Source organism: Toxoplasma gondii, chromosome II (genome assembly GCF_000006565.2).
Source record: "Toxoplasma gondii ME49 chromosome II, whole genome shotgun sequence".
NCBI lineage: Eukaryota > Apicomplexa > Conoidasida > Eucoccidiorida > Sarcocystidae > Toxoplasma > Toxoplasma gondii.
Window position 1 is genome coordinate 1,909,210 of NC_031469.1, and position 121,896 is coordinate 2,031,105.

Consider the following 121,896-nt stretch of genomic DNA (forward strand, 5'->3'; position numbering starts at 1 on the left):
TGGGAGATTTCCCTCTGGGGAACAGCCTTGAAGCGTACAGTACTAGTGACGCATCAAAGCTTCGCTGGAACCGAGATACGCACAAACAGGTTTTAGTACCACCCTGAAGTAAGACCTTACATCTGATTTTTGCGGTGGAGCTTCCCAGACGGCGAAGACGATGACGGGGAGCTTCCAATGTACTTCACGGAACCTGGACAGCTGCTCGAGCTGTTTCGCCAACTTGAAGAACAAAACCTGTTTCTAATTCAGAACGCTCAAGAAAACGAAGCCGTAAGATGGGAAGCACGGTTGGGACAAGACTTATTGACATCTCACCGCCAGACTGATTGACAACCTACCGCCGAGTAAGTTCGTGCGGAAAGTCACAGGCGAAAAGGCCTCTGGCAGCACTATTTCCAGTCCTTTGCCTCAAGCAGACAGAAGAACCGTGCCTACTTTCTCGTAGGTTCAGGATGAATGAATCCTTGCCGCAATGTACATCGTGAAAACAGTGGATACATGATCGTTTGCTAGCTGAAAGTGCCGCCGGTGTCGTCGTTTGTGTGTAGAAAACCATCTTATTGGTCCATCGCCTCAGGCTTGCCGCTGGTTGGATTGTTTAGAACAAGAACTCGATAGAAACAGGCCGCCGTCTTGTCGGTTGGGCGATCACGGAACTATGCTGTCATCACCTCTTAGATTGAATGTTTCCCCCACATAGGCTCTAGAAGACGTTCTCGGGAAGTTTGAAGAGACAAAACAACAAATGGAAAAACGAACCGGGGCCCTTGACTCACTGATCAGGCAGCTGCAAGATCAAGTCAAGACACAACAGCAAATCTGCGGCAACCTGCAAAGTGAGTGGTGAGGCAGGGAACGAGACAAGCCTGACTTTTAGACCCGCTCCGCGAAGGGTCTGAAAGTAGGACAAAATAACATCAACTGTCCGTGAACGTCGGTTTTATCCCCTCGGCTCTGTACAGCGACGCTTCAGAAGAAGAAGAGTGAACGAGAAGAGAAGATGATTTTCCAGCAGCTCACAAATAAGATCGGAGAGGTCCATGCAATTTGTGGCTACGAAGGTAATCCTCAGGTCTCTATTACGTGTCAATTGTCGAAAGGCGCCGGCTCGAAGTTGATGAATGGGAGGTAAAGGTGCTGTCTTGGAAAGGGATAGTAGGATGAGTTTATTTGGACAGCGATTTTCCGGTAGTCAGCTACTTTAGGGAGCACAGTGTCACAACGTGTCTTGTTCCACTTGGGATGTTCATTGAAAAAACTACAGCGGTGTCTCTCTAAAATTGTTTTACGAACACCGGATAGATTACAGAACATGCGACAGCAGTGCAACCGCAGACGCAAGGACGGCGGAGCACAAATTTCGGTGTTTTCACTTCTTAGGCGATGATGCCAATGATGCGATTCGCAAGCTCGAGCAGATCGAAGCGAAGATGGAAGAGTACCTGGCGATCTTGGATAGATATGAAGGTGCGACCTAAGTGTCTCTGGTTCTTCGTTCCATCAGGTGCAAGGCAAAGCAATTACAACAGATTAGTTGTGTCTGCTCAGAAACCTGAGCAGATACGGCAGACCTGCATACGAGCTATGCACAGAAGATATTGCCGAGGCATGATTTGGAAAACAAACAGGATGTGACCTGAGATTAACACTGAGAGTCACTAAGCTGAATTTGCGTGTTGACGTGCACTGCACAGCTGAGAACCCCGAACTCATTGCCAGGTTGGAGCGTACGAAAGAAAAAGAACGGAGGGAACGCGTGCGACAAGAAAAAATCGATGAGCAATCGCAGAAGAACGATGAACGCCTACAGGTGATGCTACGCACTGCCTCTTCGCCCCACTCATTCCTTATCCTGCACGTGGAGGGTACCGCACGCAGTCATCGGCGGTTTTACAGCAATGTTGAGTGCAGTTCCGTCACAATCACGTCGCGGCGGATATCTCTGTAGTCCCGTGTTACACAATCTTACTATAGCCAATGTTTTTAGGAGGTATTCGTCGCTTCAAAGTCGAAAGGGTCTCAGTGGGTATGTGATGACGCATCGATGTTTGATTGACATGTTTTTCTGAAGAGACAAGCGATTCGATACGTCATAGACCACGGTGCCTGCCCGGCACTTTCTGCTCATCAGGCTTCCTTGAAGCGGTCACAAGAGCCCACACAGCAGCGACAAGGAAAGCAGATAATGTTTAGATCTGCGCCAGTGCGTCATCAGCAAGATGTACGTCCGGCTTTCGCTCAACCTCGCTATCTCAAAGGCGTCCTCTCTTTCGACGTGAATGCTTTCTTTGGAAAGAGGCAAAAACAGAAACAAAGGTTTTCGTGCTTTTCTGGGCTACTTGAGTGTCCGGCCGAACCTCTCCCCTGTGCGCTCAAGCTGTACCCATGCGCACGACTCCACATTGAGAATTTTTCCTTACTCCGGTTTAAACTTTATTCATCGCCACAATTCCTCCGACGCGTCAACCGTACGGCCTGCTGTGGGACGTCTTATATAGCGGGCTATTCAACCTTCCTGGGATCGGTATGTTTGTCGTACTGCTCCATCCTCCTTTTCCCGGTTGGTGCCGTTTCTGGAATTCGCAGACATCCCAGGCGACCGCTGATGATTCGCAGGCAGAGCTGGAATACCGACTATTCTTCTGTTAGGTTCGACTGCTCAGCAGGTATAGTTCATACGAGCCTTCAAGCAACCAACAAGGTGGTGTTGACTCTACGATTTTCAGGGAATCGTTCGCGAGGACAAGATTTTCGCAGGGTTGCGAGAGAGAAGATTGACAGTACGATGATTTCTTTCGGTTTCTCGGGACGACGGTCTCTTGGATGGATAAGATGCCTGTGAACCATTTGCTTGAGGGAGCCGTGTTGCTAGACGTGGGAGAGTATCAGTTCGTAGTGATCCCCTGGTGTGCTTGCAGAGTGTCATTCCGTTTTGTAGTGTCTCGCTGAAACTCAGTCCCATGAAAACGCCAGCTGTCTTTCCATGTTGCGCAGAACAAACAACTAGGTGAGGAAGGCCACGAAGATGCCTAACTATCGCACTCAGCATATATATTGTAAAAGACGAGTAGAATTGGCTTGCCGCGATAACCACCAAAACCTCAAAATGATTTGAGGAATCCACAGGAATGCGATCGATCTCTTCATATCGCGATGCCTCTGCATGCATAAGAGCTTTGCTTGCTGCGGTATGAAGTCTTCGTGTAGAGCAAATGGAATAAGGTGTGCAATGGCAGGTGAAAGGGGATACAATCCACGTACGGACGACTGAAAGAAAAGATGGCAAAGCTGCTTGCGAAAATCGGTTTACCAGATCGATTCCATGCGAGTGAATTTCTCACAGTGAGAGACGTTTCAAACGTAGTGCTTTGTTTGCTATTCCAGCTGTCCTTCATGCATCAGCACTGACGGTTTTTGTGGCCGGTTAAAGCGAAGAGCGAAGTCAGAGTAACTCAGGCTACCCGCGTGTTACAGCTGCACTATACTCTGAATAAATATGTAACACTGCAGTTTTGATCTAGGGCCAGTGACAGTCAGAAACTTTAAGAGTAATGGCACGTATCAGTTTAACTCTTAAGGCCACTGCCAGTAGAGCCGTCTCATTTCGACTCGTCGCGCAGGTCGTGCCATTAGAATGTATCCACCTTGAAGCCCATCTGTTCCCCCTTCCAGCAGCTGAGACTGTCCATATGGCAACCACACACGCATACTCTGACCCTTCATCATTTACACGAACAACCAACGGGTTCGGAATAACGGACACGTTCTTGTTCTCCGAATTCCCAAAACAGTTCTTTCAAACCCATCAACATGTCCAGGATACTAATATGTATATCACAAGCAAAACCACAATGCCTCTCGAGCTACAACCCGCACGTCAGGCCCGCCTCCAGAGCTTGCTACAAGCAAACAAGGAAGGTTTTCCGTACTATGTTGCCCAGCTGCATCTTCAGATGCATTTTGGTGCTTTGCGTCGGCTGCTGGTGACGACGACCTCGTCTACTTGCTGGTTTGTTTGCTTTTACGTTTTTGGGGCGGCTCCGGAGGATTCTTTGGCTGGATACGGGGATCCGTGGGATACATGTACGGTGGGTGTGAAGACGGCTCTTGATCCCCTTCCATGTCGGCGATAGACTCTGGAGGAAGAACCTGTTCCTCCTTTTGGGCTCCCTTGTCCGCTGCGGACTGTTCCTTGGTTGATCTGCCACTGTTCTTGTCATCCTTCATCTTGCCTGTTTGCGTTGACTCCATCGCACAAGTTGGAGGAAATTCGGCAGCTCCCGTTAAAGTCTCCTGGCTAACCAGCGAGCACCTTAACGTTGTGGGCGGGACTTCTTCAACACGTAGATACTTCGTCGGGACACCTCTGACTGTCGTTGCACTGCTAGGATCCGTTTTTTTCAAACTCCCACTGCTCGAGGAACTCAGCCGGTTCCGCAATTTCACGACAGGCACCCGCGCGGATGTTGGTGAGACGACACTCCCGCAGGTATGTGTCGTGCGGATAATGTGGTGCTTTTCAAAAACCAAAGGTATGAGGCGCCGGCTAACAGTTGCCGTTGATGTCAACCAGGAGATCGGAAGAAACATGTCGGTACTCGACTGCATGGAGACTCATGTTCGTCATGTGACCAATTATCTCTCCACACGGAAACAAAGACTCAGACAGGAAGTCAAATGTGTCTCAGGAAATCATACCTCACCTGTAGAGTTAATTCATGGCAAAAAACGTGCTGGCGCACTGTATGGCTAGCGAACACGCGGTGCTCCTGAGCGCAGTTAGCGCATCCTCAGGTACCGCGCGTGAGAGAGCCCTGCTTGGGTACTGGGATGTTAGGTTGTGTACCTTTTGGCAGCTTGTTTTTCCAGCGAACGTGCAAACCCCTGTTAGATCACTCAGGGATGTGGCCCGCAGTACCTCCTGGCGCCCCTGCGAACACTGAGACGCTTCCGTATGGGTTAGCTGCCTACTATTTTTACTACGAGAGACATTTCAGCGTGTTTTGCCGCGGCCACGACACAAATGCGATCTTTTGCATACAAGCAAGCTTCTGGTATGTTAGGGGAAGTATATTGACTTCTCCAATATGAAAAACCCACAAAGGCATCGCAGACTTGTCTAGTACCGCATTCGATTGTCCGGCGATGCTTGGTATCCCACGGTAGAGCGGTTGTTCCCCATGCATCCTTCTCTGCTCTACAAGGTCTCGTAAGCTTGCGCGCGCATACGAACAACCATGGTAGAGAGCACCCGTCTCTGAAGGTGGCAGGATAGGTGTTGGCTTCTCTGCCAAGGAAAGCAAGCGGCCTTGCTGAGAAAAGCAGCTTTATCCAATGTATCTGAGTCAGGAATGATAAGCATTGTCCTACCCGCACTTGCCTGATGCTACCCCTCGCGGCTTGCAGGTTGCTAATTTAGTCTGTAGGTTGTTACGGCAATCAGAACGGTGGCCGGGGCCGAAAGATTTAGTCCGTGAACATTCATCGCGCCCATCGAAGGAAGTTCGAATGCACAACGGGCGGACTCGTCTATGTACCAGACAAGTGCTGCCCAAGGAGTAAGTTGACATAATGTGAAATAGAAAAGCAACTGTATGTGGCAGTTTTGCGTGTCACTTCCAAGCTTTCCCACCCCATACGGGATGTGATTCTTTTGTTCTGTCTACAAGAGTAGGTTTAGCGTGTGTGAAGCAGAGCAGCACAAACTGGTCACTCGTTCTACTCTGTGTAGTGACCAGGGATGAATCACCTCCAGAAGAACACAGTCGCAGTTGCGTCCCCGCATCTATCAAGTTGTATTTCTGATGATTCTGTCAATCGATACGTAGGAGCAATCAGATCTGTCGGCCGCTGTAGGGGGGACTGTGTCCGAGTCTCCATGACACCGCGACACGGTCGAGCAATCTCTCGAGCGAGGATCCACCGATGGATTCTCGAGCTGCATGTCTACTCCTCGTTGTTGCAGGACACTGGGATGGAGAAACGTGTTCGCTCATTCTTTAATAGGGGTTCCACACTACGTGTCATCAGTCTGACACACAAGATACATCCCCTGGAGATTGTCATTTTCACAGCGTCTCTGAAGAGAGTTACGAAAGGATATTGGGGTCTTTGTCCGACAGTTCCTTCGTGAGCTGCTCGTAGTTGAGTACACCATCCTCAACCAAAACGTCTTGGGCCTGAGGGCATGGTCCACTACAGATACTGCTTCATCATGGGGGTGCCGTGATTTAAATTTTATGGGGGACCTGGAACTTCCATGCGTGATTCACACTTAAGGCCCAAGGTAGAGAACAGTCACAGCTGTATCGTACGTGCTTGAAAGAATGCCTACCTTCTGAGCCCATTCGATGAACTCATCTGCTTCATCGTCGGACAGACGTTCTCCTAGCTGCTGTAGAATGTACCGGAGCTCCAGTAATGTGATTGTGCCCGTTGCGTCTTTGTCGAATTCTCTGAAAGACTCGAGAACTTTTTCCTCTTTCATCGGATCTTGAAAGTGAGGAGATTCACAAATCCTCAGAAACTCCGTGAAGCTGAACTGCCCTTCTCCCTTCTGCTCGTCATACATTTGAATTAACTGGCGGATTGTTTCCTCTGAAGGGTTCTGACCTACGGACCGGAAAATTTTCCCGAAATCTCTGCACGACAAATTACGACAAGAGTACCTGCAACTCTGTGTTTTACGGGGAAAACACCCTGTGGCATGCATTCTGAATTGACAGCTGCTCAACAATCATACAGTCAGATACAAAGCAACAGACTGTCTCACGTAAAGATACTGTATTTAGCATCGTTGGGAAATCATCGTGATGCATTTCAGATGGTAACACAGATTAGTCATTTTAAGTAAGGGCAACGCACTTCATATTCGTAGCAAACATCTAGTTCACATGAATCGTGACGGCATTTAACGTGGAAGGCCTGCTCCTGGCTCCTCCCATGGGTTGTTTTCCTTATCGAGCAGCGAAAAATTCATCAAAACAGCGACGTCCACCCACGTGGAGTGTCGGCCACAGTCGGTAGGTGTCGACTGCTGTTGCGTTGATGATGAATAACAGCGGAGTCATGTTCGTCGCCGCGATGTTAACACTTGGATGCACGCGGCGGATCCTACGTACGAGAAACTGATCTTCCCGTCCTGATCCTTGTCGAACATGGCGAAGGCCGTTCTGAATGTATTGACCTGAGTCTCGGTCAGCTGATACAATACCCCGTCTACTTCCGTCATGGTGTTGAGGCTTCACACACTGCGTTCTTGCCAAGCTGGAGAATGCCGCCAAAATGTTGTAGCCCTTCTCGTTTTTTGCCGCGAACTATGGCATGCAAGGGCACGACCATGATGAAACGCCTGTATGCAGAACTACTGTGCATCGCAGTAAGGCAGCCCGAGAAAAGCATCTGCCAACTGGGAACGTTCCCAAAATACTGAGGGTCCCTCCTCCACCAGGAACTTGCTACTTTGGAAGGAGCTGCGCCGAACACGCGTGAATACATTTCTATAGTTTTGACGCTCACTTTTTTTCCCTTTTGAGAAAGTGTGTACGAGCAGTGTAAAGATCGTTCTTTAAAATTGGAATGACTCTTTTTCCCAGACGGGTCTCGCTAGGCAACTTGGAGAGTTGTGTGGAGGCGGTTCCTTGACGTCATCCTAAGCCTTACCGTCTGGAAGAGCAACTTCTAATACTCCAGTTTTGCTCGTGCGAGCAGCATCCCCCTTGAGAAACACACTTGACGTTTTCGCCGACGAGGCGCGGCTGGAGGAGCGCCCAGTAGCAGCCCCGGCGGCTGCAGTCATACGCCTCCGTTACTGTTCCAGCTCCCTGTGGAAGAAGCTGCAAGCCTTTTTCCCCACAGGGTAGATCAGTGTTAGGATGCTCCCATTTTTCTTTTTTGGTTGTCGAAAGGTAGCGTTTTACATAACTGTGACTTGCATGCCCCCGTTTTTCAATGATGACGGGCTACGCTGCAGCCCGTTTGACATCACTGCCTCTCTAATTCTCCGTTGAGAGTTTGGAGTATGTCGGGGATCAGTACGAGTACTTGTTAGGGGCGCCGAACACAATCGATGACACATTAGCTTTGTGGCTCACGATGCCATTTGATACAGCATTTGTCGAGCGTAGCCTACGGTGATTTTACCTTCCCGAATGTCACCTTTCGTAAAGAGTGGGGCCGTCCGTAGATGCCAGACTATCTTCAAAAATCCAGGTGAAGAAATTGACTTGTCGAACTGTGTGCTACGAAAGTGAGAAGGTGCAACGAGTACCGTAGTGAGAACGGGGACTGTAAGATTCGACTAGGCAATTTGCCCCTATAGTACAAAGGACGTTTCTATAATATATTACTGCCGTTGCTCAGGCGGCAAGTTTGCGCGCGCTGAAAAAAATGCAGCACACAAGACTTCCTGGCAGACGGCAAGCGAGGGACATCTTCGTTGCAACCATTCTACACTTACGAATATAACTATGTCGTTCCCTTTGCATCAACGCTACTGTTACGCGATAAGGCCACTTTGATTAAAGATGGGTTGTCCAATCCCCCAAAACAGCGTCTCTTTTCTGACACTGGCGTCAAGTCCACGATGTCGCTCTTATTCGCATTCTATCGATATAATTTTGCTTACCGAGAGCTGTAGTTTACTTCAGGCCAGGCGTCGATACCTGCGCTCAGCGTAGTACCCCTAGATCGGTGTAAAGCATTTCCCCTTATTCACCAATAGAATCCGCTCTAAGCAAGAACAGTTGACCCAGGACACATTGTGACAAATTATTCTGGCGGTTTTGCTGAGGTTACACCGATGAAAGTCGAAGCATTGTCCATGGCTACGATGGCTCATTGCACGTAGCCTCTTTCGTGAAGTGGGTGCATGCGTCTCGTTATCTCAATTTTACAGTATCTTCCGATGTCACACATCGTTCCCTGAACCTGACTAGTGTTTTGAGCTTTCCGACAGTACCTGTCGAAAAACGGAGTTGAAATTTAATGACAAGAAGCCAAATCAGCTGGCACAAGATCAGTTCGAAACTGAAGAAGGTGGCACTGCCCTCTCTTGTTGGCATCACTTTTTCCAGATGGATTGTTCATCCTTGCCAATGTTGCAGTCCCCTCAGAAAGTCCGGAAATCGGAACTGTGTTACCAGCGTCCATGGCGAAAGGCCGAATCCTAAGTACGGCTGTGCTGGGTGGGCATTGCACAGTTGGCAAACAAAGACCTTTCAGCACTATTTAAATGGAAAATGATTTTCTTGAGGCACTGAGCCATCCGTGGAGTCAAGGAGAAAAGTACTTTTTGAGGTATTCGACGCTCCTGAATACTCAACATTTACTTAAATCTTCTGCTTTACTCACAACCCATAGTAATTGTGCCCAGTGTTCGTTTTGGGTCCAGCATTACTATATCGCTCCCCTTTTACGCGAAATCGGAGTGGTTGTCGCGCCTGACCTCCTGGGCAATGTGTTTCACTACTGCAGCACTTTTCCTTGTTGTGTGAAAGCTGTTGATTCACGCCGGATTATCTCTCCGCCAGTTCGCTGCCTTGAAGGCTCCAGTGAAACGAAGTGGAGCTGAAAATGTACATAGATGCGCGAAGAGTGGGAGACCTCACAAGCAGTGCCTAGAAGCCGACGCGAGCGATAGCGTCGCAGCATCCTTTCGCGTCTCTTCGCTACACACACAAACAAACCGTGCTGCGTCAGCTCGCGGCAACAAACCTTCGTGCCTCACAAACAAGACAACACCGTTTCTGGCACCCGCAAATACACCGCATGAGCGACAGAGACCTTTCTGAAGATGTTACGAAGCGTTGATCGACGAAGTGTCCCTCTCACCCGCCGTTCCCTCTCATTACGTGAATTGCGTTCACTCGAAAATCAGTTTCATTCTTCCTCGAGCTACCGGAGAAGCTGTTAGGACTCAAAGATCCACTCCCTCTCAGCACTTCGATCCGGCGGCCGCGTTGTCTCAGTGCGCAGAGGGAAACCGTTTCCCTTCCGTGCTTGCCTCCGTGTCTCTCTTGCTTTCTCCACAAGCGCAAATGCCAGTTTCGCCCTCCATTTTGATTCGATCCTGTGTCGTCGGATATTTGGGTTATTGCACCCCCGTTTGTAAAATGCGACTGCGGCTGGCCATCCATTCCATATTTCGTCAAGACTGTCGGCTAAGGTGTGTACTGTTTCATGCTAAGGCAGAGACATCCTCTCTGTTTCGGTCACATGTTCTGTGCCAGCTGATCTTAAATCGTGATGTCACCGGGGCCGATTCTGGCGCTGTTGCTGGGCGAGAGCATTTTGAAGAATCTGTTGCCGCAGCAGCTGCTGCTTTTGCAGGAGGGCCTGAAGATGCGGCTGCTGCACGCCGTGAGCGGGAAGCTGAACCAAAGAATGTTGATGCTGCACGCTACGGAGTTGTGGGGGCAAGGGATCCTCTCGAAGTCTCGCCGGTGCGGCCTCCAGTGAATGTGTTCCTTGCGCTCCTGGCGCCGGAACTTCGAGTCTCTGAGTTTGTTGGAACTGCAAAAGTTGCTGAAGCTGGCTCGGCTGCAGCTGTTCAAACGGCTGGAACATCGAACTTTCCGGAGCTCGCTGCAGGGCATGCGCCAAAGGGACTCCACAACCTTGACCTTGACTCTCGGCGTGAAGCGTACTAGTCGCGTCCTGGTCTCTCCCTGTGCCGCCTCGCGGTCCTTCATTTGGAGATACGCTCAGTTCACACTCGTCCTTTCCACCTTCCCCGCGCGGCCGCAAGTCTGCCTGGTTTCCGCCAACGCTCAATGGGGCTGGCGAGGCCCCTGCGGATACCTCAACCATCTTCAGCTCCTGGTTCTCCTTTCCTTCTTGGGTCGTCTCTCCACCTCGTGTGGCTTTCACCACACTCTCCTCTGTCCCGCCAGCCGGCACCTCACCGCCCCTGCCTGATCTAATTGAATTTGCCGTTTGTCTGTCGGCAATCAAGATCGGATTCACGTTCAGTTTAGAAGGCTGCGAGAGAACATTTGGGTCCCCTGGGTTATCTCTCGCCTCGGAGAAATTGCAGGCAGGCCCTCCTGAATCCCGGGGCGCCTTGTCGTCTCCGTTCTCTCCCTCACTCGGGGAGGCTCTTCCTCCATTCGCTTCGGTCTTTGAGGAAGCAAGAAAGTAAGAACGTCGGTCGCCGGCTTCACTCGCCCCTCCCTGCGGCGTCGCAGGCTGCCCGAGAACGGGGGCCGAACGCGCAAGTTTCAGGCAAGGTGTCACCTCCAGGGCCTTCCCATTCGCCTCCGGCGTCGAGATTTCTCTGGAAAGAGAGAAAGAAGAAACCGCTGTCTCCGTAGAAGATTTCTCGAGCAAATTCGAGGTCTCAGCAGGAGCAGGAATCGATGCCCCGTCAGCAGCGCCAGCAAGCCCCTGAGGCGCAGATAATCCGGAAGGAGCTGCTTGCGTTCCGCCCGTCGGCACCTCGGCACTTTGGCGCTGTAAGAGAGAAGTTGAGGAAACTGGAAAAGGCCTTGAGTTCGGCGCGTCTGAAGGCAGCTCGCTTGAACTGCGCGGCAATTCCTCGCTTTCAGAAACGGCCGTGCTTTTTGCCGCCCCAAGACGGCTAGGTCGGCGATCTTCTCCTCTGAAATGCACGTGAAGTGCCCCCTCACCTGTTTTTTCTCTCTCTCCCTCTCTCTCCCTGGATACGCGGTCTGCGCGTTCACGCTCAGCTGCTGTGGCATCTTCGACTTTCAAGGCTTCTCTCTCTCTCTCTTCTTGAGCAGCCTGGATCTTTCTTTCTTCGCACCATTTCAGCTCTTGCTCGCGGAGCTCTCGCAGGCGCCTGAAGTCCTCTGCACGGCGTCGCTCCCGGTTGACCAATCTCTCAGAAAGTCTCTGCAGCCGGGCCTGGATGTGCCTCTGGGCCTTCACGTCCTTTTCGCACATAACCGCCCTCAGCTGCTGCTTCGCCTTCTCAACATTCTCCCAGTCGCGTCGCCGCTGCTCCCGGAGCAAGTGAAGTTCGTCTTCTTCTTCTGCAGTCAAAGGCAGGAACCTGAGGCCGTCGCCTGGCCTCTCGATTGCGAAGACCTCCTGCCCCGCCGGCAAGTGCCTGGGGCTGCAGAGAGACAACTGGGCGCCTACGGCCTTTCGCTCGAGCTGGAAGAGCCGGAGATTGCGGAACTCAGTCTCGCGTTTCTTTTGTTCCCGCAAAGCCTCTCGCAGCCACGCTGCTGCCTCCTCTTCATTCAGGTGCGGCGGCACACGCCAGGGTAAAGTCGCTCGCGCCTCCTGGAAGGCCTCCCGGAGCGTCCGTGGAGCTGAAAAAGAAGGAAACGAGGCCCCCAGTTTCGGACCGTATGCGTCGTCGCTCGCCCCCTGTGCAGGCCTTGCAGCGACCTCTGAGGCCGCAAGTGCACCCGCGAGGTCGGCCAAGGGATGGCGCGACGCAGACACTTCGTGCGAACCCGAATATAAGACGGAATACGGGTCCCCAGGCCCAAAGGGGAACGCCTCCACAGCATCGCCCTCCTCCTCGGACTCCGACCACACCAGCGAATCCTCGTCGCCGAACCAAAACGCCTCCGCGTCGATGGGAGAAGGAGAGAAAGAAGTCTCTCTATGCGGCGCAGGAGCCACACCGGAGACAGCTGAAGCAGAGCCTCTTCCCGAAAAAGTCTCGCTCCCCGCGCCGCCTGGAGACGCCCACAGGCCAGAGCCGACGCCACCTGGGGGCGCGGGAGATTCTTGATCTGAACACCGGACAGACATGTGCAACAAGTAAAAAGCCATATTGAAAATCCGTCCATGAATGCCACAAAACGAAACAGAGGAGAACCTATCTTCATGCCACAAGCACTCTCTGTCGGAGTTTCGACGCCCGAACGCGACAGTGACCAATTGAGTCTGAGAGTCACAACCTAAAATCGAGAGTAGCAGACGGAGATCGAGAGCACCACACAAGTTCCTTGGCAGACGAAAGTGTGCGTGTGTCTCTCGCTCCAGTTTTGGAGAGCGCTTGCACTGGACAAGGGCACCAAATGAATGCATCCACATGAAAAACCTAAATCGCGACTCTTTCGCACCGAGATAAGATCTCAATGTATCCTGCGATAATTTTAATACAAGGTTTAGCTTCTTTTCACAGGGATACACATCTGCATGCTTTGATAACTGGACCCTGAGCCAGCAGGACGAAATGTGTGTCTCTCGCGGAGTCTCGCGCAAACGAATTCGAGGAGAAACCACAAAGGTGCCTTGCCGGGTGCTCGTGTGCATACAGTCCGACGAAAGAGCCACAGATCGACTCTCGCCTCCAGTGCTTTTTACAGAAACGGAGGAACACCCGCGGAAAGAACAAATAGCGCGAAGACACAAGACCCAGACACACAAGAGACCCTCTCACAGTATGTGTGAGACAGAAAGACATACACAGGAATGCGACACAGGCAGCTGCATGCACCACCCTAGATGTCCGCCTGAAAAACACAGGCCTTCCTGCACCCCCCCTCTGACAAACAACGAGGGGGTGTCCCCGACAAAGCTGACTGACCACTGTCTTTCGCCAGGTGGAAGAAAATGTCGGGTCTCTCCGAGTCTTCTTCCTCAGCTGTCGCGGCTTCGTCGCCTCCGTCCGTTCCAAGCCTCTCAGCAGGAGACAGAGAAGACGCTTGCCGACGCGAAGAAGAAAAGGGTCCTGGTGCATGCAGTCCCGACCAGAGCGCCGAGGGTGGAAGGTCGAGCATCGCCTTCCTGAGTTCGTCCAGCGCTGCACTCCCTATGGAGAAACGCGGACCGCAAACAACCATGTGATGAATGGCAGAGCCGGCTGCAGTCTCTCGGGGTCTCTATACACGTCTACACGACGAAATACGCAGGCATGCAGTTCACTGACACGCACACCATGCACTGTGTACCCACAGTAAACAACGAATTCGGAAGACCCCGTAGAAACAAATTACACGACGTACAACGAGAGATAGTCTGTAAAGGCATACACAAGTTACACCCACACTCGCACATAAATACCATAAGCACATATACAGGGCGTGATGTACACACATACACATGTATGTATATACATATATATATATATATACATATATATACATATATATATATATATATATGAACATTTGTAGCCTTTGGGTTTCAATCTGAATCCCCTGGAATGCCGCCGTTTGACTCGAGAGCTCGAATAAGCACTTTTTCACTTGAGCCTTACGGCAGTCTGTCAAGCCATTCGGAGGCGCCTCGGGGGCCGCGGCAATTGCTCGAGGGAGGGCCCCTAGCAGCTGCATTTCTTGAACGCATTGAAGGAGATTTCTTGCCGACGCACAGAGATGCTGAAGTTGAGACAGAGAAAACACAGCAGGACGTGCGTTTCCGAAAGCTGCCAAACCCCCAAAATTCTTCCCCTTCAGTGCAGCTCTCTCTTGAACCAGATCTGCGCGCAAGCTTCGCCAAAGATCATCAGGCAATCTCCGCAGCAGCAAACCACGGTTGTTCGAGGTTACTGCGGGTGGCCTACCCCCTCGGAGGCCCTCACTGAAACATGAGAAAGTCCCCGGACTGCATACATCAGCAAGTGAAGAAGCTTCTCCTCTCGTTCGCACACAGAATAAATGAAGGCTGGACTGTGTGTTTAGATCTTGAAGGATTTTGTGACTGGACATGTTTCACCATATGGAAGTTTTTGGTGTGTGGGGGAGACGCCGAAAGACAGAAGCTTCCATTTCCTTCGCCGGGATTCCGCCTGTTCAGGCAACGCCACGTCAGGCGTCACTGTCGGAGACACTTTCTTTCAGTTTCATACCTGCGTGACTTTCTGTCTCCTTTCCTTGGAGAGAACCGGCTGCTCCAACTGCCGCATGCGTCGTCGCTCGACGCTGGAGAGGCGCGGAAGAACGTGTAGCAAATCATCTGGCGGGGTGAGGGCCCCGTTGCCGACTGCCGTGGCACAGTCTTCGTCTGTTCGTCTCCTTTTGAGAGGCGGCGCATGCCCGTCCCCAGAAGTACCGTCTGTCTCCCTTTGGGCCCCTTGGGCTCCAGATGCTCCGGGCCCTTCTTCCCCACAGACAGGGCGCTGGCTGTCTCCTCGCTCCTCAGGGGACAGCTGCCTCGAAGGAGCGAGGGCGCTCGCGTCTTTGGGCGAAGAAGGCCGAGAGGAAAGAACATTTGAGAGTAGCGCTTGGTGGGCAGACGCGGTGTCTGAGAGTCGTCGGCCGTCGCTGAGAACAGACGGGAAACACGAGAGACGCAAGCACTTTCGTGAAACTGCAGATACCCGGAAACTACCACATTCATCCTTACGAGTCTATCGTTTTTCTCTCTGTCACCTTGTCATGTTTCTCTTGTTCGCCGACTGTCGCGCCGAAACGCGAACGCCAGACTGCGATTGTTTCCTTTCCCCGAAGCATTCCCTCTCCTGTCACATTTCCTCGATTTTGCCCCCTAGCTCACTCTTCATTTCTTTCTCTTCGCTTTCTTCCCCCTACCTTTCTTTTGACCTCTTTCTCGCCTATTCGTCTTCATCTCTTTCTCCCCCTCATTCTCTTTCTTTCATATCGTTTTCTCTGTCATCGCTTCTTTCGTCTCTCCCGCCCCTTCCCTCTCACGGTGTCTTCTTTCCCTCCTTCTCTTCTCTCCTCTTCATCTCTCCCCCCTCATCTCTTCCCGTTCTTCTGTTTCTCTCGACTGTAACGCATCTTCTTGCACTGACTTGTCGACGCACGTTCTGCCGGTTCCGGCGGGGAAAGGATTTCTGGTGGCTGTCGAGAGGCAGTCTCTGAAGCCCGGCGGCGGGCCTTGCTTCTGTCCCGTGGCGGCTTCGAGCTGCGGAGCCAAGTGGGCACGCACTTTCTCCCGCAGCAAATCCTGTCTCGCCACACATGCAGGGAGGGGGCTGGCGACGACCAACCAGCCTTCGCCGCGCGGGTTGTCGTCGAGGTACTGGGGAACTTTAGAGATCTCCAATTCCTGGCTCCAGAAATCCCTTAAGTGATCGTCGTCCGCCTCCTCGCTCGCACTCTGCCGCGCTGCATGCGCAGGCGCCCCGTCGGCCGCGATGGGCTCCAGCGAGCCGGAAGCCGGCCCCGGGGTCTTGGAGCCCGAGGTGACAGGCGTCTCCGCGCGCGGAAAGAGCGAGGCGAGGATCTGCAGTCTCGCGGCCTCTGCGTCGTCCTCGGACTTGTCGAGTTTCTCAGGCGCGCCGGCGCTGGCTACACTGGAGCCTTGGCGGCCTCCCGCAGGTGTATCTGCCTCTCCATCTTTCTCTTTCGATGGGCTTTGCGTCTCCTTCTCCTTGCAGGCCTCCGCGTCGGGCCCCGGCTTCAACGCGCCGTCCCCACTCAGAACCTCGCGGGGTGTCTCCTGCGAAATGGACCTGCGGCCGGGAGTCGAGGCCCCCGCCCTCCCACTCGCGAGCCTCTTGGCCCCGGAGGCCGACGGGGAATCCGCAGACTGCTGGCTCCGCGCGCGCGGCGAGGGCGCGTTTGCAGACTTTGAAGACTTCAGAACTGCGCATGACGAAAGCCCCGAAGAAGTTGCAGCCGCGAGGGACGAGTACCCCGCTGCCGCCGCCGCCGCGGCAGCGGCCACCACGGCTGCGGCCCGCGAGGCGGCGTCCGTCGGTTGGGCTCCAAGTCCGCGCCCGAAAAGCGGCGATCCGCCGACCGCGAGTGGACTCCCTCCTGCGCCTCCAGGCGACAGGAGCGGGTCCAAGCCGGCGTTCGAGGGGGAGCTCGGGACCCGCGACGGCCCGAGGCCCGCAGTTGGGGACGGGGCCTTCCCTGACAAATGCGCGAGACGACTCGCGGCCGCTGCCAGCACTGCCGCCGAGGAGTGAGCGCTGCCCACTGAAGTCGACCGCTGGCGGCCCTTCCCAGCTGTGCAGACACCTGGGCGCGGATGCAGGCGGAGACTCGGCGACCCCGGCGGCGACGGAGTCGAGGAGAGAAGCGCGTGAGGGGATGAGCACTCGCTGCGGCTGCACTGCGCCTTCGCAGCTGGTGAAGGCCTCCCCGACGCATGCGTCAGCGTCGGACCCCCCGCCTGGCCTCTTGAAAGACGCGCAGGGCCCTGAGACCCGCGGGGTGTCTGTACGCCGGCCGCCGCGGAGGACCCAAGAGAGCCATACCGCACTGGGCAACTCGCACTCGGTCCAGGGACACCCGGACCTCCCCCCCCAGCGCCTGACCCAGCGCCTCCTCCTGCAGCTGCCCCTGCAGTTGCGGCACAGTTTAAGGCTGTTGGAAGAGTCGTTTGGGCCCCGAGAGATGCGAAATTTGCCAGACGAGACGCAGCAGACACTCTGGAAACAGGTGAGGCGGCAGTCGCTCCAGGCTGACCTCCTGGAGGGAGCACTCTTCGCTTCGCCGCGACGACGGCGGTCGCGGAGGGAGACACCGAGGCGCTGGGGGCCCCTGGGCTGTCTCCCGGAGGCCCCGCTGCGGAAAGAGACCTCGCGGGAATCGAGGCGAAGGGCGAGGTGAATCTCGGAAGTGCAGCGCCACCCGACGCGGAATGGTTAACAACCGCAGAGGTTACCGGGTTCGGTGTTTTGGCGGCATCGGCAGACAGCACGCCTACAGGTCGAGAGCCTGAAGGAGCGGTAGAAGCGACAGCGCTGGAAGAGGAAATGGTGGCGGGAGCGGAGGAACCTGCAGAAACAGGCAGTCGCGCAGGGACCGGGGCTCGGGCTTGAAACTGGTGGCTCGGCGCACAGCCAGCCCCTGCGACGGCGGTTCCCGTGAAGACATTTGAAGCATGCAGTCCAGCGAGCGCGCGGGGGGGCCCAGAAGTCGCCGGCGGCGCAGATGTGGGCGAGCAGTTCAGCGAAAAAGGTCCACGAATCGAGACGGCATGTGATCTACTCGGCGCGGAAGCCGCCGCAAGCGCCGAGCTAGAAACGGGCTGCACAGGGAGAGGCCCGCCGCTCCTCCCTTGCCCGTCAGGTACACGAACACCGCCGAGCAGCGGCTGAGCGGCCTGTGGGCGGCCGAGGGAGCTCGCCGGCGCAGTGCTGCTTATCCGGTTGAGTGTTGAAGGCAGAGACAGTTTCTCTGGCGAAGACAGTGCGTCCAGCGAAGGGGCAGCCGCCATAGGAAAGGGGGAATTAGAGGATATGTGGCTCGCGACAGGAACTTGAATAGGTTCTGGAGCTTCCTGGTTCCCAGATCCAGGGTGGGAACCCCCAGTGGACGCAAAGGTCGATCTGGCAGCATGCAGACGGCCAGTTGGCAGCGTCGCGGAACTGGAAGCCGAGAGCCGGGAACCTACCCCGTCGGCAGGGCTGTTTTCCGCGAGTCCAGTGCGTTCTTGCGCTTCCGGATTCGGCCGTATTTGCAAGCCGTTCTGGACAGGCGCTCCGGGTGACTTCTGCGGACGAAACGGAGGAGCTTTTCCCACGATCTGCGGTGTTCCGGCATTCCTCGCTGGATCCGCGAGGCGGCAGGCGGGCGGCGTCGCTTGCTGGCCGACCTGCGCGTCAGCTGCCCCGCATGCAGCGCTTGGAGACAACAGAGGCTCGCGGAGAGCGCGTCCATTGTTTTCCCCGCTCTCCGGAGCCCCCGAAGACGAAATCAGCTGGGGAGGAGGAACAAAGGGAACGTCGGAGCGAGACTGCACGCCCGCAAGCGCCACGGAGAGGCCAGACTTCGACATGGAGACGCCGTGAGACAGAGTGCCTCCGCCTAGCGAATTAGACGAGGAATTGCGGAGTGGGGCACCAGGGACAGGAGAAGCGTCAATGCCTTGGAAGCCATGTGCAGAGGGATTGCCGGTCGGCGGTCCCGCGACTTTGGGCGAGACTGCCGAGGGACGCACGGCGTCGGAGAGAACCTGAGGTCGGAGAGGGACCTGGGCGCGAGCTGAAAGGTGGAGCGGCGGATCCGCCATGTCTCGGAACCTAAAATGCTGGAGAAAACATGTACGACCGTCGAGGGTCGACGTCAATGCGGGTCCGCCAGGAGCGGCCGCAGACGGCGGGTACCTACACGGGGATCCGCAGAACGCGGGAAAGGCGGGCGGAAAGCATAAATGCACTTCGTCGCGGGGCAGGTCGGAATAAGGACGGGAGAAAGGGAATCATACGGGAGCGTTGCGGTGGAAAGGTCGCGGCGCGCGTGCGTTTTCCCGAGCCGCTAGTCGCGCGGAAGGCAAGACGACGGGGAAGGGAAGGCAGCAACCGCAGATATCGGCAAAGCAAACAAAAAGTCGAACGATTCAACTTGAGTTCTGTGGAAGTTGGCTGCAAAAAAACTCGGGTTCCCTGTCGAGCACAAGCGCAGCGAAAAGTTTTGCGGAAATGCCCGCCAAGGCATGCGCAGCCGGAGTCCGGGACACATGCACATACTTCTTTTCGGGGGTGCCGACTTCGAGTTTGCGTCCTCGGAGAGGAAGCCAAGACAAGGAGGCGTAAATTGGATTCCTCACACATTTGCATTTCACAGACACAACACGCAGAATGGTGGTTGCCATGTTTTTCTTCAGGGACCAAGTGACCAGACGCAGTGGAGCAAACTCCAGGTTCGTGCGCAGACACTACCGCGCTAGAGGAGGGCAAGTCTACAACATCTGTGCGTGGAGTCTGCCTTGAAAAACTGGCGCGCGAAAACTCTTTGGAAGGCGCTTCCTCGCGCATGAAAAAGATTCAGGCTGTGTGGCCTTTCTACCACCCGCAAAGTCTAGATGCCAGCCCGCAAACACGCATCACAAGCTACACAGTAAACTTTCACTACAAGCCGGGGGGTTGCTCGTGTTCGTCGGAAGAAAGTTCCCAGAAAACTGGCCGTGGGCATTCGATGCTCAAGTGCGAGAGTTACCTTGCAAAAGTTGTCCAGATCTGTTCAAATGTAGAGTACGACGAAGTGACGCCCACAGGGGAAATATTGAAACTGCAGATGGGAAATAAGAGACACTCACCATCGCTTCGAGTTACAAGCAGGAGCAGAGCTTTTCGGATTACCGATAATCGCGAGAAATCCGTCCTTCCGTTTCTCTAGTCCGTAGTTGCCTCTTCGAAAGGCGACTTCCACCTGGAGCGAAGAAGTCTCTGGGCATACAAATTTACAGAGGATTCTTGAGGGCTCCGGGAAGTCCATGAATTCGCAGTATACAAACGTACCTGCCATTGCGAGCGTCTTTTCCCCGGGTGCCGTTGCTTCGACCCTGGAGGCGCCATACTGTGAATTTCAGAGGCAAGTTCTGTTGTTCTGGCAACTTAAAAATGCCAGGCAGATTTCCTGTCACTGGGTGACACCTACGCGATTGGTATCCTGCCTTTACAGGAGGTGCTCTTGTTCGTATCGCCCACGCTGTTTGCTTGAGCCCAAAAAAGTGGTTTTCCACGAGTTGCAAGCATCCGTCACTGATTCGTTAACTGAATTCTCAGGTGGCACAGCCGTTCATTTCATATAGAAAGGGCCCAGAGACTCGCACACCCACAACGGGGTGCTATTCGTCGGATTTCGCGTCGATCGTTTTTTTTTCTCGAGGAAGGTCAAACAGATCACCAGTTTCACGGTATCTGCCGATGTTTTTTACAAGGGATCCGAAGCATCCCACGTCTATCATGGTAGCAGCTTTTACTTTCGTGCTTGTGATTCGTAACGAATCACCCACGCAGCAATCAATGGTCACCGGATCCTCCCACCGTCGGCATAGTTACTTTGCGTCATATCTGGCGGAGAAACCGCGGATTCCTTTTTCCATCTCGTTGACCTTGCAGAACTAGCATGAACGAAACTGCTCTCCAGGCTTCAGTGGGCTGCAGAGACTTCGAGATCCTTGTCTAGAAGGAACGCCACCGTGAGACTTTAGAATGATACAGGTGGCGGCTGCTGCACGAACTACACCGTGCTTGTCACAGTACAGAACATGGTACTCATGCGTCCGCAGCAGGAACGTTGAGACTTCCACAACAGCGCAGGGCGTCTGAATGCCAGCGGGTTCGTGTAGCGTGACTGCCACTTGCTACTTTTTTCCCGTGACAAGGTAGAAATGCAGGTTTTCGTTTGCGCGCCATTTCGGGTAGTGCCTATAATGGCAACTCTCCTACTAACGGAACGTTGCGCCGTAGAAAGTTCTTGGCTGTTCCATCGGCTCCGGGGCATGTGTATGTATGTAGAAAAGATGTTACCCAATGCAAGTTGCCCGATCTTTTTTATTGAAACGAGATTTCTCCTGTGAAGTTGCTAGACGGGTTATGGCCCCAACATTAAGTAGATCTGTCTCGTTCACACCGCTGCTTTCACCAGTAAAAAGGGAAAGTCTTCATTTCAGGAAAGAACGAACACGAAAATACGGAGAAGGTAACAACCACTGAGTTCACCACGTGTTCGATTCGAGGCCTTCAGAGCATCTGCACCATAGAAAATAGAATTATCTTATATTTCGGGCTACAGAAAACAAGAATCACCCCAACCTTCGAGTGAATTTGGTCTGTCCGCTGGTACTCCTCTGTGTCAGAGTTGCCTGACGCCAGCCAAGAAACGACAATAACCTACTATTTTGTCTGCATTCGTCCTTTCGGGTTGCCAAGAACCTTTTAGACAGACGAGGCTTCTTTCGTGCAGACACATTTCTTCTAATGTGTCGAAAATGCGTGCAGGGCCTATGCATACAGCCACACATCGACCACGGAAAAAAGTTGTCTGCAAAGCCCCGATGCGGATTCACGGTCCTTGTGGCGGCTTGCATATTTCGATAAAAACAGTGTTCGCCTCAGTTTTGAGTATATATTCAGGTGTACACACCGTAGGTAGTTTGTGAAATAGCCTGAGCAATTTCGTGGACCCCCAGTGCCGGGGTTCACCGACCCGCAACACGTTCCCGTGGAGTGCCCGGACGCTTTTGGCTGAAGATGCATATCGAGCATGGCGGCCGTTGCTGCCTTCACTCGAGGTTCCGTTGTGTGTTTTCGTGAGTTTTGTGCGTTGTGATTGCCCGCCAGCGAGCATGGGGAGTCCAGTGGGTATCGGCCGTTCATCCCGCCAGTGCCTCTTCCGGCGAGCAACTTCTGACCCGGAAACGCCGCGAGCGCTGCCAATCGCACTGGGCACGACGGAACGAAATGGCGTCCCAAAGAATAGGCGCTGCGCAGCTGATGGTGTCCAATAGTTTAGAGGAGGAGGGGCGCTGCGGATCTCGAGGAGGGAAGACGCAAACCTTACGGCTTTTTTCCGGAAAGACCGCATGTATGACGCCAAATCTTTCCGCGGAGCTGGGTTTTCCCTCTCAGGAAAGGCAACGCGTCCCGGGAAAGCTGGCGATTTGTAAGACAGACGCAGCAGAGCGATGATTACGACTCCTCGTGCGTCTGGTGGCATGTGGGCCTGCAGGAATTCCCCGTTGTCCGGCTGTTTTCTGAGAGCTACCAGAACAAGCTCTCGTCAGATTCCGTCCACCGCCTCTGCCGGTTTCTCTTGGCATCCTGCGCCGACACACTTGCGTGAAAGCCGAATCCGCTTTGAGTTCGCAGCGCACATTGCTTCTTCTGGCTCGTTTCCCCGGATTTTGTGGTGTGCCGATTTTTGACGTGGAGGTGAACCGGTGCCTGGATTCTTCGTTAGGACCAGCGTCCCAGTGAAAGCCCCACGACTGTCGGGCAATCCTGCAAACAGTTCCCGTTTCTCTAAAGGCTTGCCCCACCCGCGCTCCTCATGCGGTGATCTCTGTGTTCCGTGCTTCTTGAATCAGATTCAGTTCCCGTGAAGTTCCCTTCTAGAGATGCAGCCCACGTGCACTGCCTCGAACGGTGAATTCGCCTGCTAATAACGCGCCAAAGGCAAACGGAGCATCTGCAAAGCCCTGGCTGCGTTTCCAGAGACTCCCGAACCGGTAAAACCCCCCCGTTTCTTTGTTCAGCATCTCACAGACGTGAACCGTCCAAACGTCTTCTTCTGTTGGATCTGTTATTACACACTGTGGCGGTATGCTATTCTCCCGTGATTGACATGCTCCCAGATTCATGTCGGGCGTACGGCTCGGCCACCTCGTGGAGGTGTCGATGCCGCGCCCTTCTGCTGGGTCTTGCCGCCTCCTGGATTTCCTTTTTCTCATCTGAAAATGGAGCCCTCTTAGCGGCCAACGCCAAAGTAAGCCACGGCTGGGGTTCTTCTCAGGCTCCGTTGTTCAGACACCACGGGCGGTCCAATGGGATGGTGGTGTACAGCAGTCGTTAAGACGTTGGTTGTCTGTACCTCGTAATTGAAGTCATACATTCAGAACTCTAGAGGTTTCTTTCACCGGGACTGTTGAGCCGCTGAAAGAGAATTCGATCCGGGTAATGATTGAAGGGATGGAAAAGGACTGCTAAGTCGTCGGGCCTTCTTGGTCCTAGTATTCAGAGGTAGTCGTCTCGGCGAAAAAGTTTGACAATCCGACGCGTGAAGACTCCAACTAAGTTCCTCGCACTATGGGTCGGCATTTTCGAAGAACTAGGTTTTCGTTCTTCGAGGTAGGCACACCTCCAGAGTACCTGCCAGTGGTGCACTAAGAAGGCGCCCGGAAAAAAGCTCACGATTCGTCTGCTTCCTGCTGGAAACTGCTGTGACTGGGTCGCGCCTTCACCACGGGCTCTCTGAACACCGCTTCGGTTCTCTTTCTCGGTCAAAGTGGACACCAAGTACATTCCGTACTCCGCGTGCCTTTGCTCCGTTGCAGATGACTCTTGTCCCGGACTTTGATCTTTCCACGGTCATCGTCTCTGAGCAAGACGGTCTCCACCACTTGCTGAGCAACAGCGTTGGAAAGACGTGGACGTACCGAGCAGATCGACGAGTCTCAAAGTCAGGAAAGACAACGCGAACGAAACACAGACGCGACCACCCGGGGGGGCTCTGTGCAATTCTTTTCTTTGTGCCGGGCAAACGCCTGGCTACGCCCACTGCCGTCGTCGGCCAGGAGAACGACCCCCTCGTCTGGGACTGGGCATGGCCGTGGAAATACTATAAACTCGGATTTGAGCACCAGGATCAGGTGAGCCGAAGCAGAGCACATGCTTTCTCAGTCTCGTTCCAAAACATCGAAGGGTACGTGTAAGTGTATATGCAGAGGTGTAAAGAGGGGCCGCGAAGAAAGAAAAGAAATGCCGCCTGAATCCCTCTGCCACAGAAACAAGTGGTTATATATATATATATATATAGATTTCACGGTACCTTTTGGCGGAGATCGATCCAGAGGGGTCAGCTATGACCTAGAGGCTGGGTGAAGTGCCGAGCTTCTAGGGAGCCGGAGTTCTCTCTAGGTTTCTCTCACGTTAAACGCCGGAATGTCGGTTGCCTCTTGAGAGGTCGCGGGTGTTAGAAGATTTTCTGTGTCATGAAAATCTAATGTTTCTCTGGAGTGCGAAAGACCAGACGCTGCGAACCGAAAGTTAGGGAGCCAAGTGGAAGTAGAGACCCCAGGGGTCTCTTTCACTGCAGACAGGTCCAACACAGAAAGCATCGTGGAATACACGGGCAGTGTTCCGTGGTAACACGCCGGCCCTTGGTCGAGAAGGCACCCTTCAAGTTTGCGGAGTGTGTCTCGGCTGGTTTTCACTCTTTATGGTTTGCGATAGAATCACAGCATAGTGATCTTCCAACAGCTCAGGGGTGGTGTATTCTGTCGGTGGGGGTGAGCATTAGGTTTGACCTTCTGTACCAACTGAGTCCACATCGTGATGTGTCGTTTATATCTGTCTGCAAATGTACATATGTACATATGTATGTATGTATGTGTAGACCTAGTGGTGCTTCGTGTGCTCCTTCTATCCGTTGCTTAGCTCACGCATACGTCGAACGTCTCGGCGTCCCGAAGACACTGCGAAAGCTCTTTTCCCGCCTGTTTTTTTCAGGTGGAGAAAGTTGTGGTGGCTGCGCCCCAGCTCAGTGCGTCGAGTGAGTCGCTGCGAGAAGACGCTGTGGAGATTGGAGAACAAATGATGAGTGTTTTGGACCAGGCGGTGACGGACTACAGCTGCAACTCGTACAAAGTGTACATCCACGCGGCCTCTCATGGCGGCCTCGTTGTGCGGACTCTCATGACCATGGACGACCGAATCTGGACACCAGTAAGCATTTGTGTGAAAGTGTCGAAAGCACCGCGCTCGACGGCTCTGTCGAACGGATTAAGGCAGGTGCGAGTGACTAGCTGGAAAAGTTTAGCACAGCAGAAATACTTCAGTGAGCCGAAGAACCTGTGTTCACGCGCCAGTGATCGAGAGGTCGTCTCTGTCGCGCAACCACGCGGATCGTTTTGCTGCGAAAGAGATTGGATTCGGAGTGAGAGTTCGGTGTGTGTGGACTTTGGGGAGGTTCGAGACGAGATCGTGTCTCCCGCACTCTCTCCATTGTGAGGCTCATGAGGGGTGAGACTCTGTAGCGTCCGACACAGCCTGGGTACCCTGTGTTGCTCTGCGGAGAGGCCCGCCGACGCGAATACTGGCTTTGGAACAGAAAAGTCGAAGAGACACATTTGGAAAGCGGACAAGAGACGGAGTTCCTAGATCAGCCAGAAAACCCGCATCAAGTCACACGGACGTGGACGTTGAAATATTGGCCGAATTGCAAAGCATCTGTTTCTTCCATTTCGCACGTTGCTCTCGGTCGCGAAGCCGATTCGTTTCCTCCCTTGTAACTCGTGAATAACGCCTCTCTTTTCATTCTCGCGTAATTCCTTTCTGCTGATTCCAGAGCACTTCCTCCCCCTTTGGAATCCTGTCTTTCTCGCTCTTTGGGTTTCTGTGTGATCCGTTTCAAGTCCTGTGGAATTCTCCCTTTTCGATTCTGTCTTTCTCGCGCTTGTGTTGCCTGTGCCACAGCGTGGCTGCTGACTAGTATGTGATACCTTCCTTTTGACTTTCTTGTGTTTCCCTGTGTGTCTTGCCTTTAGACGCATCGGGCGGGCGGCGTGTCTCAGCTGCTAGTGGATTTTCACCGGACTCTGAACGACTCGAAAATCTTTTCTCTCGAATCTGTGGTTTTCATGGGAGTTCCGCATGCGGGGCCGCGCCGAACTTTGGGACTGCGTTCGCGCGTGCTGTCCCTCCTAAGCACATGGCTGACGAAAGTTGCCTCCTTCGTGATGGAAGGTGTGTCGGATGGCCTCGTCGAGTTTCTCCACGAAGACACAGATCGTCTACTCTGCACTCTCGCTGCGGTCGAGGCTCAGGATGACTACGCCGTGGACTACAGGTCTGCTACGTCTCGCGGTTCTCTGCTCTTCAAGTTCGCCGCTGTCGCATCCTACGGTCTCTTGGACGAAGACCCAGTTGTTTCTAGACGCAGCAGTCTTGGGCTGTTCGACGACTTCGTCAACTCCAGAGCTGCCCAGAAAATAAGAAAAACGAGAGAGTTGCAGAACAGACCCATCCAGGTGCCCTTGAGCAAAGCCCCACTGAATCAGTAAGCGAAAGAGGCGTGGAATCCTGAAGCGTGAGTGAAGCCGCTCCCACAGCGCCGATTCAAGTGAGGATGAGAGACACTCGCAGACCTCAACAAGTGAGGATAAAGGGCAACTTCACGCGCAAGAGATCGAGTCTATGTGAGGGTGGTAGACGTTTGCCATAAATCATCAATGTACTACGATGAAAGCCCTGTCGTTTGACAACAGGTCGGACCTCGCCGAAATCCGACAAACAAATCCATATCCAGTTGCTCGTTTGGCTTCAAACGAGACAGTACCTAAAAGAAAGATATGCAACACTATAGCAATGTACGACAGTAGCCATGGGTGCCTTATGACCCCAGCTGCACCTGCTAAAGTGACCGGAGGAGCAAAGACGAGGGCAGCGCACAGATCTCCTGTTTGTGTGTTTGATCATCTTCAATGGGGTTGGATCGGCGAATAGAAAGGTGGGTGCGGTCCAGATTCTCGGCTTGCTCCAGGAGTTTTCTGCCCACGTCAGCACTCGCCGGAACGCTTGATCGTGGCATGTTCTGTTTCCTCATCTCCCTTTGTTTCGACTCGTCACTCGGCGGGGCAGCTGGGAAGAAACAAGTGCGACGCATTTCTAAAAAGCTTCTTCAGAGTGTTTGGGCTGCGCCTCTTCGCAGACTTTGGCTTGAGCGGCCATGGGATCCGGTGCTTCGGTCGCTGCTGACATCTGGGGACATCTGCCGGACGACGACGAGTCCGTACGAGACCTACGAGTTGACGTTGAGACTGTTGCAGCTCAGCCACGACCGGCTGCTGAGTTCGGCGGAGAAGGAAGCTGCTCCTGTCTCTTCGACGCAGGTGCAGCGAGACCAATCCACGCAGCGCAACGGTGAAGTTTTTCACGAACAGGAGAAGACGCGACGCACGGAGATGAGTCGATTCACCATGCTGCTGGTGCCGACGACTGCGGCAGCGTGTACGCAGACGGACGAGGCGAAAGCGCGCCTTCTGCGGGACTTTGGAACCATGTCCACCTTTGAACACCAGTGGTGGCTTGTATGCAAACACCACGCGCTGCTGTCGCACGTTGTGCACACTGCTTTACTTCTGCCTATGGACGACAGCAGTCCTGTCGATGACTTGTGGTGGACCGGCAGAGAACAGTGAGGGCGGGGAAAAGGTTTCACTGTAGACTCGGAAACGCCGCGCCTGTGACCTGTCCAGTTGGCCGACCTTCACGAGAAGTATGTGACGGAAGAGCCGGTCTAGGAAGGAAGCATGCGCGGAATAGCAGGCTTCGCTGCTGATGGGTTTGGCGGACTCCTTGTTTTTTGAGTCCTGCGTTCCGACAAACGGAGCTAGCGAGGGGAGATTCTGCTGAGAGCTGAAAATCGTGTTTGCCAGGTAGTACCTTCTCACACGCGCTTAGCAGGTGGATCATTCGCATTGCTTTTTTTGCCGCAGACGGGATGGGGACCGTTGTTTGCCAAGGCAGGCACGAAAGCAAATCAACAGGGAGACGTCCGCCGTTCGCGACAGCCTGTCCTCTAACTTTTTTCTATTCCCGTACACTCCGTCCAACTTCCGAACGTCAAAATCGTCTGAAGTTGTTGACGCGTCTCGGCGCGACGCAGTAGGCAAATGCACGCGGTGATGAGAGGACAGAAGTGCTCTGCACCAATTTCCCCCGGAGGACGAGAGAGAGCTGAACGCACCCGATGCAGGCCTTTCGAGACTCGGACGAGTTCCATTCCACATCGGCTCTGTTCTGTCCGCGACAGGCATAGACTGCAGTCACTCGTATTGCCAGCGAGAGAAGACGACTACGCTGATGGTAGTGTGAGGGATCTCGCCGTAGACGGAGCAGAAACCTGTACGGATTCTTCACACGCCTGTGAACTGACGCAAATGCTCGTATGGGCAGCTGCATCGCGATCGGAGTCGAAATCTCGACAAAAAAAGCAAGGAGATCTGATGGATTGTATCAGGTCAGTCTGACTTGTGTTGGGGAATGCAGCAGGTGCATGCCCCCGGAGAGGCTTCGAGAAAAAAGGTCCATGGACACAGTTTTAGACGCGCCGAACTGAGGAGTCCAGGAAGAAGTACTTCCACGTTGGAGATGCCACCAGACAGGAAGGTGCGCGACCCAGCGTGGAAGACAGAACGGAAGTTAAACACTCTCTGCACCCCGGTCGAAGAGGGCTCTGCTGTGGCCTGCGGAAGCAGCTTGTCACTCCTTCATGTCTGCATATCTGCAGGTATAGACGACTGTCCATATATACATATATATATACATATATATATATATATATATATATATGTACGGGAGCGCTGACAAGCCACCGACGCGCACTCGCACATTTACCACTCATCCACTGTAGAGTGAATATATATGTATATGTTTATGTGTATATTTTCAATGCATGTTTATTGATAGTCGCACATAGATGGAAAAGTTTTTAAGTCGGTGTATGGATCTGCATATGCGTTGAGAGGACCATTGTGCACCAGAGTCACTTCAAGGCTTCGAGGTGCGTTTCACTAGGGCCGAAGAACTTCTAGAGTTCGTTGCAATGGATAACAGGTGCTGGTGAACGCGGAGGTCCCATGCTGAGAACGGGAGGCCCGCGTGGGTTCTGCAGGAACACTCTGTGCAAAGATGCTCCACTAGACGGCCGCGAAAGAATGCACAAAACAGAAGCGGCGTTGAGGAACCAATTCGTAAAAATGATTCTATTCCTAACGGAGACGCGACTGGTTCTCCCAACAGGCTCAAAGTAACCTTTAGACAAATGGAACTCTCGCTGTATCTCTGAGCTCAGCAGCGGCAGCAGGGAGAGACAGAGAAACGAATCCGTAGTACAAGACCAGGCCACGAACTTTGATTTCCTTTGTTCTGTTCTCACGTTGAGCTCCACACCGCGGGAGTGCACCGCCAGTCCTGTCACACTGGCTCGGCAAAAACAATGTGTAGGGTCTCGCCTCGCAACTGCTTTTCGTCAGTCCCCCATCCCGTAGTCTTGAGAGTGCAGGCTAGCATACGAGATGTTTTCTCCAGTGACGACGAGTGTTGAAGAAGCGCGACACAAGGCGTCGACGCAGTGTCATCTGCCAGACATCCCACAAGGGCTGTCGGTGTGCGCGACCTCGGCGGCCCAACTTTTTTTGAATTTCTGAAGACACTAACTTGTTTGAAACTTCCATTTTCGCCGTTAGGATGACTTCACGGTCTACCGGAAGCCACCTGAACTGGAAAAGAGTACAGCAGCATCCCGAACCTTCAGCAGATGAGTGTAACTTGGATGACTGTATATATTGGCAGGTAAGGGGCAATCAGTGCGAGCGTAAGGTTTGCCACGAAATTTACTCGGGAAAACAGACTAGACTGTACTAGGGTTAGATTTATGATCTTCAGTACAACCGGCAGGAGCGGGTACACTGTGCAACAGGCTCGTCACGCACTTCCTGTACGCCTGCGGAACATCTTGTCTGAAGATCGTAGACGAATCTGTGAGAGTTTTCCACGTTCCCATCTTCCAGTGGCTCGGCTTCTCTCACTTGGCTTCCAGCAACAGAGGCGGTTGTTAAAGAGCGTTTCCACTTTTTTCAACACCTGCAGGAATGCTCACCACTCTCCGGCGCTTCTTCCCTGCTTTTTCCTGGGGGTAGCCCACTTTTTTGTTGAAGTTTTGTCGAGTCCGCATACACGTTTCGCGGTGGGTCAACGAACCCCCGTGTGCATTGTGCCCGCCAGTAACCTGCAGTTTGTTTCGGCAGCGAGCGAGAAAGAGCGGTGGATTGCAAGCGGGAAGACGGCTCTGCGTTTGAGTCTGTTTCCGCCTTCTTCAGTGTGTAAATAGCGGTTGGGACCCGTCACTTGTCTAGGAATGTCTCTTATCGCGGATAGCCTTTGTCCGTCATTCCGGCGATGGTGGCTTTCTCGTCCGCGTGGATAGTGGTGTATGTTTTTCCCGAAAGCAATTGAATTTGGCAGAGTCCCTGCAGCTCCATTTTCCTTCCTCCGGCAGAGACCCTGCATTCTTGAGCGAAGAGAAAGGCGGAAACGCTGGCGTTTTCGGGGAACGCAGCGCCGTCTCTCCCGAAGCGCTGTCCCGTGTCCGGTCAGCGCGCCGCGATTCGCAAGTTCCGTTTTTTCTGTCACGTGCATGCAGATGGACGACAGGATGGCAAGGACCGCTTTTCTCTCTACGAAAATTCTGCTTTCAAATTCGTTTCTCCACCTTTCTCTGTCTTCTTTTTGCCGCTCTCGTGCACATGCGCTCTCCAAACGTTCGTACGCAAGGGGTACACCCTCGACGCGTGGGCCGCTTTTGGTGTCCGTCCGACTCTCTTTCCACTGCGTCCACCAGCTTTTTCTCTGACAGTCTTCCCGCCGCGTCACCTCTGTCTCGGCCTTCTTCAGGCCGTCGTCCGTCTCTTACAAGCGTTTCACGCGGAGAGCTGCGCGCGAGGTTCCCCCGCCGCGGATAGCTCTTTTCTAACCTGTGCCGCCTTCCTTGTCTCTCCTCTTGTCTCTCACGCCCCCGAGAAATCGACTTGCGCATACAAATGCTGTACACCAGGGTTTTCTTCCGTGCAGTGGTTCGGACAGACTTCGGTGAACGAGTCGCCGTCGTCGGGTCTTCCCCGTCTCTGGGGAATTGGCAGGTGAGGCTGCGTCGCCGTCGCCTGCGCCGCTTCGTGACACGGCGAACGGTCGAAATGACAAGCGAAAACCGTTCGTTAGGAAAAAGCGTTCGTTCTGAGGCCACAGCTCTTCTCGCAACTCGCGCGCTGCATGTGCCTGTCTCGTAGAGTCTGCATCACCTTCTGGAGGTCGGGCGTTTGCGGGGGAACGCGACGTCGACTGTGCGGGACAAAGGGAGAGAGGGGCTCTCGCGTCGCGCGGTTCAGAAGTCAAACAGTTGCATTTCGAGTTTTGCGAAACGGAGAACGAAATACGCATGCGCCTTTTTGAAGACCGTCTGTGCTGAAGACAACTCCACGAATCGGACGAGCTCACACCGTGTGTATGTGTGTGTGACGGACTCGAACTGGCGCGACGTCCAAACACACCGTCTTCACTTTGACTGAAAAAGGAGCTGTTTCTCGAGGACGCTTGCAGGAAGTTCACCCTTCCTTCTCCTTTTTCGCATTCGAAAGAACGAAGGAAAAATCCATAGAGACCGCAGCGGCCGGTCCCCGGGTCCGCTTCCAAGTGGGGTGTGTGTAGACCCCACGGCGGGAACTCGGAGGTCGAGCTGTGCGTCTGAAGAAGCGACCGCCCGTATTGTTTTTTCTTTCCCGACGAGTTTGCCGAGTTTGTCTCACGCGCGAATCTGAGGAAACGCGCCTCTGTGTGCCGACGGAGTTATGTGTCTGTCACAATCCGTGAAGCTCTCCTTGCGGCCATCAGAGCAACGGACTGGTCGTGGAGGCCAGCCGCGCCGCGAGAGGCTTTGATGAGCAACTTGTTTTTCGTGGGCAAAGCGGAGACAAAAACGGAGAAGCAGTCTGAGAGAGACGAAGCTGCTCACCCGCTGCCCTGGACGGCGCACACCACTGTGGTTTTGCATGTCCATCTCCGTGTCGGGCAAATATCGTTGCATGCGCCAGTTTAGCTTTTGCGCTTCTGTGGGAGACACAGTCTGTTTGCCGTGTCTCGTTCGACGTTCTCTGGAGTTCTTTACAGGGACTTGCAGTTCCACTCAAGGCACCACGGAAGCTGCCTGCATGTCGCGGTTGGGCGCGCGCGCAAAAAACGTTCTCTTGTTTGCGGTCCGTTTCCCTTTTCAGGCTGAACACGGCCATGAGCTGACCACAAACGAGGATGTCTTCCCTTCGTGGTTCTCCAAGGAGCCTGTCTACTTGCCGCTAAAGAAACCCATATCTTACAAATATGTTGTTCTCGACGAACGCGGCGACATCGTGAGGTAGGCGACAGAGGACACAGACAGAAACATCTATTTTACTGTCCATGTGTATCAATAGTTACATCTATCTACATGGATCTATCTACTTGAATATATCTACAGGGATCTATCTACTTGAATATATCTACAGGGATCTATCTACTTGAATATATTTACATGGATCTATCTACGTTTATGTGTCTATCTTCTATCTAATTATTCATATACGCGTCTACATCTGTACATGTGTATAAAAGGATATGCAGTGTCTGTATGCGAAGGCGGAGCGGAGTGGGTTGTGTACGAGGGTCCAAGGGGGCGTTGCATGCGAAGAGCATTTTTCTCGGTTTTTGGACAGGTGGGAAGAATGCGAGGGAAATCGCGAGTTGGTGCCCACGGGCTTGGAGATGACGGTGGAGGATGACGATGGCCTTTTTAGGGAGCAGATGACGAATCGCGGCGACCACGGAGTCGAAGGCGATGACGACGTAAGTTCCCTTCTCTGAGTGTGGAGTTTCTCTCCCTCTATGCTTCTTAGGAGGCTCTTCTTCTCTTCGTTCTTGTGAGGTTCTCTTCTTCTCTTCGTTCTTGTGAGGTTCTCTTCTTCTCTTCGTTCTTGTGAGGTTCTCTTCTTCGCTTCGTTCTTGTGAGGTTCTCTTCTTCGCTTCGTTCTTGTGAGGTTCTCTTCTTTTCTTCGTTCTTTTGAGGTTCTCTTCTTCTCTTCGTTCTTTTGAGGTTCTGTTCTTCTCTTCGTTCTTGTGAGGTTCTCTTCTTCGCTTCGTTCTTTTGAGGTTCTCTCGCGTTGCATGCCTCTCTCGTAGCTTGCTCCGCCGGCGCGTTCTGATCCCGACGCCGGCCTCGTTCCCGTTCCCCAGGGGTCTTGGCCCTCGGCGGTTGTCGTCACGTTTTCTTCCGCTGTGCTGCGGAACTCGAACGCGTTTGTCGCGTCTGGGCGCTTCTCTGCGGTTTTTCGGCTCAGGTGTCTGTGGCGGCTCTGGACAAGGAGGAGGTGGACGCGCGCAACCGGATGCTGGCGATTCAAGAAGAAGAGCCTGAGTTCGACGAGAACGACAGCGTAATTGTGTGTGCTCTTGACTTGCCTCTGCGCGTGGTGCGTGTCTCGCCGTCTCGTGAGGCTTCTCCGCTGCCCTCCTCTCTGCCCGCGTCGTCGACCGACTCTTCCGGCCAAACAGAAAAGCGCGCGGTTTCATTCCCGGAAGACGCGGGCGCGAGTGCCCGGCGCTCGAGTTCGACCGTCGCGGCGACTCGGGAGGAGGAAACGACTCGCACTGCGAGTTCCTTTCCACAAGTCGAAGAGACGGCGGAGAGAGGACGCGACAGCTCTCTCGCTCTTTGGCCTGGCGCAGCGCGCGACGCTGCTGGCGACTTCGGGGAGGCGCTTCAGCCGCGCGCGACGCGCAGCCGACGAGGCACCTTTGAAGTGAGGCCGAGCAAGAGCGCGTTGTTGCCTTCGCTGTTTCACCTGAGGAAGAAGACGCGGCTGCCTGTGCGTTTCGTCGGGTGGCCGGGCATCCACGTCGAGAACGAAGAGGAGCAGGCGGAGATTGCGGAGCTGCTGCGAGCCTACGACTGTTCGCCGATCTTCCCAGACAAAGACGAGTTCGACTGCCATCTCACCTTCTGCCATCAGGTCCTGTGGCCGCTGTTTCACAACGTCGTCGTCCTTGACTCCAATACCCAGGTCCCGTTCGACTCCGACCTCTGGGCCAAGTACCAGGCTGTGAACAAACTGTGGGCAGACGCGGTGCTCCGCCAGGCGCACGAAACCGACATGGTCTGGGTCCACGACTACCACCTGCTCCTCGCGCCCATGCACATCACGCGGAAAGTCCGACGCGCCAACGTCGGCTTCTTTCTTCACATCCCCTTCCCCTCTTCCGAAATCTTCAGGTGTCTCCCTTGCCGAGAAGACGTGAGTCGAAAAGAAAAAAACGCGACGCGCGTCAACACCTGCGGCTGTGGCGGAGCGGTCTCTGCTCGGGGGTGTATGTACACCCGAGGGGCTTCCCGGAGGTGTGAGCAGGCCAGGCCGCGAGGGCGGCCTCTCCTCCGACGGCGTTGCCACTTTTTTGCATGCAAGCTTCAGGAAACACGCTTTCTTGCCGCGGCTCTCGGTGCGTCTGTCTCGTTCGTTCTTTGCGTTCCCCGTATCGATCCAACCAACATGGACAGACGCCGGTTGTGGGTCTGTGTCTGTGTGCATGTATGCGCATCTAGGGACATGCGTATGAGACGCAAATGTCTTCAACTTGTCTTATGAGTGCGTCCTGACGCCAATGTGTATACTGGGCGTTGCTTCGCTGTTGCGCTGTGCAAGTCCTTTGACCGGTTCGGCGGCTTTTCCTCCTTCTCTTGTTCAGATTTTGCGAGGGATGCTGTGCGCGGACTTGATTGGGTTTCACCTCTTCGAGTACGCGCGCCACTTTCTGGTCGCATGCAAGCGGCTGCTCGGCCTCGAGCACCATTTTTGTCGAGGGGGCATTCTGAACATCGAGTACGGCGGCCGCAACGTCTCGGTCCGCATCGGCCATGTCCACATTCAGTACGCCGACATTCGCTCGAAAATCGAGGCAAACCCGGTGGTTCTGCAGATGGCGCGAGACATCAGGTAAAACACACGGACGTCCAGAGACAGGAAAGAAAGGGGAAATGGGGGAAATATCAAAGACAGGGCTACCCCGCTGGACGGGGCTCGATTTCGAGAAGCTCCAGGTGTCTAGACACCGCGCTTTACCGCAGGTAGTTGTGGGTGCAGAGACCAAGTTGTGTTTCCTCTTCCCCTTTGGTGGAAAGTGTTCGATCCTTTCCAGATTCCATGCACTTCTGTATGGCCGTTCTGTCGTTTTCCAACGACGCCTCGGCTTCTCTGCGGTGTCCGTACGGCACCTGTTTCCCGAGTGCTGGGACGCGTTTTCTCTGAACATTCCGGATTTCCTGGATCTCCGTTTCGCAAAAGGAATGTGGAATTTTTAGCCTCCGGTGTCCGTCGTCTCTCTGCATGCCTGTTCAGACAAAAACACGTCGGAAAATTCATCTTCGTCTCCGTGGACCGCTGCGAGAAATTGGCCGGTCTCCTCCTCAAAGTTCGCGCCTTCCAGGCGTTTCTCGTGACCTACTCTTATGCCAGGGTATGTTCCTTCAAAAGCGTTGTGCGCGCATTGTCCTCTGTTGTTCTCAACCTTCTTCCTCCGTCGCGCCTGGACGGAGGCTCTCCCTTCGCTTCCCTTTTTCTCTCTCTGCTTCTTTACTTCCGTCGACGCTTGTGTGGGTGCTTGGCTGTGGCTTTTAGACGCGTCGCGCGTGTGAATGGAGCCGCAGAGTGTATCCGCGAGAAACGCGCATCAATGCGTAGCGCGAACTCGACTTCCTCCGAGGTCCAGCTTGAGTAGCCTCCCCAGCAAAAGGGAGTTTATGTGGACCTAGACATCCCTTGAACACTGCGGTCGACACTTTCCTCTCGACTCCGCTGCGTTTTCAGGGAAATGTCGTTCTCATTCAGTACGCGTATCCTACCATCAAATACGCAGAAGACACAGAAACCATGGCGACGGAACTCAAAGAGCTCGTGGAGAAAGTCAATGCCCAGTTCGCCTTGCCAGATCGCCCAGGTGAGGAGAAATCGCAGGTTCTTTTTCAGTCTTCCGAGGTCTCTGCAGCGTGTTCCTTCTTTGGGGAGCAAGGGCGTCTTTTTTCGGCAAAACCTTCTACCGCAGTCTTGGGTCACTGGTGCATCTTGCCGCTGTCGCTCTGCACTTGCCGCTGTCGCTCTGCACTTGCCGCTGTCGCTCTGCACTTACCGCTGTCGCTCTGCACTTACCGCTGTCGCTCTGCACTTGCCGCTGTCGCTCTGCACTTGCCGTTGTCGCTCTGCACTTGCCGTTGTCGCTCTGCACTTGCCGTTGTCGCTCTGCACTTGCCGTTGTCGCTCTGCACTTACCGCTGTCGAGCTCTCCCGAGTTCCGCCGAATTTCCTTCTCTCTCGCGGGTCGGCTTTCCTCTTCGCGACAGCAAAGACAACGGCGCTGCTCTGCTGCCTGGGTCGCTGTTTGTCGAGGCGCCATGTGAGAAACTCGTCAAGAATCATTCAGTCGGTGTCTGTGTGTCTCTCGGGGGAGGGGAGGGGGGGGTCTCCTCATCGGCTGGCCTTGTCTTCTCTGCTTGCGCGGTCAAAGAATCGTTTCTCTGGGGTCGCCAGTGCACTTTGCGGGTCTCTTTGTCTCTCTGGAACGGCCTCTCTTTTCAGATTTCCAACATATCGAACTCCACATCCAGCCGGTCGGCTGGGAGGAGAAGTGGGCGTTGTTTACCGCGGGCGACTGCTTCCTTGACACATCGATCCGAGATGGCCTGAATCTCAATCCGTTCGAGTTTATCTGTTGCCACAAAGACAACGTCACCGGTGTGATTTTATCAGAGTTCACGGGGTGCAGCAGAGCCCTCGCCTCGGCCATTCGCGTCAATCCTTGGAAGGTCAGTTGAAAAAGCAAGTCAGTTGAAAAAACAAGACACACGCGAAGCGCGCTGAGAGACAAAAGGAGTTCTTCTCTCTCGTGCTGTCTCCTCTCTTTCGTCTCGCTCTTTCTTCTTTCTCCTCCCTTTCTTCTCTGGCTCGTCTTCCGCTGTAGCCGCCACTCTGCGTTCGTCCGCTGCGCCTCTGCAGGTGGAGGCGGTGGCAGATGCGATGGACAGAATCATCAACATGCCTGTGGAGGAGCAGCGCGACCGGTTCACCCGCGACCGCGACTACTTGAGTCACAACAGTACGCAGAAGTGGGCAGACGAAAACATTCTGGATCTGCGACGAGCCCGGAAACCAGACGACTTCGTCTACGTCTCTTGGGGTCTCGGCAACACCTTCCGCGTCCTAGGCATGGACTCCAACTTCCGGTAAGAAGAGTTGTTAGGACCGGGGAAACGGTCGACGGCCAAGGCAGGTCCACGCGACAGTGCAACAGAGAGCGGGGAAGCTGTCAAGAGGCGAACGCGTCAGCTCTGCTCAGCCAAAGACGCGGTCGGGGGGCCTTCGGGGGAAGAGAAACGCACATGTGGTATTCCAGCTCTTTCGAAGCCGGCTGAACAAGGTGCTCTGCTGTGCCAAGGACTTCGCTGTCGGCGCGCGGATCTGCGTAGCGTCTTCTGCCCTAGATCGCAGCAGCAGGAGTGTCAGAGCGCTGGTGCAGGAGAACCTCGGCGAGGAAGGAAGGGCGCCTGGAGTCGAGTCCAAGAAGGAGAAGCCGCGGCAGATCCCGGAGGAAACGACGAAGAGCAGGAAGGTTGCCGGCGCGCAGAGAGGAAGACAGCGAGAAGGGGCGGCCGAGGCCGGGGACAGTGTGGAGAAAATGCGACAGAGCAGTGGAGAACGGGAGGAGACCAGGGGATGGACAAGTCGAGAAGGAAGTCGAGGAAAAGGACAGCGAGGAATCGACGAAGAAGATAGGGGGAAGGGAACCAAGGCAGCGCTTTTCAAGGTTTACGGCAACGACCAGTTCTGCGGAGCGCCTGCGATTCGACCTTTCGAACTCGAGTTCTCCAGAAGCGTTTTCGGACCTTGTTGCTGCTCCTGTTTTCCAGGTTTCTGGACACAAATCAAGTGGTGCGAGGCTACCGAACTTCTCGACATCGCGTCTTCTTCTTCGACTGCGAAGGCACACTCGCGCCGGACAGACGCCGAATCACTTTTGTACCTGGCGGCGAAAATCTTTTTGCGCAAGGTCGCCCGCCTTCGCCGCAAGTCAAGGACTGTCTCCAGGCGCTTGTCGACGACCAAAGAAACACTGTTGTCATTCTCTCGGGACGCGACAGACACCTCCTAGAGGAATGGTTCTCTTCCATCAGAGGCATTGGACTTTGTGCCGAACACGGTAAGGCGACAGTGTAGGTGCTTCGACAAATCTCGACGTCTTCCCCCCCCCCCCCCCCCACACACACACACATCTACAGATGCATATGTATATGTATACATATATATACAGTTGTGTGCATTATACGTACGCATATATATATATATATATATATATATATATATACGTATGTATGCATATGCATATATAAGCGTACACTGATGTGCCGTATGCAGAAACATAGACGTAGGGATGCATTCTGTGGTTCACGGACATGTGAGTTGGGAGACAGCGAGAGAAATCGGTTTCGTTGAGGGTTCCTGGAATCGTCGAGAGTGAGAGTTTGCGAAGGATCGGGTGGCTGGATCTGAAAATAAAGTTTTTTCGAGTTCTGCGGAAGCGAAGAGCCGTAGGGTGTCGGAAACAGGAGAGATTCTGCAGGGGAAAGACACACGAGATGCGCGGTTTCCGAGGACACACACCTGGTCCCTTCACTCACATGCAGCATCTGCTAGCTTCCACAATCCATGGACAATGAGACACCGGTGATAAAAGATCCCTTCCTTCTACCACTTCCACGTTAATATATATATTTATATATTTATATATATATATATATATATATTTATATATATAGGTCTATGTGTAGATCCGTAGAAAGGCGTATATGCATGTATCTGCACTTTTGTGTCGGCGTGTATGTAAATGTATTTACACATACAGATCCGTGAATCTCCATCCATACGTTTTTGTATTTATGTAGACATATATATATATATATATGTATATGTATATATATGTATATGTATAGGGGGGAGATTGTGTGTTTTTTTGTCGTTTGCTTGAGAGGTTTGTTTTCAGTGCGTTGTGGTGATAAGAGCTTTTGGAGTGACCTGCGGTTGGTTTTCAGGTTTTTACTACCGGGTTCCGGGCATCACGGGGGACCAGTGGCACTGCATGTCTCGTCAAACAGACTTCACGTGGAAGCAAGTGGCGATCGAGCTGATGCTGCAGTATGTGAAGCGAACTCAGGGCTCATTCATCGAAAACAAAGTAGGTGAACGGTGGTTTTTCTTTTCTGGAACGTCTCCCTTGCGTGGACCTCACGCTCTCTCCTCGAAACGTCGCCGCCCCCGCCACACAGAGCTGCCGGCGCCTTCTCTCTCCTCGACTAGAGAACTCGCAGGTCGCGATCGAGAGCGGAGTCGAAGACGAGTCTCTTTTTCGCTTCAGTTGCGAAGCGCGTCGTTTCTGACTTGGCGTCCACGAAGAACTGGAAAAAAACCTGTGCTGGAACGGTTCTCAAGAGTCGAAAACCGACAGTTGTGACGCTTGGGACCCGCAAGCTGACTTCCAAGTGCGACGCGAAGTTCGCTGCGTTTGAACACTTGCCAGTTGCGAGAGGATCTCTGTAGTTCCTTGCAGACATTTCATGTCCGCCGATTCCTTCTCTGCGCTTGTGCGCAGCCTTCTTGTCGGCAGTTCCTTGCGGCTGGCGGTAGAACCGTACCAAACACACTGGCGTTTACACAGAGCCCCGCTGCGTCTGATTCACCTCGTGAAGGAGGAGTGCGAGGGTGGCTGTTCTGGACAAGCTTTTGTTCACCGTGACGTCCGCCTCAAAACTCCGGAGTGAACATCGCAGAGTCGGATTCCTGCGTCTACAGACGCTGGCTTTTCTCTTGTGCATGTGCCTCCAGTCCTGCTCGGACTCGAAGCTGAATGTGACAACAGTGAATTCTTCTCTCGTTCTGCTGCAGGGAAGTGCTCTCGTCTTCCAGTACCGCGACGCAGATCCGGATTTCGGCAGCATGCAAGCCAAGGATCTCTCGAACTACCTCGGGTGAGAAACTCGCATTCTGCGCGAACACCCTCAGCGCTTCTCAGGCTTTGTTCGCCGCATTTCTTCAGACAAGGAAAATGGGTCGGTGAAGGGCACTGCGTCAGGCGCCTTCGCCTCTCGCCTTCGGGTGCGCAACGTGTATCGAAAAGGAATCTGATTTCTTTTCAGGGAACTGCTCTTCGGCTATCCTGTCTCGGTCATGAGCGGGAAAGGCTACGTGGAAGTGAAACTGCGAGGTGTCAACAAAGGGCATGCAGTCGAGAAAGTTCTGCGGAAACTCAGCAACCTCCACGGAGACGTCGACTTCGTTCTCTGCGTCGGAGATGACAGGTAAACAGACCAATGAAAGCTGACGAACGAGACGCAAGAAAACTCGCACGTGAGCCATCTACTTCTACTCACGTGAATACACATACATGCACATGCACACATACTACCTACATATGTATATGCATATATATATATATATATATATGTGTATATATATATGTATATATGTATATATATGTATATGTGTGCATATATATATATATATATATATGTATATGCGTAGAGAAGTACTTGTGCAGTTCTGTGTTTGTGAGTGGATATTCCTGTGCACAGAGGCGTAGCGTTTTTCATGTGAGTTTTAGAAGTGAATGTATGCTGTTGAGTCTGGAGAAGGCGTCGGCTCTTTTCAGGGCGCATACTTTTGAGGAAAGGTGAGTTTCGCAGTTGAGGGAACGGGAAGCGATGGTGTTGGCAGGACGCGATTGAGGAGACTGCATTCCAGAGGCCTTCCTTTCTTCTGAATTTTCTTCAGAAGCGACGAAGACATGTTCGCGGTCATCAACGCCATGACGGAAGACGGGGACCAGCTGTGCCTGCCAGAGGGCAGCGGCGCCGGGAGCAGCGGCCTCTATCGCCACACACAGTCGAAGGATCGAATTCCTAGACGCAACTCTGTCTCTGTACGCGGCGGGTCGATGACGCAACGCGTCAAAATTGGGGAAGCGAGCTGTCCTCAGAGATCTGCGTACTTCTCCCACACTTGCAGACGTATACATGGCTTTCTGCGCAGTTGCTGCTGTATCTGTAAATGTTTGTGCCGGTCTTTGTCCAACATACATATACATATACATATATGTATGTATATATATATATATTTATTTAATGTATTTAATATATTGATATTCATTAGTGTATGTATGTACAGAAACGTTGCAGAAGTGCGTAGGTTGATAGATGTGTGCCGTAAGTGAGAGGAAGAAAGCCCTGACGTACCGTGAGATGTGCGTCGCGAGAGTTTGAAAAGACATACACATATACATATATACAAATTATACATATATATATATATATATATATACATATATGTATATATATATATATGTATATATATATATATATATCTCGAACTGTTGAGATACACGTCTGCATAGGTGTAGGTAACTAGATGCCAATACACAGACAACAGACTTTATTTGAATGTGCGTACATCTTTTCTCTCGCTTTCAGTCGGATGAGAACCGAGCAGAAGCTGTCGTTGGAAACGTGGAGGGACTCATGAAGCGTGACGGGTCGATGCAGCATGCGGGGGCGCTCGGCAGCGGCTTGACCTCTGCGTCTTCCAGCACAAGTCTCAGTGGGCACACAAAGGTAAAGGAAACAACTGCGGGGGAAGGCGTAGAAAGGCGAGCAGGAAGGCGAGGAGGAAGAGAAGACAAAGCGAGGAGCGAGGGAGAGACCGAACGCAGAAACAAGGAGGTGACGCAAAGGAGGAGAGCCGGAGGAGGAAGGAGGGACGCACACAGGCAAAAAGAAGAGCAGCAGAAGGGAGGGAGACGAACAGCGAGGGAGAGAAGAGAGCAGACAAGGAGATGATACAGCAGAGGAAAGAAAGGAGGGGAAGACGCGCGGGGCGTACCAGAGAAAGAAGAAAGGAGACAGGTACGAAGCGAACGATAGGGCGGAGGGAGGGAGCGAGAGAAGAGAAACGGAGAGGAGAGACTCAACCTTGCGTTCGAACAAGGATGCAGAGCACGGAGAAGAATCGAAAGGGGCTGTGGAGCCCGACGATACAAAGAGGAGAAAACAGAAACAAAAGACAGAGAAAAAGAAACAAGACACAGGAGCGCAGACACAGCATGAGGAAACGAGGACGGAAGTGATGCAAGTGTGTATCTCTTTGTTGTGTTGGAATGTGCAGAAAACGAGTCCTCACTTTTTCACATGCACCGTCGGCAAGAAGCCGTCCAACGCTCGGTATGTTTTTTTTTTAAAAAACAAAGTTTCTTAGAGCACTTTTCCCCGCGTTTTCGTCTCGTGCCGTCTCATCTGCGTCTTTCCGTCTCAGCGCATTACTTCACTTTCTTCTTTTTTTCTTTCGTTCTTCTAATCCAGTCTTCTTGCGTGTGTGAATGCTGTGTCGTCCTTCGTCTCTCTCCATGCGTATCCTCTGTACCTCTCTTGGCCCGCAGTCGCCTCCGTCAAGGGGGAACGCAAACGACGCGGCGACGTGGAACGCGAAATGTGCAGAAGGTGCTCCACGGTCTCCAGAGTTTTCTGAAGTGTGTCTTCAAGTTTCGCCGAACAACGATTCGTGTCGACTGTTCGGATAACTTCAAAAGACGACGCGCCATCCTTGTTTCCCTCCTCTCGTTTCTGGCTTTGGCTTTTTCGAAACGCGGAGTTCCTCTGTTTCATTCGTCTTTTTGGCCCGTTCTCGATCTCTTCACAGGTATTACCTCAACGACACTGAGGATGTCTCCGATCTCCTCGACTCTCTGCAGCAGTGCACTGAGAAGGTAAACTTCTTGCCCCCAGACACACTCTGTTCGCAGGTGGAGGCGTCCGCCGTGTTTTTCAGTTTAATCCGGTTCTTGCCTTGGGCCTCGCCCCCCCCCTTTGTTCTACGCCATCGGCTCTCTTCATGCGCGTCCCGTCATGTGCCGTCGCGTTCTCTTTGCGGTGTCCCTCCTCTTTCCTCGCTTCGTGTGTGTTTCGCGTCGTTTTCTGTGGCGTCACCCCCATCACTGGCTCCCTCCCTCCCATCCTCTCTCTTCTGCTGTCGCGTTCTCTCTCTTTTTCTGTGTTTGTTCAATCCGCTTGACCTTTTCATCTCGCTGCAGGTGTGCTCGGCTCGTGTGGTTCTCCAGGACGGGAAGGAGCAGTGGAGTTCGTCGAAGGACGCGAGTTGCCTCTCGGCGCCAGTCGTGGCGGCCGCGGCGGCTGCGGGCTCGCTCGCGGGGAACGCGGCGGTGCAGCTGAGGAAAGGCGACAGCGCAGGTTCGAACTTTGCGAGTCTGTGGAGATCGCCTCTGGGATCAGGAGCAGGTCGCACGAGAGAACGAACGCTCGCGCAGTGGGCGGGGCAGGCGCCGAGCGCCATCTTCAGTCGCCCCGTCGGTGCCGTTGAAGTTCGCGCCAACGCAGCTGGCAGCACAGATCGCCCAACAGACGAGTAGAACGAGATAGGCGAAAGCTCTTGTACAGAGAGAGGAACAGTTCGGCCTCCGAGGAGACGAGCGTAGGAACTCGAAGAGGAAGAAGGAGGTGGAGGCGCAAGTGGAACGGAAGAAGGCAGGTGGTGTGTGCGGTCTGGCGAGAAACACCGTCGAGAGGGAGGAGAGAAACGGAAGGATATACGAGAGCGATGAAGACAGGGAAAGGAGAAGGCACTGCGTGAGAGCGAAGGAACCTTGAAAGGGGGAGTTGGAGAGACACTGGCAGAGAGAAAAGGGAGACGCGGATCTCCAGAGAATGGGTTCTCTGTAAGACTGCGAGCCGACCAAAGATACGCAAGTCGATTGAGAGGGGCAGAAGGCAGACGGCGAGGAAAGAAGGTGGGTGGCAAACACGAGAGTGCTCCGAGGAAAAACGCGATGAAGGAGCAGCTGCGTGAACGAGCGCGTTTCAGCACAGTGCTTACCACCTTACTTTTGTGGTCCGATGCTGCTGGGGCCGGGGAGGGAAATCGAGAAATAGCAAATGTTCGCGACTTGCGGGCAAGATGAGGGGAGAACAGTGACGATTCGGCTATATTAGGTAACGGAAAAGGTCGGAGACGTGGACTCTGGGCTTTCTCGACAGCTGAGCAACACCAACAAGCGCGCTTTTCACGTTCACCGTACCTAGCACACACTGGACGCACAGTGGAAGGCGACAGAGAGAGTCGCAGCGAAGGGAATCCTGAAGTTCTTGAAGGAATCGAGCAGTAACTTCCGCGGAAGCGATACGGGGGTGACGGTAGGACGACTAAACAACACACGCTGGAAGTCCTTTTTAGAGAAAGAAACGGGGGGGGGGGGGAGAGAAGGAAGCGGCAGCGCTGAAGGGAAGATAAGCGGAGCTCACTGCGAGAAAAACAAATCAGGGAAGAACAGCTTTCTTCCGTCCAAGACTTTTTTCCGACCATTTCTGTGTCTTGTTCGTCTCGTCTCTCTTCGAACTCCGTCTGTCTCCATATGAGTCACCTTGGCGCGGGTGGGTGCGGCTGTCTGGCTGCATGCGAATTCTTGAAAACTGAGTGCGAGGGCGGAATCAGCGAAGACTTTGATTTCGCGTGGGTTTTTTCTCTTTGCCGAGTGAGGCAGTTTGAGATGTTTTCAAGCAGAGAGAACGAGGCATGTGCGTGTGTCTCCCGGCTTCCTTCATCGAGAATCGTGGCGTTTGCTGTCGCGTGGCGGCATCTGAACAGCTTTTCGCCAGTTTTCTACAAAGGAAAATGTCTTTGTCCGCTATGCGAACGGGCGTCGTGCCTGCAGTTCCCGGCTTTCAGGGAACACGTGTAGACTTTCTACTTTTACGAGGAATCCCCCGGGGTCCGAGAGAATGAACATTCGTGTAGAGGAAACATGCTTTGCGGCCGTTCATGGTGCCGATCGCAGGCCGTGGTGGAAGCAAGAAATCTCCACACAGGCAATAGTGAGTAACAAATGCACATTCGCTTTTGTTGTGACCGTCTCGTCATAGATGATATGGGGCGTTTGCATGCGCGTGGCTCGCGATACTGTCTACGCCTGTTTTCTTCGGGACCAGCTCCGCGTAGCGAAAAAACGAGAACCTGTGCGCTCGCGGAAAAACGAAGTGGTTCCGCACCGAGTGTACGCTTCTGTGGGTGCTAAGCAGACACAGGTCGGTGTGGTTTTTCGTTTTGTGTAGAATCCTGCTGCTTCCACCCGCTGGATAACATCTTGAACGCAACTTTGTCTCGAAGAAAAAGGCAATTCACCACTGGAGAGCGCACATTCCGGTTCCGCAGATTTCTGCTGAGGCACACACACTCGATTTTCGTGGAAGATAGAGGCAGCGATTGTGTGCACGAAAGTACACAAATACCCATCAGAAAACAAAAGAAACGACACTCACAGTTACAGATGATAAAGTGGGACTTCCAGGTTTCTGTAGAAACTGAGTTTTTTTCGGCGAGGCGATCCTTCGATCCAGATCTTCTGCCAACTAGCTGGTCGAGCAGAGGCCTACTGTCCGGTCTCTGCGGAAGGTCCGTCGGGAAATTCCGTGCAGAGACTGCGCAGTTTTCAATACGGTGTGCTCTGGTTATTTGTTGCGTTAACAAGCGGATAGAATTGGAGGTACGAACAACCGTGACCAAGCGCTCTCCACGAAGTAGGGAAGTCCACGGCGTGTGTTTCTCTCAGAGTTCAGAGTGCTCTGCGTTGCTCAAAAAGGGTAAAGAAAGGCACAAGATAACGCGGATCTGCAAAAACAGGCACATAAGAGCCGAGCCACTTGTCCAGCTTCGTGTCCACGCTGCCTCGATTGAGTGCAGATGTAAACTTGCAACTGAAACCCAGAAGATCTTGCTCTTAACCGTTCGACAAGCCAAGCAGCGTAGGTCATTTTTCACAACACTCCGCAGTGTTCTGTACCGTACGAAGCGCCTCTATAGGAACTCGCAAAAGGCTCCCAATCTCAGAGATTATCTGAAGGTCCATGAATTGATACGATGCCCAAACGCGGCGTTCTCAAAGGCTAATAATGTTGTCATGGAGAACTGCAGCTGTGAGAATGTTGTCTTACCTGACAAAATCGTCAGTGTCTTATTTCTTTTGCTTGGCGTGACAGCTACGAAGCTGAGTTCATGCGGTAGAGAGGTGACCCTAATCCATGCGTTTTTTGGACTTCCACAGCTGAACACTGGAAATGCCTCAACTCGTTCTAAAGTGACAGTGTCGTCGCGTTCGTCTCCATTTAATGTTCGTCTGTTTTTCCTCATACAGTGTTTGTTTCATCCCGACGAACTGCGTCGCGGCAAGCATCGAATCACGGCCTCAGTTCCTCTGTCGATTGTTTATCTGAGTTGCTTCACACACAGACACCATGGGTTGCAGTGCGAATTTCAGAGATGACGTTGTATCTCAGTAGACTGGTTAAACACGTTCACGCACTATATCACAGGAATCAAAAAACGCGAGTGTTTAGGTCGACAGCTAGGACTCTTACCGATCAACGAAAGCTTGTTTCCCCATCGTACTGGCGACACAACGAGGCACTGGTGGTTCTTTACCGCTGCGGCCCATATTCGGCAGTGGAATTGTTCAATGTAGACATGTTGCCCAGGTATGTTGAAGCAATTCTCAGTAGTGTCTCGGCCACAGCTACAGCATGTTCGTAGAAACGCGAGCAAGATCGCAACCGCACTATACACAACTCTTCGATCTTCAACACAAGAAGCGCCCCCGGAAACTGCTTAAAAGTCCTAGCAACACGCTAGTGCACATGTTGATCCAGATAAGCGTGCCGATGCGAATGAGAAACAAAGGTCCGTAACAGGCCGTCTAGAATTCTCCTGGCTGTCAGCCACCACTCGCCTCAAGAACGAGCTTTGTTGTCCTTAAGAATCGGCCAGACAGCACAAGAAGGCGCAGAGGGCCTCTCAAATTTTTTCATGCAGCGTGGAAGGAATGTATAAATCGCTGTTTTTGTCAGATTGTGAGTCAGCAACACACAAGCGTGATGGTCTGGCATGTGGTTCTAGACAGAGAGCAGGGAACAGCCGTCGCTTACATGCGGGGAAAGGGAGGTGAGTGAGGCGACCGTTGGGGGGTGTGTCTTGATCTGGGCAGCTTGACGAGTTCCGTCGACCTCAGCTAGCGGCAAGGAGCGAACTCTAACTTTTCGTCTAGTGCCGTCACTAGATTTCTTCTGACGGTCGTAGTCTAGATCATCCGGCATTGGCAAGAGCTTATATCCAGGTTTTTCCTGACAGGGTTGGCCGGCGCGGCCTGCATCCCTTTTCTGTATATCTTGTCCAGGCAGATTCCTGCGAGCTCGATTGATCTTGTACTGCGCAAGATGTCTTATCTAGCGGGAGCTCTCCTCTGTCGCCTGGTTGCGACCGCCAGCTTCTTTAGCAAGGTTTCTGGCTTCCCAAGAGGCTCCAAGAAAATGCTATCCTCGCGAAGCGGCATATTTGTGCTGTTGGAGGAGAGAAACAGTGACGGACGTGGAGTTGGCTGCGCCATTTCTCAAACCGGCAGTTGCTTAAACAGCACTATCCGCAAGACATCTCCAGGGGCTAGATCCGATCTGCTGAACCAAGAAATGATCTGTCCGCGCATCTGCCCGAAATGCTGCAAGCCGATGAGACGGCGGGAGGCTGATCGCGCCATGACAGGCGGTGTGGAACTCAGCAGCAATGCAGCGGCAGAGAAGACAGATTTCGAGTCCATAAAAGACGCTTCTTGGCAAATTGTGGACTTTGAACAACCGTCCGAAAAAGAGAAAGGAATAATACTTGAATCCCAGTGCATGCCAGACGCAACGGAGTGGGTAGTGTTCATCTAACTTGGCGGTGGGAGAGTTCTTTACACTTTGCCAGGATAAAGCCTGTGATTCAAGAGTCAGTGCGTTGTCTTGCGTATACCGCGTGAAACAAACATTAGGTATGGCAATTGGTGAAAGTGGCCGTGCTACCTGTTACCGTATAAACTGTAGACTACCTAGATGACCAACCGTTCACAGTAATACGTAGCAACTTCGTTGAGGAGCTACAAGGCTGAGAATGCAGGTGAAAGCAGAACTGAATGTGTGCTTGCCAGTTGCCTGCGCGTCTTATAAACAACTGCTGCAGTGATATTCCATGTTGAGATTGCAAATGTGTGCAAAGGCGAAAGAAATGTAGAACTTTATCCGTTGAAAAGCCTAAGTTGTACTGGTGACGCCTTACTTGCTGCCTTTAGGGCGGGCTCGTGGCAGCGGGTGACTCTAACGCTGACAGCGCCCCCCTGTGCAAGAAACCATCTGCGGCAATGCAGTCTTGCAGTTCCTACAATATGAGAAAGCAATATTTTGCTGTAAAGTACACAGAAGACCTCAGAGGTATGTAGTGAAAAACTGCAGTTCAGTTTGACTGCTCCGTGTCAACCTGCACTCCCGCGGAACCATGGTCTGCTGAGCTGTTTTGAAGGTGATGTTGAAGATCGGTAAACAGAATATGTTTTGATGGGGACAGATCACGCGTCCGACGAAGTCCCTATCTGTTTTGATGGCCCTTTCGATCTCTGCCGCATTCAGCCACATGAGACTTTTTGACGACTTCACTCGCGTGTCAGAACTCAATGAGAAATAACAGAAAGGGTGCTTGTATCGACAAGTTTGCCGTTTCTCCCGGAAAGGAAAGCAGCGGCTGCTCACGCGGAGCAGAAACAGCAGCTTCACAAGGTGTTTCAAGACACTACTGCCGTAGTCAAAACAATTTCGGCGCCGAAGTGTGACAGTTTGTTTCCCCGTTGACATCCCCAGTACCTGAAGCGCGTCCTCCGGACTTTGCCTCGAGAAGACCATTGCCTACGAAAAAGTCGATGCTGGCCGAACTGTGTTGAATCGTGAGGCTTCTTGGTCGCCAGAGAGTTTCAGAAATTGTTTTCCCCACCAACATAACCCTCCGTGACTCCATAGTCAAAGCGTCTTGTCTGAAGCCGTTTTCCACCTGAGTCTAGTTGATTTGAACATTCCGTGTCAGAGCAGCTTTCGACTTTTTGTCGTGTGTCTGTGGTTTTGTCCGCGACTCAAGACTTTCATCCCGACATTACACCTGCCCTCACGCACGAGACAGCGTGGTTTAACTCAAACTCGCAGATTCCGCTGTTCGTTACCGTTATCGATGGTAAAAGCTGAGGTAAGGGTAGCTGTGTGGAGACGCTTCCGACAAGAGGTAGTTTCTCAGCGAGTGTTGGAACGATGTGCAGATGTACGAGACATATCCAAAAGTCGCTCTGCGTGGTACTCCGTTTGGACAGAAGCCACGAAATCACTGCGTGCTTCCCGTTTTTCTACCCCGTAGAGACTTGTGTCACCCTTTCTCGCCTCGCTCTCAAAAACAGTGTGTACCACGCGCCGACGCACACGGGCTGGCGCTGGCTGTCGATCTATGCATCCAAGATAGTACTTCGTTCCGTATGTGCAGGAGGCAGACTTTTCCGCGCACATTTTAACTTGTTCCATCAGCCTGAACAAACGAAAGAGGAACTTGATAGCGTGGCGTTTGTAAGACACACAGTGCTCAGACGCATCGTCACTCGTCATCTTCAAAAAGAGCTTCATCGCGACCACTTCCAGCGTCTTCTTCATTTCTCTGTTGCTCCCGCAGAGTCTTCAGAACCCGCAAGGCGTCTTCCTGACCAGCATTGTCAGTGTCCCTGCCACTGACATGGTCGCTCCCCTCGTCCTCGCTGCTTTCTTCTCTTTTTCGCAGGCGCTTCAGCCGAGCACCTCCAGTGCGTTTTTCCTCGGAGTTTCGCGGAACGTCCTCTTCACTTGCCTCGCCTTCTTCGTCAGCGGAGGCTTCTGGACTCCGTCTGAACTCCAGGTCGTCTCCACTGTCGACGCCGGGTCTCTCCTCTCTCGAAGCGCGTGGCTTCCTAGACGGCACAGGAACGCCGCTCTCCAACACACTTTCTTCCCCCTCTAGGGTCGACCCCATTTTCTTCTGTGCCTGCTCAGCCGCCTGCGTGTTCGCCGTCACACATGCATCGATCCACGCTCCGTAAATGTCGATCGGTTCGTCGAGTCGATTGATTCGCTTCTCGTACGAAGTCCCACAAATCCGGCAACCTAAAGTGCCGATATTCCGCCCGCGGTCCCTGCACATTCGCGCGCCACAAACAGAAACAGAGAAAAGATTCGGCGAGGCTATCCGGACAAACGACCGGAAACACCCGACACTGCAGGAAAGAAACGCGTTCTTAGCACCCAAGTGGTCGTCAAAAAGTCTTTAAATGGAGAGGATAGGTGATCATTTGGGTGTGGACTCGGATCTCTGGACACCCGAAAGAGTGCTACTACACAGACTCTCAGACCGCGATGCACTATGAACATACCGCCGTGCTGCGGCTCTCCTTCAAAAAGGAAAACACGGAGATTGCGAAATGCGATGTAGCTACAACATTTCAAGTAAATGTTGTCTCTGTTACGCCGTGGTCTTTGACTACGGCTGTCGGGAGAGACTTTCTCTGTCGCCGCAGCAGATCGTTTTGCCAAGAAAACTTGGAGTTGCCTAATATTAGAAAGAAATTTACACTGTGGCATAGATCTTCTCTGCACACTGGGCAAGCAGCAGTCCACATGAGCCGGGCGAAAATTCCCAGAGCAATAAACCTCCCTCTTCTCACATTTTCACGGCGACCGCTCGCGGATGGCTGCAGAACGGGCAGTCAAACTCTTTGTCAAGTTTAGGCAGCTTGTTTTTCTTCGGCTGCATGGCCTTCGCCTTCCGCTTCCCCATGGTGAACAGAAAGAGAAGTGTACGCCTGAAAACGAGTGGTGAAAAGGTTTTTCTCCCCGTGTTTTACAGAGCCGCAGAGTGTGCGGAGCCGGTCCCGACACCCTCGGATGTCTCGAGCGAAAAAACGCCGTCACGTCTCTCGCACAAAACTCCGCAGACTCTTCCCTGTCTCGTTACAATTGCGTGGACGAGTGCTGGGATGGTGGAGGCGGCTGCGCTGAAGATGCGAACCACCGCCCTGCGTCGACCAAGAAACAGTCCTGCTGAAGCGACACGAACCTGCAGGGCGTTCAGCTTGAGACAAAGGCCACAACAGCGGAGAGAAAAGTTGAAGCTTTAGGCAAGGAGCATCGAACCGGGGCTTGCGGAAGAAAGACGTCGAGACGACGATGTTACTCAATAGTTTTCGAGACACGAGGCGGCTACGAACTGGTCGCTTCTCAGAAGGGTTTCTGCCCTGTTCCCGTAGAGAAGAAAGAAGGGAAGGAAGAAAAGACAGAAAATGTTCCTACCTCAGAAAACATTTTGGGCGTCTCGCTTAGAGTCTTTTTAGCACGGGTTTTCCTTCCGGCAACCGACGCATGCACACATGCATCGCCGGCAGCGTTTCTCAAACCTGAGTTTGCTGAGTGGAAAGGAGAGGAAAACGGACTCGCTCAGAGTCTCATTATTTTCGAGAAGGGAGCGGTTGCTTACGAGACCCTTCATTTAAGCGGATTCTGCGAGCAGATTTCGGCATCCACACGAGGAACTTTTCCTCCCAAGCAACTCTGTACGTCCCAGTCCGCCGGGAGGGAATACCCTACCCCGTTGTCGTCCCAGAAAGACGAACGGCATTTTCTTTCACCTGCTGTTGAAAGGACTCCTTTGCTAAACCGGGCGTAGGATAGCTATGGCCAGAACTCTCGTAGGGGTAGTAGTCTTCTTTGAGACAGAATTCCTTCGCGGCTTTTTCTGGGCAGCAGGTACTCGTGTCGCACCTCTTGACGTAAAGAAGCGACTACCAAAGAGAATGTTAGGGTATTTGTGCAGCTTGTACACTCCACTTGTTGGCGCTTTTTCGAACTAACATGCGCTGGCGATCGCTGCAACTCAGGAGAAGACGTTGCCACAGGTGACTGCACCCTCGGGTTGTGTGGGACTTTGTTGAATCGCGCTCTCTGAGTTTTGCGTCTTGCAGAGTTTGAAAAAAAGAGCTCTTTTACCACAAGAGAATTAGCCGTAGAGGATCAAAATTACGTCTTTTGAGACTCACCCGGAGGTGCCGCTCCGTGCTCAAAACCTTTTTCTCTCCATTTCGCTCCGTCCGCCAGGCCTCGATGCCCCGGTTTCTCGTTGAGATCTTTGGAGAAACAGCTGAAGAATGCCTACTCGTAAAAACAGTGGAGGACTTAACACAAGGTTCTGTACAAAATTCCAGATTCTCCTTTCGCCAATTATGTGTTCTCTGGACGCCACGTCTCCGCCGTGAAACAGAGACTCGCTCAACGGCGCCCTTCTCGGACCGCGATGATTCGTGGATTTTTAGCGGGGCCGCTCTCAGAGCAAGTCTTGGTGTCTCAACTCGTATTCCGTGCAAGTTTTTCTTGAACAGAGATCCACGCTCGAGTTTGCACGTCTTGCTTCATCGCGAAAAAAAAAACCAGGGCATCCTCGTTTCCTCCCAAAAGGAAAAAAGAACGATGCACATGGGAGGAAAGTCCACATCGACTGAGCCTGCACGGTTTAGAAGAAAGATACAGTGCACACACTCTCTTCGTTGCCGATTCAGTGCGGCAAGCGTCCTCACTGCCGCGAGCCTCTCCCCATTCTGCAAGATATTGTTGACGGCATACAACATAGTGTTGAAACCCACTCGCCACTTCCGGTGGCCCCCGTCACTGTAGTGTCCTTTTCCGTGATTGCCAAGACGCTGCGTGATGCTTTCCCATGCTTTCTGCCGAATGCGAAAGAACATTATATATACATCAACGGTAATCGATTTAGCCACGCTCCATTCACCCTTCACGCCAGACACTGCAGTCAGTCCACTCGATGACTTTCTCCACCGTTCTCTTCAGTTGCTGGCGCGTTTGTGCGACCTAGCTGCCTGACACACCACGACGGGTCGAGTTACGATCTGGCGGTCTTGTCTGCGTCGACCAGTGGTATTTCGACTTCGCATGGTGAACTGAATCAACGCATGGAGGGAGGAGCATTTATATGCTCCGCCTTCTTGTGATAACGACTCCAGAGTGTCTACCTCGACTTTGGGGACAGCTTTTAGAGGCATTCTTGCGTCTTGATACTATTTACCGGAGAGAACTTCAGTCTGTTGCTTGTACCGCGCACCATCGCGCTGGAAATCGCGTAAAGACGCTAGAAAACACCATTCACCCTATCTACCACTGTCCCCGACACAGAAATCTAGAACTCTCTTGACCAGGCGAGGCGCTGGTCTCGCCGAGAGGCCACCTTCCTAGAGGAAAATCGAAGCAGGCAGAACATTCTTTGCATGGTGCAGAAACTTGCTTCCAAGAACTTCCCATCAGCTGTACAGCAAGTGCGCTTGGTCAAAAGCCCAGACTTACTCCTCAACATACAGAAGCCGACACTAATGCACGCAGTTAAAACAAATGGAGTCACCCCGCGCAGAAAGTTAACATGCCCTGGATTCCAAGAAGCCGCTCGTTCACTTTTTCGACATTTTAGCAGGAAAGTGGCTTTTCGTTCTTGTTAGCTTTCAAAAGATTTTCGCTGCCCCGGCAAAGGCATACGATTCAATCAAGGGAAATCGTGTCTGTTTTTCTGGTAATCAAATGAGTTTCGCCACTGAGGTTTCACTGATACGTTCTCGACACCCCAAAAATGACTGCGTGTCACCAACCTCTCTTTCTTCTCTGCTCTCTGCTGCTCGTGTCTCGAGTGCTTTCACAGCTTGCTTCAAAGAGTCACACGCAGGATTTTTCTCACCCATTGTCTAGACAGCAAGCACATCCCCCCTGTTCCACTGCGCAGTTTCTGGCGTCTCCACAGAACTCTCATTTCCTCGAGAAAAAACGCGTCTGCTGTCTTTCCTGACTGCTCGTGTGTCTCCAAAAAGGAGAATGCGCACCAGAACAGACAGGTCTGCGTTCACGGGTCTATTCTACGCGACCCACTTCCACTGGCCATCGGGCTGCATCTGCAGCTTCTGTTGGGGTGTACGTACACGGGCGCTGAGTTGTTCATCCTTACAGCGCGTCGAGAAAGCGTTGCTTAGAGCCTCTGCATCTGCTTGTCGCGCGGCCTGAAGTCTCGCCTTTTCTCTCATCAACAGAGAATTTTCTCCCAGTCCTGGATAAACAGATTTCTCAGGTGCACTCGTCCCGAATCCACCTTTGTCGACAGCGGTTTCGTCGCGCGGAGGCAGAGGTTGCGACTGAAAGGCCGCGCCCCGAAAGAAGTCCCAGTAACGATGCAGCAGGAACAAGCCGCCGCCGAGAAGCAGCAGCAAAAGAAGAAGCCACTCGCCGAGCGACTGCGTGGAATCTTCTTCTTGCTCGAACTGCACCTCTCTCTTCAATTCTCTGCGGTCCTCCGACCTCGCGCCGGTTACTCTCTCGCTCTCGTGACCAGGCAGAGGTCGCTCTGACGATGAGGAGAAAAAGGCTGAGGGGAACAGCAGCGTCTCTTCTCCCTTTTCCTCCCTTCGCTGTCGGACTGCACCCGCGGGCTCGAGCGACAGCGAGACGATCTGTCTCCACTCTCGCGACTCGATCGTGAGCTGCGCGGCCTCTGGCGCTGTCCATACACTCCAGTTCCCCGTGCTCGCTTCTCGCTTATGGTGCCGACTCGCTCTGTCACCACTTGCGAGGTGCGTCGGCGACGTCGCAGCCGAGACACGAATCGCGAGCAGCAGGCCCCGCTGCTGTGTCTGGACAGTGTACGCCTCTGAGGAGACACTGACGTCGACAGAGACACGATTTCGACTCTGCTCTGGCGCAGCAGCTGCGTTGTCGGCGGCGACAGGAGGCACCGGATACACGAAAAGAGTCAATGGGAGCTGTGCGCCTGTCTCGGCTGTCGCGTGAAGCGCAGCAGAGCCTCTCGCAGGGTCGTCACTCCTCTCTTCGTGTACAGAGGCTTGGCGCTCGTCACCGAGGCTGCCGAGCGCATGCGCCTCCTTGAAGAAGTCTTCGAGCTCCTCGCTTCTCTCTTTCTCGGATTCATGTCCCTCGCCGTCTCCGAGCTTCTGCCTCTGAGTCGCCTTCACGTAGACGACCTGGGGCGCGGCCAGGCTCATGCAGCGAGCGTCGAAGAGAACTCGCATCTTCGGTTTGAACGGCAGGGCGAGACACGCACTCTGGAGGACGCGAGACTGGGCAACATCGGGTCGAGCGCCTCTGGGAGTCTGCACCGCAAAAGTCTCGAACAAATACCGAGCCCGCTGACGTAGCAGAGTCTCAGCGTCTCGCTCGGCGCCCCGCTCGTCGGCCAGGGAGAGGAGACGCGCTGGCGAGAAGGCCAGAAGCCGCGAAGCACGCGAAGTCTGCAGACTCACAGACACCGGCAGAGAGAACTTGGGGAGAGAAGAAGAGCTCTGGGAAGCTGAGAGAGTCGCCGGTCCGCAGGGCAGCGCGACAGACGAAGGTGCAGGTCCATGAGTTGTCGTTTCGCTGGGTGCAACAGAGGCGACGACGCCCGGGGTCGAGAGACGAAGGAGACGAGGCAGATCCGACCTCACAGACAGAAGTCGGCGTTCCTGAAGTGCACATGCATGCGCCACGAGAAGATCGCCCTCGTCGTCGAACTCGACGGCTCCAGAGACTCTCCCTTGCTCCGAGAGGCGCACCCCGACGGCTTTCCTCCTTTCTTCGCTCTCGAAAGACAGCAGCGGGAGCTGCGTCGTCTCCGCCACAAACAGCGGCGCCAGACGTGGGTCGCTCACGGCGCACTGGACGCTGCCGCTCGACTGTACGTACACCGAAGAGGCGACGTCTGTCCAAGTCCCGGCGCTCGGAGACGCCTGCAGACGGAAGAAGAGCACTTCACCTCGAGGCGAAAAGAGAGCGCTTGGTTCTTCTCGGTTGTTGGGAGTCTTCGTCTCTGTTGCAGGAATCCGCGACGAGAATGACGAGAAGAACAGTTCTCCCCTCCGACCTCCTACTTCTTCTGTCGCGCATGCGCCCAAGCTCTGAAGGCGAGACACCGAAAGCATCTCGCTTCCGCTCAAGGCCATCCACGCTGCAGAAGCGACGGTCAACAGCGGCGTTCTCTGCGACTCCGTCTTCTCCACAAAGTGGCCGGCACAGCCTGCCGCCGCTAGGAGACGAAGTTTCGAGGCTTCCTGAGTTCCCAACTCGCTGGCGCGCCCTGCGTCGCGCTCCAAATCTGGCGATGGAAGCACACCCAAGCGGAGGACGGCAGAGTTGTTCGCCGAGATGGTCGCCAGGCCAGGCGCCAGAGCGACGGCCGTCGGTCCCTCCACGTCGGAGACGTCGGGCGCTGCGGCGTTTGAGGCCGCAGACGCGAACAAACGAGCAGGGACGATTCGAGGTGTATGTACACTGGCGACGGCTGGGCGCGAGGAGTTCCAGACGGCGTGAGCGGTCGGACAGGCAAAGAACGGCGAAGAACAGAGCGAGGCCTGCACAGGAGTGGACGGCGAGAAACTCGCAGACCAGTCGAGGAAACCCACAAGAGAGAAGAACAGGGTGACCGACGACGGGACGTCTTGGGCCCTGCCGAACAGGGTGTACGTACAGCCGGCAGCGGCGTGTACCCCGCTCTCGTCCTGAAGGTCGGCCGTCTGTCTGTTGTCGTCTGGAGTCGCCGCACGAGACCTCGCGCTCTGTCTCGGTTCGCAGCTCTCCTCACTCGCTTCCTTCTGCCGTCTGTACACCTGCTGCTCGCGCCACCAGGCGCTGGCTAACTGTTTCCTGAGCAGCGAGAAGAAGGCGCTCACGCCGTCGACTCGAAGGAGGAAGTCGCTGAGTTCGCCGTCAGCCTTTCCTCCCTCGCTCTCCTCTTTTTTGGAGACCAGAGCCGCGAGCACAGCTGGCACATCGTTCAGAGTGACCTTGAGCGAGAGAGAAGACGCCACGAGAGCCGGCGAAGAAGCGCCTGCACTCGAGGCAGTCGGCCGGGAAGAGGGCCGCCCGGTACAGAGTGCGAAGCGCTGAGGCTGTTGTGCATCTGTCTCCTCGCTGAAGTGCAGCAGCGGCTCTCCGACGGAGAAGGCCGGGGAGAAGGTGGAGGCGGCTTCGAAAAACAAGGACGCCGGGCGTCTCAGCAGCCTGAACAAACCTGCGAGCGAGAGGTGGAGACTCTGGGCAAGCGAGGGCGCGACGCGATCCACGAGTCGGGCAACCGCATGCACGGAGACGCACCCGGAAGAAGCGGCGACTTGTTGCACCTCCTGCCAGACAAAGTCGGGGAACAGATGCACCGGCGGGCCTGCAGATCCCCCCGCCGTCCCTAGAGCACCCTTCGCCCCCAGAGCAAGCAGCGCCGAGAGCAGCGGCTGCAGGCGGAAAGTCAGCCTGAAGGACAGATGCGGCCTCACGCGGTGGACGTACACCCTGGAGTCTGGCAGCACATGCACGACGGACCCCGGGAGTACGGGGACTGCCTCGGCGGAGGCGAGACGACGCGCAACGCCCGGCGACGGAGACGCTCGACTGTCTGTACAGACGAGCACGGTGTCGGAGAGGAAGGCAGGAGCGAGAAGGAACACAGTGACGGCTGCGCATCCTGCCTGAGTCGCAGACGCCTGCAGCGCCACGACTGGCGCTCCAAAGGGATGCCACGAGTCCCCGGCCTCCACCTCCGCGGAAATCACCGAAGGGTGCGAGGAGAACACGTCCAGTCTACAAAACAGAGAGAAAACAGCCACCGAATTGCATGCAAAGAAACGCACAAACCGACAGGAGGGAACCTGAGAAGAAGGATGCACGAAAAGAGACAGACTGCATGCACAGATCTGGAATCCAACGACAGACGGTTTGTGCAGAAGTGACGGGTGCCCAAAGGGTGACATTAGGCAGAAAACTTCCCAATTAAAACTCTTTCAAGATGAAGATTCGCACTCGCCCATCGGTTGGGCTTCTGGAGTCCACGAGTCTTTTCTTCTTGAAAGTAACATTGGAAACAGAGACGCGGAAACATCGGAAATCCGTTCAAGAAGAACTCGCGCTCACATCCCTGGAATGTCTAATTGGAGTTACCAGGGATTTCTGCTTCTCATTTATTCTATATGCTCGGCCTTCTTCCAGATGCACCTTCTGTTCACAAGCATTCGCAATTCCATGTGTTCCCCCTCCTTTCTCTCTTCCTCTCTCTCCCCCTCTCTGTCGACGGGTCTCCACTCTCTTCTTCTCTCTCCTCAATAACCGCATTCGTCTCCGCCATGCCGCAGCTGCTCCTCCAGTTCGTCTCCTTCGTTTTCTCTGTTTCCTCACCTAATGTCTGTCGGGGGCAGGACGCGGCGTCCCAGTGCATCTTTCAGAAGAAGCTCGACGCGTTGTCGGCCGCCGAGGCCCATCGTCCTCTCCCGCAGGCGAAGTTCGACGCTCGCAACGGGAGTCACATCTACTCTGGCGGTGAGCCACAAGGCTTGATCCCTCGCCTCACCTTCTTCTCTCGAGTCCTTGTCTGTTCGCCCTGCCTCGGGAGGACGCGCAGCGAAGGCGCGGGAGGCCGGTCGGGCCTCAATCTTCAGCAGCGCGGCAGCCAGGGAGGACGAGGTGACAAAGCCGCCGTCGCCGGGAAGCACTTGGAGAGCAGTTGGCTCTGCACAGGAGCATTTCACCTCAGATTCCAGGCCTGACTCTCGAGCTGCTTCGGGAGCCTTCGGCAGAGCCTCCCGCGGCCTCGACGCACAGACGCACGCAGCATCCGGCAGAGGAAGGACGCGCAGGACACAGCACGGCAGGCGATACTCCGCTGCAGGCGCCACCAGCAACGGCGAGGAGAGCGAAGAAGGGGAAGCGGAAAAGAGAAAAGAAGAGACAGAAGAGCGAGGAGAAGAGAAAAGTTCTGTCCACCATTCGGGACCAGACGGCTTCGTAGCCGGGAGCGGCGAGAGACCTGCGACTGCAGAGGCGACAGTCGAGAAGGACGAGAGCGGAGAATCCAGAAGACTCTGGGAGGACGCAGGAGTCGGGGAGAAGGGAGACGGGGAGACGACGATCGAAACCTGACGGGCGAGAAGAGAACAGAGGAAGATGGAGGTGAGAGTGACAGAAGGCAAAACGGCGAACAGACAAAGTGGAGGGTAGAAAACTGGAAAGAAGTGAAGGCGATAAGTTCCCGGTTTTGAAAGAAGTCGGAGAGAGAAAGCGAAACGCCGCTGAAGTGGAAACGACCCTCGGGTGTCTGTACACCAAACGCTTTTCAGAGTCTCCGAAAAGGAAGAACGACAGATATCGACAGAATTCCGACGGACTGAGAACGACACATGGGGCCAGAGAGCAACGAAAAACTCGATTTCAAAAACATAGATACGGTAGAGATGTCGTTTTAGGAAAAGAAGGACAAGTCCGCCGTTCCACAAGAAATGCATGAATACGTGAGTCGAAGACAGATGTCGGCTCTCTCTGGGGCAAGGGAGACCAGCCAAGTTTGTTCGTTTCTTGTTTCAATTTTGAAAATGCGTTTAGCTCACAACTACATGCGACCCTTCCAGCACACGCTATAATCCTCCCTCGTCCTCTGTTTATCTCCCTCCTCAAACAGATTTACATATGCTCACATTCCAACCTGTATGCGCATCTACAGAGAGAAAAGAAAGAGAGAAAGAACTCGGACATCTTGATAAACACACGACCTCCATCTCGAGAGACAAAGAGACAGACTGGCTGAACTAGGTAGATAACCACGGAAAGAGAACATTAGGCATCTGTAACGTTTGCGTAGGACATACACATCAGTAAAGCGACTCCTATGTGGAAGGAGGAAAACGCAACAGAAAGATAACCCACGACAAAAAACATCACTGCTCTCACATACAGCTGCAGAGACGAGACCTGCTTTCACAGCATGTCCGCCGTCTGCAGAGAGACCTGCATACCTCTGTTTCCAGGAAACTGCTTTTCGCTGCGCGGCTTCCGTCTCGCTGTCGTCTGGCAGAGCACTCGACGCGGAGATGCAAACGAGCTGTCCCTGATCTCAAGCCGACGACGGAGACACTCGGCAAGCTTCCTGACAGAGACTGCCGGAGGCTTGCAGCAGCCGCAGGCAGCGGCAGAGCAGAGGCATTCGTGCATGCGGCGCCAGAAAGCTCAGAGAACAAGTCCATGGCGCTCGGATCCAGCAAACCGACGACGGAGCTCGACTCCACCACCCGCCAGCTGTACGTACACACCGACGCAGTGGCTGGCGGAAGAGCAGCGAAAGGGCCTGAAAAGGAGGAAAAAGGAAAGTGAAGACAGAAATGAAGACGTAAACAGGAATAGGACGAACAAGCAAACATCGGAGGCACTGAGTCGACAGAAAAAGAGACTGTCTCTCAGGAGAAGGGTGGAAAGCAAGACTCGCAGCCTGTGCCATCGACAGTGCTCGGATCTCTACACAGCGGCGATCAGGTGGGGACCCTTTGCAAAGCAAGGCGAACGTCCAAACGATGGAACCCACGAACGTTTTTCAGAATCAAGTCGAGGAATGCTTCTCAAAGCCTTCTTGCGCATCTGTCTCGCTGCACCCTTGAAGCAACACCGAAAGAGTCTTTTAGGGCACACCACGACGCAAAGGCGCATGTGCGCCAAGTACAAAGCAGCCACACAAAGCCGCTTCATTTCTGCCCCGACTTTGTGTCGTCCGAAAATGTATTCAAGGTTCTCGCTCTGTGGACCTTTTGTCATCCTTGGGTGAGCAGCATTTCCTGTTTTCCTCGACGTCGCAGCCTCCGCTTCCAGCCGACATTTGGAACACAAAAATCCAGTTCGATGTGCCTTGGGGTTACCACGAGGAGACGTCGTCTCCGTCGCACGCCGTTCTGCGTTTCCCTTCAGCTGGAGACTCACCGAAGAGCTGAAGCTTTCGTTGACCTTCCGAGGTCGCTCTGTCCACGCCAGGACCCGCGAGACGGCCTGTGGGCGCCGTCAGGTGACCCAAGTTGAATTCTCTGCCCTCGGAGTCGTAGAGAAGCGCATGCAGTTTCTGGACGCTCTCCAGGCCGAGCTGCAGAGTCTCTTCTTGCAAAAAAGAGTCTCCTTTGCGTGCTGCTTCCCCCTCGCCGCCCCTCTCAACGGGGGTTCGTTCCAGCGCTCCCATGCGCGCGGCGTCGAGTCGGTGGAGACTACGACCTGGCTCGCCGACAAATCCGTTTCCCCCCGACACAGACCGTCGCACAACCACACGCGTCGGCAGAGCCACAAACACTTGCACCGTTGCTGCAGCGCGCCGCAAGAGGCGCGTTCGCGGTGCGGAGACAGCTGTCTCCTCGGCGGTCGGGTCGCCTGCATGCACGGTCACGACAGCTGCGCCCTCTTCTCCAGTGACGAGTTCCACGACGCGAAACTCTGTTTCGTCCAGTGTGTCTCCTCTCTCTCTTCTCTCTCTCGACTCCTCACTTGCCGCGTCGGAAGTGAGGACGAAGCCGCCGTCTTCGACGACCTGAGCGGCCACTACAGCTGAGTCCGAGGAGACACAGCCGCGGACTGCGCTGAGGCGCGAAGATCCCCCCCTCTCGGAACTGCGGCTGTCTCTGCGTCTGCAGGGGCCTCCGCGAACGGTCAGTTGAAGAGAGTGACCGCCGGGAAGCAGAACGAGAGAGGCGGGAGAGACCTGGAGCGGTGGATACAGCGCGAGCGTCATCTCGGCGCTGACAGGCGTAGATACACCCGACGCATGCGTAGAGAGCGCAGGTTCCCAGTTCACGGCCCGGACCGAGAGGACGAGCTCCGCGTCAGGTTCGAAGCCGTCGACGAAGAAAAAGAAGTCTGGGCAGTTTTGCTTGAACCTTTCTCCACATCTCGTTTCCGACACCAGAGCCTCGACTTCCGCTTGCCCAGGTTTCCGTTCGTGCGAGTGACTTCCACGACGAGAAGGAAAGAAGTCGAAGCTCCTCGTTTTGTGTCGGAAGGAGACAGTTGCAGACATATCTGTTTCCTCCTTTGAGAGCTGCGCCTCGACCTGCTGGGCTTCTGCAAGCCGCCCGTCTCGCACGCGGTGTACGTACAGCCAGCCGGGAGTGGTTGCATCTGGCGTCTCTTCGCGGCCTTGGGAGGCGGTCTGAAGTGTCTCTGAGCGCGGCGTTTTTCGCTTTTTCGAAATCGTCAGAGTCAAGTCCATCGCCGGGTAAAAGGCAGGCGCGAGGCGCTTCCCGTCTGCGGCGAACGCCCTCACTTTCACACCATACGCCTTGCCTTTTTCGACTTCCCCCCAGGCACCCTGAATCCAGCCTCCCTGCTCGCCTCCCTGCTCGCCTCCCTGCTCGCCTCCCTCTGCCTGCTCACTTCCCAGCAGCGTCGCTGGAGGCGACACTGCCAGAGACACACGCGCGACGCGGAAAAACTGCAGCTCGAGCGCCGGTCGCGTCTCTTTCTTCTGCCCGGCCAAGAGACGCTCTGAACGCGGATGGTCGCCGAGGACGCTGACGTCATCGACTGCGAGGAGGCCTGAGGCGACAAAGCCGCCGCTGCTTTCTCGGCCGACTTCTTCCGAGGGAAGAACGAAAACCTCCTGACTCGTCACAGGACATGAAGGGGAACAGACCTCCTGGGTTGGCCACGAGAACGGGGGCTCGAGACGGAGAAGTGGAGACGCCAAGTCTCCTTCTCTCTCTGTTTGCGTCGCGCCGAGAACAAGAGTCGCGACATCCAGGCCCTCTCGAGGGAGAGCCGGCAGCGGCCTCTCCTTCTTGGATGCGCTGCGGTCTCTGGAGTCGAACAGGTGGCGAAAGAGCGAAGAAAAACGCTGCACCGTCGCCTCCGGAGATAACGCAGAACAGACGCCTGAGTTTGCGTCTGCCAGCAGCCGCGGCCCAGGCGTTTCCGTGTACACCCGAAACGGCGCGGTCGAGGAGACAGCGGAGACAGAAGAGGCAGGCAAGACCTTGAGACGGGTCTGAGGCGAGGTGAACTGCAGGAGGAGACGATAGACCATTTTCGGATGGTAGAAGAGCCGCAGAGGTGCGAATGAAGCTTCTTTTACGGGCGGAAAGAATCCCGGGAGAAACGCGTTCGACGCGAGAAAACGCGGAGGCGGCAACACAACCAGAGAGAGAGTGGACGAGAGAAGATCGTCCCTCCACGCTGAGGTTGTGCTGCCGTTTTCGTGAAGAGCTTCTCGAGCTTCCTTCAAACTCCGCAGCAGCAACGCCTGGTCTTCTTGCCGCAGCGCGGTGTCCCCAGCCATGCTCTCGGCGGTCGGCCACTGCAGGTGAACAGACAGTCTGTGGACCCCACAGCAAGACGTCGAGTCCACCTGCACGGCGGCCGCTTCGGCGGAGCCGATGAACGCGTCTCTGGGGCGCTCATCCACGCGCGAGTTCCCCCGACCGACGCGAGTCTCCAAGTCGAAAAAGGAGACCAGAGACACCCCCTTCGGCCCTGTCTCCGCGGTCGCGCCCTCGTCGCCAGCTAGGCTCCACGCGCTCGACGCCGCGAAGGACGTTGCGTTCACCACAGGCTGCAACAGGGCGTCGTACGCGACCGCCACGAAGCGGTGGGTCGCGCCGCAGCGCAGAAAGAGACTCGGCGCGGAGGCGAAAGGAGACACTGGAGACACCTGTGGGGAGGCGGCCGCCGGGGCAACAGGGAAGGCTGCGAACGTAACGGGTTCAGGAGCCGCGACGGTCGCGCTCGGAGTTGAGAAGGCAGGCAGTGGAAAGATTTCGAGGTGGCGAGGAACGGAACAGACGATCGACAGTCTGACTGACGTCGAGACGGAGTGTCTGCAGAGGAGCCAGGCAAACCGTGGAGAGAGAGAGAAGAGAATACCGAGAGAAAAGACTCGAAACCCACAAGGCATGGCGCAGGGAATCCCCTGGCAACGCGGACCCGCTCTTCTTCCCTACGAACGTCTGGCGGATGTATCTACAGCCATCCAGAAACACTGAAGCGGAGGGGACGACATACATCGTCAGAGTCAGGAGCCAACATCCATCGCTACACAACTACGCATACGCAATCACATCTACATCTATATGCGTCTATCCATATATATATATATATATATATATATATATATATGGATAGACGCAGTGCTTCATGATTCGGTAGTCGCTGTTCTATGCACAAATAAACACAAACCACGTACCATACACACACGTACATATATATATATATATATTTGTTAATATATCGGTATGCATTTATATTTATGTATCTATATGTATCTATGTTTAAGACTAGGTCTTTGCTTCGATCATTTGTTTCGCATGGTTTGCTTACACATGCACGCCTTGCTTGGGTCGATTAGAGACTTCCAAGAGGATTTTCGCAGGCGTATCTCCAGGCCGGAGGCAGACAACGCGGACACTGCGGTCTCCGTTAAGAATCGCGACCTCGGCAGCAGTGCCTTGTTGGTCGGCGCGTTCGACTTCTCCCCTACGGACCTGCGTGTACACCGCAGGTCTCTCGGGCGGTCCGCCCTTGGTGAAGAAGGTGAGGGATGCGCCGACGGCGAGAGAAAGGACATTGTCATCTCGCGCGTTCCCGCTCAAAGAGGCGCCGGCCGCGAGCGCAGCCACGGGGGCGCTGTAGAGCAGGGCCGACGCGCATGTAGGACAGGCGTCTCCCGCCGGGCGCTGGTGCTCAACGCCGGCGGCGCCTCTGTCGCGCTCGACGCCGCCGTTCTCTTGAAGGCCTTGTTCTGCGCTTCTCGCTGAACGTGGAGCCTGGAGAGCTGCCGCGTCCGGAGACGCTTGCGGAGACACGGGGAGAGGATGGAGAAGCCGATCCAGACGCACCCACAGTTCCAGAGGAGGAAATACGTCGACTGTCGCTCCTGCCCTCAGAGCGGCGGAGGGAGAAAAGAAGACTCTCGCAGATCCCGAGGCCTTTCCGGTCAGCCGAAACACCCCACAGGTGTAAGGAACAGATGCTCGCTGCGGGGGACAGACGCGCAGGAAGAAGGCGACAGGCAGTGAGTTCATCACGAGACGACAGGAAGGCACTGTGCTGGGCAAAGACGCAGCGGAAAAAGAAAGAGCAGGGATTCCAATGTGAGAGAAAGACACACACGCACAGACACAGACACAAGCATGCTCTCAAGTGGAGCATGCAGAAAGAATGGAGCAACACAGACGCGGTCTCTGTTGCCGAAGAAGTTGTGCTGTCACGTTGTCATTCTCATAGACTTGTGTGTCTCCATATCTCCCCCTATCTCCATTTCCGGTCTCTCTTGAACTCTGTGTACCTACACCTACACGAAAACAAGTACGATCTTTGTGTTATCGTAGATCGATGCAGACATCTGGTTTCAGTACCAGTGGTCAAAAGGAGAGTGCGAAAACGTCGCTGCCTAAGACACACCATGGGGTGTCGATGGACAAACAGAGAGCGACCTGTCTCGTCATCGATCGCGTCGCTGACTGCAGGAAAACTGCCTTTTCTCACTCTGTCTTCCTACGTTGTTTTCCGCCCAGAAATCGACTGTTTGTTTCTCTCCCCTCGGTTTCTCGACACACTGCTCATAACAAAAACGCGGTTCGGCCGCGTGAGTGGCTCCGTACCAGCTCCTGAATCATCAAGATATCTGGCTTGTCTGTCCAGAGGCGCCGCTTCTCTTCGCGTTGCTCTGCCGGGGGAATCAGATTCGTGCAGTTCGCGAACTGGAGGGGGAAGCGATGGAGCGGGTGTCTCGACACCTCATTCGCGTCTCCGTCAAGTTCCTTCCCCCACTCGGAAGCTGCGAGTTGTACGGCCCGAGCTGCGTCTTCCAAACTCGTTTCTGAAGAAGAGAGAGAAGGCTGCGCGAACCACTGCGATACCTTCGGCGGCAACGCGAGAGTCGACGGAATGCGAGCAAAGGCCGTGACGATCGCCTGAGGAAGGAAAAAGCGGAGAGCACCGCGATGCAACAGTTGAAACATGAAAAATGGAGAAGAGCTTTGAACGAGAGAAGTCGAGAAGAAAACGTACATCACGTTTGCTCCTTTCTCTCTTCTCTTCCCCGGATCTCTACTCTCTCTCGTCTCTCTTTTTCTCAATCTCGCGTTTTCTTACTCTCCCTTCTCTCTCTCCCTCTTTCTCGCCTCGCTTGTTCGCACTCGCTGTCCGGTCTCCCTTCTTCTCCGTTCCTTCTCGCGGTCTTTTGTCCGCGGACGTACGATGGCTTGCATTGCATCTTGGCGATTTCGCTCGGAGGCGTCCTGGCCTCCGCGCCGCTCTCTGGCGTCTCTGCGCATGTCCCCTCGCACATGGTCCTCGTTCGCCCGGCTCTCGCCAATGAGGAAGGAGTCGAGAGAAATCTCCACTCTCTCCGGTTCTGCGATGACGACGAGGAACTCGAAGGCATTCTGAGGCTGTCGCGCGTCTTCGAGGCGCAGCACCACGACTCCGGTCTCTCCCGGACGACGTTTCCTTGTCTCTCCATCAGACACTGCTGGGTTCTGCAGACGAAAACGCTGTCGAGAGTCCCTCGAAGAAGGACGTGCCGCGCGAAGACCTTTCTCGCCCCATACAAAAGGTGCAAGCAGCTGCGACGATTCAAACGGTGGGGACTCAGGCGACGCCGGCAGCGAGTCCACGGAAATCAACGAAGCATCTGACGACGTCAACGTGTACGCGCCTGAAGAAGGAGAGAGCAGAAAAATCAACGGATGAAGGAAACGAAAAGGAAACGCAGAGGCGACGCAAAGACGGCCAGGAGACAGAGAGCCCTTTCCCGTTCTGGAGCAAACGGAGAAAGTTCGTTTTTCGTCCAAAGATTAAAAGAGGAGGGACCTTTTCCTTCCCAGAGAAGGAATGAAAACGAAGACAGTGCTTTCTTGTAAGAGAGCAAGAGAGAAGAAAGAAAACGCTCTGTCGAAAGCGACATCTCGCTTTCACACATTAGAACTCAAAGGCACGATCCCCTTGAAACGAAAGCCGAGACTGACACGACGAGGTGCTCTGTCGAGGCGCGGAAACCACGCGCGGCAAAATGTTTTCGATTTCCTCGTTTCTCTGCTCGATTCTGGCACTGAAGAATCGCCGCTCTTCTCCACTGTCTCATCGGACAACGCATGTTTTCACTTCGGTCGTCGCCGCTCTATATTGTGAGTATCTGTGCTTGTGCGGGTGTCTCGTTTTTGCCCTGGGAGTGCAAGGGTGTGAGTTTCTCCTCCAGCCTCCGTGTTCCTACAATGGAACTTCAGGCGTGATCTCGATCTCCGAGATCTTTTCAATCTTCTCGCCCTGTCGAGCGTCAATCGCGCGCGAACGCGTGGAGTCGTCTGGTCTCGCTTGCTCTCGAAAAGGCGCAGAAAACGGAGACACTCAGACGCCTCGGTCCCCCGCTCAGCCGTCCGGATTTCGCGCTTACCTGATCCGCCCCATGGCTCGACGACGAAGGAGTGCAACGGAGGGAGCAGCAGCGGCTGGTCTGAGGAGAGCCGGACGCCGAGCTCTTCCTCTCCTCTCTCTCCTCGCGGTCGAGGAAAGAAGAGGAGGAAGACCGGATCCACCACACGGAAACGAAGAGACAGAGACAGCGGGACCGGCGGCTCCCAGAAGGCCTTCGCCCCCGAGGCGCGCGACCCCACATGGAGCAGCGAGGCTGTCAGGCGCCCCTGCGACCGCTGAGAAGCCGAGAACCATGCCATATGCTGAAAAAAGGAAAGTCAAAGCAAAGACACGGGAGAAGAGGAGTACCGTGACAAGACGAAGACATGGCGAAACGGAGCAGTGGAGAAAACGCAGAAAACAGCAACGAAACGCCGGTGACGTGGAAGAACAGAAGCAGGAGGACAGAGAGAGAAGAAAGACAGAAGAAGGAGAGAGAAGAACAGAGAGAACACCAGGAGAAGAAGAAAAGAGGGGAGGGATAGGCCCCCAGATGCAGCAGGGAGAACAGACGAGAGAGAAGATCGACGCAAAGCAGTTGGGAGACGAAACGCCAGAGAGAAGGAGCGCGACACGAGCGACGAAGTCACGCGTAGGCTCGACAGCGTCAAGAGAAAAGAAACCACCCGCCAGAATGATGACTCTGCAGCCAAGAGTCAAAGAAAAACAGAGAACTCCATGGCCAGATGCCATGTCTTTCGCGATCCGCCACCACGCTCCCCAGACTCTCTGTTCTCTTCGTGGAGTCGTCGTCGCTCTCCACGATACGCAGTTTCTCCTCTCCCTCTTTCTCCCTTTCTCCCTTTCTCCCTTCCTCTCTTTGTGTTCAGACGCCTTTTCTCAAGTGAGCAGAGCGCTCGAAGAGACAACAACGAGGAAACTCCTTGGATATTCGCGCGACAACGCACAGCAGGCTGGACCTGCGAGTCGTTCTTGTCGACGCGTCCTGCGTCGAACTGCGACGAGTGGAGGGGCGACTGTTTGAGGACAAACGCCGGCCCCCTGGAGGCTGCAGCAGCTCGTGCCTCTCCGCCTCGTCGCTGGTTCGTCAGTTTGCCAGTTCGCGATCGCGTCTCCTTGCGACATGGCCGGTGCATGACGGCGTCGAGCGACCGCCGGCCTCGTATTTTGCGGTCAACGCTGCTCACCTGTTGCCCAGATCCTTTCCTCTGCAGGCCGCAGCTCTGCGATTCCGGACGTGACTCGGAGGCGTCATCTGCGGACTCTTCTTCTTCACCTTCGTCTTCACATGTCCAGTGAAACACCGCGTTTTTCGGAGTGGCGACCGCCAAGAACTGCGAGTCTTCTTCCACCGGACTGCGGCTCAACGCCTCTCGCGCCTCCTTCTCAACTGGCTCTGTCGCGAGGGTCTCTGTCGCGAGTGTCTCTGTCTCTCGCGGTGCGGTCTCTGGCTGCCTCGGGATCGAGACGAGCCGCGGCAAACCTCGGGCGAGCATCTCGACTTTGAAAAGGTACTCTCTTCCCCGAACAAGGACCAGGACGTCGTCTTCCTCTTCGTCTTCGTCAACTGCGGCATCCCCCCCCAGTCTCGCCCTGCCTGTCTTCACGAGGCGCATGCGAAGTTCCTCCTGAGGTGCGAACGCGTCGACTTTCGAGTTCCTCTCCCCTGCCCCGCCGAAGGTCCAGTCGCGCTCCACCAGTCTCCGCAGCAATACGTCGTGCGACTCCTGCGCATCGCCGAGACTCCGAACTTGCTTCTCGACGGCCGCCGCGAGGCTGCTCCACGTCGGCTGGCGCTCGAGATCGCCGACGTCGTCCACGAAGACTCGCAGCGCCGAGGGAACGAGCACCTGGACTTCTGCATGCTGCTCCTCGCCGGTGCGGGTGTCCACGGCTCGCAGCAGACTCGCTCCCTCGAGTCCGAAGCGCCGAGCGTTCTCGCCCTCGCCTGGAAACTCTGGCGACACCACGCGGAGGAGTCCCGCGCGGTCGACGGCGACGATCGCTGACGCTCCTGCATCGGCGACGGCGCGCGCCAGCGGGAGGCGGTCCTCGGCGTCGAAGAGCGACAAGTCGTCGGCGGAGAATTGAATGTGCGGCGCAGGCAGCGAGAGGAAGGCGGGGCTCCGCGGGCGCGACACAGCGAGGCTGGAGACGCCGCCTCCAGAGACCGTTTCGCTGCTCTCCTGGAGGCGGAGAAGCCGATACTGGAAGACTGCGGCTGGCGGCAAGACCTGGAAAGCAGGGAGAAGAAGCACAGGCTCGTGGACGACGAAGGAAACGCGCGCCTCGCCCACATGGCGGTGTTCGTCGCCCGCAAGACGCACGGAGATGGTCGCCTTCCCCGTCTTCAAACCTCTGACCAAAAGCATGTCGCTGCGCCAGAACGGACCCGCCGCGCTGTCCGGTGTATGTACACCTGAGGCGCTCTGGCTGGAGCGCTCGACCCACTGGCGGGTGGCGGAGGCCGCCTCGGCGTCGCTGGTGATGTCTTCAGCCTGGAGGACGCCGCGTTCGCCTTCGAACTTCCAGATGAAGACCAGACCCTGCAAGCTCGTGAAAATGTTTCCTTCTTCGTCGAACGCGAGGACGCCGACGTCTCCAAGTTGACCGACTGCGAGGCGTCGGTCTCTCGTCCGAAAGGCGATTCGCGCGATGGGCGCGACGACCGCCTGCACCCGAAGCGCACTGGGAGATACCTGTCTCCCCGGAGAAGACGCCGGCCGCCCCGGCGAGGCAAAGATCCAGGAGCGACCGCGCTTATGCGGCGTGTGATGCGAGGCCTCGACGAGGACTCTGGGGAGACAGACACCCGCGCCGCTGGCCGAGAGCGAAGTGGAGGGGAGGAGACAGGCGGACGCCGGCTGCGAAGGCGCGCAGTCGGGATGGAGAACCCGGATCAGGTCGGGATGCTGCACCGACCAGAAGAAGCAAGGCGCGGCCGCGAGAGACGAGCCGTTCTCGACGATCAGCAGCGTTCGCACGGAGACCGACGCGGACGCGAGACGACCAGCCGCCTGAGCTGGCGAGGGCAGGAGCACTTGCGCAGGACCTATCTTCAGCTGAGGCTGCTCACTCGGCGCCGCACCCGCAGCGACGCCGGGAAGCCTGCCCGGCGCCGGCTTCTCAGGGTGGACGGCGAGAAGGAGAAGAGCAAGGAGCAGAAACAGGAGGAGGCGGGAGAGAGAGAACTTGAAGAGCAAGGCGGAACGGACGGCGGAGGCGCCGCTGGAAGGACCGCAAAACAGAGACTGAGGGCGCAGAGAAGAGGGATGCAGAGAGGTCGACGGAAACCCAGGAGAAAGAGCACAAGTCACCGCAGAAGAGAAGGCAGACGAAGAGACAGCGTCGAAGCCGGGCATGGCCAGAGGCGCCTCGTGGCGTCCGACACCGTCGAGCTGGACGGTACGGCGGCGCGAGGCCGCAAATGCGCGCATGTTTAGAGACAAGAAATGAAGGAAAAGCGGAAAGAACGAAGAGTGACGGCAGTAAGAAACGATGGTAGTGGAAAAAAGGGGAAAATTCGGGAAGAAATGAGACAAAAGAAAGACAAACTGAGGAGAGAAGGGGCGACGGAAGTGGGGAGTGTCTGTACACGAAAGCGGGTAAAAGTAGCGACAGTGTGAAGGAAAGTGAGACGCTGAGCGTACCGTTGATCTGCCGTCACACAGAAACAGAAGCCATGCGGCCGCCTGGAGGAAAACGATACACTGTAAAACATCAGATCGACGGCAAGCAGGTTGTGCGGACTTCGCGCTGACTGTGTTCGGCGATGCCTTTCAGATGTCGCAAGTCAGGAGAGAAGCGTGAGTCAGGCAAGAGGAGGAGAACGCAGAGAGGACGCGAGAAGTTGACAGCCTCGAGACGGTCGAAGACGCGGAGACAGTTACACAGCAAGACGCCATCGTTGGCCAAGAAGAGCGGCGCAGGCCGCGACCCGGTGAGACATCGGTTTCACCACTGTCAGCCGTCGTGAGCAGTCGAGGAAGGCGATGGTGGATGCAGGAGATCCGACGAAGCGTCCTCCTCACGAGCCGCCTGAAGAAGGACAGGGACGCAGCGGAGGGAGCGAGAAACGCGAAGAAAGAGGAGACGAAAGGCTGGGGGGGAGAGTGACAAAAGATGAAGGAACGCGTTCCGTCGGAGTCTCTGTCCACGGGAGGCGTCGTCTGTAGAGAGAGGACAGAAGCGACGTTTTCGCGGGCGACTCGGCGGCACCACACGCACTGCGGCGGAGTCTCAAGTTGACACACTGGCCAGATTCGCGAAACAGCGAGGAAAGATGTGAGCGGGATGAAAAAGGCGGACCTGCCGGAGAACATGCCGTCCAGCGTCCAAAAAAAGGCGACGAATGTGCCAAGCCAAGACCGTACGAAAAGACAAGGAGACAAGACGCCAGACAAGAAACTGTGGAGTGCACTCGCCGAGCACAGCGTCAGCGACAAGTCAAGAAGTTCGACTGGAGAAAAAAGACGAGAGAGCAATCGGAAACCCAAAAAATATATATGTGCATGCCGCTGAACAGATGGAGACTGCGGGTGGAGACGGTAAAGGCCCTTGGGTGGTCGAGAGAAGTCAAACAGACGCTCCCGCGTTTCCCCCAGTGTGTGTTCAAGCGTCTACTTTCAAAGCAGAAAGATTGTCTGGGCGTTCGCAGCTTCGCTTCGTTCTCACCGCTCCCCTTTTTTCGTCTCCAGAGAGACCCCCCCGTGGGCGGCGGAAGAAGCCTTTGCTGCTTTGCGGTTCTTTTCCGCGCGTCCCCACCCTGCCTCTCTCTCAGCGGTCGCTGGCGGAAACATCCACAAAAAGAAGAAGCGCGACTTCCTGCGGGGGAAGAGACGGAGAAGCGCGACTTTTTCTTCGGGACATCCTCTCGCCTTTGACTGGGAACTCGAGTCCTTCGTCTTTTGTCTCTCTTCACTCTCCGCCTCGACACCACCGCGACGCCTCGGACAGCTGGAAAAGTCGGAAAAAGAGAAGAACGAGAAGAACGCACTGGTTCGTCCAAAGCCAGCACGGCGGAAGTTTTTTTGACGGAGAAGCTGAGGAAGAAAAGACCTTCGGACGACGTCATATTGTTCTCTCCCGATTCCGACGTCAAAAATCTGCTCTCCCTCCGTCGCTGCTCTTTTTCTCGAGGGTGCCTGCTCTTCTTGTGAAAAGAGCGTCGAGATGCACACAGCTGTCTACGTCTGAATCCGTTCATCGGGTCGATCGGAAGGACAAGCATCGCGTCGGACATCTCTCAGTCGTTCTTCCTTTAGCGCCTGACTTCTGCTTTCTCTGATCTGCAGCTTCGAAGACGCACAGAAGACTCCGTTTCCTTTTTCCCCATCGGGCGACGGGGGGAAGAACGGACCCGCGCCCCCCGAGAGCTGCTCTCGTTTTTCCTCTTCGGTGTTGCGCATCACACTCGCTGTCTCCTCGTCTCGCCTCCTCTCTCCTCGATCCGTCGGATTCTCCTTTCCGTTCCTTCCCCTCCTTCCGTTCCTTCCCCTCCTTCCGTTCCTTCACTTCTCTCCTCTTTCTTTCGCTGCTTCTCCTCCCAGTCTCCTTTTCTCTGTCGCGGCGTCCTCTTCTCGCGCCTTCGCCTTCCCCTCGTGAGTTCCTCGCCGCCATGCCGAAGGTCCGGCGAGCGCGCCAGAAGTTCCATGACCTGCCGCCTCACTCGCGGCATTTGGGCGGGGATCCTCCAGAGGGCGGCGACGCGCTCGGCATCGGCACACCGAGTTTCCTCGCGCAGTCCGAGCGCTCGCACTCGACAGAGAAGGCCGGCGCGGAGAACCAAGAGAGAAGAGCGCAGGCGTCGGTCGCTTCACTCCTGCGCGGCGTCGGTCGAGGAGGCCGGGAAGCTGCTGTGAGTCGAGAGAAAATCGGAGCGACGCTCGACCAGTCCTTCTCGGGGCTGTCGAAGGGACAGCGACGGCGGCTGGCCAAGCGTGAGGCATGGCTCAGGAAATTCGACTTTGTGGGTTACGCGAGAGCAGTCGAGTCCAAGAAAAAGGAGGAAGAGGCTCGCGCACAGCCGCTGTTCAACTTCGAGGCGATTCGCGGACAACTGGAAGTGATCGGCGCGGAGAAAAGGCGCAGCGCGGACGCGGGTGCCACCGCGGGCGCCGTCTCTGCTCCCGAAAGAAGGGGGAAGATTTCCAGAAAAACGCATCAGCGAGTTGCGCGACGCGAACTGCAGCAGTTCGACGCGGTGCTGAACTTCCCTGCGTTCCGCGAAAGTCCACTGGCCGCCCTCAAACTCCACATTGAGAACTCCCTCAGCCTCCAGCGTCTCCACGCGGAAGAGACCGGAGAAACAGAAGGCAGCCGAAGAAAGAAGTCCGCAGAGCGGGGAAAGACCTCAGACGCTGCGCGCGAGACTCTGCGGTAGTGCAGGCTGTCTCACTGTCTCTCTCGGTGTCTATCTCTCTCTCTTTCTCTGTGGTTCTCTCTCTCTCTTTCTCTCTCTGTGGTTATCTCTCTTTCTGTGGTTCTCTCTCTTTCTCTGTGTGTGTCTGTGATGACCCGGTGGTCTGACAAAGAACTTCTCGGAAAGAGGTGACGAACGTTTGAAGCGTTTCTGTCGAGCGGGCGTCGAGCGCAGAAGGGATCGCCGCGCTAAGTCTCTGTCGCTCTCAGTTCTTTGCGTCTTTTCACCGAGCAGCCTTGGGCGAAAGAACGCGGACGCGCGCCGCACAGGTCAAACACACAGTTGGCTCGCAGCTCCACGCCAGATGCCGAGGCTCAGCATCAAGGTCCGAGTCCGTTTCCACTTCCATCTCAGCATTCACTCTGCACAAATTGGGGTCCAAACCGGCAAATGCATGCCAGAACTTGCCGACTGCCTCGAAAACTCAGAGTTGCACACACACAAACACACAGAAGACAGAAGACAGAAGACACCACCGCCGCGGCGTCGCTCGGAACTGCCGTCAGACGCGCGTGAGTCGTCTTGCAAGAGACGAATTTCTTTGAAGGTGCAGAAACGCATCCGGTCAGGGCTCGCCTTGCAAGAAAAATGGGTCGCGAGTTCTTCGGAGAATTGTCTGGTCAGTTCAACTCTCGCGGCCGCTCAGGCAGCACTCGTGATATTTCTTCTAAAAACGACGGTCTTTCTCGACCGAGTGGCGACGCAAAAAGCGGCGTTGCTTAGACGTTCTGCAGACAAACATGTCCACACATGTCCGGAGATTTTTTTTCAAACGTCTTGTGCCTACTTTCTATGTCTTTACGGTGACCAACTTTCATCGTGGGGCGTCGCTGTCGTTCCGAGGAATCGCGGACCCGATCTCCGCTGTTGCGAAAAAGACTTCAGCGAAATCCTTTCACACGCAGAGGAACGCAACAACTGCAGCTGGTGGACATCCGTACCGTACGGTGCCAACTTTTTTAGTGACGGCTTCGTTTGACAGTTCATGCGGTCCCGTGGCGACAGCGCGACTTCTTGGTCGAAAAGGACTGAAGAATTGCCGCCAGTCGTGCAGGGCAGGCGTTCCATTCTTCAAAGAAGAAAAGCTGCCTGTTTGTCATCACAAAAATATGCGAGCTCTTTGAAACATGCAACGCAGTCTGCCGCGTTCAAGAAGAGTGCCGGTGTTGAACGGTATGGCGCGCAAGTCCTTTTGACTCTTCTAAGCGGAGACCTGCGCACCATCCCAAGGAACAGAAAGAGCGTATTCTTCGGCTCAAAAAACCTGGAGGAGAGACCATCAGGAAGTCTCTCGACTTCAAACGCAGACTTACGAAGCAACGCGTTGTCACCGACACCCGACGACGGCAAGGGGCCGACGCGTCTGCTACAGCGGGGGATTCCGTCCAGTCGAAGATCCTTGGAAACAGGAACGACTCCCGTCCATCTAAGCACTGTAAAGACCGTCTCTCTGGCGCAAAAGGAAAGAGCAAAGACTTTCTTCTGTGTCAGAAATGCCGGCGGTGTGCACTCAAGTTCCACCAGACTTCAGAAACGCACTACCTCAGAGCGCGACCAACATAGTCGATTCGTGCCTTCTATCAAGAGTGGCATCCAGCGTGCTCTGAAGATTCAACAGTTGACGCCACAACAGGTAGATGTGTGATTTTCTCTACGGTATTTTTTTTCGCCTCCACGGTGTGCGAGAGTCTGTATACGGGGGGGTTGAAACGTCGGCTCTCTGAGGATTCGACTCGCGTTCAGCAGTTTTCGACCGCGGAGTGTCTGCGCTAAGTCCGTTTGTCTCGACAAATGCCTCCCTTTACATGTTTTTGGAGGATCGAGAAACAAGAAAGAAAATTTGGTCGAGGTCAGTTACTCGAGCAGAAAGATAAACGAGACACTCGCGTCGACGTCATTGTGCCCGAGTCACCGCACGCATGCGCGTACATGCGAGGACTGGACGATGGATTTGCTTTTTCTCTCGCGACGCTCAGGTTTTTCCCGCTTTCGGAGCTCCCGGAGCATCTCATGAACGTCACCTCTCCCTCTTTCTGTGGAATTCTTTCCTTTCTCAACACCGCGTTCGCGCGGACTTCCCGGGCGGACACGGAGGCAGCAAACGCCATGCGAGAGAGAGGCCGCATGTCTCGTTTCATTTGTTTCCTCCATGCGTTTTCAGTTTCTCTTCGGCCTGCGTACTCTTCTCGAAACTTCCTCACGCGCAGTTGCGTCGGTTTCTTCCTTGGTGACCGTGACCCGCGGGACTCGCTGCCGCCAGGTCCTCCCGCGTCGCGCGAGCCATGAAAGCGTCCTTGTGCAGGTCTCTGGAAAGGCGACTTTCTAGACTTTCTGTTTGCGCCTCTTGACCTTTGGCTTTCCTCTCTGTCCGCTCGCGGCGAAGCGCATTCAAGAGATCAAGCGAGCACAACAGCAGGGGAGTCACGGCCTTGTTCTCGTGAATCGGCTGGAAGAACGCAGGATCAGCCTCCACTCGCTCCACTCGCTCCACTCGGTCCAGTCTGTCCAGTTTGTCGAATCTTTCTTTGGCGGCGAAACAAGGCTGTCATTGAACAACTGGGATTTCTGCAGTTTGCGCGGGTGGTTTGACTGTACGCGGCGGCCGACCGCGAACATCTTTCACTCTGCATGCTTCCTTGCGAGTTTTCTGCCTCGCTGGCTACGCGGCGCGTTCTTTTTGGGGCGTTTCCACTTCAGATCACACTCCGAACTCTCCCTTGCTCTCTCCCTTCAGAAGCTTCTCTTTCTTTTCGAATTCGCTGTCCCACACCGTTTGTGAGTTGTCACCCTCGCCGTTTCTCTTTCGGTGATTTCTCTGGGCCAGCAGCCGCAGAGCCGCTGGACCCACTGGCCTCGATGCGTATTTTCTTCTCTCCCCTCTTCCTCCAGCCTCTTTCTCTTTTTTCTCTGCGTCCAGAAACGCAAACAAAGGGATCTTGCGGTGCTGAACGCGCAGGACGGATCTCTGCACCCGGCTTCCGCCCCCCAACTCCTCGCCACCATCTGCCGCGTGTCTCCTCCCCTGTCTCTCTCCCCTGTCTCTCTCCTCTGTCTCTCTCCCCTGTCTCTCTCCTCTGTCTCTCTCCTCTGTCTGGTCGTCTCCGCGTTCGCTGTCTCTTCCCCGCGCGCCTCTCCAGACATGGGGGGTCACGGCGGCCTGAACATTCTGCCGCAGAAGCGCTGGCACCTGTACAGACACGATAACCGGCTGCGGGTCCAGCGAGACGAGACGCGCGACCGCGAGCGGCAGACGGCGACGCGCCAGGCAGAGGAGCAGAAGTCGATGTCTGACATTTTGACTCTCTTGAAGAGACGCAAAGTGGAGGCAGCTGATAAGGCAAGAGCGCGGAGTCCCGGCGGCGCAGAGGAAGAAAGCCGAGACCGAACCGCGGGAGAGAGACATGAACCGCGGCGTCTGTACGAGAAGGTCCACTCTGATGACGCACTCGCTTCCTCGGCTTCTCTCTCTCTTGCAGCTGCGGAGTCTCCCAACGACTTCTCCGTCGCCGGCCAGGCAACTGCTTCGTCTCGTCCTCAAACTTCCTCTGTCTCTGCTCGCTCGTCTTCTTCGTCGTTCGCTTCTGCGTTTTCTGGATCTCCTTCTTTGGCGTCGGCCTCGCCGTCTCGGCTTTCTGCAAGAAGCACAGGCGTCGAGGAGGTTCGCGGCACCTGCCTTCCTCTCGGCGTCATCGCCGCCGTTCGGCGCCGCGGAGACAGCCTGCATCAAAGCTCGACTCTTGCAGACTCGGAGCCGTTTCTGGATGCGTTCTTCCCGAGGGAGGAAGGTTTCCTAGCTGGAGAAGACTGCATGGCAGATGAACCGTCAGCCTCCAGCCTGGAGACTGACGCGTTCTTCTCACAGAGGACGGCAGCCATCGTTCGAATTCGAGCTGCGTCTTCTGCAGTGTCTTCGTCTTCCGTCCGTTCGTCTTCCTCGTCTTCCGCCTCTTCGTTCGAGAGTCACGGAAGCTCGGTGCCGTCCTCTGCCTGCGTCGCGAAAGCAGTGAGCGCGAGTTCTTGGCAGGTCGGCGCCGCGCAGGCGGGAGGGCGCCGAGGAGCGCCCCGGCCAGGTCACCTGAATTTCTTTTCGGCGGAGGAGAAGGAACTGCACAAGCTGGAGGAGCAGAGACGAAAGTACCTGCAGCAAGCTGGACACACAGAGGACGCGCAGAGCGACTTCGACCGCGTAGTTCGACAGGCAGTCCACGCAACACCGTGGTATCACTGCCCCCCCTCGTCTGTGTCTGAGAAAGCCGCGACAGTCCCCCGTGTTTCGAGTCGCGAGACCTTGAAACAACTGCGTCTGCAAGAGGCCAGAGAGGCCGCCGCCCGCGTTCTCGACCGTCGCTCTCGCCGACTCGAGTCGGTCGTCCTGCAGGGGACGTTTCCGGACTCTCTCGAGCCTGCAACCGAGGACGACGCGCAGGCGCGAGGGCCGGAGGACGACGCGCGGAGCGAGACGGCTGGGGAGAAGCTGAAGGCGCTGAAGCGACAGAGGAAACTGGAGAGGAAGCGAGAGCAGGAGCGGGAGAAGGCATGGACGCGGAAGCTCCGGAGAGAGAAGAAGGAGAAGAGGAGAGAGAAAAGGAAAAGGCGCGCTCGCGTGGAGAGAGAGCACACGGAGGGCGGCCGAGTCTGCATGGTGGTTTCTGAGGACGAAGCGCCAGTGTTGTCCATTTCGAGTGTCTCTGAAGACGAGGAGAGGCGACAGGGAAAAGAGACAGATGAAGACGAGTGCGTCTGTCTGTTCGAGGCGCCTCCACAGGAGGAGGCCGTACGGAGAGAGAACCAGCAGACAGACGCGCTGCTTCTTCTCTCAGCCGAGAGTTCGAGTGAATCCGAGGCAGCCGCAGAAGGGCATGCAGACCGCAGTCAGGGGGGAAACGAAGAGGGTGCTCCAGATGCAGGATAATGGACGTTCGCCATCGCAGAGGGGCGTCATGCGAGAGAGGAGACACCATAGAGAATCCACGAAGAGTTCTTCTCACCAATCTCGAGTGGTAACTCGGAAGTGAGACGTCTCTTTCCTGCGCCCCTGAGAGGCTCTGTGCGAGTCACTCAGAGCATCTGAGCTGCATCAGGCGGCAGGACCGCGGGTGAGGTTCCGTTTTCTTCTCCTCGGGCCGCGGCTTTTTGTGGAGCTGCACGCAAGACAAGACAGAGCTCCCGTCGGCGAACGAGGGCGGGGAGTCTGTTTCTGCCGAGGCGTCGAGCGCGGGAGAAACATCCACGGGAGGCCTTCTCGAGTGTGGAGTTCGATTCAGGGAAGAAACGCTTCAGAGGCTCTGTCGAGGGCCACCGGCGAAGGCGCGCGCGTCTCCACTGGGTTCGAGGCAGGCACTCTCTGCAGTGACTTTCTTCTCTTTCTGGTTCTGGCCACCGCGACAGCGAACGAGGGGAAGGCGAAGGCTTTCTCCTCTCTTGCTGTTCCTTCAAAAGCTGCTTCTTCAACCTCACATCCCCGCAAACCTCTCGAAACGACCTGCTTGCGACGTTTTTATCCTGCTGGTGTGCAGAACAGGTCCGACCCTGCATGGAGGGCAGGCATGTGAGTCTCGCAGAGAGGAGAAGAAGCGGTTTCGGAGGCCTGAAAGGGAACGTGAGTCGGCGTAGAGAAACAGAGACTACTTCAGGAAAGACGACTGGGAAATCCTGTGAAATTCGCGAACTTGTTCATGCCTAAAAACTGGTAGGCGACCCCGGCGCGCTACTCCTGGATAAGGGGAAACGTCTTTTAAACTGAAAGCAACGACGCAAAAAACAAAGAGAGACACTCAAAGCCCCACCAACTCCTCTCGGAGAAGGAACTCGAGAGAAAAACAAAGAAGAGAGAACCAGGCAGAGCGAAAAGCAAGGCGAGAGGACAACGGGGCGATCAAGAAAGTCAGGCCTTGGTTTTCGAGCGCGAGAAGAGCGTGGAGGGAGGTGCTCACCCCGCGAGGAAGTCATGAGCAAAACTCGAAGACAGGGAACGGAGAATGAAGGAAAAGAAGCGTCCACATGTGAGTTTGTCTTTTACGATTTAACTCTGAGTCACTCCCCCTCGCCCTCCCCCCCCTCCCCATGTCGCTTTTCGGTGGAACGAGTGTCGAGATAAAGCAAACTGCTGGGAAAGAGAGAAAGCCTTTTTTTTATTTTGCCGTCGATGTCAGGCCCAGACTTTGCCTCTGAGTGGCTTTGTGTTCTCAGTCGGGTGGGGAGAGACTCCATTGCTCTTTTTTTGGAGGGGGAGGGGGGTCTGCAGGTTTCGGAGCTCGCGGGGAGAAGTCTTGCGAAGGAGTTTTCGGACAAGGCTCGCCAGTTTCTTGAAGGAATAGGGAAAGCAGAGAGGCAGAGACACGGAAGAAATGCAGAACGCGTCGCTTCTCCTCTTGACGCCTTTGGGCGCGGTAGAACTTTTTCAACAATTTCCGAGACAAGTTTCCGAGTCGATAGACGCAGATGACCCGAGCCAAGTGGCAGAGTCGTTTTCTGAGAGAATTCAGGTGCAGCATGGCCTTCTTTCTTTCTTTTTTTCTTTCTTTTTTTCTTTCTTCGCATCTCTTATTTCGGCTGAGGAAACTCTTCGGGTTTGAAGGGCTGCACTGCAAGCAAAGCCAGTTAAAAAGACCTACACATGGATACCTATAGGGATGCAGGCACACATGTAAATTCGAAAGTCTTTGAAGAAACATATATACATGGACATGAAATCAAAGATGCGTCCTTCGAGGTTCACACGCATCCCGATCTGCCTATTTTGAGTTGGAAACAGATCTGTTTCTGCGCATTTCGGAGACTCTTGCTAAAAGATGACAAAAGGCCATTGGGAGAGCCCTCGAGAAAACGGGTGGTGCCTCCACAGGCCTCGCGTCGGCCGTTTTCTCCCCTTCGTTCCATGTCCTTGTCGATATAGTCTACCTGTTCCCTGTTTCTCGGTCTCAACGTCCCTCTTTCGCTGTTTGAAGAGCTCTGTCCTTCTGTCAGCCGCCCTCGTTATCTATGTTCGTCGGACTTCTCTCTGTCTTCCATTCTCTGTCTCCGTATTTCTCTATTTCTCGCTTTCACCACTCCTCTCAGCTCCTCGATCTAAAATTCTCTCCCGTTCCTTCTCTCTGTCTCCTTCCTTTTCTCGCTGTCTCTCCGTCTCTCCTTTCCTCTGTGTCTGCTTTTCCCTCTGCCTTCCTTTCTCTCTGTCTCGCGTTTCTTTTTTTCGTCCTTCCACGTTGCTTTCTTTCGCTTTTTCTCTTCTTCGTTCTTCTTCTCTTGTCTGTTTTTCTCCGCTCTGCTATTGGCCTCCTCCTTTTCCCCGTGCCGCTTTCCCCGCTAGCCGGCTCGGTGGAGACAGGGGGGGCCGGGGGAGGTCACAAGCTGTGCGGTTCCCCGGTGTCTCTCTGCATGCGCTCACATGCGGTCAAGACAGCCGAAGAGAAAGGCGACCTCTGTGTCTGCAGCTTCTTCGAGTAGTCAGTATTTTTCGCGATTTTTCCTTTTTTTCCAACGCTGGAAACGCAGAAAGTTCCACCGTCGCGCATGCGGAGACACTCTCGCCCTCGGGAGGGGAGGGTTGTAGAGGCCTGCAGCGGAGATCGAAAAAGCTTTTTTTCTGGGAAAATGAAGGCCTCCTTAGAGCGAAACGCAGGGCATGAGAAAGACACAAAGGAGAGACAGTTGAAAAACACAGGCAGCTGCTTCTCTCCTGCGGGTGCTTCGCCGCCGCTGTCTTCACAGCCCTCCTCTCCCGAGACAACTTCTTCTCTCTCTTCTTCTTCTCGCTCTTCTTCTTCTCGCTCTTCTTCTCCTCGCTCTTCTTCTTCTTCTCGCTCTTCTTCTTCTTCTCGCTCTTCTTCTTCTCGCTCTTCTTCTCGCTCTTCTTCTTCTCGCTCTTCTTCTCGCTCTTCTTCCTCTTCTTGGTCTTCTACGTTGTGTCGTTCGTCTTCCTCACTTCTTTCTTCTTGTCCTTCTTCTCCTCATTCTCTCTCTTCTTCTCGTTCTTCTCCTCTCTCTTCTTCTTCCTCCCTTTCTTATTCTCGTCACAGGATCTCTTTCCTTCATAGGTCTGTTTCTTGTCGTCCTCTTCCGTCTGCAAGGCGCTGTGCTCCTGCAAGGCAATCGAAAGATGTTTTCTCCTCCAGTCTGGTTTTTGTCCTCTTCACTCTCTCTGCTGTCTCCTTCCCGGCAGAAGCGGTTTGGATCCCTCGGAGCTGCTCGTTGCTGTCCCCCCATGCTCCCTCCTCTTCTGATCTCTCGGCTTTCTGCGTTCCCCAAAGTGTCAATCGAAATCTGCTCACGACTCTCCCGGCCTTCTTACCGCCGCTGAAGCTGCCCAAGTCCCCCCTGTTTCCCCCACCCTTCTCACATTCTCTCTCTTCCTCTCCCTCGCTCTCTTCTCTGTCTTCTTCTCTTTCTTCTCGTTCGTCTTCCTTCGATCCAGCTCTTCTCCCCTCGTCTTCACCTCCAGTTCCATCCGCGTCGTCAGGATCCACGTCTCTACTCTCTCTGCCTTCCCCTGCTGTCTACGCCTCTCTTCCCTCATACGCTTTCTCTGCCTTTTCTCCTTCTTCTTCTCCTTCTTCTCCTTCTCCTTCTTCTTCTCCTTCTTCTTCGCGCTCTTTCGCCTCGCCCTCCTCCGCGTACACTTCAGACTCCATTCGCGTTCTGGAAGGCCTCGAGCCTGTGCGCATGCGTCCTGGTGAGTGAGAAGTCGAAGCGCCGGCCAACGTTCGAAGGCGAGCTACAGTCTGCGTAGGCGGCGCCGTCGCCACACTGGAAGGTCCGCGCTTCTGCCCAGGCCTCGGTTGCCTCTGCGTCCGTTCCTGTTCCATCCTCTGACGCTCAGAGACCTCAAGCTCCCGTTCTGTCTCCGAACTCCACGCATGCTTTTTCAGGCATGTACATCGGAAGCACAGACTCAGAAGGTCTGCATCACCTCGTATGGGAGGCGATCGACAACGCAGTGGACGAAGTCGAGAACGGCGACTGCCGCCGCATCGTCGTCGTTCTCCACGCAGACCGACGGTAAAAAAGGAAACTCTCTCCACCGTCCTATCGACGCCTCTGTCTCCATCGCTTTCAACATATATATATATGTATATATATATATACATGTATATATACCTATGTATATATCTATATATATGTATATATCTACATTTATGTGGACAGATTTACCTATGCACATGAGTGTAGTTGTCTGTGTGCGTGTCTTTGTACATCTTCTACATATCTGCATATGTATCTACATGTATATGTATCTACATGTATAAGTGTCTATATATATATATATATATATATATATGTATATATATATGTATATATGTTGAGGTATGAGTCAGTGTGCAGAAGTGTAGGCATTCTATCCATATTTGTGGATATGTTGTGGTTTTTTGATGAAAACGTGCTCAGTGTAGATTTGAGAAGAGTTGCAGGGACAGATGCTTCTTCTTTTGTGCCGCTTTTTGAACGCTCGTCGTTTGTCGACTTTTGTGCGTTTCCGGTTTCTTCAGGAGTGTGACCGTTGCGGACGACGGCAGAGGCATCCCTTGCGACGTCCATCCCCAGACAGGCCTCTCTGCGTTAGAGACAGTCTTCACAAAATTACATGCAGGCGGTAAATTTTCTCCGGCCTCGCAAAGTGAGCTTCCTTCTTCGTAAAAAGAACAAAAAGTTCGCTCGACATGAATTGCTGCATCACTGGCAGAAGCGCTTACGTGGGAATTCTCGATACGAGCCGACCCACAGGAATATAAATCTCCCTCTTGTGCTCGGCCGCTCGAGAAAGGTCTGGTCTTCCTTTCTCTTTTCTCAACATGGCTTTCTCTCTCCTTGTTCGCTACTTCCCTTCCTTTGTTCTTCCTCTTCATCTCTCCATCTGCTCTCTTCTCCTTCCTCTTCTTTCTTTTCTTCTCCTCTCTCTTCTTTCTTTTCTTCTCCTTTCTCTTCTCTCTTTTCTTCTCCCTCGGGTGTCTGTACACCCTTGCAGCGGCTTAGCTTCTCCCTCTGCATCGTTCGCATGCGATTGCATCTTGTCTTCGCCTCTCTCGTTTGCTTCCGACTCCCTCTCCAGCCCTCCTCTTCTCTCCTCTCTCTGCAGGTGCATGCCTATGTCTATTTCTCTGCAACTGTAAATCTATACGTCTACATGCACTTACACATATTCATCTGCGGCATCATCAATGTATATTGACGTAGGTATATATATATATGTATATATATATATATGTATATATATATATATATATGTATATACATGTATGTACATGTATATATGTATATGAAGGTGTTTGTAGACTCACGTATTCGCGTATATAGTTGTGTGCGTATATGTTTGTATACACTTGCGATGCGAGGAGTGAACTGGAAAGAGGTGCAGGCATTGATATTGAAGTTCTTCTGTGTTTTCTCTGTGCATCTCCCACTGTGTTCCGCGGCGGCAGCTGGGGCCAGCAGCTACGCATTTGCCGGAGGTCTTCACGGCGTCGGCAGTTCGGTGGTCAACGCGCTGTCGTCGCAGCTTCGCGTCTCGGTGCGTCCTTGGAACGCGATTTCGCGTACTTTCTGGGAACTGTCAGAGTCTTCTAGTGCAGACGAGAAGCTGCAAAGACGGCAGCTTCGTCTTCGGCGACGCAGGCGATTCCTAGGTGGTAGAAAGGTTATTTCAGGCTGTATAGATCATCACTGTAGGCTCGAAAGAGAGGCATCGCGTCCAGAGGTCGTAAACGACTCTGAGATTGAGAGCAGGGGCCTGTGGAGAGTGCATGTCTTTCGTTTCTCGCTGTTTCGTTGCGTTCTTCAAAGTGGAGCCTTCTTCTCTCTGCATCTCTGTGGCTTTTGTGTTTCGTATCTTCTCAGTTCTCTCCTTTCTCCTCATCCTGTGTCTCTGTGTGCAAGTGTCTCCTCGCCACCCGCGTTCCTCGTTTTCTCGACTCGTCTCCCGTTTCGACGAACGTTCTCTCCTTTTCTTTTCCTTATGTTTTCGCTCTTTGCCTCGCTCCCTTCTCTCCCTTCTCTTTTCGAATTTTTCCTCGCTTCCCGTCCCCGGGTGTCCATACTCTGGCCAGGTGCTGCGCGATGGAAAGCTGCATGCGATCTCCTTCAGTCGAGGGCAGGTCGTTTCTCCTTTGACTGTTCAAACGTCGCCTTCTCTCTCGCGCGGAAACTCGGCGCCCGTCGGAGATCCACGACCGCGAGAGACGCCGAACGAAGGAGCGAAGGCGGAGAGCGAGGGAGACGCGTTTGCTGTTCTTCCAGAGGGGAACGTGGAGGCGCAGATGCGAGCCGTGGAAGACTACGTCTGTCGGTTCGCGTCTTCTTCTGTTTCGCCTTTCTCTCGTCTGTTCCAGTTTCCTTCCTCGGAGTCGCAGCGTCCTCCGTCGAGTGGTACTTGCCTCACCTTCGAAGTCGACAGAGAAATCTTCGGAGACGCGCTGCTCGATGGAAGGAAAATCGAGCAACGCCTGAGAGCCTTGGCCTACCTCCACCCCACAGCCTCGTTCCGGTTCCTTGAGATGCCCAGGAGAAGGAGAGAAGGGATGCAGACGGAGGAAGAAGCGTCGCAGAGACTCGACTCTCGTAGGCAGCGAGAAAAACAGAAAGCGTTTGGAAAAGCCTCCCATTCTGCTTGGGCTAGAACACACTCCGTGGAGGCCATGTGCCTCTTCGTGAAAATGGGCGGTTCAGGGAACGCGCGAAAGAAGCGCTGCACTGCGCTCTTCCTATATATCAGAATTCACCTCCTTCTCACACCAAAATAAGTTTTTTCTAGACTTGTTCGCATAACTCTCGACAGAGCTGTAGCCGTAGCTCTCTCTCGCATGAATATAAACATCTATTTTCTTCATTGATGCCTGCACTTCAGTCTGTGCGTCTTGGGAGCGCCCCCTCCCCCTTCCGACAGAGCGCGGACGCTTGCCTCCTCCGTTTTTCTTCCTCCTTCTCACTTGTCTCGCAAACTCTAGAGTGACGGGGACTCCCCGAAAGCCTTCGTCGACGCTCGAGTTCACTGCATCTCTCTGCTTCCTAGAGACGCTCGCGTTGAGTCTTTTCCGCGAATGTCCCTCCAAGTTTCGAATGAAAATCCTGAAAACCTGAGTTTTCGTAAGTGTTCAAGTTACGAGCTGCGCCCCTGTGGCCCAATCCGCTTGCCATCGACGCTGGCATATCCTATAACGCGGAGCTTTTCGACTTTCGAGTCAACTTCAAACTTGACTTTTCCAGACTGAAAGCGAGCGAAATCGAGACCCAGACGCACCTGGATCCCGCATGGAAAAAACACAAGCTGGAAAGGCTTCCTGAGCAACTCGAAGCAGGCGCCGAGGCTGGAGACGTTTGCTTTGGGTGACTGTGTGCAAGATGAGGAACAGCGAGAAGCGGTGGCGGGTTGTGAATCAAGTCCACTGTGTCATAGCCGCGTAGTCGTGGACCTTTCGTGGAGCGCATCTCCAAAACGCCTCGCTGTCTCGATCTTTTGAAGGAGGAAACGCCTGCTCTCCAGTTTTCTTCGTCAATCCTGTGTGTTTCGCAGGCGAGACAAAACGAAACAAGGAGGAGCTCGTGAGAGCGGTGGAGTCTGCACAACCGACAGAGACAGAACATGGAGAAAATGAGACAGAAGGACAGACAGCAGCTCGTACTGTGCTGTTTCGAGAGCCTGGAGGCTTGGATTCCTACATCCGCCATCTTTCGGCGAATCTCACTGAACTCTTTTCAGACGCGCCGGTCATCAGGTAGGTGACGCATACGGCGGCTTCGCTTCGGAGGAGATGGAAAGAGTCGAACGAACAAAGAAGGATGAGAAAACGTGCAGAACCTTCGCGAGGCTGGGCGGAGTCGCGTCCTCAAGACGACATCGGTTTCTCTCCAAATGCCGTCGAGGCCTCCTGAGAGAGAGAGACAGACAGACAGACCGACGCAGGGCAATTCCTTCGTTTCCTGCGTGGCGCGTTTCTTCTCTTTCTTCTTCCCCTCTTCCTCTCTTTTCAAATTTCTCTCCCCTTCTCCTCCGTCTGCTTCTCCCCGCTGTTCGCTCTCTCCTGTTTCTCCACCTTCGCTCTCTCGTCCTTCCTCTCCTCAGCGGTCTTCTCCGTCGTCTCCCCTCTCTTCTGCGGTGTCAGCAGGCGGCTTCAGTGCCTTTCCTGCACTTGTCGAAGTGACCGTGACAAATCTCGTCTGTGTGTTTCTCTGTTCTGCTCTCCAGCATCAACGGATCTCACCCAAGTTCTGGCCTCCTTCTCTCTGTTCGTCTCTTCTTCTCCTCTCCTTCTTCCTCTCCTTCTTCTTCCTCTGCTTCTTCCTCTTCCTCTGCTTCTTCCTCTGCTTCTTCCTCTTCGTCTGCTTCCTCTCTTTCTTCCTCTGATTCCTCTGCTTCTGCCTCTTTGTGTTCTTCTAGTTCGGCTGCCGCGTCTCCTCTGTCTCCTTCGTCGGTCTCTTCCTCGGATTTTTTCCTTTCCTTCGTTAACAGCATTCCGACGCCTGAAGGCGGCGTGCATGTGGAGGGGATTCGCGCGGCGCTCTCGCGGGCGGTGCAGCGGCTTTTGCGTCTCTCCGACTCGCGGTCTTCGACGTTTTCAAAGTCTCCGTCAACTTCGCTGTCTTCTCTGAGCAAGAGGGACGGCAAGCGAGGGAAAGGCGCTCCTGGGGAGCCTCAAAATTCTCATGAAAAGAGTCTCAACATCCCGGGAGAATTCCTGCGCGAAGGCCTCGTCGGAGTCGTGAGCCTCAAGATGCGCGAGGCCGAGTTCGAGGGTCAGACCAAGAAGAAACTGGGGAACAAGAAAGTCAGAGGAATCGTCGAGGAGGTAAGCACTTGGGCCTCTTCTTGCCGGCGATGAAGGCAAAACTCGAACCTCCTCAAATTCGTGGTGGAGGTCTCGGAGAAAGACCTTTCGAAGGCGGAAGATGAAGGAAGGAAGGGAAGAACAAGAGTTTCGGCTCTCAAAGACACTATGGAGACGTTAACCTTTCAGAGTGTTCAAGGTCTGAGAGAGACAAGGTGCCTGTCCGCTCAGTCAGGCCGGCCGTTTCCTTCTCTTTCTTTCGCAGCTCGTGACAGATGCCCTTCTCAACTACTTCGAAAGACATCCTCAAAACCTCCAAAAACTTCTGCAGAAGGCAACCGCCGCGCGCGCCGCAGCAGCCGCTGCCAAGGCCGCTCGTGACTTTGCTCGGGCCAAACAACAGTCGAGTTCTCTCCACCTGACGCTTCTTCCAGGTACAGAGAGAAAGAAAAGAAATCTAAAAATGCATCTCGTAGCCTCGTTCATGGAGCTAGGCAAACGCCCGGGTGTCTCTTAGCTCTCCCTTCATTCACGTGCATATATATATATATATATATATATAAATGTATATAAATGTATATATATATATATATATATGTATATAACTATAAACATATCCCTTTGCCTTTTCATTTAGATTACGTACGTATGTGTCGTTCAATGTATTTTTCCTTTTTCATCATTCATGTCCGTCTATCTATGTGAGTCACTCTGTGTCTCCTTCTCTTCATTCATATACATACACATATGATTATGTATGCATTTATATATATATATATATATATATATTTATGTATATATATATATATATATGAATATTCGTATGTGTGTAGAGGGTAGCATTGCTTTTCTGCGTGTAGTGTCTCTTTTGCATGCAGTTTTGGGATTGGTGAAATCAATGCATGCATGTTTTCTGGCCTCGCTGTCCAGGCAAGCTGTCAGACTGCAGCCCGACGAATGCACGGGAGAGACTCTCGAAGGAGCTTTTCATCGTCGAGGGCGAAAGCGCTGCGGGGAGTGCCAAGCAGGTCCGAACACAGAACGAAAGAGAGAACAGAAATGAGGACGAGAAGGAAAGGAAAACGAACGAAGAAGAGGAAGAACAGAGGAGGAAGGAGAAGAAGAACAAAGAGACAGAAGGAAGGAGAGAGAAGAGGGAAGAGCACTTCTGTTTTCGTTCTCTTCAGCGTCGGAAACGGAAGGCAACAACGGCGCCGCAGAGAAGAGACGCATGGAAGGCTTTGCTAGCTGGCAAGTAAAGAAAACATTACGGAAAGGAGCTGTTTTTCAGAGGCGACGCTTGCCAACAGTTGAGTAGTGTGTAGGCCTGCATGCGCCGTAGAGACGCCTGCGGTTTTTGCAATTCTTTTATGGAACTTTGCAACCCCCGGTCTGGCCTTTCGTCGATCCTCATTTGGAAGCTCGAGAGAGCTGTTTTTTCATTCATTTTCTCCATTTTCCTTCAGTGGTTTTTTTTTCGTTTTCTTTCCCCTCCCCCCCATTTGCTCCTATTTTCCCCTGCTTCTTCTTGTTTTTTTATTTTTCTCTTCCAGGCTCGAGACCGCCGCACACAGGCGATTCTGCCGTTGCGAGGAAAGATTTTGAATGTGGAGAAGTTGGGCAACTTCGCGAGAATTTTCGAAAACGAAGAACTGAAGGTGCGAAGTGTGACAGCCGCGGGCCTCCCCCTGCCGCAGAGAGAAAACTTCCCTGATCGTTCGGGCGCTTTGGAAACGATTGTCTTCTGACGCATGCGCGGGCAACGCATCCCAAGCCGCTGTGAAAATCTACAGCTTCTTCTGTCCATACAAAAACGTCTTCTCTCCGTTCTTCGAAGACTTGTCGCCTTCGGTAGATGCGTCTGCTCGGCGCCGCGCTCTCGTCTCTTCTGGCTGCACGTCTCGTCTGTTGGCTTCGCCTTTTCTTCCATGTTCTTTTGTGGTTTTTTCTGTCCTCTTCAAGGCTCTCGTTGCGGCGCTTGGCATATCCGTGACGAAGGCGGGAGAAGTCAGCGCGGATTTGGAAGGCCTGAGGTGAGCGGGGGTCGGCCGATGCAAATGGTTATTGAAGAGAAGCAGTCAGAAACATCGGGTCTTGGTTCTCGTCACTTTTTCCAAATGCATGCACCAGCCGAGGCTGCAAAGGCCTCACCAAAAAGATTTCCGGTTTGGGTGCGCGTTCCCATGTGTCTGGTTTTGTGGATTGACTTCGATCTCTCCTCACTTGGATATGCGCCGACGTCGTCCGCGCTTCTCTCTCGATCTGCGCAACTGCAGACGCAGAGACGTAGACAACCATTTCCACAAGGACGCCGACCTGTGTCGGATCGAAAACATTTCTCTTCGTTTTCTGGTGCTGCGTGAGATTCAAGCGAAAGGATGAGTCTGCTGTGTGCCAGAGTGTGTGTAAGGCGAGGTTCTCTTTTGCGCCCCTGCGCGCTGTTTCCAGGTATTCCCGCGTCATCATCTTGACGGATGCAGACGTAGACGGCGCACACGTTCGCAGCCTGCTGCTGACGTTCTTCTTCCGTCTGCAGCCGGAGTTGTTTCGTCAGGGTCGCATCTTCGTCGCATGTCCTCCTCTCTTCAAAATTGCCCACTTCCCTGTGCCCCACAAACTTCTGCAAGACGCGACTGCCGCGTTCAGAAAACGCCCTTGCTCTCGAGCAACTTCTGCCGTTCCCGACGAAGCGAGGGCAGTCCACGACGCGCACAACGACGAAGAAGAGCGAGGAGACGAAAGCGACGACGAGGCCGGTCGGGGGGGGGGGAAGCGTCTGGCGACAGAGACGTACGTTTGGAGCGACGAGGAGGTGAAGCGCGTTTTCGAGGTCCTCCGCATGCACAGAGAAAGTCGGAAAAAGGAGCAGAGAGGCCCCGGCAAACGCATGCGCGGAGTCGCCGCAGGCGCCGTCCTCTCTGGAGGAGAGAAGCCTGAACACACAGCGAGAGAACCAGACAGAGACGATGGGAGAGACGGAGAGAGAGAAGGAGAGCAAGACCAAGAAGAGGGAGAAGAACGGCGAAGTAGCGACAAGACAGTCCCGGGGCTTCTGGAGGGCGAAGCTGACGAGCAGTTGAGTTTGCCGGGGGTGACTCTGCAGCGGTTTAAAGGCCTGGGAGAAATGCAGCCTGAGCAACTGAGGAGAACGACGATGAGTCCTGTAACTCGCATTCTGAAGAAAATCTCTGTCGCAGATGCCGAGGCGGTGAGTGAAGAGCAAAGACAAGAGTAGAGGCAGGAGAGGCGCGGATGTGGGGAGAAATCAACGAACTCGAAGAGTCGAGTCCATTCTAGGAGACGCGGAACTCTGGGGAAAAGCCGCTCTCTGGGGGAGCAAGCGTCAGCGGGTCTCTGCTTCCCGGATCGGCGTTTCTGAGGTCCCTCGTGTGAGTCTTTGCGACGGCGAAAAGGCAGATATAGGTCCTTCTTGCGTACTCGCTTCCTCATGGCTTCCGGAGCACTTAGTCGAACATGTAACGCCGTTGACGAAAATCAAAAGAGCCTTCGTCGGGTGAAAAAGGAGCCGTGGACGTTTGGGCGAGCTGCCGCGGTCCGGCAGGTGCAGTCCAGTGGTGGGGCGGTGTGCAGAAATCATGGAGCTCTCGGTTTCGGTGCGTCATACGTGGAATCCGATTCTGTATCTTAGGGAGTTTCATGTCTCTCTGTATTCACCTTGCGTGATATGAATCGCCGCCATGAGAGAGAACGCGTTTTCTTCTCGGAAAGATGCACAGGCGAATCCCAGCCAAGTGTGAAGAATGAGAGGCAGATGCGAAGGGGCTGCTCACTCAACCTGGGGGGAACTCTGTCTTTCTTCGCCGCTGCTTCTCTGCTGTGCCGTCTCTTCCTCTGAACGTCGCGAATTCTCTTTTATCTCGAGTTGTTCTCTTGTCCCCCTCTCGGCTCCACCGTTTGCTTTCTTCCTTCTGTCTTTTCGTCGCCTCGATTTCTCGCAGGCGGAGGCAGCGGTGGCGAGTCTGATGGGCGACGACGTAGACGCACGGAAGAAAATCATCTTTGAGGCGAACCGCGACGTCTTTGTGGAAGAGCTGGATGTTTAGGGTGAAAGGTCAACACCAGAGAGACGTCGAAGCCGCGGACGGCGAAAGGTCCTGAAGAGGAACACTGAAGGAGAAACAGGAGAAGGGAAAGCAGCGAGAGAAGAACCGAGTGGAGAGCAAGGAGAGAGGAGAGCAAGAAGGAGAGAGCAGAGAACGCAGAAGAGAGGAGAGAAAGGAGAAGAGAGGAGAGAAAGGAGAAGAGATGAGAGAAAGAAGAAGAGATGAGAGAAGCGAGCGAAGTTCGCTCTCTCTCCTATGCGTGTCTTTGTGTCCTTGAGTTCGCGTTTTGAGAGTCGAAGAGTGTAAATTCGAGCTTCCGTTGCTCCCAGATCAGGGGACGTAGTCGGAGGTGAGAGGTAATAATTTATGTAGGGAGTCTTTTCACTGTGTTTCGTTGGCGTTTTTTCACAAGCTGTCTGTACAGCTGGCCGCGTGCGCGAGAGAGAGCAGTGCAGCGCCGTGTCTCGGCATGTTTTGCATGAAAAAAAGTCGATTTTTTCTCCAGCTCAGGAAAAACTTTCTTTCCTCGCTCGAGGTTTGTTCGAGACCGAATTCAGGACTCAACTGCCCGTGAGACTTGTGGCGACTTGGCGATTTGAATCCAATTTTTTTTAACTATCCGAAACCGAGTTCGCTTGCAGATGTTTCCCGTCTTGAGACTAGTCGAAACCCGCAAGGGGGAGACACAGCGCTTCAGTCGACTTCTCTCGATGGAAGACTGGGGAAGAAAGCAAAGGAACCTGCTGCACATAGTCACAGCGATCGTCCTCTGTCTTCGCCTTCGAAACCGTCGACAAGAGTGCCTGTCGGATGTAGAGATGCATGTCATTGTGCTTAGTCTATGACCCTACGCATCTGTAGCCAGCTGAATGCATCTGTGCATGCAGGATCACAGGTAGCTCTGTGAAGCTGGTGATGTCTGTGTGTTCACCGAGAGACGCTGGAAGCATCTGCATGCATGCTGAGTCTCTTCCTGTTTTCGCGACGCGAGACACAGAGTTCCTGTCGGCGGGCGCGCATGACGAACGAGCAAAAATACTTAAAAAACGAGCATGCAGCGGTGACAAACGTCAGGTGTCGGAGCACATTTCTTTTTCTCGAGTTTCCGCGCGAAGAGAAGACTGCAGGAAACGCTCAAGCAGGAGGCGACCTCTTTTCCACGAAAGAGAGAATTGGATCGCTCTCTGCACAAAAGCGACAACCCGTGACGTTCCGCTGTCGAAGGTCCACGTGCGTCCCAGCGGTTTTGAGGCCTGCATGCGTTCGCTTCCCTTCTGCGCGGTGTTTCAAGCTTCAGAAAAAAGTCTCGAAAAAAAACAAAGGAGGCGCCTCCGAAGAACAGCCACAGTGGAACGAACCCCGCAGAACGCTGCATTTCGGCTGCTCGAACGGGAGGAGAATCTGCGAAACGATAGGGCGCCTCCCGTCGTACATACTTCGAAACCGGAACGTCAGACACAGAGTGACTTGCGCGGAGAGACGCGAGAAGGCGGAACGCTCTGAGAGGCGTCTCCGAGATGTCCGCGAACTCGAAAAAGTCAAACCGATTCGGTGAAAAATGCGACTGTGGCCTCTAAGGCAAGTCGACTGCATGCTGAGCAAACAGTCCACCACATATCGTGGATCGTCTCGTGACGAACGGCAATCCGGTCGCCTCGCAAAGTCCAAAAGCAGTTTTGGCCTCAAAGCAATTCCTCACACAAACACATATGCGTACACACATGTACAAGCATACACTTCCATACATATATATGTATATATATATATATATATCATATATATATACATATATATATATATATATCATATATATATCATATATATATATATATATATATATATTGATAGATCGATAGGGTTTCGATATATATACTCTGTTTACATACATCTATATGTGCATAATGCAGCGGGTATTTCTGTGTTTGGAGAGGAGGGAAGGTCGATTGTTTTGAGGGGGGATGTTGAAATTTCCGCTGGACGTTAGAGGCAAAAGGTTTCCATGCTGGGGGCGCCTCCCCACGCGGGCAGGAAGCTGCTTTCGCTCTGTCGCATCTGCTGTCTGTACAGCTGCATTTGCTGCTCAAGTGTCTCCTGCATCTTTCGCTTCACATCCCACTGCGCCGCCGTCAGTTCGCGCTCCTCGCGGGACTCTCCTCTCTCTCCCGATGCTCTTTCTCCGGCGGTCTGCGCCTCCTCGGACGCATGCACTGCGGCTTCCGCGGCCCTGAACTCGCCAGAGGGAGACATCTGAACTTCCGCCGAGACGAGAGCGCTCTGCCGCCGGATGCATTCTCCAAGGCAGTCTTCTGCGGCAGCGAGAGGCGACGACAACGTCCACGAAGCCGAGGAAGCAGGAAGCGAAAACGAAGCAGAGGGGTGCACAGGCAAAGAGGGAGACGGCTGTGAAGACAAAGGACGTAGAGCCGACGGAGGCGCTCTGTCTGACGAGCATGAGAAGTTGTCACTTTTCGGCGGAGAAGAGAGAAAGCGAGGCAGAGAAGACGCACGCGAGTCTGCATGCAGAGGCCCCAGTGCGGAGACGTCGAGAGAGTCCTCCGAGGGAACATGGGAGGAGCAAGGCGTCGGAAAAGACGAGAGGAGAGAAGAGAAAAGCGACTCCGACGTCGAGGCAGGCGGCGCGAGCCAGCCGGCAGGGGCTGAAGAACGAAGCGCGTCGGAGAGAGGGATAGCGAGAGAAGGGAGCGACGACGCGGTGTCTAGACAGTCCAGTCGCTTCGTCACTACCTTCTTGACCTGGCGGCTGTGCGCCACTCCGAAGAGCTTCCTGGGTCGACAGCAAGACTTGTCTGCGAACGCAGAGAGCGGCGAGCGCCGCAGGCGCTTGCGGTCGAAGAAAGGAGCGTTGTCCCCACTCCGCTCCTCCTCCGCGCCCGACAGCGCCGAGTCGGGTGTCTGCACACCCCAGCCGCAATCCGCGTCGAGCGAGGAGGACCGCGAGGAGTCGAAGGCGGCGGCGCAGCGCTTCTGAGGGCCACCGCGAGTCACTGCATGCGCGGGGCGCGGCTCTCTGGAGAAAAACGCGGACGAAGTGGACTGAGGGAAGGGCGTCAGCGCCGGCCAGGCCAAAGGAGCGTCCGCAGCCGCGGCCGGCTCAGATCCTGCTTGAGCGCGCGAAGCAGCGGAGAACGGCAGAGTCGGGAGAGCCTCGGGGAGAGTAGACAGGCGCGAAGCTTCGAGAGGAGACAACGAGGAGGTCTCTCGGAGCGCAGGGTCGAATTGCGGAGGAGCCAGAGACACCGCAGAGTCGCGCGGAAAGCAGTCGGGCAACGCGGCGCCGAACTCGAACGGGGCGACGCGTTCCTTCGCCATCGCGAGACGCAGACACGGCGACCAATGAAAAGGAGAGAGGAAGAGAGAAAGGCGCCGGTCAAATCGCGGTTCTGGGTTCTGGGATATTGGGAGTGTAGCCCCAGAACGAACAGGTCGACACCAGCAGCACCGAGCACACGAGACAAAAGAGACCAAGAAGAAGACAGGGTGAAAAAAGATGGAGGTGGACAAGATGGAGGTGGAAAAGATGGAGGTGGACAAGCAGAAGAAAAGGGGGAGACGAACGGTGAGAACAGGCGCCAGGTTTCGTGAGAACCCAAGAGAGCTGGAAGGCGCCCTCGAAGTCTCGGCATCCGAGGCTTTCCACAGAGACGCACACAGGCGGCGACAAAAACTTCAGGCAGAAAGCACGGAGAAAAGAAGGCCTTCCCGGTGCTTGCAGCCCGGGTGAGAGCGCGACAAAAGAGGGAAAAGCGGAGCTTCGCGGAAAAAACGCCTTTCCTCCACCCCCGCAGGAACCTCCGTTCGGGCACACGCAGCGTGTGAGTTGGGGTGTACGTACACTGGAGACACGGCCGGTGCGGGAGGGAAAAGACTCCAAAAAGGAGAAAACCAAAAAATTCGAAAAGAACAGAGAGAGCGAGAGGAGCGAGACGAAGCTGGGAGTTGCGGTGCCGGATTTCGATACGAAAAGGAAGCGCCCCCCTCCCTATCCCCTGCGTTTTCCCCGAATCGCTCTCGCGGGCGTCGCACGCTTCGGCTTTCGCTCTGCGACGGTTAAAAGTCTGGAAAAGTCTCTTCTGAGAAAAAGCGTCAATTCCGCAAAAAGCGGCCTCTTTGCGGTGCCTTCGGGCCGTCCGTCTTGCCTACTTTTCGCACGGCGGCGTTGCGCGAAGAGAGGAGATCCTCGGAGCGAGAATTCCGACCTCAAGTTCTTTTTCCAGGAGCTGAAACGTTCTCTCATTCGTTTGTCTCTCTTTTTCGAAAGCGTCGTCTCGGACACGAGGCCGCAGAGCGAGAGCGAGAAAGGAGGACCCCAGAAAGCGAGAAAAGTCGCAAAAGCAAAGTCCGCTGCGACTGGGAGAAAACGCGCGTCTGCCCCCGGGGGCTCAGTCTTTGGCTGTCTTCGCTGAAAAACAACAAAGCTCAGGATGTCAGAAAGCAGAGATCAGCGAGAGCAAACGGAAGACATGCCAAACCTCAGAAATCTTCGCGGAATGATACATGCGCAAAGGGCGCATGAACAAGGCCGATGCACTCCAATCTGCATCTGCCACCCATGAACTGTATACGTGAGATAGACGATAGATGGATAGATAGATAGAGGTAGAGAGATAGAGATATATAGAGAGAGAGAGATAGATAGATAAGTAGAGATATAGATAGAGATAAATAGCTATAGATAGATAGGTAGATATAGATAGTCAGAGATGTAGATAGAGAGATAGGTAGTTACAGAGATAGACATAGAAAGATAGATAAACTATATAGGTAGACAGATTTCTTATATATAGTGTATATATATATATATATATATATATATGTCAACTCAGGTGTGCATATATACATACAAGTTTATACAAGTATATGCAGACGTATGGGACTGAAACAGAATGTGGTAATATGCTTTTTCACGAAAGTGTACAAAATCCTTACGAATCAAACATCTAGATTCATATTGCATATACATATATATATATACTATAGATGGATAGATGCGCGAATAAAATATTGTGTTTAATTAGCTTTGTACGTTTTTATATATATGTATGTATTTATGATCATATATGTAAGTGAACATCGAACTTGTAGGACTGCCTAGTTGTTAGCTGCTCACAGCATAGATCGACTGCAAGTGTAGAGAGGACTCGCCTGGCACCTTCACTGCAGACGCATTTGTTTTGCTTTTAAAACTAGTCGTGAGAGAAATGCGTGAGGCGAGACGCCTCTGTTCCTCTCCTTGGCTCTCCACATACATCTATTCATATATGCATATGCATGCATCCTTTCACAGATTTTAAGCGCGCATTCATATATCTCTATAAAAAGGAGCATCGAACACGAATAGGTATATCTATATATATATATATATGATGATATGTGTATTGCTGGCTGTGTATCATTATTTCACGGTTCTCCATACAAAGATGTACATCACTGAAAAATCGATAAAAGAGTACATTTTTAGCGTGTGCTCATATTTCTCTGCTGTGTGTGCATGTCAGTTTCTTGGTCTAAGCGAGGTGCGAAGGCCTCCTGGGGATCAACATCTCCTGGATTCTTTCGTTATTCAGGCCAAGTCGTACGCGTAACAGAGGGGCGTGACTTCACAGGTGCAAAACGCTTGCGCGCATGCGTCTTCCCGCATATCATCCTGCGCTTTTTTCGATTCTTCAGTGGCGTTTTCTAGTTCTGAATCGCGGACATTTGTGCAGAAACAGTTTTCACTTTCAACTGTAGAAAACACTCTCTCTAGGGACACTGTTGCTGTTTTTAGCGGGGGCCGGCAACACTGGGGAGCGTTCCAGCGTCTGACTTGAGAAGCGAAGACAAATTGAAGACTCAAAAAACGCGCAGTATCCACAGAAAACATGGAGGCATAAAAAGGTCTGTATTTGCATGTCAGTTGCACAAAAGTGGAACTTCTCCACCTCTTGAAACAGGCAAGTGAACACGAGCAGGAGTCCTCCCCTCGACTCGCTTCCTGATTTTCCGCTGAGATTTTTCCTCTGAGGGGCCGCGAATCGGTTTGCTTCCCCCAAGAACAAGACCGACCCAACGCAGACCAGCGATGGGGAAGGGCAAAGGGAGTTTCACGAAGAAAAAATTGAAACAGTCGAGACATGCGGCTACGAGCGGCGCTAGGAAAGACTCCTTGCGTTGGTGCTGTCTTGAGGCGATACCTTTTTTGCGGGCGCATGCAGGGCGACACCACCTGAAGAGCAGTCGGCGCTTTCACTCGGCAAACTGGCTGTCGTGGATTTAATTTTTCATGAGTCCTCAACAGTGGAATTGATGGAACCCCCCAAGCACCTCGCTGCTGCGTTCTTGACAAGACACAAACAATCCTCGAATTCCCTTCCACTTGGCTGGTCTGCATTTTAAAAATCGACGCACCGGCATGTGTGCATGCGTCGCAAAAAGTCTCTCTTCCTTTCCTTCATGCCTTCTCCTCTTGCAAAAAAACGAAAAAGACAGTCAAACTCTCGATCCACATCTCCACTTGCAGATATACATACATATATATATATATATAAGTATATGCGCGCATTGATAAAAATTTCTAGTTGCACACATATGTGCATATTGATTTAGAAACGTTCATCGGGCTCCACTCATACGCATGCATTTACATACATATTAATGTATCGAGAGATACACGCGCGTATGTGCACGCATGCATATATATATATATATATATATATGTATATATATATATATATGTATATACCAGCTCTTTTCCTTTCGCTTTTCTTCAGTAAGACCGGCTAGTTCGGGCCGTCTTCACCGCTGTCTTCTCCCCGAGCATGTTTTCTGAATTTCTTCCGTGCACTTCCCGCCGCGTCGTCCGAAGCGCTTGTACCGTCTCGGCGCTGTGGCCTCTCCGCCAAGGCGTGTCTCTCCACGTTTGAAACTCCGTCGATAAGCCGAGTTCTGACAAAAAATGGAAATTGAAAGCTGCCTAGGCATACGTACTTATTCGCGTATATACGGAGATCTCTACAGCTATTCACTTGCAGAGCAGGTCGGCGCAAGGGTATGCACATACGTGGACAACCAAGTAGCCGCAGTGGTGCATGCTATTGCTCTGCATAATTACATCACAGTATCCATATAGACAGACCCAAATGAATGGAGTCAATTGTGCATAAATATACATGTATACATATATATATACACGCATATATATATGTATATGTATGTATTTTTCAACTGAGCACATAAATATATATGTATATATATCTGTATAAATATTTGTACGTATATACTGGTATCTGTAAATGTGTGTAGATGCGTATACGTGTATGTACGTATACACAATTTAGCTGAGTTTGAAACTCAGATATATCGACAGAAATAAATGTTTAGTAAATGCTGGGTCTGGCGAACATGCGGGGGAACACCCCTGATGCACTCTCGTTAACCTCGGGAAACATACATTTTTATGCCCGTTTTCTCGTCGCCTTTAGCCCCCATATATATATATATATATATATTCCGTGTGTTTATTTGTTTCGAAAACGAGCAGTGGCCTTTGCCTGCTTGATTTCTACGAGGGCAGACTACGTCGTTCCTCACCTGAACAGAACGTCAGCGTGTGAAAACATTCCTTCTTTGAGAGACACTATGATGAACTGAGAAGTTGGGAACTGCGTTTTGATCATGCTTCCTGAGAGCAAAGAGGCAACCACTCTCGAATTGATTCCTTCATCGTCCCTGTCATCCTCTTTGACAAGCTGACATCTCTTCCTCTGCGTTCTTCTCGCCTCTCTGCTTCTGTTTTCTCGTCTTCCGCTCTGCCTTCTCTGCTTCGAACGTTGCCCTCGCTCAGCTTTCTCTCGTCTTCTCCCCTACGCGCGTCCGAAAACGTCAACGCTCTGTTCTTCTGCGTCTCTCTTCTCTGTGTCCTGTTCTCGTTTTCCTACCGATGTTTTGTGTGTGCGAAAGGTCGAGCGCCGCGTCGACTTCGTCGAGAATGTACACCGGCGCAGGCTTGACTTTGAGCAGAGCGAGGATCAAGGACAGCGCGAGGAGAGACCGCTGTCCGCCCGATAGCTCAGCAAGAGACTCCTTCCATCTTTTGTTGAACGCAATCTAGGACGCAGTGCACATCAAACATGCTCTCTGTGAAGACCCATTTCTGCGGCCTCTTCCTCTTTCTCTACCTTCCTGTCGCCTCTCTCTTCTCCTCTCTACTCGTTTTCTCTTCTGCAGTGTCCATCTCTCCCGCCTTCGCGTCGTCTCCGCCTCGCTCTTCTTCTTATCTTATCTTCTCTCTCTCTCTTTTCTCTTTGCTTGCCCCCTCCCCCTCTCTCTCTCTGTCTGTTTTCTCTCGCTTTTCGGCGAACGCACTCGCATTTCGAGGCCGTCCATGAGGTCTCGCGGATTGACTTGCGCGAGTTTCGCCTGGGCGTTCGGCAGCAGCTGCTCAAAAATCCCCGTGAAATTTTCATTCACTTGCAGCCATGTGGTCTCCAGACTCTGGCGCTTCTTGATGTCCAGCTCGGAAATCACAGCCTCGATTTTCGCCTGAAATCAGAAAAAAAGGTCCACGAACAAGACGGGAGACCGGAATACCCTTATGTGCGCTCCTCGCAGAAAACGCCTGTGCGGACAGGCGATTCTCCCCCAAGAAGAAGGTGGAACTCGAACTCTTCACTTGCGCGTCTGTCCTTGCGAGTGAGCAAACAAAAGGGTGCCGGTTCTTCAGGCACGCAGAAATGCGCGGTGTCCACCGAGAAGCCGCGAGGAAATCACCAAGAGCAGACCAACGGAAAACGCTTCAGGCTCGTTTTCTTCACTTCAAAAGCAGCGGCACCGGAACAGCTGTGAAGCCCACAAGCATCAAGCGCGTCTGCCCGTGATGCGTCCTCTCCTCTCCTTTACTTTGTCTGTCTGTGCGTCTTTGTATCTCCACCCCGTCGACCTCCTTTTATCGTCTCTTTTCTCTGTGTGTTCGCTTCTACCTGTGTCTGTTTCTACGCTGTCTGTCGCTCTCGCTCTGCGCGTTCTCTCTTTCTCTCTGTGGCCGTCAGCGTGACGTCGAGCGCAGCAACCGAGAGGGCGCAGAGAAGCGAGGCAGAGACTGGAGAGAGAGAAAGAGAGGCAGAGAGAACAGGCGTCGAAACAGAGGCGAAGACGCGGCTTTACCTTGTCATTTTCCACTTGCGTTTTTCTCTCGACGAGCGCAAGCAAATCTTTTTCTGTCTTCTCCAAAAGAGTCGCCGCCGCGCTGTTCACGCTCTTCTGCAGGCGCTGCACCTCCACTTGGAGCGCCTGCAGGCGCTGCCGCGCAGCTGGAGAAAATCAACGCATAAAAGCGACGGGAGGACGCAGACAGCGCGTGCAGAGCAGACGGCAACCCAAGCCGGAAAAGCCAAGAAAAACAACGACGCCAAGTGAGGAGATGAAAAGCAAGGAAGAAAACGCAAAAACGCAGTGGACGCACCGGGTGGCACAGAACGGAAGACACACACACGAGAAGAAAGGGGAGAAAGAGGAGACAGAGGAGATGGAAGAGGACTTTCTCTGATTGTCGCGCTCGCAAGAAGACGGATTTCTCAGGTGCTCACTTTCGGGGCGGAGCTGGCGGAAGTCGTACGCAGAGCCAGGCTGGTTGAATTTGCGCTCCTCTGCATGCAGCCAGTCGTTGGCGCGTTGCAGAGCCTCCATCTCCTGGACGAAAACGAGGCGACGAAGGAGGCAAGCCGGGAACAGGGCATGGAGCGCAGAGTTGAGAGAAAACGAGCCAAGGAACACAATGAAGAAAGAGAACAGGGACGAGGAAAAGGGGATGAAACAGAAGCCAACGAGAGGGAAGCGAGACAAAAGCGCGGCACATCTTTCCAACCTCCCGTGTCTGCAGAGAGTTGCCGAGGTCCCTGGAAACCAAGTGTTGAAAGCAAAAGAGATGAACAGCCTTCTCGAGGAGTCGAAAGAAAGCATGGGCCGGAAAAGAACTCGCGCGGCTATCCTGTCCGTCAGGCGGTCACGGGCAAGCCTCTGTCTTCCTGCGTGGATCGACATGTTTTTCTTTCGACGCAAGTCTCTGCCCGAGCTTCGCACTTGCAGACGAGAGAACAGCGAGACGAAGAGAACGAAAAAACGCAGCAGCTCGCTGCCCACATTTTTCCCCCAGAGGCACCTCGCGTCTTCTCCACCTCTGTCGGCCTGACAAGACGGAAGTCAAACCGTGTGAGTCCATCATCGAGTGGACATCCCGCAGGCCATGTGCAGAGAACAGGAGTCCTCGACAGAACGGAGGCTTGTGAAGTAAAGCAGGCGCCGTCCTTCTCAAGATTGCTTCTGGACTCGCGATCCGCCCACAGCTCCTGCCGAACGTCTGAAGACTGAACCAGTTTGTGCCAGAAATCCCAGGAGCTGTTAAGTCACTCGAGGGGGGACTCTTCAGAGGTCTCTCACCTGGCGCGCCGCGCCGATGTTTTTCTCTCTGTCGTTCATGAGGTGTTGATGCTGCAGAAAACAGAGAAGATTGGGCGTCATGCCTTCAGACGAAAAAGGAAACTACGGGCAAACACGGAAGAAAAAGGCGATACTAGAAGAAAGAGGAAAACGCAGACAAAAGCAATGAGAGAAAAAAAGGAACTTGGACGAGTCGGTTCCGCTGTACAGCTCTGAAAGGGTTCTTAGCAAGGTGCGTTCTCACCTTCTTCAGCGTCAAGAGAAGATGGTCTTTGTTTTTCTGGAGCTTCTTCAGCTTCCCTGTCAACTCGCCGAGCTTCTTGTCGGACTGCGCCGCCTCAGAGAGACAAAGTTCAATTTCCTTGCGCACGTCCTCGACCTTCGCTTTCTGAAGAAAACGCCGCGCAATGCGTTCCCTTCGCCGCTGTACAGACACCCGAGACACTCGAAACAGGACCGCCCGCGCCGCAAAAACGAAGGAGACTACGGTCGACTTCGAGAAAAGGAGAGAAGAGGCAAGCCGTGGGTCGTTAGGCCTCAACAGGAAACAAGGAAACAGAGATGAAGGCGAAGACGGAAAAACACAGGAGAGAAGCCGAGAGCGAAGAAAAACGAAGGGGAAATAAAAGAACCACAGACAGAAAAAACGGAAGAAAAAAGTGAGAACAAACACGAGTAAACGCGCGGAGACAAGGAAACGAGAAGACAATGACAGAAAGGGCCGGCTTGCCTGTTCTGCGACGAGTTTCGATTTTTCTTCGATCGCCTTCTGCAGGTCGGCGAGGCCTTGCGTCCGTTTTTCAATGTCTTCTTGAACAGACTGCAGATCTTTCTCGAGAGTCATCAGTTCCTGGCGGAAACTCCCGATTTCCTGAAAAACGCGAAACCATGATCCGCGTTCTTTTCAAACGCATTGCGCCTTGTGGTGCAGTCAATGTCTTAAACACGCTCCAGAAAAAGGTAGTGTGTATAAACCTAGGAATCCCATGGGCAACAGAGAAAAGAGTCTCTGCTCGACTTCGATTTCCTCCTCTCATTACGACTCTTCACGCTTATGACGACCTTGACCGCGCACCGCGAACACAGCGCAAAATTGGGAGCTGCGAAAGACTCCTCGTTTATCTACTTCATGCAAACGCGCATCTCTCTTCTTTGAACGCCTGCCCCCCTCGCCTGCCTCCAGTCGAGAACGCACTTGAAGCGTTGTTTATGAGACTGACTCCGGGCGTCGAGAGTCGGTTGCCAAACACAGTCACTTGCGAGCGAGACGGCAACCACAAAAATAGAACAATGCGCAAAACACGCGGCTTTCCGTCGCGGACATCGGACCCCAGGCGTGTATCTCCGTTCCTGCTGTGGTGTTTCTTCGCTTTGAGGGAAATCCTGTGAGATCCGCTTCGTTTTCAACGAAAAACGCGCAGTTCGCAAGACGGGAGACAAACGCTCCCACACGCTTCCCGCCGAGTGTCTATACACCTGACGCGGAGGGGCGACCGCGTCGGGTGTTCCGTTTTTCTGATTTCCTTCACTTCACCACTTGTCTCGATTTACCTTTTGCAATGTGTTCACAGACGCCTCGAGGCTCTTGAGGCGCTGGCGGAGAACCTTCACCTCCTTTTTCAGAGACGCCTCCTGCAGGCACACACGCAGTCTCGACGCGGCTCTCGTATTCGTTTCTCGACGCGTCTCACTGTTTCCTTCGTGTTCTCTTCTCATTGTTCTCATCTCTTCCGCTCCCAGTTTTCCGGCTTCTCGGTCTCTTGGAGTGGTGCTGTCTACCTCGTTCTCTCCTGCTTCTCTTTCTTTCTCTTCACATCTCTGTTGATCGCTCGGCGTTTTCTCCGGCTTTCCGCAGCTGCAAAGGTCGCGCTTGTGTCGGGGGCGGACCCACCAGTTTGTCTCGGTTGTGCTCCAGTTCATAAACATCCGCCTCGAGCTGCTGCACCTCTGCGAGAACTTTTCCCTTCTCCGCCTCGACTTCTTCTTTCCTCTTCGTGCAGTCGCGCCGCCGCTCCTCGAGCTGCTGCGCCCGGGCCATCTCGCTGCCCGCGGAGCTCGTCGCCATCAATTGCTGAGAAAAGAGAAAACGAGAAGGAGACATGGACGGAGAAAGAAAAGAAAAGCAAACGGAGAAACAGACTGAGAGACAGACTGAGAGCAGGCGACGAGGAAGAAACGCGGGAGGACGTTGAGAGAAAGAGGCAGGAAGTAAATGGAGTGGTGCAATCTCTTTTTTCGCGGTGGAGACAGAAGACCTCTCTGTGGCCTTCACATCCTCAGCAAAACCGACAGAAGAAGAACACTACTTTTCGAAAAGGTGCAGAAACGTTCTCATCAAAGAGACGCTCAAGAGAAAAGGGGAGGTAACGTGGCGAGCGGAAAAGAACTGCATGTACCTCGATGTTGTGTAACTCGTTTTGTGCCAAGCGAAGCTCGCGAGTGACCCGCGTGCGACGCTGCACGGTCTGCTCCATGGGCTGCAAGTAAAAGTCGATTTGTCTAAAACCAAACAGAGAAAAGGGAGAATAGACACGAGCGGAACTCTGAGCACCAAGCGAAAGAGAGTGATACACGCGCATAACGATAAAGACATGCAAAGGCAGAGACAGAAGAAGAAGAAGAAAAAGAAAAAGAAGAGAGAGATAGAGGTGCACACATAGGAAGAAGAGAAGTCGGGAGATCCCTATGGACTGAGAAAGAGATAGAGAGAGACAGAGAGATGGACAATCAGAAGATAAAGAGACACAGACATTCAGGGATCCACAGAGATGAGCCTGCAGCTACGTAGATGAAATGCAACATGTGCTGTGTGTATTTTGCCTGCATGCACTGCATTTCTCACCTGGCGCGCTCCTCGAGTTCCTGACTCATCTGGGAACAGCGCTTAAAGTTCTGCAGGGAAAAACCGGAAAAAACGAAGAACAACAGAAAGGAAAAAGGAAATGCCGAAGGCAGTGAAGCGCGGGAAGCGACGGTAAAGGACAAAAGAGAATAAATGCTGAACCCAGAAGAAGTGAATAAACACCTGAGTAGCCACACAACCCATGGAGGCATGATAATCGCTCCTTCTCTCTTCTCCTTCCTCGCGCGTTTCCTCCGTTATTCTCCTTTTTTCTCGTCTCCTCCGAGGTTTTTTTTCGCTTCGGTACCTTCCAGAGGAGCAGAGTCTCCTTCACATGACCAGAGCCGCCACCAGCCATGACGCCTCCCGTCTGGAATACGTCGCCCTCCACCGTGACAGTGGGGAACGCCTGCCGCTTGTTCGGTTGATACGTTATCTGAAAAAGCATAAAACCGTTTCAGCCATATGCACAAACCATACGTTCAAACGCATACGCACACAAGCCACCATACACATTTGCTGTTGTACGAATGCATATATAAATATATATAAATATATATAAATATATATAAATATATATAAATATATATAAATATATTAATATATATTAATATATATATGTATACGTGTAGATTCACGAGTGTATATGCGTACACTTATTATATGTGCATGTTTGCGTGGTTACAGACCCGTCATATGCGGCATTTATTAATCTTCAATCCAGGTGGACGTACACGACGCCTGTCCCTCAAAGGGATATACCTGCATTCCGCTTCGCCACACGTAACCACGTAGACGCAGCCGCATTTATGTTCACGCTCATCTACCTCTAGACAGATTTGTCTACGGACAGACAAAAAAACTCTCTGCATGCATGTGTATTCAGACCCTGCGGCATTCCTAGACTGAAAAGTACACATATGCTCACATACGGAGAAACAGATCTACAGACATACATACATACACCCATATTTCCATTTATATACATATACACATATATACATATATACATATATATATACATATATACATATATACATATATATATACATATATACATATATACATATATACATATATACATATATACATATATATATATATATATACATATATACATATATACATATATACATATATACATATATATATATATATATATGTATATATATATATATATATGATGTACATGTGGGGGGAGGTAGAAGCGTCTTGTGAGGGAAGGAGCATGCATGTGAGCCAGAGCGCGCGTCTCAACGTCTGGAAAAGTGAGCAGTTTTTCAAGCGATGCACGGGGATCTACAGAGAAAGAAGGGTGGCGATTCTCTGCTGCACTAGAAGATCTGTTTCTTGGCAGTTGCCAGCAGACAAATGAGGAGTTCTATCCTCCTGTCTACCTCCGCTTTCAACTCTCGGTTTCAAGGCCGCTCGACTCTCCTTTTTCCTCCGGTGTCTTTCTTTAGGACCGCTTCCAGACTTCCACATCGCCGATACTGGAACGAAAGCGTTTTAATTCAGATTTGCGAAGGCGATCCCTCCAAGAATCACCGACCTTCTCAGCCATCTCGGCAGTGGCGCAAATCAGACTGCCTCCAAAGGTGTAGAGAGCGACCTTCTCGTGTCGATTGGCGTCGAAACTGCAAAAGTGAAAAGCAGGTGAAATCAAGAAACGCACCTGTTCGTGTGAAAACTCGAAGCTCATTCCGACTTACAGAAGAAAAAACAGAAACGCACGCAGAGACACCCCGCCACGGACTGATAACGAATTCTTCTACCTATATACGCGTATATTCGTGTGGGGGCGAAAACGCGCATATATATATATATATATATATGTATATGTATATGTATATGTATATATATGTATATATATGGATGCATACCTATCTACATGCAATTATATGCATATATGCGTATTTCATGTATTATTGCAATTTAGGCAGACACCGATGTGCAAGTGCATGTGAGACGACAAACCGGAAAATCCAACGGCAGAAAGGCGGAGGTGTAGACTCGGACAACAGGAAAGAACTTCTGTCCTTACTCAATTACGTCCAGGCACCGGAGGACGCGAGGGTCGTCCTGAGAGAGACCGACTAGTCGCCGGTTTTGGAAAAGAGTCTGACAGAGAAAAGAAAAGGACTCACAGTCACAAACTCCGACAGTTCTCTCGTTCTCCACGCACACATCGAGAAATGAAACCATGTCATAGACATATGTATATATATATATATATGTATATATATATGTATATATATATATATATATGTAAATTATTCACAGAAGCATGGATGTACGGACATAAGTATACATATGTATTTGTGTCTCGATGAAAAAGCAAGTCCGTCTCTACGTGTTGACAAGGACGCATGCAGAGAGATGCAGACACCGAGGCATGCAGTGAGACAAAAGCAAATAAAGGGGCAACGAAGTAAGGCTAAATACAGATACAGATGCATGTAACTATGGTCAGCTAGATAGGCAGAGATAGATAGATAGATAGATAGATAGATAGATAGATAGATAGATAGATAGATAGATAGATAGATAGATAGATAGATAGATAGATAGATAGATAGATAGATAGATAGATAGATAGATAGATAGATAGATATAGATAGATAGATATAGAAAGATAGATAGATAGATAGATATAGATAGATAGATAGATATAGAAAGATAGATAGACAGATAGATAGATAGATAGATAGACAGATAGACAGATAGATAGATAGATAGATATAGATAGATAGATATAGAAAGATAGATAGATAGATAGATATAGAAAGATAGATAGACAGATAGATAGATAGATAGATAGATAGATAGATAGACAGATAGACAGATAGATAGATAGACAGATAGACAGATAGATAGATAGATAGACAGATAGATAGATAGATAAAGAGAGAGAGAGAGGTGAACGTGTTGTCAAGGATGGCTATACAAGCCTGTGCATTGCTGTGCATACATGGAGAGGTGCCTGAATGTCTTCCAGATCTGCAACGCTTTTTAAAGAGCAAGATGGGTTAGTCTCACCGCTGTATCGCATATTTTTCCGACTTGGCAATCTTGGATAGGCAAGAGCGTAACGCGACGCCGGCTGCTTGCAAAGTTGTTTTCTTTGAATATAGCCTTGCCTGGCAAGAACAAGTGAAAAGAGAAAGAAGATGTGCGAACAGACACACAGACCGAGACACGAGTGCATTTGTAGATGAGGGAGTCCGTTGCGTAGCTGAGCAAGACGCACAGATCTGGGGAAAGGGATTTGAACCGGGGACGCTGGTGGTTTTTCGACAACGCGTTTTGACCTGAGTGACCTGTGAAGAGAAGTCCTCGATTCTCGTCGCAAGCGCTATTATTCGCGGACGCGAGAAAAGAAAAGCCGAAGCGGAGAGACAAAGCCGCAGCAGAAAACCACGTACAAAAAGAAACACAGACCTCACGGGAGGAAAGCGAGGAGAGCTCGGAGCGCCAGGAGAGTGCGAAGAGTGAGGAGAAGGAGAAGACTGGAAGAGCGAGAGGTGCATGAGAAACGTGAGAAAAGAGAGAAAACAAAAAAGTTCGAAGAATGAGGAACGTGTGAAGATACAGGGCCGGGGATGCGACTGGAAGAGAAACTTTCTGCGCAAACTCACTTGCGTCTTTATCTTCCACGACGACGTACTCGAGCTTCCCGCCCACAAGAAGCTGCAAACGGGCAGGATTCAATCCCCCAAAAGTATACATTAATGCCTTTTGAGAGATCTCATTCACAGTTTTTTCATAGCATTCATGCTGATACGGAGATACACACCCATGCATTTACCTACCTACACAAATATACAACATTATACATTTATTTACTTATATATATATATATATATATATATATGAATAGGGCTGGGGAGAAAGGTGAACACTCGAGACAGCGTTCAATTACGCATGCGCATTCATGCCGGTTACAGTGAGTTTGACGCAACTCATCTACACACATCTGGATAGATCGATGAATAGATAAAGACCTAAACAGATGATTACATAGAGAAATAGATAAATGAATAGACAAGTAGATAAAGAACGAACCAAAGATAGATAGATATAGATAGATATGGATAGATAGACGTCGATAGATAGGCATAGATAGATATCTGTATGAGCTGAATAGATACAGAAAGGCAAATGGAAGAGGATGAGCACTGGTCGCGACTGGGTTTGGATGCACTAGACTGGGAGAAGCAAAGGCGGAACTTTTGTTTCCTGTGTGAGGCAGCAGCTTCACGCGACTGCCTTGAGACGCACCTGGAGAGCCTTGGCAAAATCCAAGTAGTCATTTTTCAACTCAACGAGCTCGAAAACTTGCCCGTGGAGCTTGTGAGGATGCATGCCGCGGGGAAGCCGCACGGCGATCTTAGACCTACGAAGCAGGGGGGAGACGAAAGAGAAACGAACGTGGAACTGCGAGAAGAGCGAACAGTGGAAGGCACGAGAAGGTCCACGAACCGGAAGAACGCGAGAGAAAGAAATGAGTGAAAAAAGGGAGAAGAAAACTGTCCTCCTGCACTGGAGGGTTGTGACTTCAAAGGGAGAGTCGCGGTGCAACGAGCTGTTCTTCAGCCTACCAGGAGTTCAGCTCGTGTTGGGACTCTTGCGCCTCGTGCTTAGCCGCGTCGATTTCCTAGAGAAAGCGAAAGTCGAGAAAACGTTCTTTTGAACAGGCGAGCAAAGACGGTGAATGCGCGGAACGCGAAAAACGAGAGAAAAAAACAGGAGCAAAACAGGGAGACAGAGAGAGCCAGGCAGAGAACAAGAGAGAAGCAAGAAAGGGTACAAGAGAGAGAACAAGACAGACCCATACGCGAGGGAAGAGACGGAGCATCTACGAGAGGGGCGCGGCGCACAACCCTCGAGGGCTCTGCACCTTTGCAGATTTTCCTTCGCAAAAAGAGATTGCATTCGTCCTTTCCTCAGCATTTCTCTTCCTCTCCAGAGCCATCTGTCGAGTCGAGCTTCTGCTCGGTCCGCGTCGGCCTGCTGCTCCACACAGCGGAGGGAGTCCCCGCTTTTGCGGCTTCTCTGAGGTCTCTCTGAGGCAAACTGCAGGTGGGCGAAGACCGTTTTTTGCTCTTCAAGGAGAATCGGAGAATCTAAAGACGCGTCAAGTTTCAGAGTGCGTCACTCGGTGCGCGCGAGAGCTCAGCGTGACATACGAGGACTCCCTTCTGAACGTCTAAAACCGCAGCCCCGCGGAAAGCCGACGTTTCGACACGAGGGCATTTACTTTTTTCTAAAGCAAGTCAAGGGAGTGTACCAGAATCACATGAACTGCGTTGTTCTTTCTCAAACGTCGTGTCACCTCTTTGTCCTACTTGTCGAAGGTGAAACCTACGTCTTACTCGTCGCTTGGTCGACTGTCCTTACAACCCTCAAGCGAGCTCTTCGTTTCCCCATTCCAACAGCTAGATCTGCTACAGTCCCCAAGAAGTTCAGACACAACACTGGCTTCTGAGGAAACTCAGCGCAGTGTTCAGGAGCTTTGAAGAAGACCTGCGCGTTCTCAAAGGCGAAGCCAATTTCGCTCTTCTTTCTCGCAAGACAGTGAAATCTATACGGTTCTGAAGCCCTTCACACGCATGTTCCACTTCCGTGGCGGAGCTCTTCCTCACTCGGCGGCACAATTTCATTTCCTCTCGAAGCGATGCGAGTTTCTCTTCGTCGACCGCCTCTGCCGCGAGCTGCTTCTCCAGAGCCGCCACCCGCGCTGCGGCTGCATCACGCTGAGTCGTCATCTGTGCTGCACTCTACCAGAGGGAGACACAGAGAAGCGAAAGCACAGTGGGGGAGGAAAACGGAAGGAAGGGGAAACAGAAACGCATTGAAACAGAGGAAAAACAATGGACGTCAGCGCCCCAGCGTGGATGAAACTCAGAAAACTTCCTCGAGTGTTCCCTATGCACAGGTGTGTGTGCCTGAGAGCTTCAAACCTCTCCTGGCTGTCTTCTCTCCGCATGCATCCCAAGCAGAAGGAGACGTTCCTGCGACTCACTCATGCGGTTAGAGACTCAAACGGGATCTCGATGTACATGGAGAGAAAGTGAATCGACGGAAGTCAGTGCATTCGTGTACGTCTCTTCTTTTTTTTTGTGGTGTTGTGTCGCCATTGAGGTAACTCGGCTGAAAGGTACGCATGTGGAAATGTTTCTGTCCTTCTTCTTGGCATGCTCAGTTGTTCGTGTTCTCGAGGCAGTTTACCTCTCCGCTTTTGTTAAGTTTTGCTCGCACTTGTCGAAGTTCTTCGTCGACATGTTTTAGCTCGGTTTTCAAGTCCTCTTCTTCAGCTTCGAGTTGGGCTGCCTTCGTCTTCGCCTGCTTCAGCTTCTCGCGCAAAGACGCACCGCCGCCGGCCTCTGCGCCTCCAGTCGAAAGGCCCTCGAGCTTCTTTTCTGCATTTTCCAGCGCCTCTTTCACACGCTTCACTTCTTCCTCTGCAGCCTCCGCGTGACTCGTCTCCGACAGACGCGAGGCTCGCTTCTCCGCCAGCTTCTTGGCCAACTTCTGCTCCTCCTTCTTCAAGTCCTCCAGAGCGTCCGAAAACAATTTCAAGTCTCGCCGCGCAGTCTTCTCCTCCGAGTGCCGCTTCGCCAGCAGCTGGAGAAGACAACGGAGCCGAAGCGACAGAGAGGGAGAAGAGAAGAAAACCGAGGAGCGTCGGGAAAAGAGGAAAGACAGAAAAAGAAGAGAAAGCAAAACAAGAGACAGACGAAAAGACGAAGAGAGAGGGAGGAGAACAACACATGAGGAGAAGGTGAGAACGCCAAGTTGAGGAAGAAGTCGGAACGGAGAGGTCGGCTCTATCTCCGGCAAGGTTGGTCACGCGTCCAAACATTTACAAAGCACCGAGTGCAAGTTGAAGGCGTTGGGTCTCTCGAGTCTGCAGCGAGTCGCCTGGGCGTCTCACCGAGAGAGTCCGTCAAGCACAGCTTGACAGAGCACGCAGGCGCAAGTGCATGTGTGTGACTCTGATGCGTTTTCTCGTCGTTTTCTCTCCATTCCTTCCGCGGTCTCCTTGGCTCGCTTCTGCGAGCAGCTTACCTTCTCTACTTCTTCCTTCTTCTGTCGCACGCGCTGCAGGGGTCCGTCCAGTTTCTCACGCTGCAAAGCAAAGGCCAACGGTCAGAGTGTGCTGTTTCGAGGAAACGAAAAACAGACCAAGCGGCGGAGCGCATGTCTCCAGTCTCGAGCGAGTGGCGTCTGTCTGCCGCTGTGTCGCAGACGCTTCTTTTCTCCCCTCTCACGATCCGGAGGTCTCCTGTCCCCAAGAACTGAGGCTTCGTGCGACGCATGGCAGTCGAGACGGAGGCCTCAAGAAAGCCAAGAGAGCCTCCGAGCTCGCCAGGTCGAACGGTTGAAGAGACACGGAAGAACAAGAAAGGCGAGGGGCGGCAAGCGACGCACAGCTTCACACTCAGACCCCTAAGACGGCGAGGAAGAGGGACGCGCGAAATCCACGCACTCGAGACAGGCGAAACTGCAGAAGGGTACAAAAGCGGTCGTCGCCCAGAACTTAAAAACTGGCAGGCACTTGGGTATGGAGACAAACGAGTAGACAGATCCACGTTCGCTCTCAAGCCATGACTCCGCGCAGCACTCGCCTCTCCTCTTGTCCAGAAAAGAATTTCTGTGTCTAGGAAGAAATGGTGCATTTGTCTAAAAAGGAACTGATTTTTGAGTTCGTCCGTCAGGCAAAGAAGGATCTTGAAGACAGACACGAGCGCGAGTTGAGGAACTTCGGTCGGGGTCACGAAGGGGAGACGCCGATGCGACAGAGCAGCGGTGGGCTGAAATGTTTTTTCTTCGCGGAAAAAGGCGTCGAAAATGGTCTTCGAATTTGACTCGGCGCCAACACTCGACGGATTTGTGTCTGGCGGTCTAGTGTGGGCCATGCGTTCAAGCTCCAGTGTCTGCCTCCCGCTCTGCAGCCCCTGTGTGGAGCGCAGAGTTTCTCTTCCTCTAGCGAGACGCCGGCGACTCCACTGCTCGACAGTTTTCTCTGGAGTGAAGAATTCGTTCTTCACCACCGGCCAGACACATTCGCACGCTGCCTGTCCCCCTGCTGGACTTCTTGACTGTCAGCAACTTGCCTCTGTGTCGACATCTTCCAGCTGCTTCTGCGCCGCAGCAGTCTCCCGGTCGCACTCTGCAATCTGCATGCACGACGAGACGCCAGACGGCCGTGAGAGGAGAACAAGGGGATACAAAGGGCGACTATGAAGAGAGAAGAGAAGAAGAGAGAAGAAGAGAGAAGAAGAAGAAGAGAAAGGGAGGAGAAGAAGAGAGAAGAGAGAAGAGAGAGGGAGAAGAAGAGAGAAGAGAGAAGAAGACGAAGAACAGAGAGGGAGGCGAACAAGAGAGAAGAGAGACGAAGAAGAAGAGCTCACTGAAGCAGCTCGAGAATGCAGAAGTCCCGAGTTGAGGCACGGCAAGATGAAGTGAGGAACAGAGTGGAGAGAAATCACACGGGAGCGAAGAGGTCTCAAGGAAGAGGAAGAGGAAGCACTGAACGGAAAAAGGGGTGGAGATGGCTTCTTACCTGAGCTTCGATCTCCGCTTTCTTCTGAGTCAGTTCATCTGGCAGAGAGAAGATGCAGGAGAGCGAGACGACATGTGAAAAGGTTTGAAAGATATCAAAACAGCAGACGAGGAATGAAGTGCAGGAGCTAGAGAAATGCGACAGACTTCGATTCCTAAAGGGGAGACTCAAGAAACGTTGTTGAAAATGGCTTGAAAGAAAAACTACACGTACACGAAATAGAGTTCGTGAACTTTTAAATCGAGTCAACTGAAGCCAGCGCCGCGAAGAACGAATGGGCGTTCCATGCCTTTGCAGTTCACAGAAAACGAGAATCAATGCAGCGAAGCAGAGAGACGCACCGAAGTCCGAAGTGCCTTGTTGGAGAAGTTGCTTCGCGCTGAAAAGAACAAGAAGATGAAGTGGACGTGGAAGCAGACCGTGTTAAAAGCGATGAAACTGTTATGGTTGATGAGACACGAAGCTGCGGTGTATGTACGCTCTCGACAGACAGAAACAGAAAAGAGACGGTTCTGGAAACGCCGAAGGCAACGTGGATGAAAAAGCAGAGTGAGAGAGGGCACCGGAAGAGAACGCAAACGGCAGACAGCGAGGAAAGGAGAGGAGCGCGACCCGACGCAAAAGGAGAACTCGGACGGAGAAGAAAGACAAAATCGGCGAGGCACAAGGAGTGGAGAAGAAGGAAACATGAATCAAAGAATCCCCAAAGAGACCACCCGCGAGGGAAGACAGAGTTGAACAAAGATTTTCACTTGCTCTCCCTCTGCACACCCCTCCAGTTCGCCACTGACCTGTAGAAGCGATAGGCGACATCGAAGCGTTGAAAACGCTGCATCTCTTCCTTCATGGAAACGAAGTTGAAGTACTCTTGCCTGGACGAAATGCATGCAGCAAAATGCAGGACGCACAGACGCCTCCCTATTCGTGGGGAAGCCGTGTCTTCCTTCGAAACAGGTTTTTTGTCAAGTTTTTTCCCTGTCTTTCTCTCTCTCTTTCTCTCTCTCTTTCTCCTACCTTCCTGTAGTGGTCTCTCTCCTGCCTCACTCTCTGTCTTCCTCTTTTCTTTTTCTTTTCTTTCTCTTTTCTTCCTCTGTTTTCTCCGACTCTCTGTCTCCTCTTCCCCAGTTCTTTTTCTCTCTCGTGGCTTCACCTCTCGGCACCTTTTTAGATTTTTTCGGAAGGTTCCTCCTTGGTTTACTTCTCTTTCCGCAGGCGTTCGATGGTCGGTTCGATTTCCTCTCGCAGAACGACTGAAATTTCTTGCAGCTGAGAAGAAAAAGACACTCAAGGGCAACCTCTCGGTGTCCCAGCCTATGATGCAAAGACAAATATGCACCTGCGCATGCATATTTACTCTTGTATTGGTGTAACAATATATGCACACTTGCTTGTATGCATGCAGAAAGAGTCTCGCCTCTGTGAGGAGACGAAGTAGCAAACCGTTGCAGTCGCCAGCTCGACACTGAGCGACGTAAGAAAAGGTATCCCCAGGCAAATCAAGCAACAGCGGAGTGGAAGCAGAAACAGGGAGACAAGAAGCTACAGACTCACATCGGTTGACGCCTGCAGGTAAACATCGGCGTAAATATATATATATATATATATACATATATGTATACATATATATATATGTGTGTGTATGTGAAGGTACGTGCTTCCAAGTGTGTGGTGAAGAACCTGAAGTATGTTGCCGTACGCGAGGAGCTGTAGAGAAGCACCAACACCATTCTGGGGGACGAAGCTTTGGTTTTCATTTACCTTTTGTTCCTTTTTCTGCATGAGTTTGACGGCGTTTCCGCGCTTCAGTTCGTACATCCGCGTCCCTGAAACTTCTTCAATCAACCCCAAAACTTCCTTCGGCTTCATGTTGATCACCTTCGTGATCTTGCCCTGCTGAATCATGAAGTGGGGGCTGTTGATGTTCATTTGACAGCAGTGGAAAAAGTCGCGAACTTCTTTCAGCTGGGCGTTCCGGCTGTTCAAAAGATACCGGTCACGTCCGCCTGCGAGTCGTCACGGAGCAGAGAAAAGACGTCAAAGCGAAAAAAGAGAAAGAGGTGATATGCACGCAACATACACCACGGCAAGTCGCCCGCAGTGCCATGCACTTCACTGCCCATTCCGACGCAGTCGGAGAGAGAGAACGAGAGCAAAGGCAAGAAGAAGAACGAGAGCAAGGACAAGAAGGAGAACGAGAGCAAGGACAAGAAGGAGAACAAGCGCAAGGACAAGACCGAGACCAGGCGAGAGGGAAGGCGATGGAACGAAGAAGAGGGACAGAGCTCAAGAGAGAATTTCAGACACATTGTTTGAGACTTTGCGTCTGGGACGCGCAGCCGTTTCGCGGGAATCGTCGAAATAAGAGTTCTGGGGTCTTGCACTGACTCTTTTGCGTACCAATGACAATCTGTCTAGTGATCGTGATTTCCGGCATTTCCCTGTAGGGGAAAGGGAGAGGGTTGTTTTGCTGGTGAGGATCATTGCGGAATTTCAGGGTGACTGTGGCCTTCGTTACGCCTGCCTGACCTTGCTTGTACACCAGATCGTCGAGCTTCGTTGCGCGAACCTAAAGGCGAACCAGAAGCAAAGCGAAATCAACTTCTCGCGATGCTGGTGTGCGCCTCATCAGGTGCAGAGTGTGTAGAGGAAACAGTCAGTGGAGGAGAAACGAAAGCGAAGCACAGAGCCCCATAGACAGCCACAGGCAGCAACAGGTCACTGACGACACAGAGAACATCGTATGCAAACACTTTGACAAACAGAAAAATGCACTAAAAGATGCGTATGTCCAGACATATATATATATATATATATATATATATGCATACGGTTACATATATATATATATATATATATATGTATATGCGTGGGTGTAGAGTGGCCAAGACGCTGGAGAGGCATTGTCGCAGTTGTTTTATCCTTTTGCATGCAAGCAGCGTGGCTCGGACACAGACGACGCGTTTATTTCTGGGGGCTTGGCGGCGAAGGGAGGCATGCGCGTTGCGAGCTGGTTTTCCTTTGCACGTTAGAATGCACACCAGAGCATGGTTGGTGATGCCGAGGACGAAGCAGATTGAGTCGAGGATGTTCGATTTCCCTGTTCCATTTAGTCCGGTCACGGCATTGAACTGGGGATGGAGAGGGCCGACGTAGACGCGATTCGAGTAGGACTTGAAGCCCTCGAGAACAATTGCCTCGATGTACATTTTTTCTCGCCAGAGAGAGAGAGAAAGAGCGGCCGTTGACACACGCAAGAGGGAGACAGACGACACACGAGAAAAAGCCGTGAAGAAGAAGAAAGGGGAGAGGAGCACAGGTGAAGGTCAAGGGGGAGAGAGACGGAGGAGAGGGCAGGCAAACCAAGCGACGCGGGGAAGGCAGAAGAGGCGACGGTGATGCAGTCGCCCGTACGGCGTCTGAATTCCAAGGAGAGGAGAGCTCTCAAGAGTGCAGAGAGTCGGGGATTCGAGTCTTCTGACGAAGCGCCTCGACTGAAAGACATGGAGTTATTGTGCCGTTTTACCTGCAAAGAAGGCGCGTGCAAATGCGCTTCTGCGCAGTGTCGCCGCGCCGTCAGAAGAAGCCATGTGGGACAGAGGCGACAGGAGGGCACAAGGAAGAGAAAAGAGAGACGACGAAAAAAAGTGGAAGGTAAAGAAGAACGTGCGACAAGCAGTGGGGTGGTCGGAAAGGCAGGTTCTGCAAAGCTACGGCACGGTAAGAAGCCTCGCTGCTGTAGTCCAGAGAGCGCTCTGAGAACAGGCGCGAGGGGTCGAAAGAAAGGCGACACGAGGGCAGAGAAGCAGACAGCAAGCGGGTGCGTAGGTCCAAACACCAAAGAGCTGTAAACGCTGTGCCATTCTGTTTCTTTGGGGAGATCCTCACACAGCTTCTTGCTCCGCCGTAAGCATGCAAGGAAGAGGGGGGCGGCTTGTCTTCACTTTCAAAGCGCGGGGGGTTTCGAGACACGTGGTCTGTTCACCGGCAGAGGCAGGAAAGAAAGAAACCGAAAAAACGTTTTGAGGAGGCAGCCGAGAAAACGAGGATTGGGAATGGACCAGCAAAGGCGAACAGGAGACGCGCTACCGACAGTGGGTGTGCGCTGGACAAGAGTCTTCACAGCAGAGCGACCCTCCAGTTCACTCATTCTCGGGAACCTGTGCCGAAATCCGGAGGTCTGTGGCTCCGATACGCTTGCGCGCTTCTCACTCGTCTCCATGAAAAAAGAAAGGGATGGAAACGAGAGAACTCTTGCACACCCACGACACGCAGCTTCAGGACCCCGACAGCTTTTTCGTGGAGACACGAGAAAAGGTGGTCCAATGAAGGGGGCGACATGAGGTCGTTCTCCACATCATGCGCCAGGCTTAGATTTTCTGTTCGGTCGCTTCCCCTTTTTCGAGAAATGGCTATTTCAGTGTACACGTCTCTGGTGCATAAACGACCTTTGGCGAGAGGTGCTGCTTCCCGTGTTTGCTGTCTTCGGTGAAAGGCAACTTGCGTTTTCTGCACACTCGGGGCCTTTCGTTGATGTCGTCCGCGCAATCGGGGCAATTGCCCTCCGATGGAAAAAGCCGTTGAAGTCTAAGCATTTCGCGAGAAAGGTGCCGCCGATATCGTGACGACGGCCAGACAAGGAAGGCACCAAAAGGCAGGAGGACGCCAAGGGAGTTCTGAATGCGCATCTCGAGTCTAGACAAGTCTCTCATGCCGCTATACACTGAAGCATTTCTGGTGGGTTAGAAACGTTGAGAGACAGTTTGTTCCATATCTGCCATTTAAAAGCGTGTAAATCCGTCCAGTAGAACTGCAGTGCTACTCTGAGTACGATGATACTGGCCCCCCTCGCATCTGAGCAGTAGTTTTCCCTCTCTGACAATCTTGAAATTCTTTTGTTTGGGTATTTATAGCTCTCTAGTTACACACTTACCCCATCCACCGTACTCTGACCTTAGCATAAATATAAATTCGAAATCAGCGTCGCCTGCCGGATCGTGTCTGCCTTCCCGCGTCACCTTTTTTTACCGTACAGCGAGAGAACTGTGTGTGCACTCAGGTAGCCGAAACAAACTCCCTGGCTGGGGGTTGTTGTTTAACTGGTCCTTGGATGTCTGGTTTTGTTTTATGTCTAGTTGCTGCGGCCACTGCCTTTGTCGGATATGAGTATCTCACAGTGTGCCCATTCACGTCAAGCGGTCTTCGGTCGCCAACATATGAGAACCCTAAACCCGAAGCGCACCGACAACTCGCAGTATCGGTAGAAAGACCCTAAGACCCGCGGCGTAATTTGATTCTTAAAACAAAGAGCACTTTATCACCACGGAGCAGAGGTAGACACCCGAAGTGATCGATGCTTGGCAACTCCGCACAATGTTATGTAGTCGGGAGGTTCCTCAGCCGAGGCGGACTGTGCGGACCAGAAAAATGCCGCCAAATAATAGTGAATGGTCACGCTCTCATGAAGAAAGAACACGGGAAAGTGCGCGTGAGCTGACCTTTGGAAATTCATTTGCTCCCTATCTGTTTCCATTCGGATGTCTACGGAGATGGATTCCGTGCCACGTACGCAGCTTCTGTTCATCTGAGGGTGACGAAACGGTATAGACCTCCAGCCCTCGGACCAATAATAACCACGGGAAGTGGAAGTACAGTTGTGGACTATGATTTTCGGTTGCATCTAGCGTTTCAGTCAGTCAAACAATCTGATTCTCTTCGGAACACAGGGTGTCTCTGCTTGATGTAAAATATTGTCGCATGATTCCCCAGTTGCCACTCACATCCTACCAGCTGCGGGTCCGAAGAAAGTACCGTCTTTATCTCGGGAGAATCCGATGAGCCGGAAGTGCTCTGCGCCGTAGAACATGCGATTCTCGTATGGTGACACGGTCACGGCGATAAAGCATTTGTCACTAAGGAAGTGCGATATAGACAAAAGCTCTGTATGGTTTGTGTACAAGAGCCACAAAAACATTCCCTCAAGCAGTGTGCAGTGTGTGGTCGTAAAAGAAATCTCAAATGCTCTGCGTGGCTTACGTGTAGGAACTAGGTGGACTCTTGTGGCCCCGGCTGTTAGGCCGCGGCTATATACAGATACTAGACCATTCTACAGTTTAACTGGAGCTTGAGGGCCTGGGAGTAATCTCTAAACTCTCACATGTTTGTGTTGCCGGCGCTGATGACTGACAGGTGAAGCCTTTTTGCATCTGCGTTTAGGGGTGCAAATAGCTTCAGCATCCCGTGGCTGTGTGAACTACTGGGGCGTTCTCGTCATTGCCTCCTCTGCGTCGGCTCTGCTGTATTGTTTCCTCATCGGAGACCTCGAACCTAACCCCTAATCCGAAAGAGAGATTGTGCCATTTCCGTTTCTATTTGTCAGAGTGAATCTCTCTGCCGAGAGAAGGGTGAGCTATCGCTGAGAACACGAATGCAGTTCCAGTTCGCTCGAAGACGCTTGAGCGCGTGGAAATTGTATATAGTTGCGTGAGGTATCCGAAATGTCTCCAAGTTCGGGGCGTTCTCTGTGTCCTCTGTCACTCGTCCAGTGTAGTTGGCAGGGAGAATGGTCGCTCCAGGTATCCAGAATCTTCTGAGAATTCAGGCTGCTCTCCCGCAGGAGGTCCTCCAAAACTCTTTGTCCTGTTTGTGGGTCGGCTGTCACCGAGACGGACAACAGCTTCACTCTCTTGGATGCAACCGTAGTCACATGTTTCCAGTAGACGTTTTTCCTGATCGTATGCCTCTTTACTACCATTGTAGATTGCCCCGCGCTCACGTCTCTCAACTGTTTCTCGAGCCACGAACAAGGATGCAAAAAAACGGAATTCAAGAATCCCTTCTCAACACGATGCCCGGCTCCAGTTCAGCATGGTGTAAGCCAGAGACACGAACAGAAGACTGAAGGCGGGTTCGTAAGAAAAGCGAAGGTTAGAAGCCAGATGGATAGAACAATCAGTGAAATGAACGCTTCGTAGGGGTGTCTTGGTGACAAATTCTTCATTTTCCCCAGCGTCGACACATTCAAACTGTAATCGTTTAACTGCACCCAATCAACACGGATGAGCAACAACGTGTGCGGAGTCCACGCCTTTGTGCGCTGGGGGGACCGAGTAGCCAGTCGGGTACGACATATGAGCGAGCCCCATGCACGATGATCTTTCCACGTGGAGATCCGAATTTCTCTCCACCTGCAATATAAAAACGATCAACAGTGTCGCTACGAACGTGATATCGTGATGTGTTTGTCTTTGGTGAGTACTGGTGAAGGAGTCCGTTCCCACCCAGCCGATGCAGGTCATTAGAGATGTCAGAAGCGTTTCCAACAGTTCTTTCGTTGCGTGACTCGACTGTATCTTCATCAGGAACGAGCTTTTGGACTCTGTTCTGCACCTCTTCAGAGCATTTGGCTGCCTCCGCTGAAACTTCAAGGACTGCAGGGCCAGAGCCATCCTCCTGGTCTGAAAGAGCCACTCCACGGCAGGATCGGCGGAGAAGGAACAAGGTTGCCAGAACTAGGGAGAAAGCATGCTTGCCCCACTCAGCTATGTCTGGTCGACACGAAATTGATTCAAGACGTATAATGAACCCATCTTTGATGCATGACTGCTTCCGGTTCACGCCGCGCTTGACTTCTTCAGTCTGTGCTATACTAATCGGTTATAATCAAACGGTGCCACATAGTAACGGTCTATATTTGCGTATTCCTCCCTTTGTCTATTGTTGTCTACAAGCATGCGTGCATACGTATCGCTTCAGAAAGCTTCGCCTCACACATGCAACTATTCATGAATGCATGGTTTTGTTGTACACGATGTCAACGCGTGTAAGGACAGGTGATAGCACGGATCGATAGGTATGATTATGTCTGGTTTAAAAACACAAACTTACCGAGAAGCGACGGATCCTCGAAATCTTTCAAGCCTCGCTGCAGGCCGCCCTTGACTGCATCTTCGTCAACGTCATTTGCCACGGCTCTATAAGTGCTCGACGGAAGACTTCCTAGCGTTATAGAGCCTGTTTTAGTGCGTCTTGTTACCTGCGCTTTTGTAGCCTTCTGCGAGCTCGATCTCCGTCGTCGGTCTACCGCCGAGAAGCTGGCGGTATCTGCAGTGCCACTTCCACAGCGTCCCTGTCAATATCTCACATCAAAACGTAGAGGATCTACCGGCAAAAAGCCCCACAAACCGTTGTCCGTTTCGCTTAGTGTTACATTTGGCTAAATTCCATAGCCCGTCGAAATCTGAAGAGAGGTCCATCAAATACATCTGTGCGTTTGCAATGGCGCCCACAGCACCTAACCACACAGACGCTCCAGCACTCACGTTCTTTTGGGGGTGGAGTCTCTCGTTGTTTTTGCAAGGCAGGCTTTTACTCCTCGAGTTTCTCGCTCCCTTGGCAGTCCGTGAAGAAGATGCAGACAGTTGGGTGCTGCCACCATATGGCGCGTCGTATACTCTCGAGAGCACGTTGGCGTACGAGGGAGAAAGCGGTGATGCAGACGCTTTGCGAGCTTCTGGCAGTCCTGTCACCTGCTCATGGATTTGATGACTTAGGCGGTTGGCCTCCATCGTGAGCACTGTCTTATGCTGAGTCAGCGATTCGAGTTTCCTTGTCAAAATCGTCACGTGTCTCCGTAAGTTTTTTGTTTGACCCGCGTGGTCGCGATGCATGGTCGCACGCTCCAGTGTGAGTGTCTCGATCTTCCTATGCAGTGACGCAATCAGGTCCTCGTACTCGTGC

General features: G+C 53.2%; 14 protein-coding genes across 14 annotated transcripts in view; 7 read left to right on the plus strand and 7 right to left on the minus strand.

Annotated features, from left to right (window-relative positions):
- The window catches only part of TGME49_297670 (hypothetical protein), a 5,429-nt gene extending 2,386 nt beyond the window's left edge, over positions 1-3,043 (plus strand). Inside the window, exons 5-10 of the mRNA XM_018782328.1 lie at positions 149-273; positions 704-839; positions 966-1,064; positions 1,384-1,470; positions 2,135-2,224; positions 2,590-3,043. Coding sequence (XP_018638372.1) covers positions 149-273; positions 704-839; positions 966-1,064; positions 1,384-1,470; positions 2,135-2,196 — 509 coding nt within the window. The 3' untranslated portion in view covers positions 2,197-2,224; positions 2,590-3,043. The remainder of the gene's footprint in view (positions 1-148; positions 274-703; positions 840-965; positions 1,065-1,383; positions 1,471-2,134; positions 2,225-2,589) is intronic.
- Positions 3,044-6,092: 3,049 nt separating this feature from the next.
- On the minus strand, positions 6,093-7,394 carry TGME49_297680 (calmodulin, putative; the record flags this gene model as incomplete). The annotated part of the gene is made up of 3 exons (XM_018782329.1): positions 7,125-7,394; positions 6,338-6,644; positions 6,093-6,182 (listed from the first exon to the last, which is right to left on the minus strand). The coding sequence occupies exons 1-3, from the start codon at positions 7,232-7,234 to the stop codon at positions 6,093-6,095; spliced, it is 507 nt and encodes a 168-aa protein (XP_018638373.1). The 5' UTR covers positions 7,235-7,394.
- A 1,578-nt stretch (positions 7,395-8,972) lies between these two features.
- Positions 8,973-19,252, minus strand: TGME49_297690 (hypothetical protein). Its single transcript, XM_002371148.2, has 5 exons — positions 15,683-19,252; positions 14,777-15,191; positions 14,186-14,306; positions 13,514-13,738; positions 8,973-12,713 (listed from the first exon to the last, which is right to left on the minus strand). Exons 1-5 carry the CDS (start codon positions 18,856-18,858, stop codon positions 10,252-10,254), a joined length of 6,399 nt encoding a protein of 2,132 aa, XP_002371189.1. The 5' UTR covers positions 18,859-19,252; the 3' UTR covers positions 8,973-10,251.
- On the plus strand, positions 18,888-19,597 carry TGME49_297700 (hypothetical protein; the record flags this gene model as incomplete). The annotated part of the gene is made up of 1 exon (XM_002371149.2): positions 18,888-19,597. One exon carries the CDS (start codon positions 18,888-18,890, stop codon positions 19,461-19,463), a length of 576 nt encoding a protein of 191 aa, XP_002371190.1. The 3' UTR covers positions 19,464-19,597.
- A 2,489-nt stretch (positions 19,598-22,086) lies between these two features.
- TGME49_297710 (hypothetical protein) lies at positions 22,087-28,661 on the plus strand. Its single transcript, XM_002371150.2, has 5 exons — positions 22,087-23,057; positions 23,626-23,940; positions 24,800-25,015; positions 25,837-26,348; positions 27,000-28,661. Exons 1-5 carry the CDS (start codon positions 22,917-22,919, stop codon positions 27,487-27,489), a joined length of 1,674 nt encoding a protein of 557 aa, XP_002371191.1. The 5' UTR covers positions 22,087-22,916; the 3' UTR covers positions 27,490-28,661.
- A 1,898-nt stretch (positions 28,662-30,559) lies between these two features.
- Positions 30,560-45,163, plus strand: TGME49_297720 (trehalose-phosphatase). The gene is made up of 18 exons (XM_002371151.2): positions 30,560-30,990; positions 32,119-32,255; positions 32,593-32,722; positions 33,214-34,167; positions 34,616-34,863; positions 35,266-35,383; positions 35,734-35,863; positions 36,499-36,725; positions 36,916-37,142; positions 37,827-38,116; positions 39,006-39,148; positions 39,856-39,938; positions 40,107-40,268; positions 40,741-40,888; positions 41,436-41,576; positions 42,127-42,182; positions 42,658-42,724; positions 43,076-45,163. The coding sequence occupies exons 1-18, from the start codon at positions 30,892-30,894 to the stop codon at positions 43,382-43,384; spliced, it is 3,669 nt and encodes a 1,222-aa protein (XP_002371192.1). The 5' UTR covers positions 30,560-30,891; the 3' UTR covers positions 43,385-45,163.
- A 410-nt stretch (positions 45,164-45,573) lies between these two features.
- Positions 45,574-46,155, minus strand: TGME49_297725 (hypothetical protein; the record flags this gene model as incomplete). The annotated part of the gene is made up of 2 exons (XM_018782330.1): positions 45,574-45,590; positions 45,960-46,155. 2 exons carry the CDS (start codon positions 46,153-46,155, stop codon positions 45,574-45,576), a joined length of 213 nt encoding a protein of 70 aa, XP_018638374.1.
- A 2,383-nt stretch (positions 46,156-48,538) lies between these two features.
- On the minus strand, positions 48,539-51,179 carry TGME49_297730 (transcription elongation factor 1, putative). The gene is made up of 2 exons (XM_002371152.2): positions 50,552-51,179; positions 48,539-50,023 (listed from the first exon to the last, which is right to left on the minus strand). Exons 1-2 carry the CDS (start codon positions 50,662-50,664, stop codon positions 49,456-49,458), a joined length of 681 nt encoding a protein of 226 aa, XP_002371193.1. The 5' UTR covers positions 50,665-51,179; the 3' UTR covers positions 48,539-49,455.
- A 1,083-nt stretch (positions 51,180-52,262) lies between these two features.
- On the minus strand, positions 52,263-71,694 carry TGME49_297745 (hypothetical protein). Its single transcript, XM_018782331.1, has 9 exons — positions 68,264-71,694; positions 67,096-67,378; positions 65,900-66,360; positions 65,303-65,614; positions 64,020-64,675; positions 60,648-63,520; positions 59,696-60,024; positions 58,086-58,822; positions 52,263-57,494 (listed from the first exon to the last, which is right to left on the minus strand). Exons 1-9 carry the CDS (start codon positions 70,511-70,513, stop codon positions 53,792-53,794), a joined length of 11,604 nt encoding a protein of 3,867 aa, XP_018638375.1. The 5' UTR covers positions 70,514-71,694; the 3' UTR covers positions 52,263-53,791.
- A 140-nt stretch (positions 71,695-71,834) lies between these two features.
- TGME49_297760 (hypothetical protein) lies at positions 71,835-73,945 on the plus strand. The gene has a single exon (XM_002371155.2). It carries the CDS (start codon positions 72,694-72,696, stop codon positions 73,456-73,458), a length of 765 nt encoding a protein of 254 aa, XP_002371196.1. The 5' UTR covers positions 71,835-72,693; the 3' UTR covers positions 73,459-73,945.
- A 113-nt stretch (positions 73,946-74,058) lies between these two features.
- Positions 74,059-80,879, plus strand: TGME49_297770 (hypothetical protein). The gene has a single exon (XM_018782332.1). It carries the CDS (start codon positions 76,637-76,639, stop codon positions 78,407-78,409), a length of 1,773 nt encoding a protein of 590 aa, XP_018638376.1. The 5' UTR covers positions 74,059-76,636; the 3' UTR covers positions 78,410-80,879.
- TGME49_297780 (ATPase/histidine kinase/DNA gyrase B/HSP90 domain-containing protein) lies at positions 79,594-91,938 on the plus strand. The gene is made up of 13 exons (XM_018782333.1): positions 79,594-82,168; positions 82,365-82,494; positions 82,983-83,110; positions 83,913-84,001; positions 84,537-85,047; positions 85,501-85,572; positions 86,000-86,201; positions 86,672-87,272; positions 87,517-87,685; positions 88,182-88,279; positions 88,805-88,909; positions 89,214-90,459; positions 91,211-91,938. The coding sequence occupies exons 1-12, from the start codon at positions 81,010-81,012 to the stop codon at positions 89,286-89,288; spliced, it is 3,339 nt and encodes a 1,112-aa protein (XP_018638377.1). The 5' UTR covers positions 79,594-81,009; the 3' UTR covers positions 89,289-90,459; positions 91,211-91,938.
- Positions 91,939-92,254: 316 nt separating this feature from the next.
- TGME49_297790 (hypothetical protein) lies at positions 92,255-95,405 on the minus strand. Its single transcript, XM_002371158.2, has one exon. It carries the CDS (start codon positions 94,643-94,645, stop codon positions 93,296-93,298), a length of 1,350 nt encoding a protein of 449 aa, XP_002371199.1. The 5' UTR covers positions 94,646-95,405; the 3' UTR covers positions 92,255-93,295.
- A 2,528-nt stretch (positions 95,406-97,933) lies between these two features.
- Positions 97,934-117,361, minus strand: TGME49_297800 (RecF/RecN/SMC N terminal domain-containing protein). Its single transcript, XM_018782334.1, has 31 exons — positions 116,199-117,361; positions 115,558-115,726; positions 114,919-115,163; positions 114,359-114,426; positions 113,952-114,032; positions 113,502-113,539; positions 113,161-113,198; positions 112,712-112,774; positions 111,663-111,722; positions 110,823-111,218; positions 110,237-110,371; positions 109,193-109,248; positions 108,873-108,987; positions 108,230-108,281; positions 107,631-107,731; positions 106,636-106,712; positions 106,144-106,228; positions 104,899-105,027; positions 104,592-104,641; positions 104,146-104,248; positions 103,641-103,820; positions 103,301-103,381; positions 102,480-102,620; positions 101,994-102,137; positions 101,750-101,800; positions 100,900-101,002; positions 100,478-100,623; positions 99,680-99,856; positions 99,253-99,421; positions 98,906-98,996; positions 97,934-98,260 (listed from the first exon to the last, which is right to left on the minus strand). The coding sequence occupies exons 1-31, from the start codon at positions 116,364-116,366 to the stop codon at positions 98,095-98,097; spliced, it is 3,678 nt and encodes a 1,225-aa protein (XP_018638378.1). The 5' UTR covers positions 116,367-117,361; the 3' UTR covers positions 97,934-98,094.
- Between the last annotated feature and the right edge of the window lie 4,535 nt (positions 117,362-121,896).

Excerpts from the sequence above, each read along its gene's own strand:
- TGME49_297690 (XM_002371148.2), bottom strand. The coding sequence starts at position 18,858 with ATGGCGGATCCGCCGCTCCACCTTTCAGCTCGCGCCCAGGTCCCTCTC. Across the intron at positions 13,739-14,185 it reads GAATGGCTTGACAGACTGCC|GGAGTGCAGCGCTGGACGAA; the intron begins GTAAGGCTCAAG and ends GTTTCTCCATAG. Across the intron at positions 12,714-13,513 it reads CCACCTGGCGAAAGACAGTG|ATCAAGAATCTCCCGCGCCC; the intron begins GTCAGTCAGCTT and ends TCCGGTGTTCAG.
- TGME49_297710 (XM_002371150.2), top strand. The coding sequence starts at position 22,917 with ATGCTCCCAGATTCATGTCGGGCGTACGGCTCGGCCACCTCGTGGAGG. Across the intron at positions 23,941-24,799 it reads GATTTGAGCACCAGGATCAG|GTGGAGAAAGTTGTGGTGGC; the intron begins GTGAGCCGAAGC and ends TGTTTTTTTCAG. Across the intron at positions 26,349-26,999 it reads AGCAAAGCCCCACTGAATCA|ACTTTGGCTTGAGCGGCCAT; the intron begins GTAAGCGAAAGA and ends GCCTCTTCGCAG.
- TGME49_297720 (XM_002371151.2), top strand. The coding sequence starts at position 30,892 with ATGCTGTACACCAGGGTTTTCTTCCGTGCAGTGGTTCGGACAGACTTC. Across the intron at positions 35,864-36,498 it reads CGCCTTGCCAGATCGCCCAG|ATTTCCAACATATCGAACTC; the intron begins GTGAGGAGAAAT and ends CTCTCTTTTCAG. Across the intron at positions 41,577-42,126 it reads GTCTCAGTGGGCACACAAAG|AAAACGAGTCCTCACTTTTT; the intron begins GTAAAGGAAACA and ends TGGAATGTGCAG.
- TGME49_297730 (XM_002371152.2), bottom strand. The coding sequence starts at position 50,664 with ATGGGGAAGCGGAAGGCGAAGGCCATGCAGCCGAAGAAAAACAAGCTG. Across the intron at positions 50,024-50,551 it reads CGAGCGGTCGCCGTGAAAAT|GGACCGCGGGCGGAATATCG; the intron begins GTGAGAAGAGGG and ends GCGAATGTGCAG.
- TGME49_297745 (XM_018782331.1), bottom strand. The coding sequence starts at position 70,513 with ATGCGCGCATTTGCGGCCTCGCGCCGCCGTACCGTCCAGCTCGACGGT. Across the intron at positions 65,615-65,899 it reads AAGATGCAATGCAAGCCATC|GCGATCGTCACGGCCTTTGC; the intron begins GTACGTCCGCGG and ends TTCCTTCCTCAG. Across the intron at positions 60,025-60,647 it reads ACGAAAGCTTCAGCTCTTCG|GCCCTTTCGCTGCTCTTCCG; the intron begins GTGAGTCTCCAG and ends CCTCCTTTTCAG.
- TGME49_297760 (XM_002371155.2), top strand. The coding sequence starts at position 72,694 with ATGCCGAAGGTCCGGCGAGCGCGCCAGAAGTTCCATGACCTGCCGCCT.
- TGME49_297770 (XM_018782332.1), top strand. The coding sequence starts at position 76,637 with ATGGGGGGTCACGGCGGCCTGAACATTCTGCCGCAGAAGCGCTGGCAC.
- TGME49_297780 (XM_018782333.1), top strand. The coding sequence starts at position 81,010 with ATGCGGAGACACTCTCGCCCTCGGGAGGGGAGGGTTGTAGAGGCCTGC. Across the intron at positions 83,111-83,912 it reads ATTTTCTCCGGCCTCGCAAA|CTGGGGCCAGCAGCTACGCA; the intron begins GTGAGCTTCCTT and ends CCGCGGCGGCAG. Across the intron at positions 87,273-87,516 it reads TCAGAGGAATCGTCGAGGAG|CTCGTGACAGATGCCCTTCT; the intron begins GTAAGCACTTGG and ends TTTCTTTCGCAG.
- TGME49_297790 (XM_002371158.2), bottom strand. The coding sequence starts at position 94,645 with ATGGCGAAGGAACGCGTCGCCCCGTTCGAGTTCGGCGCCGCGTTGCCC.
- TGME49_297800 (XM_018782334.1), bottom strand. The coding sequence starts at position 116,366 with ATGTACATCGAGGCAATTGTTCTCGAGGGCTTCAAGTCCTACTCGAAT. Across the intron at positions 115,727-116,198 it reads GCATCACCAACCATGCTCTG|GTTCGCGCAACGAAGCTCGA; the intron begins GTGTGCATTCTA and ends GTTCGCCTTTAG. Across the intron at positions 100,624-100,899 it reads CCGCCAGCTCCGCCCCGAAA|CTGCGCGGCAGCGCCTGCAG; the intron begins GTGAGCACCTGA and ends GATTTTCTCCAG.